General features: G+C 58.8%; 38 protein-coding genes and 1 pseudogene across 39 annotated transcripts; all 39 read right to left on the reverse strand.

Annotated features, from left to right (window-relative positions):
- Window positions 1-3,499: 3,499 nt before the first annotated feature.
- Window positions 3,500-4,387, reverse strand: LINJ_36_5730 (conserved hypothetical protein; the record flags this gene model as incomplete). Its single annotated transcript, XM_001469895.1, has 1 exon — window positions 3,500-4,387. The coding sequence occupies one exon, from the start codon at window positions 4,385-4,387 to the stop codon at window positions 3,500-3,502; it is 888 nt and encodes a 295-aa protein (XP_001469932.1).
- Window positions 4,388-5,751: 1,364 nt separating this feature from the next.
- Window positions 5,752-6,843, reverse strand: LINJ_36_5740 (conserved hypothetical protein; the record flags this gene model as incomplete). Its single annotated transcript, XM_001469896.1, has 1 exon — window positions 5,752-6,843. One exon carries the CDS (start codon window positions 6,841-6,843, stop codon window positions 5,752-5,754), a length of 1,092 nt encoding a protein of 363 aa, XP_001469933.1.
- A 1,070-nt stretch (window positions 6,844-7,913) lies between these two features.
- On the reverse strand, window positions 7,914-9,440 carry LINJ_36_5750 (conserved hypothetical protein; the record flags this gene model as incomplete). Its single annotated transcript, XM_001469897.1, has 1 exon — window positions 7,914-9,440. The coding sequence occupies one exon, from the start codon at window positions 9,438-9,440 to the stop codon at window positions 7,914-7,916; it is 1,527 nt and encodes a 508-aa protein (XP_001469934.1).
- A 3,720-nt stretch (window positions 9,441-13,160) lies between these two features.
- Window positions 13,161-14,174, reverse strand: LINJ_36_5760 (conserved hypothetical protein; the record flags this gene model as incomplete). The annotated part of the gene is made up of 1 exon (XM_001469898.1): window positions 13,161-14,174. One exon carries the CDS (start codon window positions 14,172-14,174, stop codon window positions 13,161-13,163), a length of 1,014 nt encoding a protein of 337 aa, XP_001469935.1.
- A 1,206-nt stretch (window positions 14,175-15,380) lies between these two features.
- LINJ_36_5770 (conserved hypothetical protein) lies at window positions 15,381-17,354 on the reverse strand (the record flags this gene model as incomplete). Its single annotated transcript, XM_001469899.2, has 1 exon — window positions 15,381-17,354. One exon carries the CDS (start codon window positions 17,352-17,354, stop codon window positions 15,381-15,383), a length of 1,974 nt encoding a protein of 657 aa, XP_001469936.2.
- Window positions 17,355-17,952: 598 nt separating this feature from the next.
- Window positions 17,953-19,293, reverse strand: LINJ_36_5780 (conserved hypothetical protein; the record flags this gene model as incomplete). The annotated part of the gene is made up of 1 exon (XM_001469900.1): window positions 17,953-19,293. The coding sequence occupies one exon, from the start codon at window positions 19,291-19,293 to the stop codon at window positions 17,953-17,955; it is 1,341 nt and encodes a 446-aa protein (XP_001469937.1).
- A 770-nt stretch (window positions 19,294-20,063) lies between these two features.
- On the reverse strand, window positions 20,064-23,969 carry LINJ_36_5790 (conserved hypothetical protein; the record flags this gene model as incomplete). The annotated part of the gene is made up of 1 exon (XM_001469901.1): window positions 20,064-23,969. One exon carries the CDS (start codon window positions 23,967-23,969, stop codon window positions 20,064-20,066), a length of 3,906 nt encoding a protein of 1,301 aa, XP_001469938.1.
- Window positions 23,970-24,818: 849 nt separating this feature from the next.
- Window positions 24,819-27,341, reverse strand: LINJ_36_5800 (metallo-peptidase, Clan MG, Family M24; the record flags this gene model as incomplete). Its single annotated transcript, XM_001469902.1, has 1 exon — window positions 24,819-27,341. One exon carries the CDS (start codon window positions 27,339-27,341, stop codon window positions 24,819-24,821), a length of 2,523 nt encoding a protein of 840 aa, XP_001469939.1.
- A 902-nt stretch (window positions 27,342-28,243) lies between these two features.
- LINJ_36_5810 (conserved hypothetical protein) lies at window positions 28,244-28,951 on the reverse strand (the record flags this gene model as incomplete). The annotated part of the gene is made up of 1 exon (XM_001469903.1): window positions 28,244-28,951. One exon carries the CDS (start codon window positions 28,949-28,951, stop codon window positions 28,244-28,246), a length of 708 nt encoding a protein of 235 aa, XP_001469940.1.
- A 1,243-nt stretch (window positions 28,952-30,194) lies between these two features.
- LINJ_36_5820 (conserved hypothetical protein) lies at window positions 30,195-31,313 on the reverse strand (the record flags this gene model as incomplete). Its single annotated transcript, XM_001469904.1, has 1 exon — window positions 30,195-31,313. One exon carries the CDS (start codon window positions 31,311-31,313, stop codon window positions 30,195-30,197), a length of 1,119 nt encoding a protein of 372 aa, XP_001469941.1.
- Window positions 31,314-32,718: 1,405 nt separating this feature from the next.
- Window positions 32,719-33,534, reverse strand: LINJ_36_5830 (putative CAP/Srv2p; the record flags this gene model as incomplete). Its single annotated transcript, XM_001469905.1, has 1 exon — window positions 32,719-33,534. The coding sequence occupies one exon, from the start codon at window positions 33,532-33,534 to the stop codon at window positions 32,719-32,721; it is 816 nt and encodes a 271-aa protein (XP_001469942.1).
- Window positions 33,535-34,094: 560 nt separating this feature from the next.
- On the reverse strand, window positions 34,095-36,382 carry LINJ_36_5840 (annotated as a pseudogene). Its single transcript has one exon. A coding segment is annotated over exon 1 (2,288 nt).
- Window positions 36,383-36,918: 536 nt separating this feature from the next.
- Window positions 36,919-38,616, reverse strand: LINJ_36_5850 (conserved hypothetical protein; the record flags this gene model as incomplete). The annotated part of the gene is made up of 1 exon (XM_001469906.1): window positions 36,919-38,616. One exon carries the CDS (start codon window positions 38,614-38,616, stop codon window positions 36,919-36,921), a length of 1,698 nt encoding a protein of 565 aa, XP_001469943.1.
- Window positions 38,617-39,303: 687 nt separating this feature from the next.
- LINJ_36_5860 (conserved hypothetical protein) lies at window positions 39,304-40,929 on the reverse strand (the record flags this gene model as incomplete). The annotated part of the gene is made up of 1 exon (XM_001469907.1): window positions 39,304-40,929. The coding sequence occupies one exon, from the start codon at window positions 40,927-40,929 to the stop codon at window positions 39,304-39,306; it is 1,626 nt and encodes a 541-aa protein (XP_001469944.1).
- A 2,253-nt stretch (window positions 40,930-43,182) lies between these two features.
- Window positions 43,183-46,485, reverse strand: ILERS (putative isoleucyl-tRNA synthetase; the record flags this gene model as incomplete). The annotated part of the gene is made up of 1 exon (XM_001469908.1): window positions 43,183-46,485. One exon carries the CDS (start codon window positions 46,483-46,485, stop codon window positions 43,183-43,185), a length of 3,303 nt encoding a protein of 1,100 aa, XP_001469945.1.
- A 1,533-nt stretch (window positions 46,486-48,018) lies between these two features.
- On the reverse strand, window positions 48,019-48,726 carry LINJ_36_5880 (conserved hypothetical protein; the record flags this gene model as incomplete). The annotated part of the gene is made up of 1 exon (XM_001469909.1): window positions 48,019-48,726. One exon carries the CDS (start codon window positions 48,724-48,726, stop codon window positions 48,019-48,021), a length of 708 nt encoding a protein of 235 aa, XP_001469946.1.
- Window positions 48,727-49,569: 843 nt separating this feature from the next.
- Window positions 49,570-51,057, reverse strand: LINJ_36_5890 (conserved hypothetical protein; the record flags this gene model as incomplete). The annotated part of the gene is made up of 1 exon (XM_001469910.1): window positions 49,570-51,057. The coding sequence occupies one exon, from the start codon at window positions 51,055-51,057 to the stop codon at window positions 49,570-49,572; it is 1,488 nt and encodes a 495-aa protein (XP_001469947.1).
- A 764-nt stretch (window positions 51,058-51,821) lies between these two features.
- Window positions 51,822-52,805, reverse strand: LINJ_36_5900 (conserved hypothetical protein; the record flags this gene model as incomplete). The annotated part of the gene is made up of 1 exon (XM_001469911.1): window positions 51,822-52,805. The coding sequence occupies one exon, from the start codon at window positions 52,803-52,805 to the stop codon at window positions 51,822-51,824; it is 984 nt and encodes a 327-aa protein (XP_001469948.1).
- An 857-nt stretch (window positions 52,806-53,662) lies between these two features.
- LINJ_36_5910 (conserved hypothetical protein) lies at window positions 53,663-55,816 on the reverse strand (the record flags this gene model as incomplete). The annotated part of the gene is made up of 1 exon (XM_001469912.1): window positions 53,663-55,816. One exon carries the CDS (start codon window positions 55,814-55,816, stop codon window positions 53,663-53,665), a length of 2,154 nt encoding a protein of 717 aa, XP_001469949.1.
- Window positions 55,817-57,137: 1,321 nt separating this feature from the next.
- On the reverse strand, window positions 57,138-59,231 carry LINJ_36_5920 (putative RNA helicase; the record flags this gene model as incomplete). Its single annotated transcript, XM_001469913.1, has 1 exon — window positions 57,138-59,231. The coding sequence occupies one exon, from the start codon at window positions 59,229-59,231 to the stop codon at window positions 57,138-57,140; it is 2,094 nt and encodes a 697-aa protein (XP_001469950.1).
- A 759-nt stretch (window positions 59,232-59,990) lies between these two features.
- LINJ_36_5930 (conserved hypothetical protein) lies at window positions 59,991-60,707 on the reverse strand (the record flags this gene model as incomplete). The annotated part of the gene is made up of 1 exon (XM_001469914.1): window positions 59,991-60,707. One exon carries the CDS (start codon window positions 60,705-60,707, stop codon window positions 59,991-59,993), a length of 717 nt encoding a protein of 238 aa, XP_001469951.1.
- Window positions 60,708-61,200: 493 nt separating this feature from the next.
- On the reverse strand, window positions 61,201-62,169 carry LINJ_36_5940 (conserved hypothetical protein; the record flags this gene model as incomplete). Its single annotated transcript, XM_001469915.1, has 1 exon — window positions 61,201-62,169. The coding sequence occupies one exon, from the start codon at window positions 62,167-62,169 to the stop codon at window positions 61,201-61,203; it is 969 nt and encodes a 322-aa protein (XP_001469952.1).
- Window positions 62,170-63,890: 1,721 nt separating this feature from the next.
- Window positions 63,891-66,263, reverse strand: LINJ_36_5950 (conserved hypothetical protein; the record flags this gene model as incomplete). The annotated part of the gene is made up of 1 exon (XM_001469916.2): window positions 63,891-66,263. One exon carries the CDS (start codon window positions 66,261-66,263, stop codon window positions 63,891-63,893), a length of 2,373 nt encoding a protein of 790 aa, XP_001469953.2.
- Window positions 66,264-68,429: 2,166 nt separating this feature from the next.
- On the reverse strand, window positions 68,430-69,227 carry LINJ_36_5960 (conserved hypothetical protein; the record flags this gene model as incomplete). Its single annotated transcript, XM_001469917.1, has 1 exon — window positions 68,430-69,227. One exon carries the CDS (start codon window positions 69,225-69,227, stop codon window positions 68,430-68,432), a length of 798 nt encoding a protein of 265 aa, XP_001469954.1.
- A 1,175-nt stretch (window positions 69,228-70,402) lies between these two features.
- Window positions 70,403-70,669, reverse strand: LEPP12 (phosphoprotein lepp12; the record flags this gene model as incomplete). The annotated part of the gene is made up of 1 exon (XM_001469918.1): window positions 70,403-70,669. One exon carries the CDS (start codon window positions 70,667-70,669, stop codon window positions 70,403-70,405), a length of 267 nt encoding a protein of 88 aa, XP_001469955.1.
- A 615-nt stretch (window positions 70,670-71,284) lies between these two features.
- Window positions 71,285-73,303, reverse strand: LINJ_36_5980 (conserved hypothetical protein; the record flags this gene model as incomplete). Its single annotated transcript, XM_001469919.2, has 1 exon — window positions 71,285-73,303. One exon carries the CDS (start codon window positions 73,301-73,303, stop codon window positions 71,285-71,287), a length of 2,019 nt encoding a protein of 672 aa, XP_001469956.2.
- A 555-nt stretch (window positions 73,304-73,858) lies between these two features.
- Window positions 73,859-76,042, reverse strand: LINJ_36_5990 (conserved hypothetical protein; the record flags this gene model as incomplete). Its single annotated transcript, XM_001469920.1, has 1 exon — window positions 73,859-76,042. The coding sequence occupies one exon, from the start codon at window positions 76,040-76,042 to the stop codon at window positions 73,859-73,861; it is 2,184 nt and encodes a 727-aa protein (XP_001469957.1).
- A 687-nt stretch (window positions 76,043-76,729) lies between these two features.
- Window positions 76,730-78,772, reverse strand: LINJ_36_6000 (conserved hypothetical protein; the record flags this gene model as incomplete). The annotated part of the gene is made up of 1 exon (XM_001469921.1): window positions 76,730-78,772. One exon carries the CDS (start codon window positions 78,770-78,772, stop codon window positions 76,730-76,732), a length of 2,043 nt encoding a protein of 680 aa, XP_001469958.1.
- Window positions 78,773-79,437: 665 nt separating this feature from the next.
- Window positions 79,438-84,750, reverse strand: LINJ_36_6010 (conserved hypothetical protein; the record flags this gene model as incomplete). The annotated part of the gene is made up of 1 exon (XM_001469922.1): window positions 79,438-84,750. The coding sequence occupies one exon, from the start codon at window positions 84,748-84,750 to the stop codon at window positions 79,438-79,440; it is 5,313 nt and encodes a 1,770-aa protein (XP_001469959.1).
- A 938-nt stretch (window positions 84,751-85,688) lies between these two features.
- Window positions 85,689-86,204, reverse strand: LINJ_36_6020 (conserved hypothetical protein; the record flags this gene model as incomplete). Its single annotated transcript, XM_001469923.1, has 1 exon — window positions 85,689-86,204. The coding sequence occupies one exon, from the start codon at window positions 86,202-86,204 to the stop codon at window positions 85,689-85,691; it is 516 nt and encodes a 171-aa protein (XP_001469960.1).
- Window positions 86,205-88,244: 2,040 nt separating this feature from the next.
- Window positions 88,245-89,639, reverse strand: LINJ_36_6030 (conserved hypothetical protein; the record flags this gene model as incomplete). Its single annotated transcript, XM_001469924.1, has 1 exon — window positions 88,245-89,639. One exon carries the CDS (start codon window positions 89,637-89,639, stop codon window positions 88,245-88,247), a length of 1,395 nt encoding a protein of 464 aa, XP_001469961.1.
- An 833-nt stretch (window positions 89,640-90,472) lies between these two features.
- Window positions 90,473-91,243, reverse strand: LINJ_36_6040 (conserved hypothetical protein; the record flags this gene model as incomplete). Its single annotated transcript, XM_001469925.1, has 1 exon — window positions 90,473-91,243. One exon carries the CDS (start codon window positions 91,241-91,243, stop codon window positions 90,473-90,475), a length of 771 nt encoding a protein of 256 aa, XP_001469962.1.
- Window positions 91,244-92,003: 760 nt separating this feature from the next.
- Window positions 92,004-97,601, reverse strand: LINJ_36_6050 (conserved hypothetical protein; the record flags this gene model as incomplete). The annotated part of the gene is made up of 1 exon (XM_001469926.1): window positions 92,004-97,601. The coding sequence occupies one exon, from the start codon at window positions 97,599-97,601 to the stop codon at window positions 92,004-92,006; it is 5,598 nt and encodes a 1,865-aa protein (XP_001469963.1).
- An 820-nt stretch (window positions 97,602-98,421) lies between these two features.
- Window positions 98,422-99,759, reverse strand: LINJ_36_6060 (conserved hypothetical protein; the record flags this gene model as incomplete). Its single annotated transcript, XM_003392787.1, has 1 exon — window positions 98,422-99,759. The coding sequence occupies one exon, from the start codon at window positions 99,757-99,759 to the stop codon at window positions 98,422-98,424; it is 1,338 nt and encodes a 445-aa protein (XP_003392835.1).
- A 3,031-nt stretch (window positions 99,760-102,790) lies between these two features.
- LINJ_36_6070 (mkiaa0324 protein-like protein) lies at window positions 102,791-104,293 on the reverse strand (the record flags this gene model as incomplete). Its single annotated transcript, XM_001469927.1, has 1 exon — window positions 102,791-104,293. One exon carries the CDS (start codon window positions 104,291-104,293, stop codon window positions 102,791-102,793), a length of 1,503 nt encoding a protein of 500 aa, XP_001469964.1.
- A 2,708-nt stretch (window positions 104,294-107,001) lies between these two features.
- On the reverse strand, window positions 107,002-107,697 carry LINJ_36_6080 (conserved hypothetical protein; the record flags this gene model as incomplete). The annotated part of the gene is made up of 1 exon (XM_003392788.1): window positions 107,002-107,697. The coding sequence occupies one exon, from the start codon at window positions 107,695-107,697 to the stop codon at window positions 107,002-107,004; it is 696 nt and encodes a 231-aa protein (XP_003392836.1).
- A 1,133-nt stretch (window positions 107,698-108,830) lies between these two features.
- LINJ_36_6090 (conserved hypothetical protein) lies at window positions 108,831-109,874 on the reverse strand (the record flags this gene model as incomplete). Its single annotated transcript, XM_001469928.1, has 1 exon — window positions 108,831-109,874. The coding sequence occupies one exon, from the start codon at window positions 109,872-109,874 to the stop codon at window positions 108,831-108,833; it is 1,044 nt and encodes a 347-aa protein (XP_001469965.1).
- Window positions 109,875-112,790: 2,916 nt separating this feature from the next.
- On the reverse strand, window positions 112,791-113,165 carry LINJ_36_6100 (putative kinetoplast-associated protein; the record flags this gene model as incomplete). Its single annotated transcript, XM_001469929.1, has 1 exon — window positions 112,791-113,165. The coding sequence occupies one exon, from the start codon at window positions 113,163-113,165 to the stop codon at window positions 112,791-112,793; it is 375 nt and encodes a 124-aa protein (XP_001469966.1).
- A 4,164-nt stretch (window positions 113,166-117,329) lies between these two features.
- On the reverse strand, window positions 117,330-118,922 carry LINJ_36_6110 (conserved hypothetical protein; the record flags this gene model as incomplete). Its single annotated transcript, XM_001469930.1, has 1 exon — window positions 117,330-118,922. One exon carries the CDS (start codon window positions 118,920-118,922, stop codon window positions 117,330-117,332), a length of 1,593 nt encoding a protein of 530 aa, XP_001469967.1.
- Window positions 118,923-120,687: the final 1,765 nt, after the last annotated feature.

Raw genomic sequence — 120,687 nt, forward strand, 5'->3', positions numbered from 1 at the left:
GTATCAACGCAAAAGCCAACAGAAGACAGACCCCACAAAGAACTGCAGCAGGCCAATTTGTGTGGATGCCGAAGGCGAGAAAACGAAACAAAACATGCGAGACGAAGCACACACACACACGGAAAAAAAAAGAACGACAACGGCGATGCGCCTCCTGTAAAGTCAATTCTCTTTTCCAGAAAAAATGAATGCGGCGCTTCTACGTGGGCGTGTCAGTGGAAGGTAATGGCGCAGTCACCTAAGCTCTGCCTCGAAAAAGAATAGCAAGGACAAGCAGATACACGCAGGTAAAGGAGTGGTGATGGTGGTGAAAAATGGTGGCCTGCAACGCAGGGGGTTGGCTGTAAGCGGAGCGTGCAGTACACAACGAACAACAACAACGAAAAATCCGAAGAGGAGATGAAGGTGAGTAGGAAAAAGGGGAGAGGAGGAGGAGGAGGAGAGGGGGGGGGACGGGGCTGCAGCCACACTTTGCACAGACACGGACACCGACGCACAGGCAGCAGGCAAAGAGGAAACTTTTTTTTTTCCTTTATGTGTGTGTTTGACCGGAAAGCGAGGAGGCGCGGGGGTAGGGAGATGCACCCACCACAAAAAAAAGAGCGAAAAGGAAACGAGCCACACACACACACACACACACACACACACACAACGCAAATCGATGTCTGTATATGCGTATAGGAGTACCTTTGATGTATTCACATTCACGAATACAAACACAGACACAGAGACGCACACCCGCACGCACCTCACCAAAAAAAAAAGAAAAATAAATGAGGTAGAAGGAAAGGGAGTGATGCTTGTGAGGACGCAAAGTCAGGCAGCCAGTGAATCCGTGAAAACAACGAATACCACAAGAGAGATTCTTCAAGCGGCCTAACGCAAGCACACACCGACGTACACCAACACCTAAAGAGGGGGACAAGAGCCGAAGAAAATGAGCGTGAGCAAGACAAGGAGAAAACAGGAACGAGGTAGAAAACGAAGAAGAGAGGGAGAGACAGAGTAAGATACAAAAAAAAAAGGAAAGAGATCGGGGGAGGAAGAGAGGTGGACAAGAGGAGCGAAAAACGTTTTGAGCGAGTGGTTAGGCGCACAAACACACACACACACACACACACACACGCTACAGTTTTATTCAATGAGAGAAAAGGTGGTGCTGTTATTTGATTGCGTTACTTGACGATTCAAAAGAAGGGCGAGGGAAGGGGTGAAGGCGAAAAGCACAGAAAAAAAAAACGACGAGAAAGAGAAAACAGATGAACGAGAAGGACAAGGCAGGTAGTGAGAGAAAAAGATGAAGAACTGTGATGATTCGAGAAGAGGGGGTATTGGGTAGATGACAATGCCTCTAAAAGGAAAACCCACAGAATACACGAGATGAAAAGAAAATCAACCACCACGAGAAAAAAAAGCAAACCGTATCTTTTCTATATGATGTGCGTGGTCGCTGAAACAACAAGAAAACAAATCAAGGCCAGAAAGGAGGAAGATGTAAAGCGAGCCAGAATCGACTCAACACACGAAGGGCGAGAGTGAGGGCAGTGGGCTCGCAGGGAGCAGAGGAAAGGGGATTTCACGACTGGCGTTTGGCCACCGTGAAAAAGGAGAGACACCCCCCCCCCACAAGAGAGACAGTGGCCGAGGCAGGGAAAAAAAGAGTAAGAGGGAGAAGACAACCGCTCGTGTTGACTCTTCGAATGGCAAACACCAAGAACGAGGCCACTAAACAACAAACGGAGAACTACCTTTTCGAAAGAGCTGGCCACTTCTGCACGCGGTGGAGGCGATGATGGCGAAGTAAAATGAACGGAGGGGGCGGAAACAAAAACGACTTAATGGACAGACGAACAGAGTGAGCGAGCACAAACACACAAAGTACGAGCCAAAATTAAAAACGAGATGGCACCACAAAGGAGGCAGGCAGACAGACGCACAAACGCACTCCTACACAAACAAGAAAGAAAAACAAAAAAAAAGAAGCACAAAAATCGTGAGAAGTGTAACCTTCTTGCGTTGCTGTGGCGTGTGTGGATGCTTGTTGGCGCCTGCTTTCTCCTACGAGGCAAAAGCGACTGAAAAGCTACGCGATTCTCTACGACTTCCGCAGTTCAAGTACAAATGATTTCCTTCTTTTTTCTTCTGTTTTTAATTGCTGCTTCTTTTTTTTTGCGCGCGTGTTTTTTTTCTTGTTTTAATCCCTGCTGTGTGTGTGTGTTTTGTCCCTGCTTTCTGTTGCTGTTTTTCTTTTTTTTTACCTCCCCTTGTTTTTAAGTTTGTATATTGATGCTCTGGCTGTCACGCTCTCTGGCGATATGCTCCTTTTTCTTTTTACCGACCTCTTTCTACTTCTTCGTCTGTGTGTGTGTGTGTGCGACCTTGCGGTTGAGGTGGAATGCGCTGTCGCCGCTTCGGCTGTTTGCTTCACGAACAACACAAAAAGAATGAATACTTTTGTTTTCCCAGCGAAAAAAAACCTTGCCGTTGCCCTTCTCGCCTTTTTCCTTGAGGTTTGCTTGCCAAGTTTGAGGATGTTGTAAACCAGAAAGACAGAAATGCACACGTGAGATGCACACACGTATATTTGCTGGTGTCGTTCTTTTTGTGTGTTCGTTGTACGTATCAGCGGCCTGAATGGTCAGCGGGAGACGAGTAGAAAGGGGAACCGAGGAGGACTGAGCAAGAACAGGCAGGGAAAAGAACAACAACAAAAGACGGCCGAAACAGAGGGGAGAGCGAGAGGAGGAGAGGTGGAGGGTGTGTGATATATGCAAAGGTGAAGATAGGGAGAGAGAAGAGAGGTGGCGGTCGATCTTGCGTGACTGGGTTGGCAAACGTACGTGCACGTGTAGATGTGTGTGTGTGTGTATACTGCTTGCGCGTGACCGCGTCTTTCAGTCTGTGTGCCCGTATTTCTTGACTGCTTCTGTGGAGGGGGTTGGGGGGGTCGGGAAAAGGCGTTGCCTCATGCACTGGAGGAAGGGGGGAGGCAGAGCGCAAAACAACAACACAGAAAAGGAGTGTGAAGGGGGTGTGACAGAGAAAAAGGTGTGCATTTGTTGGTTATCCGAGAGGAAACACGCGAGCCCGAGCTGCGCACATCGCATCGTCCCTTCACGTAGGTGTGCATGCAGAGAGGCCAACGCAGACGGAGTCGGGAAAGGTCACGCGTTTGCCTCGACATCGCCCGCCTGTGTGTGCAGGTGCGAGGAGGGGGGGCGGGCACCATCTGCTTGGCAAGACGACACCACTAAATGTAGCGGTTCGCTTCATCTGTCTGGTGCCGCCACAGACGAACACGAGTGTATACTGGCAGACTCACTAGCGTAACGGATGCAGCGACATCAACGAAACGACGACAAAACAATCAACGAAGCAGAGGGCAGCAGGCGTTTAAGAAAAACTCGGGAGGATAAAAAACGAAAAGCGCACACAAGTAATTCAAAGACGGCCAGAGCTCGCGTTATCAGATGCGCACTGAAAAGATGAGCACGGCTAGTCAGCGAGTGGCACGTGTATCGTCGACAAGCCACATGGTCATCTCTTCCAGTAGGGCGAGCAGGCGTTGCCGTTGTAGCTCTAAACGGCCCTCCGCAACTTCCTCGCTCTTTCCCAGAGCCGAGCTCGCGCTGGAAGGAACGGTGCGGTGCAGCACGCCGTGAAGCCCAGCGTGCAACTCCCACCAAACCGCGTCATCAGCTCCGGGGAGCGCGCCACTCTTTCCAAGATTGTGCGCTTCTTGTGGAGTCGAGGGAAGGGAATCACACGACACAGCAACAGACAGTTTTGCGGCCTCGGCGTACTCCGGCTCTAGAGGGGCGTGGGCGATTTGATGGAGCGCGCGAACCGCCTCGCACGTCCAACGTGCCCTAACATGGGGAAGAACCTGCCTCTGTCGCGCGCGCCGCGCCCGCCCGCTGAGGGTAGAGCGCAGCTGCTTCAATTTATCTGTGATTCGCTGAAGTTTCGAGGGAAGTGCAAGCACCATGGCATCGCTGACGCTTCGCTCAAGGGCGGAGAAGGACGTGGAGAGGCCGCTACTATGAAAGGTGCTGCTAACCTCCGCTGTTGAGCGCCAGGTCTGCCAAACCTCCGACTCGCACGTAGCGGGTTCACCCGTGGCCTCGAGCGATGGATACACCTCTTCGGTGCGGTCATCTGCATTGCGCGTCACCTGCGAGGTCTCGGTCGTCCCCGTATCGACTGACGTTGCTGAGGCGCGAACCAGTTCTGCGGCACCGCACGACAGAGAAGATAGAAGGCTTTCAAGGCGCGACAGCTCGGCGCACGCTTGCTCTGTCTGCTGCAGCGTCGCCGAGAGGCGCGCGACGATGCGCCCTGCAGGCACGGCCGCCGTCAGAGATGCTAATGGCGTTTCCTCCTGCATGGATATTGTGTGTGTATGTGTGTCTGTGTTTGTGTGGGAAGCCGTGCAGTGGGGGCGAGCTGCCGCCTGTTTTCCTTAATGCCAACCCACCAAAAGTTAGCGGATATGTGCCGACAAGGCCAGATGACGGCGAGGGATCGGGGAAAGAAGTGGAGGAGAATACCCAGAAAGTGTGACAGAGGAGAAGCGGCGGCTGCACCAACGCCAACAGCGAATGATGGTGGAGGCACAACGTGTGCGCCACGCAGGAGCTGCTGATAGGCAGCAGACGCCAAAGGCGGCCTGAGGGAGAGGGAGGAGGATAGGCGGAAGAGACGAAAGACGTACAGTGAGTGAAAGACACCGCTTCATCCTTCCCCTCCGTGCAGTCGCCTTCACCCTGCTCGGCGGGAAAAGCATCAAATTTGCCCGCCATCACGCATTCCGCGCGCGCACGCAAACACACAGACACACACAGAGACAGCACATCCAATTTGGCTTTCTCTCTGTGCAGCATTTTCCGCTCCTATGATACGTTCCATAAGCAAAAGACAAGAGCGCGCTGCTGTCGCCTCATCACCTTCGTCCCACGAGACTGTGCCTCAACGCGCTGCGCAACAACCAAGCAATTAACAACGCACAAGCAAAAGGGAAGCATAATAACGACAAGGGCATTCACACGGCGACAACACCGAGCAACGAAGCGAGAGAAAAAAAAAGTCGGAAAAGCAACGCATGATGCCCCACCGCCTCGCACTCCTGTTCTCAAGAAGAGCGTCGCTTAGCAAGAGAGTTCTATCGCTCATCGCAGTGGCTGGGGTGGGATGGGAGATGGGCGGAATTCCAAGTAAGCGGATCAGCTCACGACATAACAGAGGGACGGCAATAGGCAACAACAACAAGGAAAGAAGGCATCATGGCGCACACAGATCAGGCACGCGCAACACGCTTATGTTAGCAGACGAGAACGTGCCAACCAAAAGCAGCACCAAAACGAAATGCGTTGTGAAAGCGTTTGCGGTGGAGACAGGTGCGAAAACATGGAAAGCAGAGCGGTAGCACAGATCTAGGAAACTAACAATAACACACACACACACGCGCGCGAGGAAACACCGAGCGACCGTAGAGTAGCTCAACCTCTTCTTTGCAAGAGAGAGAGAGAGATGGCGGGGCAGGTGCTGCATACGGCCTTGTCGAAGGCAGAAAAGAGGAGCGAACAAAAAGGAGCCAGCACAGGATGTGGAACGAAAGAGGGCAGCAAACAAATGTGCTCGTCAGTAGAGAGACAGTGCAGCACAGGGAGCTGGCGAATGTACACCCCTCCATCATCTCAAACGCCAGCTCGCGGCGCACCCTTGCTGACGTCTTCTACAGCACCTTCCTCCCTACACGCACACGATCGTTTCACGACTGAGGTACATGGCGACGCAGTTGTAGAAGTGCGTTGTGGCTGCCCCCAGCACGCAGAGGTGCCATATCTGATGGCTAGAGAAGTAGAAGTCGAAGGTGCCAGGCGACAGTGCCTCTGGAATGCGGAAGGCGTAAATGAAGACGCCTACGCCGTAGAGAGCCAACATCGTCAGCAATCCCTTCACATACGGGCCGCTGATGTGTAGCGGGATCATCTGCGACAAGTGAATCGTGGGGATAATCCCCGAGCCAACCATGCAGACGTAAAAGATGATCTTCTTCGTCGCAAACGCCTCAGAGGTCCAGTGGCGGAAAAAGGGCCCAATGAAGCCCGCCAGCCCGAAGGAGCCAATCATCGACAGGTACGCGTTGCGCCACTCCGGGGCACAGCTCATGGCGTAGAAGCAGAAGGGCAGAAACGATCCGACAACGAGAAACGTGATGCCGTAGTAGTCAAGTGCGTGCATGCGATGGTAGAAATCCTCGCTCATATGGCACAGAAATGTGTGAAAGCACGCACTGCACAGCATGCACATGACACACGCCAACGAGAAAGTCCCGAAGATGATAAATGGCCACGCGGTGCGCGCGTTACTAACAGGAACCGGCCGTGCCGTGCGGTTCGCGTGGTGAAGCACGTTGCCGGCGCGATAATCTGGAATGATGTGCTGGGTAAACAACTGTACCATCAGCCCCAAGAAAAAGAAGGCGCCAAGCAGGTGCGTCCAAATGTTGACCGTCTCGTTGTGCATCCGGAGTAGGCTCGTGATGCACTGCTTCCACGTGTAGTAGGCGCGATACCCGCGCAGAATGTAGCAGTTATCACGTAGGTACATGGGAACATCCTCGATCGCGTAGAGTGGCAGTGTTGAATCGTTGTTGTACGGCTTAGCGTGCTCGCAGTTCGCTTGCTTGCGAGAGAGCTGTACCTTCTGTTCATGCGTGAGGTTCGCAGTGATGAAGGCACCCGCGGTTGGGCTCTGTGCCGTCGACAAGGACGCATTGACGCGACGTCGACGGGGCGACGGCGACTTTGACGCAGAACTCGAGTTTTTGCGAGAAACCATGGTGGGGTCAATGCAGTCGAACAGCTGGTAGCAGCAGCGAGGGAAGGAGGCAGAGGGGGAGTGGAAAGGGGACGGAAGAAAGGGGAGGCTGCAGCCGCGTCTCTCTGTTTTTTTTTTTCGTGTCATATTCGACGTGCCCGTTCGCTGCCACGAAGCACGAGATCAAACGCTACATCACCGCTCCCGCGGCCCTGTCACAGGCTCCACATCGCGTGGTGCGAAGCGGCCACAGACAGACGTGAAACAGCAGTGCGCCGACCCAGTCATCGGAGAGCACGGCCTCTGCCTCGTGCGATACCCAACCACCCCATAGCCGCTCCCCCATCGTGCCGGTCGCCACGTGGCGCATCCCCCGCGCGGTGGCACTCAGGTTCCCCCGACACCAGTGGGCAGCGCGTGAGGGCCGGGGGTGGGATGCGTCCGAGTCAGGTGGGCACTCTGTCTAATCATATGGATGGCACACGAGTGCTCACCGTCGCCGGTCGCTCCGACGCAACGCCATCCAGGACCTTAGTGCCGGTATTAGTAGCGATAAATCACCGCGACGCCCCTGCCTCGTAGGCGCGTGACCGTCTCATCGCCAGAAGCAGCTCGGCATTTGGCAGGGGGATGGGGGAGGGCTGCTCGGCTTCCCCACACCGAGTGGAAGGGGATGGAGGGAGGTACGGAGCCGTGCCATGCCATGCCACCACGCACTGAGGGGTTTGTCCACCCCACCAACCCCCCTTTCATTAGGGAAGGGGAGAGAGGCAAAGGGCAAGCAAACAATGGCAGCAACTCCATTTTACACACACACACACATGCACCGGATTGTGATGGCTGGCACAGAGGGCATCGCTCCCGCCACGTGATCGCAGAGGGATCGAACGACTGCTCGCACAGGTTGGCATCGCAGCATGCGGGTGGGAATGTTAGGGTGGCGATAGCGCAGGCGACTGCGCGTCTGCGTGTGAAGGGAGAGGAAGGGTGGGAGGTGGGCTCGAGGAACCATTGCCTGCAGTTAGCCACCGGCGTGACGACCCCACGTGTCACCGAACAGGCCGCTTTCTACCGACAAGACATGGTGGAGCTCATCCGCACATGCCATCGCTCACTTGCCACATCTGGTACATGCTAACGCAGTTGCAGTAGTGCACCAGGGCGGCCATGGAGACGAAGAAGTGCCAAAGCTGATGACTGGAGAGCCAGCAGTCGAAGTGGCCAGGGTAGCGAGACTCCGGGAACTGGGTCACGTAGAAAGCCACGCCGCTGCAGTAGAGAACCACCATCAGGCAAATGCCAAGCAGCGTCGACCCGCTCGCTGCGTTCATGGGCAAAATCGCGAGGCTGTGGAGGGCTGGCGCCAGACCGCTAAAACCCAGTCCAAGAAACACGCTCAACCGCACCTGTACATGTTTATGAAACAAATCCGTCCACGGGCCGATAATGCCGGCCGTGCTGAGCAGCAAGATCGCGGTAATGTACATGGTTCGCGCTACGGGGTGGCAGTGAAACATGACGTACAGCGGAGGCAAGAAGCTGGACACGATGAGGGCCGTTATGCCTATGAAGTCCAGCCGTCCCATCGCTGTCATGACGCGGCAGCTGCAGTGGCTGTTGAAGAGATGATATATGGTGCTGTTCAGCATGCAGATGAGGGAGCCGAAGCAGAAGATGCCGTATATCAGCTTGGACGCTCTGAGAGAGGGGGCGGTGATGGCTTTGCTGAGCACCGTGGTGTACAGCAGCGCGGTCATGACCAGAAAGACGACGAAGGTAAGAAGGTGCGAGTACACGTTGATGGTCTCGTTATGCCAGCCTAGGAGGCTCTTGAAACACATCTCGGCCGTGTAGAAGGCCCGGTAGCGGCTGCGGATATACGGGTTGTACCTCTGCCAAGACGGGATTTCCTCGAACTTGTACAGCGGCAGCGACCCGCCGAGACCCATGGTGATCAAGTTCCTTTGCTGCTCTCTCGCCGCGTCAAACGCTGGTGCCTTGGCAACGAGGGAGAAGCGGCGCTTGCCCTGCGGGCAGCCGTGCACCGCCGTCTTCGTGTACGTCGCCGGCTGCTCCGGCTGACGCGGAGTGTCTTGGCCCTCCAGCGCGGCTGAAGGCAGGCCGAAGGAGGCTGCGGTACGCACATCAGTGGTGTCCTGCGCTCCCGCCGAGGGTGTCACCACGGCCGCCGTCGCGATCATTCTGCGCGGCATCACGGCGTCGAAGGTGACTGTGGAGCTCTGCGCGCTGTCGAGTCCCGGTCTGACTGTCCTGTGTGCGTCGCCGTCGCCGACACTCTGACTGTCCTCGTCCTTCATAAAAAAATTGTGCTCTCGCTCCGTAGGGATGAAAGGCGGCGTCACCACCATCTCCGTCGACGAGTACGCTGGGAAGTCCAGTTGGACGGATTCGCCGCTCGCGAACATGTCGCGTTGCTGCTCCGAAGTGCGCGTCGGGAGCGTGCGAGTGACGTTCACGCGTGGCAAGGACACGAACGGCAGCGAATCCTCCTTTTCTCGGCTGTTGCAGATCACTCGCTGGTCCTCTCGGTTAAGTTCGAGGAATGACCGCCGTGGTGCACCGTCCGCTAAGGTGACGTCTGCTTCCTTCAGAGACATGCTTCTTCCGTTACTCACGGGATCTCCTTTGATTGCAGCGCATACACACACATACGCACACGTGCTGTCTCCGTAAAGCCAAGTAAACGTAGAACCAGGCGGGCACACGCCACCATCGAAATTGCCTGAGATGATGATGCTGCTTTTGGGCAAGCAACAGACGAGGTGCCGCTCGATACAAAAAAAAGAACTGTAATGATGCGTTCCTTCGGCGTCTTCGAGGTGAAAAGCGAGCTAGCAGCGAAAAAAAAAAACAAAAAACATAAGAAACAAAAGGAACAACAACAAAAAAAAACAAGATGGAGGTTGAAAAGGGTTTTCAGACATTCAAGCACCAACACCGCCTCGAATACGCGTCCCTGCTGCATATGACGCGTCTGCCCCTCCTGAAGGGTGTCGACCGCAGCGACACCGCTGCTTCCTATAGATGGTGTGCACGAGGACTTACCAGAGAAGTGGTGCAGGTAGCATGTGCCGCTGCTAGGAAGAGAAACCGACAGGCTACCTGACTTCGCCAACACACCGCAGCAGCTTCACTGCACTAACTCGATTCGCACAGATACTTGACCACTTGTTTGCCAGCGACAAAACCATCAACGTAAAAGAAAACATTTTCGCTCCTTGTTTTTCCTCTTGGACGTGTCCATCTCACCACGAACACGTCTGCAACAGCGCGTACACGCCTCCGCAACCACAGCGCCCCAACCCTCTGGCCGCACGGCGGCGACATCTCCTGGTCGCCGAGAACGAGCCGCCCTGCGGGGTAGCAGGGGTGGTGGTGGTGGTGGGCCAGACGCGTGCCGAATGAGCTCGAGGAACAAGTCGGCCAGCCTCCGGTGAGAGCCCTTCAGAGCCTCTGCAACCCGGCCGCATGCCATGCTTCCGGCACCCGTGCCCTCATATCAGCCCACCGCGTCGGACGCAGGAGACGCCGCATGCTCTGCGCACACATGCGCCCTGGCGTCGATTCGTATGGTGCCCTTCGCGCCCTTTTTCGCCCATCACTCTTGCGCATCGGACAACCGCACGCCTTGCATGGATGCGGCACACCCATGCCAGCTGTGCATGCCAGCTGTGCATGGCAGCGCCTGCGCACCGTGCGCTCTCGCCTTCTTTTTTCGGAAGAGGTGGTGAAGGTCGAAAAGCCCTGTTGCAGTGTAAACGCACGACACAAGTGAAAACTGAAAACGAAACCGGTTGCGTGCGACCGCACGCCTATCAGCACTAACGTAGAAAGAACTCGCGAAACGAAGAGAGGCCACCGCAGGTGTTCGGGCTCTCCTGGACGGCACTCAGGGTGTGAGCGGTGTAAGGCAGCCGGGGAGATGAAACGTCGCCCCATAATGGGCAGAGGCGCAGAGGGAGGAAGGAACAAGGCGGATGCCGTGGAAGGACTGCGCGTATGTGCCGGCAAGGAAATGAAAGAGGGAGCCTCCAACTCACAGAAAAAAAAAAGAAGGAGACGTCCGCCCTCTGCGTTGCAGGCCCATCCACCCAGAACCAAAGAAAGCCAAACACACACACACAAATACACACATCTCCCTCTTTTCTTCTCAGGCCTTTTCTCTCGCCTTTGGCAGCTGGAATGCGTACAGCCACACGAAAACCAGTGGAGGAGGAATGTGTGAGCCACACTCAGACCAGCCAGAACCTTCCTCTTCTTTGCCATACTCAAACACACTCATATATATATATATAGGGAGATACAGACCACACAAAAGCACGCGCTTACATCGAGGCCTCGCTAGCCTCCTTGCGAGGACCCCCTCCCTCCTTACCCCCAAGGAACCGTGTGAGACGGCGACAGGAGGATGTTTGAATTTGCGCGCAGTGTGCATCACACCAAAACGAGTGATACAGATAAAAAGGGAGTCAGGCCATGCAAAAGAAGAAGCAACCAAAAAGAGAAGCGTGACGACGCTTTCGTGAGAATTCGGTGTTCATCGCGCCTCTCGCGGCAAGAGCGAGAAAGCAGTTGACGCAAAAACACACAGGGCTGGAGTGAGATGAGGTGGTGAGGGACGAACCAAATTAACCCAGGAGCGAAACAACGACGCAGTTTCCCTCCATCCGCGTAAGCCACACGGAAGGCCCGGGAGAAGGCGGGAAGACAGCCGCACACGTGCAAAACATGTGAACAGCGCCCGCAAAGAACCAAGCGCTGAAGGCACTTCTCAGCAGCGATCACGCGCGCACACACACACACACAGTCCTACACAAAGAGACTTGATTCGACCAAAAAGAGCTGTAAAAGCGGGAGACTCATGTGAAGCGCTTCATATCTTCTAAACGAGATGAGCAGAGCGAATAACAAAAAAAATACGAGCGAGGCCGGAGATGCGGCACGACACGACATGGCGTACAGTTAAAGCCACTCAGCCGCTGCTCTTTTTTTTTTTCCTTCATCGATCAGTGAGGTTGCAGCGCCAGGATCTACTTTTTTGGCGCGTACTTAGCCATTCACCGCCGCAACCCGCACACACACGCAGGCATCAGGGAACGCACACAAGAAAAGAAGAGCGAAAAAACGCTGGCACGGAAGCAAGTACAACAAAGAGAACGTGAAAAGACGAAAAAAAAAATAGCAGGAGCGAAGCAGAGCGCGGGGGAGAGAGGGCGTGTGAGTGACGCAGTCGAGGATGGTCGGCCACAAACCAATAAAAGAAAAAAGCTTGCAAGTGTCGTGCGCCTCGTTTTTTTCCGTTGTTTTTTTTTCTTGTGCGTGAGTTTGTGTGTGCGTGTATCTTCGCTCGTTTCGTGAATTTTCACCTTTCTTTTTTTTTGTCATTCTTCGCGTGACTCATACCCGACTAAACAGAAGCAAAAGGAGCAGCGATAATCACACCGAGAGGGAGAGAAAGAGACGAATTAGGCCACTTCAGATGAGTTTTCAGCAGCAAAGAAGAAAAACAAATAAAGAGAGCGAGAACAGCAAAAGCCGTCAATAGCAAAACAGCAAGAAACACTCGTTTCTCCTTCTTTGCTCCAGGTGTCCGGTCGCTGCCACTGTCCACGAGTCCAGCTCCCCTCAACCCTCCGCCGCCACCGACCCTGCCACCGGCTCCAGCCGCGCGGCGCCAAGCAGCCTGAGAGACACACGTGTTAGAGTGATGCGCCCATTCGGTCATCGGGGCGGGAACCCCTGCCTCAAACGCCACCCACCTCCCTCCCTCCCCCGCGGCCGCTCCTCCCATCATGCCAGGTCGCCACGGGGTGCATCCCCCTCGAGGTGGCCACTCCGGCTTCTCCAAACCGAGAGGTGGGGTAGGGGAGGGGCACCGGAGCGTGTGTGATATGCCACCACGCACTAAGGGGCGCGTCCTCCCCAGCCCCCATCATTAAAGAGCGAGCATGGAGCAACGAAAAAAAAAAAACAAGAGAGACAAACAAGTCGAAATGAGCGAAAGAGAACGAGAGGAGGGGCTCCTGTTCCTATCACAGAGCACACCACTTTCCTCGCTTCACGACTGTGTGCTTGTGTATGCTTGCTCAAGTGCATATGGGTGTGCAGCTGGGCATCCTCCTCCGCCGATTCATATACAGCAACCGGGAAGACAATGTGTGAACGGATGCATTGCTACGGACTCTTGCGCACACTCACTCAAGAAGAAAGCGCAGCAAGTGCATGAAGGGAACCTACCCCCTCAAGGCTCCTTGTACACCTGCTTCTTGCAGTCACGGAGGCACCTGCGCCGTGTGTGTGCGTCTGTGAGCTCTGCTTTACGCGCACTCGCCGCCCACTCCGCGCGTTACGTGCCACATCTGAAAGGCGCCGATGCAGGTGAAATAGTGCACCACTGCAGCGCACAGCACAAAGAAATGCCACAGCTGGTGGCTGTGCAGCCACACATCAAACCGACCCGGGTACCATCGCTCAGGGACTTTGAAGATGTAGATCACAATACCCACGCAATACGTGGCCAGCATGAGAAACATGCCCTTGTACAGCGGCAAGGTCTGCTCGTTGGCGGGCAACCCAAAGAACATGTGAATGGTGGGGAGAATGCCGATGGAGGTCAGGGAGGAGTACAGAATCATGCGCGGCCAGTAGAACGTCTGAGTGTTGAAAAACGTGAAGAAGGGCCCCATCAAGCCGAGAATACCCAGCAGCGTGATTGAGATGAGGTACACCGCCCGCACCACCGTCAAGCACGAGAAGAGGTAGAAGACGGGCGGGTAGAAGCTGCCGACGATCATGGAGGTGATGCCGAAGTAGTCGATCGCAAGGGCAATGTTGTGCACCTGCTCAGAGTGATGGGCGCTGAACGTGTGGTAAACAGAGGATCCGCCGAGCATGACCATGCTGCCTAGCTGAAACACCGAGAAGACAAGGTAGTCCTGCGTGCGGTGCAGACCAAGGTTGAGTAGGATGTGGAGTGAGAGCACCAGCACAATGAGGAGACCCACCAGGTGCGTCCAAATACTGAGGGTCTCGTTGTGGAGGGCAAAGACGCTCTTGAAGCACTGCTTTGTGGTGTAGCCGGCTCGGTAGTATCTGAGAATGAACGGGTTACCCTTCAGCCACTCGGGAATCGAGCTCAGGTCATACAAGGGGAGATCACGGCACCGCGTGGCCGTGGGTGGGCACGGGCTGAAGCTCAGGTGACGCTGTGCCGTCCCCAGCAGCTTGTTCGCTGCCTCCCCCACGCTCTTTGTGGTGATGGCTGCCGCCTTGTTCTGCGCGATGTCGCGGCACCGCACACGCGCCTCGTAGCTGGTTAGTGTGTCGCCCATGTTCGACCTGCAAGCAAAAGAGAAGGGAAGCGGAGGGACAAAAGAAGAAGAATGACGCGCCTTGCGCCCCACCCGAAACCTGGCGCAACTGCCGGAGTGCAGTTATTATAATATCTATGAGAGGAGGGAGGGGCAGGGGGCGGCGAAACAAGGAAGCCCCCAAAACAAACAAAAAAAAGAAGAGACACTGCGATACCGGTGAAGAACGCCAGCGATTTTGTGGGAACTGAGTTGAACCTTCAATCGAGCACGGAAAGCAACAGCAATAAAGAAGACGGTCTTGCGTTTTAGAGAGGGTATGCGTGTACGAACGTGTGCGGTGAGGATCGATGGTGATGACGACGGCGCCAGCGTGACGGTGAGGGATGGAAGGGAGGTGAGCCAGAAAACAAAAATAAAGCAAGAGGAAATCAGGTCCTGCCAGCGACGAGAAGAAAATTTACAAGTACCCACAGCGACAGTTACGCATCAACGCAATGGAACACATGCAGACGCAAAAAAAAAACGAAAAAAAAGAAAGGAAAAGCGAGCGTACTAACGAGTGTGTCGTAATTGTGTGCTCTTCGATGATTGCAGTTCGAGGTGGTGTTGAGGATGAGGCGTGGAGAGCTTAGAGAGGAGGCGTGCCGCCAAGAGCACTCGTGCGCTTTTTTATGGTCTTTGGAGAGCAAATGATAGAGTACCGCGCAGAAGTGTAAGACGTCTTGCGAAGCAAAAAAGCAGCAGCTGAGGAGACAGGCGGGCGGAAGAACGAGTGAATGATTGGTGGATGCTTGCGGTACTTGTTTGTGATGCGTGATGCACAAATCGACGATATTGCGGGGAGGGGATGGGGCCCTGCGACGGCCGGCGAGTGGCATGAGTGAGTCAGGTCAGCGGCAGAGGAGAACAAAAGAGGGAGGAGAGGGGGAGGGGAGACGGTGTGAGGTAGCGTCATGCGCACAACACAATGCTCGAAAGCCCTGCGGAGGACCAGCCACAGCGAGGCTTACGCGCCTTCAACGGCAAGCGTAGCGGGCAGGGGGTGCTGCTGCGCCAAAGTCGTTACGGAGGTAATCTTGTGTGGCATCGTTTCTTCAGGCCACGTTCGCTTTTTTTTCTTTGTTCTTTCACCGAAGTGCGTCATCCGAAATCCCCGCCCACGCGAGCTTAGAGGCGGTGAGACGTCGAGTAGTGGGACGCTAGGGCAGCGTCCAGTGCCCCCTTTCATCGAACCGCGCTGGATACTGCGTGCGATAGTCGGCTCCATGCAGCACACACCTCTGCACCAATCGTGGCACCAGTGCACGCGTGCTCGGCTTCGTCATCCTGAATGATCATCAGCCGAGTCGGGCACGACAGGCGTACAAGACTGCCTGCATGAACGGCAATCCAGGAAGGGGCTGTGGCCGCGCTGCTGGTGTCGCGGGGACGCTTCCGGCCTCCCAGGTGAAGAGATGATTCGCCTGAGCCGGAGTGGTCTTGGTGATTTGCACCGTGAACGTATAGGCAGTCCGGCGGTGGCAACGAGCGCACCCAACGGCAGAAGCGCGACTCCTCGATTGTCGCGCGCACCTTGGCGGCGTGCGCCTGTCCTGAGTCAGGGACGATGATGAGAATCGACACGGCCGTCGTCGACGAGGCGCCTTCCAGCCATCGCAGCAGATGTGCAAAGGCCGCGGCAATGACCTCGTGGACGAACGGAGGGTTGCACTCCAGTCTCAGCAGGCGGTGCGGCTGCGACGCCAACGACACCGTGGCAACGGCACCACCGCTGGCGCAGGGAGCAGAGGACTCTTCCCGAGCCCTGGCCACTCCACACGACGGCCCCACGGCCGCATCCGCTGCAGCGACGCACGCCGCCACGTCACAGCAGGCGAAGAAGTTCCCAAGAGAGCCAAAGGCAGCATCTGTGTCATGAAAAACGGAGAAGAAGAAGGGCCGCGTTGCGTTGAAGGGGCTGGCAAAGCACTCCACCACGACGGTCGGGCGCTGGGGCGAGAGCGACCCCTGGTGGTGGTGCTCAAACGCGTCCATTACCGGGGGTGGCACGGCGGCTTGCCACCCCGACTCCTTTTCCATTCGACCTCCACAGAGGCCGTGGTAGCGCAACAGCAGGCGTGCCAGAGCATGCGGGAAGCTGTCTGCTGCCGCCGACGTCTCCGCTCTCTGACGAGCAATGTAGCGAGTATGCAAACGCAGCACGACGGCGGGACGTATGGGAATGCGGAGGCGAAGCGCCGCGTCACTCAGCACCGTCCACTCCACGCCCAACTGCTCGTGCGAAGCGAGGGGCTCACCATGCGACGGCGCCGATAGCGTAAGCCACTCCCGAAGAGATACCCATTCGCTGCAGTCCACGGCCCTTCCCACCAGGTCGATGACAACGGCCGTCTCCGCCGACCTGCCGCTGCCGCGAGTCGACGCGGCAACGGACGACAGCGCCGCCAGCAGATGCACATCTCCGCTTTGCAGGTGTACCTTTAGCTTCCACGGTCGCTCTCCGCCGTCTTGGCCGTTGTGCATCCGCACTGTGCCGATGCGCTCCGCCAGCTGCTTGCGCACCGCGTAGAAGATGTAGGTCGCCTCGTCGGCCATCTGCCACGCCGCTTTGCGCTTCTGATTGAAGGAGGTGTCCATCTTGTTGGCCGCGCCGCACAGCTTGGTGAGCCAGAGGTCCAGCAGGTTTTTCGAGGCGTGGTGGGGTTCAATCGCCTCCAATGCGGGCAGGAGTGCGTCGTGGTAAAAGGGCTCGGGAGTGGCGAGGCGGAGTTTCTTGACGGAGACGCAGCGGGTTGACGACTGCGCACAGGTCTCTGCACCAGCGTCCGCTGTGAGTTCTGCAGGCTCCACTACACCGAGTATGTCGCCCTGCACGTACTGCATCGCCACCAAGCGTAGACGTGTCGCGGCGGTGGTTGCCGTGCGCGACACTTCCACGACATCCGCCTGCCGGCGAACGTCGAGAATGGGATGCACCCACTCCCGCGTCTGCTGAACGCGCTCACGGTGCCGGACATCGGAGGGGTGCACTGCCGTCGTCGCGAGACTCTGGTGGCCTTCAAAGATGGCGCTGGGTAGGAGTCCTCTGGCGTCCGATGAAGGCGAGGCCGGCAGGTGTGCCTTGCACAGTCGTTCGAGCTCCGCTTGCACGGCCAAGGCGGCTCTGTATCGAAGGATCTCCTCCAGTGCGCTCTGCATGGACGCAGAGGATAAGATGGAGGCGCGTGAGGAGGACGTGAATGTGGAGCGTGCGGCGCGCAATCTCCTGTGGCGCTGGTTAGTATGTTCTGCCACGGTGCAGGCGTGCGCAAGAGTGGCAGGGTGAAAGAAACGGAGAAGAGGGAGGAGGGGAGGTGGCAGCGAGGAGGTGCGGCGGTGAGCGAGAATGACGACGGAGAGCGAGGCCAAAAAGGAGCGCACCGCGCGTGTGCCCGTCGGAGACATCGAGAAAGACATCGAGGTAGGCAGGTGTCGAAGGTGGATGAGGGGAGGCTACAGGAGGCTGTACGTCGTTCGAAGCGAGCCCCATCCCTTCCAGCAATCTCTTCGACACACTGCCCCCCCCTCTCTTCCTCCTCAAAAAAAAAACGAGCTATGCACAAGATCATTCAGTAGCAGTGCTATGCGCTATGCATCCGCGAGAGAACAACGCGAGAGGCGGCAGCGCCAACGGCATATACACATACAAAAGGAGTGGCACACGCATATGTCCACTGATGAAGCGGTGACACGCAAAAGACAACTCCTTCCTGTGTCGCACGAGCGTGGACGCATCCTACCGTGACGCAGGGAGGACTTACCCCTCAAGTTCTCGCCAGAGGTCTAGCAGATGTTGCTGGAACTGTTGAACGACGGACTCCTGAAAGTCATCGATGCCACTGCCGAGCAAGTCAATGGCGTCCGTGTCTGTCCGTTCGTGTTTTGCGGTGCTCAGTTGTCGAAGCTGCACCTTGAACTGCTGTGCGGCCTCTTTCTTGGCGACTACAATCCTTCTGCGAAATAGGGCCGCTTGCTGCGGCGTGGGCGCACCATCAGTTCCATACGCTTTCTGCTGATTCTGCTGGCGAAGGAACGCGTGCACGACGCCCCGAAGCTGCAGGTCCAACTGATGCGTGTGAGATTCGACAGTCTCGGCGGTCCGTCGGAGACGCGTGGCCTCATCCATCTGCTCGTCGTCGCGTAGCCGCTGAAGCCGAGAGCGGGCGATGTTCTGGCACTGCTTTTGGCACGCGTCCCACGCCTCAGGCCGCTGTAGCGCTACGTCAAAGAAACACGCTGCCGTTTCTGACATTGCGGCTGGACAAATCTCATCCGCCTCACCACCTTGCGTGGCATGCACGAGCAGCCCCCACGGCTGGGTCGTCGCAGTCCACTGCCACCCATTCCAGTGGCATGGCGCCCACGCCGCATGGTCCACAGGGTCAGCGGTCGCGTAGCAGTGATCGAACAAGGCATCCATAGAGCAGATTACCGGCGGTGGCACCCACGCAGATGCGCGCGCCTGCTCTTTGCCGGACCCTTCTCGAGGATTACCACGTTGTGCATTGCGTGCGAGGCACACGGCCAGCGGCGTGGCGAAGCGGAGCTCGAAAAGTACAATGAGGGGCTGCCGTGACTGCACCGCGGCTGCCGGGTCTTCGTGCGGCGACTGGAGAGAATACTCTTCTCGTTCCAGGGTGCGGCACATCTGATAATAGCGCTCTCGCATGCTCCGGTAGTGCATGTTGTCCTCCACAAAGATCATGGGGACGACCGCGTTCTCCGTCGCGTCGCCGTTGACGGTGCCCTCAATACACGTGCGCAGCGCTGACTGGGTCAGTTCCAGCAGCCGCCTCGTGGCTTGCCTCCAAAGTCGCGGGCTAAACTTACGCTCCCCTGCTGAGGCAGCTGTGTCTTTTTCGTGCACCGTTGCCGCGTCGAGATCTGCGAGCACCTTGTCGAGTTCCAGCACAGAGCATATGCGACCGTGGCAGCGCCCACCGAAGATCGGCACTTCTCCCGAGATGGAATCGCGTTGGAGGACGTGGCGCTGCGCAGCGACAAGAAAAGTGGACTTTCCGGCAGCTGGGATTCCGGTGACCAAGAAAAGGAGCGCTGACGGGCGCGGCGACAACGGAGATGATGGAGCCTGCGCCATACGTGCGCACGCAGAGACACACGCACGCACGAACAGAAGGCTAAGAAAGACACCAGCGCGATGCTGTCCGTGCCGCCACCAAGGCACCCAAAGCCCCCCCCCCCCGAAAAAAAAAAACACCAACAAAACACCCCTACTTCAGCACGGACACAGGCACACAGACAATGCAGCGCCCTGCACAACGGCGGGAGGAAGGGCCTCAGAGACACGCGAGAGCGGGAGAGGGCAGTCAGTGGAGCGAAGGTGTTGACAAGGGCAAGGGGTGCAAGTCACGCGACCGGCACGCAGAAGAAAGAGCGCGTGCGTGTGGGAGGGACCGCAGGCGAACAAAAAAAAAGACAAAAAGAGAGAGGGAGGAGAATCATTCACATTCGCACATCACACACACACACTCTTTCCCCAAATCCCGTTGGCGGAGATAAGCAAGAAGGCGAGGAGTCGGGTGGGTGGGGTGTGCTATGAGCGATTGTGTGCCACGTGGCAGCTGACAGAGGAGCACTCAGCGTCGTGTGGCGATGCCGCGTTCACACGGAACGGCGATTGAGGCGCGCTCAAGAGCCACACCCGACCGCGTAGAATCAAACACACCTCCAAGGATGCGAAGCTCTTTTACTTGTACGTCAGCCGCCTTGGGCTTCTAGCAAAGAATCTGGCAACACACTCACGCACGCATCACGGAATGGCAAGCAGATATTCCACCGACACAACAAACGCCTCCTTTCTATTTTCGAGCTGAGCGACGCCTGCTGCGCGGGCGCTGTAACGACGTGCTACGACCGCATGCGCCGGCAGGTAAAGAGGATGCTGATGCGCGCGGCGCGCAGGTGGCGCGCATGAATCTCTGCTTCTGTTTCGCTAAGACCGTTAAGTCTGATACGCCGCTCTCCTTCGAGGTTTGCGCCGCTGTCTGCCTGGCTGAGCGCGTGCTGCTCCTGCTCTCGACTCAGTCGATCTGTCAACTGTGCAAGGTACACACGCAGATTCACGTCTGTCAATCGATCTTGCACCTGGAAGATTCGCGAAGCGTCTGAAAAGGAAATCAACTCGGACTTTCCTCTCGCGTGCCTATTCGCAGCAGAGGTCCCCTCATCTGCGCCGCCCTCCCCCTGCGAGGCAGCGGCGTGTGGGCCTCGAAGATCGATCCACACTCCCTTGTTGTCTCGGATCTTGGAGAAGGTTAGCAGACGCTGCGCAGTCACCTCGGTGGTCTCTTGCACCGGGAGCGAGTTGACATGGCCTATTCGCATCACAACGGAAATAGCAACCAGCTCTCGCCAGATAGAGTACCAAACGGACGGCGCAATCCACCGCTGATACTGCTTCAGCAGCCCACACGCCAGCTCCATCTGACTTACCCATCGCATACGGAAAGCTTGGCTACCGGAAGCCGACGAATCCTTGTAGAGAACGGTTGCCAGGAACTTCATCGCTAGGAAGACTTCCCTTATGGCAAGGTTGCACCGCAGAATCATCTCCTCCTTTGTCGTTGTCGGCCCCCAGTAGGTCGGCGAGCGTGCAGACGGCCCCGATTCCGCGAGCACCTGCTCGCAGTACTCTAACTCCGCCTCCGTCCCAACCATGCTCGACTCTTCCATCGCTTGCGCGCTCATGGATATCACAAAGTGCCGCTTGACATACGTATGCATGACTCTCAGATACTTGTCGAGGGGCGCACTCTGCAGAAAAGTCGAGGCGACGGCGCACGAAATCTGCCACATAAGTACCGCGCACACGAGGTGTCGCAGCTCTAGTTCACTCTCGGACAACCGCCTCTTCTCTTTCTGCGCTGTGAACTCGGAATCCTCGTACTCCAAACGGCTCAAAGCCAAGCGGCTCACCATGATCAAAAGCTGGTGCGCCACATCACGGCTTGCGCGTGAGTGCGCAAAACGCTCGGCGAGGGCACGATAGACGTACAACGTCGTGCTCAAGATGGACTCACGCTTTTTCCACGATAGGAACGCGATCTGGTCCTCTCTAGCGCACGCATCCAGCGCGGCTGCCGCCACAGTAAGGCACGACTCGTCGTTGATGGATAGGATGCAAATGTGGTGCAGGAGGTGCATCAGCTTCGGAAGCAACGAGCTGCGCAGTTTTTTCTCAGCTTTGTAGCGCTCCGTGTCGGATGGCGACTCCTGCAACGCCATTAGCGAAGCTTCACGAATCGTATCGACCGTCTTCTCCATCAAGTCAAAAATGTTCGGCAATTCGTCCAGCGTCATGTTGGCTGTGAGCGCGAACGACAATGCGGAGTCGAAGGCTCGCACAACGACCAACTTTCTGTGAAAGCCGAAGGAGAGTCCAGATTCGACGCCCGCGAGCCGCCGCTGATGATGACGAGGTGGAAGTATCCGCTGCGCAACTCCCAAGCAGGACAGAGCCACCTTCCGCGCGCTCTCATCTGCGTCACGGAACGGCGGCGCGTCTTCTGCTACCGCGCTCGATTTCAGCATGTTTTTGTGGCCTACATACCAGCGATGAAGCATGGCGATGTTGCGGTTCACAGTGGTCGGCAGCACACGGTGGTCACCTATTGAGTCCATGAAAATGGCAAAGTCTGACATGAAAGCTGCAGCGATGCAGGCGACATCAGCGCGTGCCGCCGCGCTCATGTCTTTTCGCTGTGTAAGTGCCAATAGCAACTTCATGGTAACCCAGCTCAGCTGAAGGCTCTTGTACTCCCCCATGGCACCATCCACGATCACCGTTTCAGTTGTTGTGTCAGACGACAGTCCTCCAGCTACGCCTGCTGCCTGCGACTTCCACTGGGAGCTTCGGATGACGGACGAAACGTTCCGCAGCTGCACACCGACAATGCGCTGCATACGACGTGCGGAGCGCAACGACAGTTCCACCAGCTCACTTGATGCACCGTGGCAGCTCGCTCTTTGCTCGTGCAGCTGTAGGCAGTACACGATCGCGCACTCCACAACGTGCATACGCAGGATGAGCTCATCAAATTGAGGGCCCTCCAACGCTACTGCGGCACCGCATTGTTGGTCTGGCAAATTTGTCCTCGCGAAGCCGCTGCCGCGCTTCTCGGGGACAGGCGTGGCCGGTGCGACAGCTGCGGAGGAGCAGGCGGACGATGGCTCCGTAAAGAACTTCTCCAGCGCTCGCAAAAGGGAATGCGTGGTCTTGCCTGTGGTGGTCCTTGCCTCGTCCGCCCCTGCCAACTCGGCTGTGACGTCGTTTTCGTCCGCTACGTCTTCCGACTCCTCGCCGACGTGGCTTACGTTCACGTTATCGGCACGAGTCACGACGGAAAGCATTTGTCGGATGCGATACTTCGCATCGAGAGTTCGCAGCGAAGGGGTCGTGTCTGCCTCAAGTGCTCTGAGGTACTCTCGCATTAGAGGCTCCGTGCACTCTAGCGCGGCGCTGAAGAGGTCGTGGTTGAAGCGCAGCTCACACAAACCGGTGGAGTAATGCGCGAGCAACATGAGGCGTCTTTTCGTGTCCATGTATTCAAACAGTGACACATCTCGCTCAGCCTTGCCGCTTCTTTTAATTTCGTCTCTGCGTCGCTCCTCGGCAATGCGCAACGCGGCGCGCATTGCCGTGTAAGCTGTTGGCGCCCATGCCTTTTCCCGGCCTGTCACGATTGAGATGATGAAGAGCCACTCGAACGGGGAAAGTTCTCGCACAGCCAGGATCTTCTCTGTGTGACGTAGCAGGCTCAGGTTTGACAGAGCACCGCGCAGCGCCGTACAGGCGTAGGCGGAGTACACTGTTTCGCGGTTCACTGGTGGCGAAAAGTCGAGCAGCTGCACATTCTGAGCCATTTGAGCAGCAACTCGCATTCTGTCGAATTTCACCGAGAAATCAAGCAGCTTCGGAACTAGCATCGATAACTCCGCGGGTGTCACCGTATTTGCCGTGGACTCGTTGTACATGACTTTCAGCGCGACGCCATACTCATACTTTGCAGCTTCTCTGTCTGTGCGGGCAGCAAGGACGTCAACATAGTCACCGGGCAGCCCTTCGTCCGCTGGTGGAAGTCGCCGAGCAATTTCATCGATGATCTCCGCGAAGTCTAATGTGGCGCCCTTGGGAACAAGGGCCTGGAGCCACCGCGGCAGTCCTGCCAAGCACGCCTCCACCTCTGCGTTTTGTTCGAGAACCCACTTCGGTATACGACTCGCTAACTTTCGCCTCATCAACTTTTCGGCCTCCTCGTCAGCGATTCGAGTGGCGCCAACCGTGATGACCGAAAGAATCAGGTTAATCGTCGGCACCGTCGCGTATGGGCGCGGAAGCAGGTGCAAAATGACGGCGGTGAAGAGCGCATTTACTTGTGGTGAGCGACCGCGCACTGGAATGCTAAAGAGCGCAAACCGGCTCAGGATGGAGGCGCAGCCTGTGTGCACTCTCGGTGGCGCGAGCTGCAGGAAGAGAAGTATGCAGGGTATTTGTGCCGCCAGAGATACCCTATGCGCTTCAGGGATTCGGTCCAGGTGCGTCACATCGTTGCTCGCCACGATCTCTTCCGCCTGCGCTTCTCGTGCTTTGTGCGTTTTTTCGCTTTCCCAGCAAAAAGAAAACCGTGCCAACATGCTGTGGGTCGTGCGGGTCAGATCTCGTAGAAGCGAATCGGGAAGTTGGCCGAGGCCACGATCTGTGCGAGGGCCCATCCGCTTCAGGAGGGCCATTACCGCCGTATTATAGCGCACCATGATGCTCTCTTTGCCCCTCCTCTGAGGGGTAGCGCACGTGGTGGCAAAAGCCACCGTCGAGTACGACCGCCGTCTGCACAGCGTCACCCTTTTCCGCGAACCAGGGTCAGAATATGGGAAGAAAAAAGGGAAAGGCGCCTAACACCCCATTAGTGTACGGCGTGCCTGCCGATACGGATGCCGCGCACAATTGCGCGTGATGACGACTTCCCTGTGCAACGAAGACAGAGGAGGCGACCACAAAACGCATAAGAGCCACAGCAAGAGAAAAGAGAGCGTTACCGGAAGAAGAAAAACAAAACAAAAAAAAAGAGCAACGGCGCTCACCTCGTGGTGGTGAAGTAAGGTCTAAGCGTTGTAGACACACGTCGCACTTCTCAATCCGCTTCCGACGACGCGAGATGCAGCGAAGCACCAACGGGAGTAGCACTGTGCCCGACAATATAGACACAGAGACACACACACACACACACGCAGAGAAAAGGGAAGGCAGTGGATGATTAAAGGAGGAGCCTAGCACGCGGGCGGCCATGGAGCACCTTTCCTCCATCCGCTGGACGTGTGGTAAGAGCAGAAGAGCGGGCAGGGTTGGGTGGGGGAGGGGGGGGGTACAGAGCAAGTGCACTGCGGTTGGTGCGCTCCCGATGGCTGAGCAGCACACGCGCAAGAGCACGTACTCGCTCCATCTTATCCGCCGTGGCACAGAGGTGCCCCTTGACGGCCAAGTACGTCCAAGGGCCCTGCTGTGTCTCGCAATCAATGTCTTTTTTTTGCGATAGGTCGTGGTAGTGATGGTGTTGATGGTGAGGGGCTAACGTGATGTGTGCTGCCCATGTAAGCGGCACGCCTTCACTGCCGCATGACAGCTTCTATAAGCGCAATGTCCTTCGGGATAGTGGCTGTCAAGACGATGCTCGAGTACGGGTACCAGTCCGAGACTGCTGCGTGTGGCACTGGTGGCCCGTTTGAGTACGCTGGATTCGGAACAAATGTCTGCTGCTGTATGGCGCACACGTCCGTTTCCACGGAAGCCTTCGCCTTTGGTAACCCTTCTATAGCCACGCGCTGGGCAAACAGGAAGCGCAACACATTTTGCGTAGCGGCAGTCATGCATCCCCCCCATACTGTGGGCACATGCGCGCCGCACACAGACACTAGCAGGGAGGGCATCAACCCTGCGTCTCCGCTGCCGTGGTAGCGATGAAAGGCAGCGAGGGCGTGCTGGAGGTAGTCCCCACGGCTCCACGGACAGCGCACCAGAGGCTCTCCACCCTTGCATACATCGACGTCCTCGCCATCGGGGGAAGGCAAGACGAGAACGTCGTCTTCGATTTGCACGCCAACGCCACCGTGAAACGCGATCGGTAAGTGCGCCCTCTCGAGGCCGAAGAGGGCCGCTCTTTGTGCGCTCGGCACGTAGACGCCAGGCTCAACAGTGTGCATCATGCCCCCTTGCAGGATGCGCGGAGTCGGCCGCTGCCGCTGCGCGACCTCTTCCTTTGCCGCTGCCGTTGGGAGTGGCCGCGAAACGCTACTTAGCTCCTCATGGATGTCGAGGCCAAAGAAATGGCCGAACAAGTGAGCACAGAAGCAGGAGCGCACCAGGGCAAGCGGTACCTGCTGCTCCGGCGACGAGGTTGCAGTAGCCGACACGTGGGGGCACGGGCTTGGCGTGGCTGACGAGGATGCTGCACGACGCACATCGACCCCAAGCAAGCAAAGCAACGCCCGCGTTTCGTCGATGTGCATCCGAGCCATGTCACGGACCGAAGCCCCAGGCTTCATGCACCGGAGCAGCTTGCGCTGAATCTGGAGCAATCCCTCGTACAGCGGCACGTACGAGGAGGGAAAGCGTGAACTGCCTATCGGCAGTGTCCGCGCGCAGTCCGTGGGGACGCCGTCCACCTCCACACCGGCGTCCACGCGCACAACGTCACCCGGTGCGGCCACACCGTCGTTGTCGGTGAAGTGGATTTCGCTGCCGCGCACGCCGCTTGCCACGACGGGGATGTACGCGCATCGTACCTGGGCAGCTGGCCCGGCGTGCGCGCTAATGTCGCACACGGCACGCTGAAACGCACAGTGCAGCGCGTGCTCCGACAGTGTCGCGGGGGCGCGGTACATGAGCTGCAGAAAAGCATCCTCTGTTGCGCGGGCACTGCGAAGGTGCTGCCGTAGCTGTGATGGGCCTTTGAACTGCCGGTACAGCCACGCGTATGCATCACTGCGACGAACGGGCAGGCAGAGCTGCATCGTGGCATCCGGCTCGCTGTCAGCGCTTGCGGATGCGGTGGCGACGGCAGCCGGAGAATCACGTCCTCGTAGGGGGCAGGGCACGCGGCCTCGCTTAGGTAGCGCATTGGCGGTGCTGGGCACAAGACCAGGGGTGTGACCCGCAACTGCCGAGTAGCGGAAGGCGACTACGCTGCAGGTCGGCTGCTGCCCTGGTGCTGCTGCGGTTGCAAGAGGGAGTGGACGTGGCAGGTGCACCACAAAGGGCATCGCGCTCAACGTGGAGAAGAAAGCCTCAAGTGGATGGCGAAAGACAGAGGTGCTGTCGGCTACATCCCGCGCTTTTGCGAGCCGCATCGATGCCGCTGGCTGGCGAAGGCGGTAGCCTCTTCCATCCCAGCGTAGCTGTTGCGGATACGCCGCGAACACTCTCGGCAGGACGCCCAGCGCAAGAAGCCTCCCTGCCTGCACCCCTTCTCCTCCTCCTCCTCCTCCCGACAACGTTGATAGCTCGACGCCGCTGTGCTCTGCCCATTCCTTTACCTGCTGCTGTGCCATGTCTGTGATAAGCCGGCGAACCGCCGCGCAGACGGTGCCCACTTCGTTCGTCGTGACCACGTTCTCGTGCGTGCAAGGCGATAGCATACCACCATCAGCATCCGCGCAGAGAAGACGTTTGTACTGACTGAGCGGCACCGCCTCAGATCCCCACACCAGCGTCGCTGTGTCTGTCGTGACGGGCGGCACACAGAGGAGGGTTTGCGTGGGGATGCCCTTCATGCCCTTGGCAAAGGCCGCGATGGTGATCCGTACATCCTCGGTGATCGCCGACGAAGGCGGGGCGAGCTGACGCCGCATCGGGACGCGCATGCCAAACAGGTGGTACCACAAGGAGTCTTGACGATGCGGCCACAGGATATCGTGGCTGTATAGCGATTCATCGGCGGCGGGAAGAAGAACAATCGAATTATCTGGGAGGCACTCCAGGAACCGCCTGCGCCGGTCCGCGTACTCCTGCGCGCTCACTTCTTCAGCTACTGCGGCTGAGCCACCGACCCAGCGCGTCGAGCCCAACGTGAGCGGCACACTATGCCTTTGCGCTGGTGCGGTACGCCATGCTCGACGAAGTCGACGAAGCATGTGGGCTGCGATCGTTTTTCGAAAACACTCCACCTCCAGACAGATGCGTCCGCGTCGTTGCTGAGGGAGAGGGCGGGTGGGAGGGGAAGCGTGGCTCGTCCTTCGACTGTCGTGCCGCACGGCCAACAGAAGGAGGGCCACGCGGTGTACGGCCGGGGCGACAGACGAAGCAGAGCGCGTCCCCAACCACGACACAACAAAAGGACCAAGAGGAGAGCCGCGGGTCAGAGAAAATGTGAGAGAGGCGAGAAGCGTCTGATGTGATGTCTGTACTGCACCACGCGCGCAGAAGCCGAGTGCGACTCAAACGAACAAAAAAAATACACCAAAGAGCCGAACGGTGCCGTTCCGACTTCGTCATCTTGTGCGGTGCCTAAGATGAACGGCAGTCGTTGCGTTTTTCGCGTCGTCCGTCGACGCTTTAGCGCAGCATTTTTCTGCTTCGCCAATTTTTCCTGTACATGCCTCCATGCGAGAGGGGGCCGGGTAGGACGGGAGACGCACCGCACATACACCGCTAGTTGCTTTTCCACAGCGACGTCCCTCCCGACAAAGCAAAAAAAAAATATCGAAACAACGACCTGCACAAAGGACGGGGGGGGGGGGAAATCTCGGAGACAAGGCGACCGAGAGAAAACGAAAGAAGACAGCGAATCACGGTAACGCGCTCAACTGCTGCCGCGACGTTCTTGTGGAGCGCCAGGAGGCGCCTCAACGGTAAGTGTCTCGACATCAAGGACGCTAGCCGCGCCCAGCCATACTAGAATTCACGCCGATTTTGCCCCTCCTCCGATTCGACCCCGCAATCATGGGCCCTATGTAGTGATCGGTTTCTCTTGTTGTTTTGCGTTTGTGTGCGTGTGTGTGTGTGTGAGGGATGGGGGGGGGGAGGAAAAGGGGACTTATGCAATTTTCTGCTTTACAAAGTACCGCTTCAGATACTTCTCCGACCACAAGGTGAGCCCCACGGCGATGGCGATGTTCAGCAGCACACTAAAGACGCAAACGCAAAAGGCGGAGTTGACCGTCTTGTCGAAGAAGTACCGCCGCGTCTGGTACATGCGGAGCTCGTCCACGGTTGTCTCTACGGACAAGTTCAACATGCGCAGGCGGTCGGCGTAGTCGGCCATCTCTGGCGGCTTGTCCACCACGAAGGCCCCGTCCTCTACCTTGGGCGGCTCGACGATGTCGTTGGCCGCGCTGAAGGACATCTCGAAGCGCATGGCGGGCTTCTTGAGGGGAAGCAGAAAGCACATCTTATAGATGCCGGTCTTCTCGGCGTAGAAGAGTATCTGCGAGATGTCGCCGAAGGTGTCGATGGTTTCTGATAAAGGGATCTCCGGCCCGCGCTTGAGCGGCTCGCTACTGGGGCCGTACAGCTTTGTAGTAATGCCAGCCAGGCGCGGATCGATGCAGCGGTGATGAAATGTCACCGGCACTGGGTCACTCTGCGGATCGCGGTAGGCGTGGTAGTCAGCGCAGAACTCCTTTCCTGGCAGCAGCTTCGCGTACACGCCAGCGTGCACGGAGGTGGCCGCGACGACGCGTGCGCACAGCGCGCAGAGCAGGCACACAGTCACCAGCACCAGGACACGCGATGCGGCCATCATTACAGACGTGAGCGCGCGTGTCGGATTAGGAGCGTCCGCGCAAAACGCGTGGTAGACCCTATCGCCTTTGCGAAATGCTTAAGTGCAAAACCGCTGGTCGACGTCGGTGTGCCGGAAAAGGGAGCGTGTATCAGGGCCGTTTTGCCTCCCGTCAAATATCCTCAACGATGAAGAGCGATGACAGCGCGCACGGCGTCGTGAGCAGTGAATCTTCGAACTGTGATGGGGAAAGGTGGTGACGGCTTGTGTGCGCGTAAGTTGACGAGCAACAGCAAAAAGCAAGAAAAGGTGCGCACACATACATGTGTATATGCACGTATGCATACAAAAGAGACATGGTGGATTCGAATAGGTAGCGGGAGATGGCTGCGGCGCGGAGTCACTGCAGCGCTTGCCAAGCACAGTGCGACCAGGTGGAACAAGAAAGCACAGGAGGACAGAGAATAAGAGAGGGCGGCAAGCCGCCGTATCCACCACGGAGGGATTCAGCGGACCCGAGGGTTGTGAACGGAGAAACAGGCGATGCTCTTTTTCGAAAACACGATCCTCGGGCCGAGAGAGCATCATGCAACATTCTCTGCGGTTTGCTTGTGCGCTCAACACGCAGACTTCTCTTTGGTCTTGTGTTTTTGTGTACGCATATGTGTGTGTGTGTGTGTGTGTGTGCGGGTGGCTGGCTGGGGTATGCGTGTGTGTGTGTGTCTTCGGAATCATCCGAGAAGCAACCCAGCCTGATCACTTCCACCCTCTTCCTCCTCGCACCTGTGCAAACAATCACGCCAACGTCAGCGGCAATGGCGGCGGCAACTTGCAATACGCCGACACAGAAGGGCAAGAGCACGACGGAAATCAGAGCGAATCCTCTTGTCACAATGCACACTCCAGACGCCCCCTCCTCCATCTCCTCCTCCTTCCACAAAAAGAAGAGAGGGAGAGCAAGAAAACAAACAAACCCAGCGCATCAACAAAGGCACTGTTGGGTATGCGTATGCGTACGTGTATACGTATACATATATATATATATTTATAGAGAGAGGTGAACAGATGATAACGGGCACAGCAAAGACAAAAGCAGCAAGAAAAAACAACAACAACAAAAAAGGTGGAGGGGGTGGGTGGCCGCATAAAAGACACGCAGCCCCACCACAGGACATCCGCAGCTGCACAGCCCTTCTCCGGGGGGTGCGCAAACAACAACACACCCGAGCCGATGGTCGCTTCTCTACCGCCTCAAGTCCGGAAGCTACCACCATCGCGAAAAAGCCTGTGCAATCCGGTCTGCAGTGGTGCTACCACCCTCTTCTTTCACCGCCCGCTGCTGCCTGATGCGCGCCGCCAGGGAGTTATTCCTCGGATCACTGTACACCATTACGGAATTAAACAGGTTCGAGGCGAAGTTCTTTGCGCTCTGCACATAGGACGGCCGCTTGCTTTGCTGATCGTAGAAGAAACTGCCGTTAAGGCTCTGATTACCGGCATCGCTACCTTGGTAGCGCATCCGCTCGGCGCTGGTCAGTAAGTTCTCGTAGCCGGCCTCCGTCAGCATGTTCTGCAGCGGTGCCTGGGCGAAGGCGGAGAGGAAGACGCGAATTTGGTGGGCACTCGCCGTAATGGTGTACGACACAACTCCGCGAGTTGTCTGCAGGATCTCCTCGATGTGCGACGTGTCCGTCATCGCATCCAGCGCCGGGATCTCCAGCACAATCGAGAGAGGGCAGTCTTTGCCGACGCCGCGGATGACCTCCGACGGCCGAAGCGCGGGGTCTGTCATGCGCCGCGTCAGGTGAGAGCTAGAGCTGGCCATCTCAAAGCCAGTGCCACCAGAGATGACGGAGAGCTGATCAAAGTCGCCGACCGCCTCGGCGTGACCATCGCCCATAATTGTGTCGTATTCGCGGACGGCGTTTGACAAGTCTGGCAGCTCCGAGGAGCTACCGGCGTCCGGGAGCGGGGTGGGGCACAGCGGCACCGCACCAGCGGACGCGACCCCGGCATCCTGCTCCGCCCGGCGCGCCACCGCCTCGCGCGGGTCGCCGCAGCGGAAGGCCGGCGCCAGGAGATCGAGTGTTTTGTTGGACAGGTCGTACAGTTCCGGGTCGTCGTACCGGGCCCCATCGTAGATCTCGACTACACCGTCAACAAGGTCGTGGTCGTTACCGAGCAGCTCGAGGTTCTCGTGGTGCTCGGCCAGGAGGTAGACCGCCTCCAGAGAAAGCTTGCGGATCTGGCGGTCTTTGCTACGGAGGAAACGGGAAAGAGTCGGAAGCGTGTTACGGCGCGCAACGGTGGGCCGCGAATCGTAGTTCTGCAGCAGCGCGTGAAAGCGTCGCACTAGCGAGAGTTCGGTGTTGATAGTCGCCATGGCTGCAGGTGCGCAGAGGCAAACACCGGTGAAATGCTAAGTGAAACCAAATAAGCTGTATAGCGCGTCTTCGAGTGTTATGTGAGCGAATCAAGAAGGTGAAGACGTTATGGCGACGGGATGAAGGAAAAAGACCAGCCAGCGATGCGTCACTTCCGCGACGGATAAATAGTTGCTGCCGTCGACTCAGAGACGTCAACACGTGCGCGTACCAACTTTCCCACGCAAACACCTGTTTCTGTTCTTGCGCTTCTTCACGATATCGATGCGTGCGTGCGCGTGCTTGCAATCCCATGAGGAGCAGGCGAGCAGGGAGAAAGGTGAGGGGGCTTGAAAAGAACAGCAAACAAGCGGAAAGGGGGGTGGGGAAGAAGGAGAAACAAACAACCAACGCAAAACGGGGTCTCTATAGGAAAACGGAACCACAACAAGAAGGGGTAAATGATATACCACACCACCGCTCCAATGACGATAGCACTACAACACAACACAGAGTCACGCGTACCTGTGTGGGGAAGCGACGGAGAGCGTCAGTCAGAATGCAGCGGTAAAACGGAGCCCGGCTAAACGTCGTGCGATACGTGTAGCTGTCCGTGCGCGTGAGAGGTAAAGGGCGAAGAAGAGAAAGGAGAGGGGTGTGTGGACCAAGATGAGGAGCCAGACTCAGAGAAACAAGGGGGCCAGTCCGTGGGCGGAACAGCTTCCACGAAGCAGCTCGGGGCGCGCTTCCCGCTTCTCTTTTTTTTTCTCGCTTGGGCAGCCATGCAACGTGAGGCGCGAGGATGGCAGATGGACGGAGAGCGCAAACACGAAAACCCCAAAGCGCCAACACCGAAAGAGGATTAAGACGAGATGCGTGAGCATGGCAAGCGGTAGAAGGACGGCCATACCAGCAACACAGGCGGTGGATAAGGGAGGAGCATGTGCGCATGACACGCGGCGCCGTTCGGACGTGAGCGTCTGCGCGTGTGCGTGCTTTTACTAGCGGCCTCGGGCGGTAATCGCACATCGCCGTGACGCGGAGAAGCAGCGGCCGGGAGGGAGACGTGTCGGGACCATGCAAACAAAGTAAACACGACAGCTCATGCGGTGGTCTGCTTTTTGTTTTCTGTTTCTTTTTTTTTCAGTGTCCCCTTTCAACCCTTGTGAGTCTGGGGCGGAGAGGGGCGTCTGGGTGGTAGTGCAGCACGCTGACGTAACGAACACGAGAGAAGTGGAAAAGGAGTGATGGAAGCGCATGGTAGCTTCTGTAACACCGCTGAGCATGGGTACAGAAACCAAAGAGAGCAAAAACACAGCAACAGCACGTGCAGCCACCATACCCCGCATAATGCGCCTGGAGTAGGCATCGGAAATAACCGAAAGTGTACACACAAGAAGGGGAGGCGGCGGTGGCGGTGATTGCTTAGAAGGATTCACTTGGCTTCGTACAGAGCTTGTGGCCTCCCTTGCCGTCCGGAACGATGCGCGTGACGAACTGCTCCGGAATGGCACGCTCAACAATGTCCTCGTCCTTCTCCGAGGGGAAGAGAACGTTGACGGTGGAGCTGCACGCCGTGACGATCTCGGTGTTGCGCGCCTCATCTTTGTCCAGCAAGTATACGTTCACACTCGTCGAGCGCTCAATGTCGATGGTTGGCGCCGCCTGCGCCACTTGCACGTCGACGTCAGCGCAGCTGAGCACCTCGAGCGAGGACACGATGACCTGCAGAGCCACCTGCACCTTGGTGCAGTTGACGATACTCACGGAATTAACCTTGTTGGTGATCGTGATGTAGGCGTGATGGCAATTCTCGATACGAACGGCGTGGCGCATCTCTGCCTTGTCGAGCTCCAACTGCAGCTGCTCCGCTGGACTGCCGGCTTGGTACTTGACGACCCACCGCTTGTCCCCCTCTAACGTCAGCACCGGCGGCTGCGCCGCCTCCTCTCCGGTGGTGCGCTCGGTTTGCTGCTGTGCGCGACGACGTTCCTCGGCGGCTGCTTTTTTGTGCTCCAGCTCACTCATGTCGACTTCACCATGCCGAACGTTCTGTTTGTACATCTTTTGGTCATCCGTCACGTGACGCAGACGCGCGGTGATGTTGTCACCGCCTTGGCAGATCTCTGCAAAGACGGCGGCGGCAGCACCGCCAACGCTGGCGCTGGGCCCTCCGGCGTTGGCCGGCGGCGGCGGCGGTGGAGGCGGAGGCGGTGGAGGCGGTGGCGGTGGGACCGGCATTGCTGTTGATCACCTTCACCGGTGAGTGTAGGTTAGCGGTGCGAGTTGAAAAGGAAATAGGAGATACTATAATGAGTACTTCACATAGACTACGCAACACTGAGAAGAGGAAGAAATCAGAGAGAGGGAGGGGAGGGGGCGTCAAGGCCACTGCGAGAATGAGCACGACAAAAGATTTCTTCGGTAGGAGTGTTGGCGTACGGGGAGTAGCCGTGAATTGGAGAGGAGATGATACGGAGGTTGAGGGAGGGATCACAAAGGTTGATGGCGGTGGGTAGGGGAAGCCCCCGGCACATTGCTGGCTCGTGTGGGCGTAGAGGTGTGCCCCACGCTGCTTTTCACTTGAAAAAAAAAACAATGGAGTTTGCGGAGCCCTCGCCCCTCCTTTCGGGTTCTCACCAGCTCTTCCCCTGGTGGCGCATCAGACGTACACCGGCACCGCAAGGCTGTGAGCGTGTGCGCTGTGCTTTGTTTCGCTTACCTGCGGACGTGGTCGGACAAACTATCGCTGGTCGTGCTGGACGCACACGACCCCTTTGCCCATAACGGAGTACAGGCGCTCACGCGCGCATACCCAAGACAGGAGGAGGACAAGGGGAGGGGGAGGAAACAAAAACGCACAGCCGACAAGCGGCGGCACACGTATGCGCCACAACGCGAAAAAAAAACCCAAAACGTCAACAGTTGCGTCACGAGTGACCAAGTGCCTTCGCGGGAAAAAAGTGGATGTGTGGACTGTGCAGGCATTGACCGTGGCGGCTCACCAGCTCCGTCGCCGCTGCTAAAGACCTTTGCTCTACTTCGCGTTTGCTTGCTCCACTGGTAAGAAGAATCGAGACAGCGTGTCGGGGGTGCGTTTTTTTGTTGTGTGTGAAGAGTCTTATGCGGGCGCATGGGGGTGCTGCTGCACTGCGTGAGGCGCCCTACACACTTCGCCCGAGAATCTCTGCAGATCGTTGAACATGACACTTTTCGCAGTCACCCACACCGCGCTTGTGAGGGCCACGAGGGGGTTCATCAAGAAGCACACTTGAGCCGGCGCTATGACCACGGCGTAAAGTGCTCGCATCGGCGTACCGTTCTACATTCCCGATGCGAGAGGAACGATACTGCGCGTCTTCAGTGCCGCTTCTATGGCGGTGCTGCCGGACACAAGGCCAGCGCCTTCAAGCTCTACAGTGTAGAGCTGGCTGTGTGACTTGTCGTCGTCCACGCGCCTCTCCGCAGCCTCGCTGATGATGTCCGCCTCATCAGCGGGCACGCTGTCCTCCTCCTCGTCTTCCTCTTTCGCTGCTTCAGCGCTCGACGTCCTATACTGCCGCTGCCGCCTCTCTGCATCAAGAAACAGCTCTCGCGGCGCGTCCTTGACGATGGAAAGGGTGTACAACTCTACCGTGAGCGGGTCCATCACACCGGTATCCGCGCCCTTGACGGGGGTGGTGCGCACCGACTGCTTCGCCGCAAAACGTACCCGCGCCGCCGCTGCCATAGCAGTGCTGAGGAGCCGATAGCGCAATGGCGCCTTGCTGCGAACGTCTGCGTTCGTGAAGTCATTCAGAAGGGTCGGAGAGGGTGACCCCGAGGCAGCGCTGCATCTCTGCCGGGCACTTGAAAAAGCGTTTTGCGGCAGAGGTCAGCAGCCGCAGCCGAAACGCCGCAGAGTCCTTGAAGTGTGTGTCGAGGAACAGCTCCAACGGGCACGAGGCGCCTATAGTGTACTGGTGCAAGTCGTCCCACAGTCAGAGGAGCGCCGGCCGCCTTTTATCGTCGGCGAGCGGTGCCTCCTTGTAGCACTGGACGATGGTCAGTAACAGAGGGCGGCCAGCGTCAAGATGCAAGTGCTTCCGTGGCGCGTCCGTGAGCACCGTGAGCGTGGCATCAAGATGCAAAGGCGTGACTGCAGGGCATCACGACGCCGGCCTTGTGGGGCTCGAGGTGCTCACCCAGCAGGTTAATCATTTCAAACATCCCCTTCTCGCTAGTGTGTGTGTGGGGGGGGGGAAGAAGAGGTGTACTCGATCCACGGGTGGTGCACCTGAATCTGCTCCCACTCGTTCGTGAGTCGCCGCCGGCCCAACAAATGGTACGGCAGCGCGCTGTTCACCATGAATCGAAGATGCTGGTTTGCACCGAGGCTCCTGCGTCGCCCCACTCTGGTGCACCGCAAGCAGCAACTCAAGTGCCTTGCAGCTCACTTGCACGCCGGGGTCGGACGGAAAGCGCAGGGCGTACTCGAAGCACTTGTGTTCCTAGGAGTCACGGGGGGAGCGATTGAATCTGTGAAAGAGACAGCGCACGGCTGCCTTGCGCACACACAGGCCGCGTAGCCCGCCCTAGCCTTTTCGGGAAGCGGCAAAGGCTACTCGAGTACGCTGCCCACGCGCATCGCCCACAAGGCGCGGGGCGCCGACCCACGCATCATCGGACTCTGACCACTGCACTCTTTCACAAGTACGTTGATGGCCAGCACCGCCAGGCTCTCTTTTTGCTTCAACGTTGTGGTGAGGCAGAGGTGAACCATAGTTTTGTCCTCGAGATCATTTCTGCAGCAGGAGATGATTGCTTCCGCGAACAGCACGGCGGTGTCCATGCTGCCCGCCATGAGTGCTGTCACCTTCCTCAGCGCCATCTGCTTTGAGTTGTTGTCGCCGGTCTGCATTGACTCGCGCCAGCATGCTCTGATCTCCTCCATATGCCCCCTTCCCCTCATCTACACTGTGCGGTGGGGTGGAACGGACTAACGGTTGTGGCGTTCATCACGACACGTGGACCTTTTTGTGTTTAGCTTGCGGTGATGGTGCACCCCTGCCTACTTGGGAGTGGGGGGGGAGAAGTAGGCGTGTCTCACGGAGAGGCGCCTGGTGAGCGTCGTTGCAGCTATACAAACGCGTGTCCGAGTTCCAGTGATGATGTCGGCGCCGCGGCGGGGGTTGGCCCTCAAATAATTCCGTGGAGGAGAAAAGTAGAAGGGGAGTTCCTGCTTGTGTAGGTCTGCGTGTGGGTGATGAAGGTCGCTTAATGAGTCACCACTGGGGAGGCGATAGGTCCTCGAGAAGACGTAGCCGCCACCGCCACCGCCACCACACCTGAGAGCTCTGCGACCATGCTCCCGGCTCGGCAAAATCCAACGATGGATGGGCGGCGGGGTGGCGGCGACAGTGTGGCACCGACGCCGTCCTCTTCCCCTTATCCAGTTACTTTTGCCTGTTCCCCGCCGCCGCCGTTTAAACGCGGCGGTGCAGACGTGCGTGTGCATGTCTGCACGCACCTCTGCGACGCGGCGTTTACGTTATGCGACGTTTTCGACACCGGCGCGAAACAAAAAAATAGCCGAATCGGAAAGGTGCGGCGGAGTGCCGTGCACCACCCCGTGCGCAGCGCCTCTCAATCTGCACTGTTTGCTTTGATCAGGTCAGCCGTCACATGATCGTAGTAGGCGACACGATCGGACGGCACGGCGTTGTCCTCGCCGCCGTCCACGAACACCCCTCTGCCCGACAGCGTCGTGCTCCATGCAAAAACATCGGAGAGAAGGATCTGTGGAAGTTCCATGCATTCGGTGAGCTTCGCTGCACGCAAGAGCTGATGTGACACGGCGAAGACAAACTCTTGTGCCTCTCGTGCAAGGTCCTCGCAACCGGCAGGCGAGTGCCTCCCGCGGCTCTCGTGCACCGCTGTCGTCAGCTCCGCCACTGCCGTGACGGCGATCAGGTCGGATAGAAATGCCACAACGTCTGCGCGGCGGTGCACTGTAGTCGCCGTCGCGGTCAGCGCTTCAAGAAGCAAAAAGAGGGGGCACTCCAGCCCAAGGGCGAGGGAGCTGAGCTCCTCATCCGCCGCAATCATGGCAGCCACGCCACCAGTGTCGGCATCGGCCGCTGTCGCGTCAACGCGTCCCTCTCCGGACGCCGGGGTCCGTGACCGCGCAGCGAACGCCTTCTTCAACGATCTTGCGCGCCTGTGAAAACGACTTGTTGTGGTGGAGGTGCTATACAGAGAAGCACGCAGCGCCTTTGTTACAGCCATTGTCGATGGCTGCTGCTGGTGCCCAAAGCGATGAAGCGCGACGAGCAGCTGCAGTAAATCCGCCACAGAGTAGAGGCGCAGCTGTGAGTAGAGGAGGCCACGCCTGCCGCGTGCGCCATCGTGCACGGCGCAACTCGTCACCACATCGAGGACGGCTTCCTCGACGATACCGAGCGAGGACATTGTGTAGAGCATCGCAGGAAGGGGAAGCGGTGATGCGCTAGGCGCCCGCGATATCCCCTTCACCCCCTTATTCGCCGCTTCCAGATCGTGATCGCCTACAGTGGTACCCGCCACAGAGGGAGTGGAGCTGCCGTCTCGCGCGGCAGCCGCATCGGCCGCAGTCTCTGCCAAGGCAAACAGCTGCCGACGAATTTCGTTCATCACCTGCACCAGCAGCTGTCCATCTTCCACGTTGGCGCTGTCGTACAGTCGCAGAAACAAAACTAAATCAGAGAGGGCAAAGTCGGCCGCTGCCGTCATCCGCGGGCCACGAGGAGGCACGACAGGGCTGCCGCTCACCACCGGCACAACGCGGAAGCGCTGACGCGACGCAGGGTTAGCAGAGTCGCCACCACTCGTCTTCGCAGGGGGAGGAAGAAGGCCACGGAGAGGCCCTAGCACATCGCGCCTGGCACTAAACTCGGCAAACCCTTTCGCGGCAGCAGGGGACAGGGAGGATTGCGAGTAGCCGACGGTGGTGAGCTCATGAAGCAGCTCCTGTGCGCGTTGCACCAACGGGTTGCTGGTGTGCAAGATATCCGGCGGAGGCGAGTGGAGACCGCTGATCCGGGGCTGATTTAGGTTCTGCCCTACGGAGGGGCTTGACGGTGCGTCCTCAGCTGGCGATTTTCTGGCAGGCTTCGGTGGCGGTGGGGCGCGCGTCGGTAAGGCGCACACTGTCACGGTCTCTCCTCCCTTCGCCGCCCCAGTCAAGCAGTGAGGAGGTGCAGCATCGAGGGCTCGCACGCGTCGCTTGCCAAGGTACCGCCCGGCACTGGCTTGCCCACGGAAGTACCTTGGTGTCCACAAACGGTAAGGCGTGCGTGCTAGCATATGAATGCGTAGATGTGTGCTGCCCCTTCTCAAAAAAAAAAAATCGGTCCCGCTATTGCTGGACCAGGGGAGGGGAGAGGAGCGAGAGACGAGCGCAGAGAGGGCGATGAGGGTTTGTGGCATAGTGGATGCGTCAAAAAGATATGAGCGAGGACAGGGAGGTTTCGCTTTCAGGTGGCGCACCCGCACTCGCAAAGCAGCCGGCGCGCGTCTGCCACCCACACATGGAAACGTACGACAGCGTTTGCGCGTGACGCAGAGGGGCGGGCGAAAGGGAGGAGGAGGACCACGGCATGCGGTACGTCGATGCTGTTTTACGCGCTTGGCGTCCATGGCTCACCGAGCGCACCCGCGCATAGGAACGCGCTCAAACAGAGCAAGAGAAGGCACAGCGAAGGGGTAGTGGTGGAGGTGAGGACATCGGCAGACGACGGACTCACGGCAAAACGTTGACGCTACTCTCCAGCTCCAACGCCCTTCCGCATCGCATCCGGCATTGGTATAATGCAGCCTACATTAATAAAGTGGCAGCTTAACCGAAAGGGGTGCCGAGGACACACACAAACACGAACACTGACAAAAAAAAACGAAAGAGGAAAAGAAAAACGACAAGAGCCACGACAGCATCATCCACTCTGACAAGGTCGCCACGAAACACCCGCCCACGCAGTCCGGGGCGGCGGTTTTTTACTCTAGCTGCTTCTCACTCTCGTACAAGTGACGGCTCAGCGAAATGTGATCGACATCGCACAGGAGCACCGTCTCCAGCTTTCCTGTGCCCGCCATCTTCATCACCAGGTATCCGTTCTCCTTGTTCTTTTTCGGCTTCATAGGGAAGACGATGTTGCCCTCGGCGTTGCGCGGCTTCTTCTCCTTGCCCTTCTTCGCCAGCCGCTTCGCCGTTGTCAGGACGAGTTCAACGCTGCCAACGCTGTTGGTGAGCAGCGTCTTTACGAGACCGACTGCGCCGCGGTTCCACCGCACGTTAACGCCGAGGAGGTGCTTGCGGTTGTACATGCAAAACGCACTAGGAACATCAATCTTCTCAAGGTCACCTGTGATGAGGCGGTGGTCGAGCAGGTACACTAAATCCCACGTACGCAGCACGTCCACGACGCCAGCTACGTTGCTTCGCTGCTCTTCGGTGAGGAAGACAGCGGCAGAGGCGGACGTGGGTGTTGAAGGGCGAGAGACCCGCATGAACGGCAGCCAGGATGACCACCACGACGCCGCTGCGACGTCGTTCAGTGCCTCCAGATCTATGTTACCGCGGATAGCATGCGAGGCAAAGACGCCGAACGTGTCGAGGGTGAAAACGTACTTCTTAGCCTTGACTGTCGAGGGGTCCAGCTTGACACGCGGATGCGTGAACACGACGACGGGAACGACACACTTGCCGCACACCTTGTGGATGGACTTGTCGGAGTACCATGTGGCGCGCTTGCCGTTGGCGCCCGTGTCTCGACCGAACAGAACCGCATCCGACTGCACGAGATGCGAGTCTGGCAGCTCTACACGACGCGCGTTTTCAATGTAGCGGCGCAGTGCGGCAGCCTTCTCCACGTTATCTTCCTGCACATCCTCAAACTCCAGCGTGTCCATCCGTTTGCGATTGCGGCACTGGTACCAACGCGGACCGTTGCTCCACACAAAGCCTTGCCAGTTCTTCACCTCGACGACGAGGATGATAGGGCCGACCGCGACGACGTCGATTTCGCGGTTGTGCCCGACACGCGCGACAGCCACACGTCGCCGCAGAAAAACATCTGTCCACCCCGCCTTGCGCAGTACCGCCTCCACCTTTTCTTCGGCCTGCATGGACCGCAGGAAGTTCTGCTGTTCGTGCGTCAACAAATCCTCGCGGCGAAGTTGCGATCGAGCCTGTGCACGCAACGTTTCGCGATAGACATTACGGCTGAGGCCAAAGGCTACCGCGCAGAGCAGCACCGTTGTCATGCCTAGGAGGATGTAGACTGTGTCGTCCAGCAGAGAAAGCACGGCGTTCATGACGTGTGCGCCTGCGCCCGAGGGCAGAGAGGATTCAGCAACGCAGGCACACGGCGGCAGGAAGAGGTGCCGATAAGCTGCGACGAAGCACCAGCACAAGCGCGTCGCCAGCGGTGCTCCGTACTTTGACGGCGTGCGACGAAAGAAAAGGTGGATGTCAGCAGAGGGAAGGCGACAGGTGGGAGAGAAGATGAGAATAGCAGCGAAGAAGAAATGGGTGATTAAAAAAAAAAACATCTTCTGTGAAGAGCTTACGTCACGAACTACGACAAGGCAAATGGGCCACCGGTCTCGGCAGATCCGCATCCTTGCATTGCGTAGAGTGTGTCGCAAACAAGCCTTGCGGCAAAGCCCCCATTTACCCTCTTAAGTCATAACGGCACCACTAAAAAGACGCACCTCTTTTTGTGTGTGTGTGTGTGTGTTCCCCTCTGGAAACACCGTCGTCCGCGCTTCACACGCGTTGGCGCCGAGACGCGTTGTTGTCGCCAGCCTGCATTCCCTTGATTGTCGCTTTTTTTCCCACAGCGCGCACTCGGTGACCTCTTCTTTTGATCGCCTGATTCTCACAGGGGCGAAGGGGAAAAGCATGCGACACTATTATGCTCTCGTCCGTGCGTTCACCTCCCCGCTCCCCCCTTCCCAACTACGCACACCAACCTGCAAATATATATATATATATAATAATAAGCACTTGAGGTGTGGAGGAGGAGGAGGAGAGGAGAGGAGAGAACAGAGAGAGAGGATCACGATAATTATCACCAAACGCCATGCATACAACACAAGAGACCACCACCACTACCTCCGGGCCAACAACAAACATCCTACACATTCCATTCCACCTTGAATATCTTTTTTTTTGCGTGCGACATTTCCACTTTAGGCTATCAGCGAGCGCGCCACACCGCTCATTACGTTCTGCAAGCCGCACAAGGACCGAAAGGGATGAGAAGCACCACTGCAACGGCGAGGACGTGCCCTTGCACCGCTATCCTCGACGACTGCAGCGGCTCCTCCTCATGAGCGTTCGACAACGACCCAGCGTCCACAGAAAGACGCACACAACAACAAACAAGCAGCACGACGACAACGGCACAACGATCGTGTCATCAGAGGCAATCCGAGGAGGAGGATTAGGGAGCGGGGAGGTGGGGGGGGGGGGACGGAGAGGGGACACCAGAAAAAAACCCGAAAAGTTTGTTTCTTCCTCTTCGTGAGTTCGAGTGATCAGGAGGCGCATGTAAGCGAGTGTAACCTTCTAGCAGACCTCTAACGATAAAGATGGAGTGAAGATGAGTGGGCGACTTATCCATTAGATGGCAACATAGAAAACCGAAAGAAACAAAAAACATTATGAAAAAGGCGACAGGGCGAAGATACGCAGACGTACTGGTTCCTCACCACATGGTCATGAGCGCGCGCACAGACACAATCGATCTCCAGCGGGGGACACGTTGCCCCCTCAGCGCACCACAGAGTGGTAGTGGTCATGTTTTGATGTGTGCTACAGTACTCGTTACTTTAACCGATGCACGTGCTACGGAGGTAACGGCACACTGCGTTTCCTTACCATGTTAACACTGAAACGGAAAGGAAAAGCGGCAAAGAAGAGAATCATAGTAAAAGCGAATCGGACAACGACGACGTTCACGCGTGCCCGCCTGCACTGCGCCGTGACTTGGCCGCAGTTGATTTTATGGACGCTCCCTTTTCTACATGTATTGGAGCGGATCAGAGGTCTGACTGGTGGCGATGGCTGGCGATTCGCTTCACAATATGTGCCGATTTCTTTCTCGTTCTTTCTCCCTTTTTCGCCATCTGGTTCTCCACAGGGAACAGAAAAAAAAGAAGACGAGGTCACTCTGAGCACAGACACACACACGCGCACGCACGCACGCACGCAAAGAACACAAACACTACAAAAAAAAAGGAAACGAGAAACAAAAATATAAGAACTCGAGCTGACCGCGTTAGAAATGCACAACACCTACGGACAGAGGCGAGGGAACGGAGCGTGTTTGTGAGTCTGTCTCTGTGTGCGTGTGCGTGTGTGTGTGTCTGTGTGGCGTGCGCGCACGCTTGAGAGTTTGTCAGAGCTTAGGTGGAGCACAGAGAGAAAACAACAACAAAAGAAAAGGCTTTTTAAAAAGAAGACGAGAGACGGCGGAGTGAATAGGGAAAAATCACCGAGTCTCTGCTTCCGAGTTAGTTAACCACAGAGGTGGGCCACATCCACACCAGCAACACAAACACGAAAACGACAAGATATGATCATAATTGTAAGACGTAAAGGGTCATACGAGCAAACAACAAAGACAGAATGTGCGTTTGTGGGGTGTGAGGGAGGGTGGGTAGGTGAGTGAGTGGGGCAGTAGAAGACTCATGCAGGAAATGGTTGGCGTGACAGCAGCTACCGGACATGGCGAGGTCGTCTCTATGCTCAACGAAGAGACGAACCTCCTCTTGGATGTGGGTGCGTGTCGGGGGGGGGGCTCGGTATCCACTTTGGCGGCCAATGCTGCAGGGCCTGCATCCCACCCACCCTCTTCATACGGCACTTTAAGCCTTGGGCTTGGTGAAGACGAGGCGCACCGCCACCCCCGAGATGTTATTGTCCTCCTCCGCGACGAGCTCGGCGTCGCTAGGCTTCTGGTCCATCGTCGTCCACACGCCCCTCAGTGTCTGATTAATCTGGTCCTTAGAGTGGAGGATGGACGCCGTCAGATCCGCCTCCTCCGCCTCAAAGTACACATCCACCTCGTCCGTCACCACTAGCTTCGCCTTCTTACGCAGCTGCTGTACGCGGCTCACGAACTCACGCGCGCGCCACGAGTCAATCAGTTCCTGATCCTGGCGCTTGTCAACCAGCACAACGACGTCGTTGTCAGTGTTGCTCTGGAAGTCGGCAATGCCCTCCTTTACCTGGCGCAGCACCTTCACGTCCTCGATGGTCAGCTCCTTGCCGACGACGACGCCCTTCTTGTCGTGCAGGAACTTGGCCACCTCATTCTGCGTCATGGCCTGGATACCCTTGCGGATCGCGGGCATCTCCTTGCGGTACTTCCTGCCAAGCACCTCGAAGTTTGCGTCCAGCTTCGTCTCCAGGTAATTCTCGCCACTCGACATCACAATCTCGAACGCGTTCACCTCATCCTTGATGTAGCCCGCCACCTTGCGCACGTCGTCGATGTACTGCTGGTCCGGGTGAACAATGACAACCTGACGCACCGGCCGCTTGATCGGAATGACCATCTGATCGCGCAACACACGCACCAAATCCACAATGTTCATCATGCGGGACATGGCGCGCTCCAGCTCCGGGTCGTCCAAGGAGGTATCCTCGTCGGGGATCATGAGGTAGTGCACGGAGTCCACTTGCTCGTTCGCCGGGAGGAGGGGCTTGATCTGCTGGTAAAGCATTTCTGCCACAAAGGGGGCGATGTGGCCCACAATGCGGGACACCGAGAAGAGGAGGTACAGCATCGTCGACAGCGCCTGCGAGCGGTCCTCGCTGTCCGTGGCGTTCTTCATGCGGCGGCGGTTCATGCGCACGTACCAGTTGGACAGGTCACCGACGAAACGCAGAATGCCGGGGACGACGTTGTACAGGTGGTACAGCCGCATCTCCGCCTTCACGTAGCGCAGCAGACTCTGGCACGAGGCGAGAATCCAGCGGTCCATCTCGTTTGTGCTGCGAACCTGCAGCGACACCTGACCACCGGCCGCAGTGCAGTAGTTTGTGTTCGAGATGAAGAACTTCGCGGCGTTGAACAGAGGCAGAAGGATGTCCTTGACCACGGCCTTCACACCTGCTTCGCGGAAGCGCAGCGGCTCGGCGCGCACAACCGGGGAGCTAATCATGTACATGCGCAGGGCATCCGCGCCGTACGTGTCGATCACCACCTTCGGCTCAGGGTAGTTCTTGAGGCGCTTGCTCATCTTCTTACCGTCCTCGGCGAGCACGAGCCCGCTGACGGCGACGTTGCGGAAAGGGGAGACGTCGAAGAGGGCAACGCCGAGCACGAGAAGGGTGTAGAACCAGCCGCGCGTCTGGTCCAAGCCCTCCGACACAAAGTCGGCCGGAAACAGGCTCTTGAACTTCTCCTGGTTCTCGAAAGGGAAGTGCTCCTGGGCGTACGGCATCGAGCCGGACTCGAACCAGCAGTCAAACACCATCGGCACACGCTTCAGCGGCGGCATGCCAGGCCGCTTACTTGGGATCGTGATATCGTCGACGAACTGGCGGTGGATGTCGGTGATGCCGGTGACGCCGGAGAGCTCCTCGAGCTGCTTGATGCTGCTGATGCACACAACCTCCTCCCAGTCCTCGCTGTGCCAGACCGGCATCGGCGTGCCCCAGTAACGGTTGCGTGACACGTTCCAGTCACGCGCCTCGGCGAGCCAGTTGGAGAAGCGGCGGGTCTTGACAAAATCAGGTACCCAGTACGTCTTGTCGTTGCACTCGATGAGGCGGTCGCGGAAGGCCTCGACGTTGACAAACCACGACTCGACAGCCTTGTAGATGAGGGGGGTGTCGCTGCGCCAGCAGAAGGGGTAGCTGTGCACAATCGACGCCTTGTGAAAGAGGTGCCCTTTCGTCTCGAGCGCTTTGATAATCTCCGGATCCGCCGCCTTGACGTACTTGCCGGCGAAATCCGTCACCTCGCTCGTGAACATGCCGTTCTCGTCGACCGGGCAGACGAACTTGCCGCCCTTCTCGAAGATGCCGGCGTCGAGGCACGCCTGGTAATCATCCTCACCGAAAGCGGGGGCCTGGTGCACGATACCTGTACCAGCGTCTGTCGTCACGTAGGTACCGGAGATGACGCGGAAGGCCGTGGCGCTCATGGACGACTCAAAGTACGGGAAAAGTGGCACGTACTTCTCGCCCACTAGCTGCGCGCCCTTGACTTTCTCGACGACCGTGTACGGCGCGGCATCGGCCTCCGCGGCGTTGTCCACGTCCTTCGCCTTGGAGGCCTTCTTGCTGTCCTTCTTCGGGTACACCTCCGCCAGGCGGGCCTCTGCGAGCCAGTAGTGTCGCTTCGACTTGTTGTCCAGCACCTTCACGTAGTCCAGCTCGGGGTGCACGCACAAACTGAGGTTGCTCGGCAACGTCCACGGCGTGGTGGTCCAGGCCAGGAAGTATGTGTTGGGGTCGGCGCGGGCCTGGAAGGCGACCGTCACGGCGAGGTCGCTGACCTCCTTGTAGTTGGAGTTAGCCTCGAAGTTGCTCAGCGGCGTCGTGCAGGCGGTCGAGTACGGCATCACGCGAAAGCCGCGGTACACCATCTTCTTCTCCCACAGCTGCGAGAAAACCCACCAGATACTCTCCATGTATGTGAGGTGCATCGTCTTGTAGTCGTTGTCAAAGTCGATCCAGCGGCCAACGCGCTCGACGGTCTTCCTCCATTCGTCCACGTAGCGGGTGACGATCTTCTTGCACTCGTCGTTATACTTGTCAATGCCGAGCTTCGCCACGTCGTGAGACGTCTTGATGCCGAGCATCTTGTCGATCTCGTACTCCACCGGCAGACCGTGGCAGTCCCAGCCGAAGCGACGGATGACGTGGTGGTTCGTCTGGTAGGCGAAGCGAGTGACCATGTCCTTGATGGTGCCAGCCAAGATGTGGCCGTAGTGCGGCAGGCCAGTCGCGAACGGTGGGCCGTCGTAGAAGCTGAACGGCTGGCGGCCCTCGGAGAGCTTCATGGAAGTGCGGAAGCAATCCTTCTCCCGCCACATCGCCAGCACCTCCTCCTCCATCTTCGAGAAGTCGAGCACATCGGGATAGTTCGTCACCGGTACGCCCTGATGCCCCGCTGGGGGGTCTTGCTGCTGCTGCTGCTGACCTTCGCCCGCCATGTGAGACGACAACGTCGGTTGTGCGAGAGACGAGGAGGAATTCGGGGACGGCGGATAGAGAGAGTGGCGGGCGGTGAAGTCGGGGTTTTGGCTGTTAGCGTTAGGTGTAGCTTGACTGTCGTCGGTGCGGAGCGTGCTGCTCGGCGCGGTCGATGGCGGATGTGAACCAGAGGGAGGGGGAGAAGGGGACGAGGCGGAGGGAGCAGTCGCAAAAGCTGAAGTTGCCGTGCACTTCAAAGGCCTTCTGTGTGAGTAGATGACCGTGCGGGCTGCAGTGGGATAAGGGTTACTACTTTTCCCGCTCTTCTTCCTTAGCCTCGCCGCCGTGCAGGCCAAGACACCACAACCGTAGCCTCTCGCGAGGTGTGTGCTGCTACGAAGCATTCAACGCCTGCCACACCGCACGCGCGCGCCCCTAGATTTCGTGTGCGCCTCTGTGTGGGCCCGCGACGCAGACGACACGCACGTAAAAAAAAAAAGAAGGACTGCTCTCCTCACAAACGTGCCGTTTCGAATCTCCAAACTGAGAAGGGGAGCCGCAGTCGTACAGCGGCACAACAACAAAGAAGCTTCAACACCAGCGAAGACAGGAAAGGCAGGGGAAGGATAAACACAAACGCACACAAAGACACACACACACACAACGCACGCTCGCCGCAGTTGCCCCAGATGCGTTGCTTGTGTCCGTTTTGTTGGCGTTTGACCTGAACCGAAACAGCGACCACCGTAAAAACAAACAAGACAAAAGAAGACAAAACAAAAAAGAGCGACAACCGAATGCGATAGGTTTACTCTGTTGGCTGTGCGATAGTCATTAGGTAAGCACATGAAAGTGCGTGTGTGGGTGGGTGGGTGTTTCGTTCCGTCGCTCGTCCAGCGCGTGAGGCAGAGCAGAGCAGAGGAGAGGCCGTTTTCACCAAGGATTCAGTGCGCACTCGTCGCGCCATCATTGTGTAGCCATCGAGAGAGATAGAGAGAGAAGGAGGGAGGGGGAGGAGAAAGTGTGTGCCACAGAGAGCGATGGGAAGTCCGTGGACAAACGTGTGCACGTGTGTGGGGCTACTCCCGTGCTTTTGGAAGAGCAAGAATAGCAGCGGTGGAGATGCTGACACTCGCCGCCGACGTTATGCACCTTTTGGCTGCATCGCGCTGTCTTCTCCCTCCTCCCTCTTCTTTCGACACCGCTGCCAAATCGCCACTCCGGGCGTGATGCTGAGGCGCCTCCGCCAGTCCCTCGATCTGCAAGGCGAAAGGCGGGGTGAAGGGAAGGAGGAGACACAGTCCTGCCTTCGTTTTTTCGCTTCGCTCGTTCACCCCCTCCAATTTCACGGGCGCCAGAGAAAAAGTCGGGGAGAAGACAAGGCAAGCAAGAGCAGCAGCGGCAGTGAACCCCCCCCACAACAGAAACAAAGAGAGAAGCAGCCTTGTGGCAGTTTACACGGACGTCACGGCAGCGAGCAGACATCATCGGCGAACCAACACTTGCCGAGAGCATCACGCACTCGTCTCGTCCACCGGGTCTGCTCCGTTGATTCAGAGGGAGTGCAGCAGCAGCTGCTCGTACTCGGCAGGGCTGACGATGCGCACAGAAAGGTTGTCCTGCACCACTCCGGTGGCCTCGATGCGCAAGGCGAGCTGCAGCGCCAGCATGTGCTTGCAGCACCACACCTCCTGCCGCTGAATCGACTGGTACGCGTACGCAGAGCAGGGGCAGTAGTAGGGAGAGAAGAGTGTGTGCTCGCCGATCTGGTAGAGACAGCGTGCCCGCTGCACGGCCACCAGTGAGGAGACTGCAGCTGCGCTCTCCTGATCTTCCTGCTGGGAGACAGCGTTTGAGCGAGCGGTGGACGACACGGCGACAGCACCGGAGCGCTTCGCACGCTGAGCTTCACGGTGCACGCACTCGACGTCATCGCCCGCCATCTTCGGCGACTCGTCGTCGTCGGCAAAGTCCGCCTCAGCACGCTCCACATATCGTATGACGGGCTCGGCCCCGTGCAACGCGATGCCAATGGCTGACAGCGCCGTTTTCCCATAGAGAATCTCAAGCGGCGCCAGCGCCTCCTCGACGCTCTTGGGCACATCATGCGCCTCGGCACCGCCCACGCCATCCGGGCGTAGGGCATCACTGGAATGAGAGCCCGCAACGATGTATTGTGCGTAGGCGTCCAAGACGGCGCGGGTGGTGAGCGCTGGATAGTCCTCGGCTGCTCTCGAAAAACCTGCCATTGCCGTGCTCATGAAAGCGGCGACGGGCTAGGCGCCTTCTCGTGGACCGCAAGTTCGAGGCGGCAGGAGACGTCAACGGCGTCGTGCAGGGCTGCCGGTCCTCAAGGGAAGTGATAGACATGGTTGGAGAAAAGGGGAAGGGGAGTGGGAGGAGGAATATGAAGAGAGTAAACATGTCGACGGGTCGTGACATTTGGTGAGGCCGACTTCCATTGGTGAGTTCTTCGGCCTTTGTCTCGCAGTGCAAGAGACTGCCCCTCGACTGTGCAGCGCATCACACCTCCTCCTTTTGGAGGTGCTCAATGGGGGTCACCGTTTTCGTCTCCACGACGCACACAACTGCGCAGTTGTGTTGACCCACTGCTGGTATGATGCAGCAGCGCGCCTCCTTTCGTTTCTATGTACTTCTCGACCTCCTGAAGACGGTGGAAGGAGGGATGAGGGGAAGGGACGCACCCCTTAGTGCGTGGTGGCATATCACACACGCTCCGGTGCCCCTCCCCTACCCCACCTCTCGGTTTGGAGAAGCCGGAGTGGCCACCTCGAGGGGGATGCACCCCGTGGCGACCTGGCATGATGGGAGGAGCGGCCGTGGGGGAGGGAGGGAGGGGGAAATCGAGTGGCGCTGAGCTCATGGGCGGTGGCAGCGAGCAGATGCCTTGACCAAAGAAGAACACTCTTTTTTTAAAGGCCGCATCACACATGTGCGCCCTTATCTGCAGAACACACCAACACACACACACACACACACACAGACAGACACATACAAAACGGGGAGGCACAGGGAGGACGGAGTGGCACCGGAGGCGCGCGCCATGCCTAGGGTTGGTATGGGTGCCTTCGCGGATGACCGGCTCACTTGCGGTGATGGCGACGCCGCCGCAACTCTCCGTCGTCGTTATGGCGCCGGTGGTGGCGCTTTTCATGCTTCGACCTCCGCACGAGAATGTTCTCGTCGTCGTCGTGACGCGAACGGCGTCTCGACGCGCCATGAACGGCGTCGGAAGGGAGGGAGGCACCAATCAGATCGCGCAGTTCTTCGATGCTCGCCGGGTTGGCAAAGGATGCCGGCAGTGGCCCTGCAGCGCCGGAGGACGATGGCGGCGGCGGCGGAGCGGGCGATACACTAAGCGAGGTCTTGGCGCTCGCCTCTGCGGCTGTTTCTCGAGCCACCTTGAGTTGCTCCATGGCAAGGTTATACTGATCCCGCTCGGCAACGGTGCGGTACAGCGGAACCGTGCTAAGCGCTCGCGCGTCTGCCAACGCGGCTGTCGCAGGACGGCTTCCAACACTGTTGCTGCTGTATACCCCGTATCGATACGAGATGGCCTTGAGAAGGCGCTCGCTTACCCCGAACGCCGTGGACCATTTGTCGGGTAGAGTGAGGTCGGGCGGACACGATTGCTGTATGGCGTAGATGGCGAGCGCGTCGGCGGGAACAGCGAGGAGCCGGCGGCATCGCGGGAGGTCGTTCACGACCTGCACCGCACGTATCATCCACTGCGTCAGAGCCGCAGGCGGTCGTGCGGTTTTTGCTACGGCGGCGGCGCTTGGACGAGTCGTTCCGTTCGCGCCAGCACTCGGGTCACCCCTGACGGCGCCGATGCCGCTCTGCGCATCGTCACTGGCCGGCTCCGACAAGATATTCAAGTACAGTAGAACGTACTTGTAGGGGCTCTCGACAAACGTCTGAAAGCCAAGCTGGTGCAGGACCACCTCCTCTGCCTCTACCACGCAGGCCTTGAAGTCTTCGTAGCGTGCAAGAGAGGGCTTGGACTGCTCATTTACAGGAGTTCCGCTGCGGCGTAGGCTCAGTCGCATGCAGACGTTCACCACGGCGCGAATGCGCGTCGACGGGTCCTCCATTTTGGTAGCGATAAGCAGGCAGGCCGCCACGAGATACATGATGTCCTCATGATCCGACAAGTGATGAATGCAGTAGTCGAGTGGGGCGTGTAGGTCGACCAAAGGAACGAGACCAGTGCGCATCTTGAGCTGCACGTGGTTCGGCACGAGATACTCGACGCCGGCCGGGTACGCAGGCTTGCTCGGAGCATCACGTGTCTTCTCCGTCATGGATGGACTGCCGGTGGGCGATGAGGCAGCCAGCAACTCGAGTTGGGCACGCTTGAGATCCTCGTTGAGACAATTTCGATAAGCGGGCATGTCGAGTGCGCTGATGTACTGAGAACGGAAGTGCGTCTCGACGGACGCCTCGAAGCGCTGGAAGAGAATCGAGGCGCGGTAAATTGTGGAGGGTGTGGTTCGCAGAAGCAGCCCCGCTGTACGGATCAAATCCACGCCGTAGGCGGTGTATGCATCCCGCGCCGCAGCATCCGTCATGGCGACTGGAACAATATAAGAGCGGCCACCCGAACACCTTGGGGGAGAATACAGACAACAACGCGAAAACGAGTGTGTTCGTGACAGAGTCGGTACACCAGCGCAAATGTAAAGAGGTGCGCGTGTGTCTGCGGAGGGAGTGCACGCTGCTACGACTCGACTGCAATATACATATATGCCCCTCCAAGACGAAGGGGCCTTCGGGTAGGTTGTGCCTGCCTTCACACAGCGCACAGATCTTGGCAACCGTGTGGGATCACGGGTGCGCGACGGTAAGTCGAGTGAGAGAGAGCGAGAAGACAAAGAGAAATCGGTGTGCGTGTGTGGGAGGCGGGAGGGGAGGGGGTGGAGAGCGAGACGATTGGGGGGGGGGCGCACAAACGACAGATGCGGAGTAACATACACCTGTCGTCTTCAGGGCTCCTGCAACGCCGGTGTGAAGGCTGCCTCACCTGGAGACAAACGCAAACGCCAGGGGGTCTAGGTGTTCTTCACCGGGTCGACGTGCCGTTCGTGCAGACTGCTCCACATGTGGCACGAGTCCAATGTGGAGGGAGAGAGCAGTGCCTTTTCCGCGCGGCTTCACGTGCGTCCTCTCCTTTCGTTTAGCAACTGTAGCCTAGCACAACATACCCATGCGCACACTTTCACGCATGCAAGGCTCCGCTTCGGTCGAGGGAAGCGATGTTAATACTCGTTGCGAATGAGTCGACTGGTCTGCTTCGTAATGGAAGCAGACGCGCACGCACATGCTCCTCTGTGCCTTAGAGATCGTCAGCGTCGCTCGGAGCACTTGGCCGGCGCTGCCGCTGCTGTTGTTTGCGTTCCTCACCACGCATGTAGTCCTGCAGCGTTGAGAATTCATCGTCGGTGAGGTCGAAAGCGGTGGGATCGACCGCCTGCAAATCCTCCTTGTTCCCCGTCACAAAGGCTTCCTTCATTCGACGGATCTCGTCCCGGGAGAAGACGTCGGCGGACTGGCCCTGCTCACGGGTCAGGCGGTGGAGCATCGTCTCCATCTCTCGCTCCTCCGTCTCAATCTCCTGGGGCCTGTCCGCGTCAATCGACTCACGCAGCTCCGTGTCTTTCGTGAGGGCCATGTCCAGCTTGCGGACAAAGGTCGCGTGCTTCTTGCAGTGCGTGGAGGGAGCGCAGAAACTGCCAAAGACGACGTCGCGGTGCGCCGCATCGCTGATGTTGCGCCCAGCCTTCGCTTCCTTTACAAGGCGGCTGGAGAAGCCGTCCATGTAGCCGCTGTCCATCCACTCCTCACAAAGCACCGCCACGGTTTCGCAGATTCGGCCGCACTTGCTGTAGTAGTCCACCACTCCCACGCTCATGTGATAGCGAGGCGTTGCGGCAGCGGGCCTGTCAGCTCCTCTCTTCGAAGGCGCCACCTCTTCCATTTGCAGAGCCACTTGGCGAATCCACTGGCCCTGGTCCTTGAAAGGGACACACATATTCTCAACCTCCTCCAGCACGTCGTCCTCACGCACCTGCAGCCGCTTCCTCTGCTGCTCCTCTCGCTTCGCCTCTACTTGGTAGAGGGCATTCACGACAATGAAGGAGCACACGTCGCAGCGCAAAGCATCCTGCACAACGGGGGGATAGGGGGTGTTCAGCGGCAGCTGCTTGCGGGCACTCGCGCACCCAAGCGCAGCGGCCAACACGCACACTAGTAGCAGCAGCGCTGACGTGACGAGCGGCCGCGTCGGAGCGACGTGGGATGGAGGGCTGCAGCACGGCATCCGAAGGGTGCCCTTCTTTATGTGTTTTACGAACTGCAGGAATGCTTAGGTGCTGCTGGTGGTGGCGGTGGTGATGGCGTGTGTGCGCAGGGCGGAGGCGTGGGGATGAGGGAAGGCGATAGCAGGTGAGTCCCCCCCTCAAAAAAAAAGTGGAAGCGATTTCACCTCCAATGGATGGTGGATGGTGCACGGGAGAGAGAGGAAGAGAGGCAATGCAACGAGAATAATGACAAGAAACAAAGAGAGGTGCCGTGTGTCACGATAAGCTTCAGCTGAAGCCGCTGCTGCCGGTGGCGCATGGAGCGAAACAAGGAAAAAAAAACGAGGCGCTGAGGGCGGGGCCACAACCATCGCTCTGTCACTCCTTCCAAGCCGATCATGAGGCGTCCTTTCATCTCCTCGACATGCCTGCGTTTTTTTTTTCCCTTGCTTGCCGCCTCCACGCGCGTGATCGACGCAACCCCTCCATCTGCACCGACACACCTGCCCTTGCATATGGCGAAATGTCGCTCGGCGTTGGCGCGTTCCCCTTCATGGAATGAAGTACCCGTTCGGTCTTGCGCTCTTCGTTCCCCCCCCCGCGCACTTGAGTCGGGGTTGCACGTGCATGCGTGCGTAGACGTGGGCGTGCTCCACGATTTGAAACAGCGGGATACCCTTCCGCAGATTCGGAAAGGGTGGCGCACAGCACGCCCGCTAAAGGGTCCAGGTGGCGACGGTATTCGATTGGTCTGCCCACTCATCTGGTGTAGGCGATGTGACAAGGAAAAAAAATGCGGGAAGGAAAACGAGGCAGTAGCCGACACTCTGCACTCATGAACGCACAACGCGTCTGAACCTAGAGAGACCCCGCCCGACTACACTCTCTTGGCAAAGACTTCGCGCGCGCGCCGCTCCAGCTCTGCCTGCTTGCGCTTGCTCTGCTCTGCGGGTGTGAGGGGCAACTCTTCTGCGCCATCGCCCGTTGTCTTGACGTCGGCCACTGGGGTTTCGTACTGACTCGCGAGCTTCTGCAGGCTATGCACGTGCTGCTCCTTTCGCGCCTGCGCGGCCGGATCGTCGTCCTCCTCGTACATGAAGCAGAACACGAGGGTGCGTAGCCAGTCCGGCGTGTTTTCTCGCAGTGCCAGCTCGGTGGCCTTGGCGTGAAAGCGGCGGCGGAGCGGCTCCAGGTGAGTCAGGAAGGCATCCTCGAGAGCACAGAGGCGGCTCAAGATGGGCGGACTACTGTCCGTCTTCACCTCTTTGCGCACCATGTTCGCGAATCGGTTCGTGCTGTACGGGTTGTCTTCGAACCTCAGCAAGGCCAGAGCCGACGCCTCGGACGGTGTCCTGGAGTCCTTCCGTTTCACCGCATCTGGGTCCGCACCATTGAAGAGCAGCTGCAGCTCCTCCTCTACGGCTGTCCGTCGACTCGGTGACAGCTTCGACGTCAGCAGCCCCCACGTCTTTGTGTTTTCGATGTCCTCCTCGCGGAGGTGCTGCGCCTGATGCTCCACAAGCTTGCCAAGCACCTTTGCGGCCCCTGGTGCGAAGTCCATGGCGTGGTCGCCGAAGCCGCAGCACACAAAGCAGTTGAAGGAGCCGCCGTTGCGGTCAACGATAGGAACACCGTCAGGGGTGAAGGCTCGGACATACTCGCGTACGCGGACGACGTTGCTGCCGCCCCCGGCCTCGGCTGACGTAGAAGACGAGCTGAGGGGGACTGACCAGCCGCACTTGATTCGCAAATACGACTCCAGCCGATCGAGCTGCCGCGATACCAGTGCTTGAGTTTTAGTTTTGACGGTGCTGTCCAGGGAGAGCAGCCCTTGCAGCACAACGTCCTGCGATGCCGGCAGCACCTTTGACTGCATCATGGAGGCAACGGCAGATGATCTGCTGGGGAGCCCACCGTTACGATTTGTGGAGAACGTGAGGCTGCTGGGCCACGTGTAGCCGTACAGACTGCAGTTACTGTTGAGCAGCGCCAGTGTACCTGGGGCAGGCCGCGCAAGGGAGTCTGCTACACCGTCGTGGCTGGACGACGCATGTACCTCCGGGGAAGACGACGTCGATGCTGCGGCTGGGGATCGGTGCGGCTTGCACTGAAAGAGGGACCAAATCGCGTCTTTGAGGGCACCGCTTGGTTGCTGCACCACCGCCGAGAGACCGCTGAGACCCAGCACCGGGAGGCGGGAGTTGGGAAGGGTCATGGTGCCAGTGCTAGCTCCCGCTGCAAGGACCACCACATCATACCCTTCGCTGGCGAAAAGGCGCTGCTCGGGATGCAAAGGGTCGGGCTTCGATACGCGAATGCTCCGGGTGGATTCGACGTCGTACTTGAGGTAGGTGACGGCGTCCTCGAGCCGCTCGCCAAGGGCAAACTGTACGTCGTAGTCTCGCCTGCACACCTCTGCCAACGCTCGCGTCCAGCCAACGGGATCGACCGTCAGGGGCTCCGCGTGCGCTGTCACGGCGGCCTCTTTCCGCTCGTTGAGAACCGTGACCGGTCCCGCGAACACGTGCTGATGCAGGTGCGGGTACTTGTTCACGAGCTCGCACACGACGGAGTGGCTGACGCAGGATAGGTTGTTTGTGTAGGCCATCACCTCAGAGTCGGAGAAGCAGGATCGAAGCCGACCCCACATCCAGCGGTACACCACTGGGTTGAGCAGCGTGTTAAAGAGGTGTTCCCGGGCGATCAAATCCGGGCAGGCGGTAGGGAACAGCATGCCACGCAGCACTTCTGTGCGGAATGCCGTCCGAGCCAGCGTCGGCTCGATCAGTCCAACGCCCACAAACGGAAGAGAGAACCTGGTCTCGCCTCCCGCGATGTCGCCGCGGCGCTCAAAGACAGTCACCTTGAAGCCTAGCTTGGCGAGCTCGTAGGCGACATGTACACCGGCCACACCAGCACCAACGACCGCGGCGCTTGGGGCAACCAGCGACAATCGCTCCGTCGGGTTTGGGGAAGTTGAGTCGCTGGCCGACGCAACCACCGGTGGCATCCGAGACCCGCGCTGTCCCATGACGCTCCTCGCGAGGGGAACGGAGGGGGTGCAAAACAAGGAAACCAGAACAAGGCGAGGTGGCCGGCACGCACGGAGAGCCTGAGGTTCGGCGGAGCAACGTTGGCCAAGCCGGCGCAAAGTTCAACAGCAAACAACGATGAAGAGAGAGGGGTGCTCCGAGGACACGCGCACCGCCGGAAAGACATCAATGATGGGGCACTTCTCTGGCGTGAGCAACGCAGCGCTTTCTTTTTTTTTTTCCACAGTCGCGGCAATGCAGCCAGCCAGGCCGCACAGGAGCAGATCAAGCGCCGCACGGAGGCTTCAAGAACCTGCGCAGCTCGACCTTTACAGTGGTAATGACCTTCTTTCCAAGAGCCGTAGGGGATTACCTTGCCCGGTGAGGGTTGGGACAGTACAAGATACATGCGCCGAGGTACGGCGGAAAAGGGAAGGAGACGAGGAAAGAAAAACGCAGAGTAGACGCAAATCGCGACAAGGAGACGAGACGTGCATGGAGGACACAACCAGTGTCTGGATGGGATTCAAAGATTGGAGAAATAATGATGATCGGCCCGCCACCCGCGCTTAACGAGCTTTACAGCTTTCTCTCTCTTGTACACACACACACACACACATACACAAGAGATGCCATGGCCGCGCCACGGCCTCTGTGGGTTTCACGTAACACAGAACACCCAGAAAAAGGACATGATGCTCTATTTTAGCGACTGTATCAAGGCTTTTGCCCTCAACTTGTTTTTCGTGTGCCCGTTGTTCGGTTGGGCAAGCACTGCGCACTTGACCTCTTTCTTTTTTCTGTTCGCCTTCTCCCTGCGCTATGCTCATCCAATAATGACGACGGGGGATGAGGGGAAGGGACGCACCCCTTAGTGCGTGGTGGCATATCACACACGCTCCGGTGCCCCTCCCCTACCCCACCTCTCGGTTTGGAGAAGCCGGAGTGGCCACCTCGAGGGGGATGCACCCCGTGGCGACCTGGCATGATGGGAGGAGCGGCCGTGGGGGAGGGAGGGAGGGGGAAATCGAGTGGCGCTGAGCTCATGGGCGGTGGCAGCGAGCAGATGCCTTGACCAAAGAAGATGTTTTCTGCGAGTGTCTTAGACGCGTGTTAATCGAAACAAACAAAAAGAAAAAACAGAAGACCAACACGAGCAGAGCACAGCCACCAATGCGCACACGCCGTGTGTGCGCGCCGCGCGCCTGCGACACAGACGCCGGCAAACATGCAACAACGCTTTGACGATCGTGTTGGCATTGCCAACACGGATGGCGTGCAGGCGCATATTTCGTGTGCACCGAACCCGCCGAGCGTGCGCTACGAGGCCGCCGTCAGAAAATCTGGCGCGGCGTCCTGCAGCCACTCCTCTTGCACCACCGACACGTCCTTCATGTATCGCTTCGTGGTGCGCACGACGCTGTTAAAGATCACCAAAGCAGGCTTCTTGCGGTGGGTAAAGAGGACGCTGGAAGGGTGGATGTACACCGGCAACTGCCCAACGATGGTCTGGTACATGCCTAGTTTCGCGTTGTAGAAGGCGGCGTTCAGGAAGTAGCCAAAACAGAGAGCACGACGCAGCAGTTCTGCGTCAAGCAGTTTCCCCTTGCGCTCGGTTGATCCGGTAGACAACCCACCGCCGCCGTGCCGCAGCTCTTCGTAGCGCTCCAGCAGATCGCTGGCGTCATCACCGCCTTCGTCCCGGGGGCGCTTGTGCGGCAGATTAGACAAATCACCACCAGCGCCCACTCGCAGGTACCGCAGAGAGGCGGGGATAATCTTGGCGAGTAGCTCACTGTCGTTCTTCTCTTCCAAAATGCTTTGCAGCTGGGTAATGACGTCCTCGACCTTTAGCATTTGCCGGTGGCTCATGGCGTTGGACTCACACCACGTCTTGCGCTGGTCGCGCGGCGAGCGGCAGTACGCCTGGTAGATGCTAAGGAGCGTCGCGTGATCGCCGGCAGACTTGGCAAAGGCGGCGCGGCAGCGGTCAGCAGACTCCTTGAACTCGCGCGAGGTGAGAAAGAGGTTGTCAGTGCTGGCCATGGCAATCACGATAACAGCCTCACGGGCAACGCCGAAGGCCTTCGCGGCCAAGAGAACCATCGCGGGCATCGGTTCAATCGGAAAGTCCGTCAGACGGGCGCCCAGGGCCGTGATGTGGCCCGCCTTGTCGAGGGCTTGCAGCAGCATCAGCGTCTCTTCCGCCTTCGCGACAGCGCGCGGGCGAGGCATGTCCATGAATTCGAACGCAAGGATATTGTGGATGTGGAGGCTTTTCATTTGAAGCACAACGCTGAGCAAACTACTTCGGCGTATTTCTGGAATCGTGTTCTCGCTCAGATTCTCAAACGCGTTGGCGGTGTAGAGGCGGTAGCACTTGCCAGCTGCCACGCGACCGGCGCGCCCCGTGCGCTGCGTGGCCTGCGCGCGGCTGATGTCCACCTCCGTCAGCATCTCCATCCCGGACTTGCTATTGTAGTACTTCGCCTTCACCACGCCGCTGTCCACGACGTAGCGGATACCCTCCACCGTGATGGATGTCTCAGCGATGTTGGTGGCGAGGATCACCTTGCGCTGCTCGTTCAGGCTTGGCTCAAAGACAAGCAGCTGCTGCTCGTACGGCATCGCGGCGTACAGGGTCAGAACTGAGAAGTCCGGCACGTCGTTGGGCAGCAGCTTCATGCGCTCCAGCAGAATGCGCTTCGCGTCCTCGACTTCTTCCTGACCCGTCAGGAAACACAGAACATCGCCAGGCGGCTCCGTCTGGTGGATCAGCAGGATGGCGCTAATAGCTGCCTCGACGTAGTCCGCCTGCGGCTCCACCGTGTGCATGATGGTCACCGGAAACATGCGGCCATGCACGACGCCGATTGGGGCGTCCCACCAAAACTTCGAAAAGTGCTCCGCGTTCAGCGTAGCGGACATGACCACGATCTTCAGCGAGTCCTCGCGCTGACGCGCGATCGTCTTCAGCAGGCCAAAGAGCACGTCTCCATGCAACGTGCGCTCGTGGGCCTCATCGAGGATGATGCAGCCGTACTTAGACAGCACAGGGTCAGCCTGAATCTCACGCAGCAGAATGCCGTCCGTGAGAAACTTGATGCGTGTGGCGCTGGTGCACGTGTCATCGAAGCGGACAGCGTAGGCCACTTCGCCGCCGACTTTTCCGCCGCGTTGCCGAGCAACGTGCCGTGCAATGCTGACAGCCGCGACACGGCGCGGCTGCGTGCACCCTACTATGCCACCACCAGGCCGCTTACTCAGGATATCGTCCCACACGTACTGCGGAATCTGCGTCGTCTTGCCCGATCCGGTCTCGCCAACGACGATGACGGCTTTGTTCTTGCGGATCATGCGCACAATGGAGGCTCGTGCTTCGGTCACGGGGAGTTCTGGGCTGCTGCTCGCCATCGTGAACTCAGGAAAGAGGGTGTGCTCCGCTCTCTGCCAAGCAAACAAACAGGCTGCCGACAAACGTGAGCGCCGCATCGTGCGTTTCAGTATTTTTCGCCGTGACGAGGAAAAAGGGTGATGAGGTTTGGTGGAGACAAGTGATGGAACGAGGACGCGAGAGAGACTCACAGGGAGTCCGACGCAAGCGATACGGCGGCGCGCATGACAAGCCTACGAGGGCCATTGTCTCAACGGCGCACTGCCGGATTCGTAGACCGTGACCACCTACCGCAAGGGGAGACGAGGCAGGGGAAGGAGATGCAAGAGAACGATGATGCTGTCCAGCTGTTTCATTTCCTTGTCGTTTCCTTCGTTGCCAGGCACATCATGCCTGGTTAGCGCGCACGTTTAATTGGTGAGAAGTAACCGCGTCTCCGCGCCTCTCGAGGCTCCCTCCCCATCACCCTCCCACCCCGCGCACACGCGCATGCCTATGCATAGAGAGAGGGCGGGAGAAAGGGCGACGCACGGGTGCAGACAGGACAGGCAGACACAAAGACGACGTTCCACGTAGACAGACAACGTGAGAATGGCGAGCCTTGCGCACACTTCCGACCATCCGTGTGCGCCGGCACGCATTCAAATCGAACGTCCAAAGTACGACGAGCAACGCCGAGGTTCGCCGCACGGGGATCCGCGTCATCGCCCCACACGTACATAAGCCTCGCTTCCTCGGTGGCGTCTGGCTTCGTTGCTCGACTCGCCTCAAGTCAGATCTCAACCGCAGAGCGAGGCCAAATCCCCGCCGAAGAGATACTCCTCCGGCACAGAGTTGAAGAGCTGCTGAAATTGGTAGGAGCTGAATATGTAAAAGGGGATATCGATGGGCTGCAGGCGTGTCCACTCTGCCCGCGCCGCATCGCCCATGGGCGTCTTGGCGCGCAGCGCCGTGGATAGTAGCTGGTGACTCGGGTAGGTCGCCTCCGCCCACATCTCGGCGACGGCGAGGCCAGTCAAGATGGGCATCGTGCGGCCGCGGAGAAAGCGTGGCAGCTTGTCATGAAACACTTTAAAGAAGACGTACACGGGCGGCGCCACAACGCAGGCAGGGGCCAGAAACAGCTGGTACTGGATGAACCGGTACGAGGCCCAGAACCTCTTCTCTTCCTTGGTCGCCGGCAGCTCGTCTGACATGCAGATGTGGCGGCAGTTGTCCATCAAGATCTTCACGTTGCGCACTTTCTCGCGCGTGTGACGCTCGCTAGGGATCGAAAAGAGAGGAACCCGGTACCGTAGCCCATCCGTGCCGGACCAACTTCGCGTATCGGGGTCGTACACGCCCGGGTCGCTGTCCTCGGGCGCCGCCGCCTGGAAACTTGTCTGCGTTTGGCCAAGCACAACTTGAATGAAGTCCACCAAGAACGCGGTTAAACCGCTGCACATGTCAAGAAGAGACGGCACATTGTTGCCGATGCCCGTGTTGTAGTGAGACATGTGAGACACGGAGAGACAGCTAAACAGGAAGAACAACAACAAGCAGGCGCGCCCGTACCTCGCCCTGTTTTCCGTACAGACGTGACTAAACAGAGGCCGTGCGATGCCGGTGGTGGTGGTGCAGAGAGCGTCGTCGAAGCAGATGCGAGAAGAAAAGAAGATACGTTGACGCCGGTGTGATGAAAAGATTGCATTCGATCGTGAAGGGCACACGCTCGCGGCGCTCACCCCTCGTCTCGGGGCGGTACTATCGCCGGGCCGCAGTTCTTCGCTGTGGTGCGCCTGCTGTTGACTCGCTCAACATACTCCTCCGCCAGTCCATCCCGTTTCGCCGCATTCGTGTACCTGCACAGATGGGGCGCAGAGAACCGGAGTAGGTGGCTGTTTCGCGGCAGTGGCAGTTATAGGTGCGGTAGTTCAGTGGATATGATGAAGAACAAGCAAACGGTTCGACTGCGGCACAAGAGCCCCATCAAGAAATGTCAGCCGCGGGCTACTGATTCCACGACCGCGTTTCCGGGCGATGCGGGATGGCGAGCAGATTTCGATGGATGTCATCCCGCCGCATCGGTGTGTGAAAAATCTTTCGACTGCGAGGTCCGTAAAAGTACTCGATGCGTTTCTTTGGCTCTAGTACCCACGGCTTATCCTTGAAGCGATCTCGCAGCTCCCTCATCTGCTTCACTCGCAGGCCACTGTGAATCTCGGTGATGGAAGGAGGCGTCAGCTGCGCCTTTGTCTCGAGAGGCCGCGCGGAAGCGCACGCCCGATCCAGCCGCTGCGCCATCACCTCCGCAACATGCGTCATTTCTTCTCTCTTGTCCACGCAGCGCATCTCGTCGCAAATCTCGGCAGCGCGCAGCACCATCGCCACGGCGTCGGGGTGTGAATGCGAGCATCCCTGCGCAAACTGCGCGCAGCCCTCGACGTACTGAAGGAATGTGTCCTGGTCCGGCTCTGGCAGTTCGTCAAAGACCTTTATCTGGCCGGATAGGCGCATCTCGCTGAAGCACTCCAGCGCCTTCAGCAGCATCTTCGCCTTGTCATATCCGCGATTGTTGTCTTTCACCTTCCACCGTTCGGTCATGAGCGCCACCAGCATGTTGAGTCGCTCCGCCGGCGGCAGGTCTTCGAGGCGGTTTGTGGACAAGACATAAGCGTCTTTGTCGCTGTCGTCGCGCAAAACCGCGAAATTCTCCGTGGCCTCGCGCTCGTGGCCAACCTCGGAAACAAGCTCGTAGTTGTTGCCCGCCGTCAGCCACCAGTTACGCGAAAAGCGGTGACAGTCCTTTACCAGACTCTTGTAGCGTGCGTGCGGGTACTGGTGCAAATTGCGGAGACCGCGCCGTTGCACCGTCAGGGGGGAGCAACCGCAAGACATGAGCGTCGAAGAGTGCAGCGATGCGCGTGCGTGCAGCTGCGCCGCGGCAACTGTGCACGCACCCAATGACGATCGCTGCATCGCAACGAGGCTACCCCACTACGTGGTGCGCAGAGAGTGAAACACCGAAAAGGCAAAAAGCAAAACACAAAGAAGTATCTACAGCTCAGCTGAGGCAAGAGACGGAGCGCGTTCGAAGAGAGACAGAGAGGTGGCGAAAGAGGGCAGCGTTGACGTTGACCGACACGTGCCCGCAGGCGGATGCTACACAGCGCTATCACCGCCCCACACGCTGTCACATGCCCCAGTCCAACGAATGCGCATCGATATGCGCTTTCCAAGAAGCCGCTCAGCAGCGACCAACACCCCAGAGAAAGGATGAGGTGTGTGTGGGAGAGATGAGGCTACACACACACACGTGAAACAGCTGCTTCGCTCTCGAGTTTGGGTGTAGCGCGAAGTGCCTCTTCCCGTCGCATGATAGTGTCTTTGCTGCCGCAGTCGCAAACAGCCAAGACACACACACACACACACACACACACACACAGACACACACGGCCGCGTGCACACGGCGATGTGTGCGAACACCCACGTTATCAAGCATTAAGCCTCTTCTCCGTCTTTACGTTCGAGTGCGGATGCGAAGCAAGGTGTGGATGGGTGATATGCAGAAGGACACCTCGGATCGCCCCTCATGCGCAGTTGCTCGCTCTGAGAAGCTAGTCTCGTCGGCCAGTGCACCGGACAAGTTTGCCACAGAAGCACAGCGATACGCCTCCAATCGTCTCTATCCATCACCGGGAGAGGGCAAACACACCGAGCCCCAACGTCTGTGAGCTTCCCTAATATATCCAACTCTGTCTCCCCTCACTCCCGCATGCAGACACTTCGCCCACATCAACAAGGCGGTAATACACGTCCGTGGCTTTCCCTTTTGGTTCTTTCCCAGCGTGCCCATCCCACCACAAACACGTCTGCAACAGCGCGTACACGCCTCCGCAACCACAGCGCCCAAACCCTCTGGCCGCACGGCGGCGACATCTCCTGGTCGCCGAGAACGAGCCGCCCTGCAGGGTAGCAGGGGTGGTGGTGGTGGTGGTGGGCCAGACGCGTGCCGAATGAGCTCGAGGAACAAGTCGGCCAGCCTCCGGTGAGAGCCCTTCAGAGCCTCTGCAACCCGGCCGTATGCCATGCTTCCGGCACCCGTGCCCTCATATCAGCCCACCGCGTCGGACGCAGGAGACGCCGCATGCTCTGCGCACACATGCGCCCTGGCGTCGATTCGTATGGTGCCCTTCGCGCCCTTTTTCGCCCATCACTCTTGCGCATCGGACAACCGCACGCCTTGCATGGATGCGGCACACCCATGCCAGCTGTGCATGCCAGCTGTGCATGGCAGCGCCTGCGCACCGTGCGCTCTCGCCTTTTCGAGATCCTGTGGCCTGCCTCAGGGCACGACGCAGCTGTCCGGGTGGCGGGCATCCTCTTCCATCTCCGTCGATGCCGTGGCGGCGAGTCGGGATGGGTTGGCCCACATGCGCCGCGACGGGGGGGGGCGCTGCCATGGGTCTGCGGCAGCAGGGGCCAACAGACAAGCATGTATCTGCGCACAGAGAGCTTAGAGCGCGCTTACGTGTTTTGTATCGTCGACACGATGGGTAGCGAGGTGGCCCAAACGGTGTGATGACCGCATGTCTCTCCGACACAGAGTGAACACAGCCCTGTCTGCGGACACCAAGAATGATGACTGTGCCCTGTCGCCATCCAGAGATGGTCAGCCACCATCAACGCACGTGCATGTGTCAGGCGTCGGCCGTGAACTTGCCCCGCCTCACGGCGCGCTGCAGAGAGCCCTTCGATCCCCCGGCCTTTGCCTTCGACGTCTTCTTCTTGTTGGCGTACGCAGGCACCCGCTCATTCCGCTCTGACTGGATTTGCTTGGTGCGCGCCAAGCGATCTTTCGAGCGCTTCTCATGGTAGCGCTTGTCGTGGTACTCGTCGCGAGGTGCCCGTTGCTGCGGGGGTGAAGCTGCGCTTGCAGCGGCCCGCTCTTGGCCCTCAACGGCCGCCCATGTCTCCGTGTCCAGGTACCCGGGAGCGTAGCCGTCGACACCTCCACCGCCACGACGACGCTCACGTCCTCGTCGCCCGCCACCGCCATTGTCGTCACCGTCGCTGTCGGAGGCATCGTCGATAATGTCCCCGCCTGCCAGGTGAACATCTTGCTGGCCGTCGTCCAGTTCATCTTCGTACATGATCTCGTTCAGCACCCGAATCTTCATCTTCATCTCCTCGTCAATGTCGAAGGCGTCCGACATGTAAGACTGAGGGTCGTTCATGGTGATCTTGTACGCCGTCTCATCCTCCACCTCGTCATCGTTCGCGCCGCCGTCGGCGTAGCCGGCGTCACCGTCCGAGTCTGCCAGCATCTCGTACAGATCACGACCCATAAGGCGATAGAGCGCGTCAGGATCAAAGTTATCATCAAAATCGTATAAGGCCAAGTGCGCCGAGGCGTCGGCGCGAGTCGCCGGCGACTCTGCTGCGTGGATGCTGGTAGCGGGGGCAGCAGCGTCCTCGACCCCGGCCTCATGTGCCGCTAGTGCTGCCGCCAGCTCCGCGTCGGACTGCGCAGACGCTGTCAAAGGCCCGACGAGGTGCGGTGGCAAGTTCTCCACACTCGCATCCATGATGAATTGCTCCACGTCGTTGCTGTAGAAGTTCAAGGCGGTGCGAACGCCACCAGCGCTGAACTGCGGGAACACCTCCATGACCATAGCAACGAGAGGATCGTCGACAATGTCTGTTGCGGCGGGCGCCGGTGATGGAGACGTCGGCGCCGGGCTAGGGTCCGCAAGGGCGGCTTCAGCGACGGCGTTGCTTGCCGGGAGGCCGGCCAGCGCGTTCGTCAGAGTGCCCTCCGAGGCGCCCAGCTTTGACGCCTCTTCGGTCGTCACGAGGTGGCGCGCGAGAAGATCATCGATGTGCACACCCTGACGCACGACCTCGAGCAGCAGGAGCTCAAAGAATCGCTGCCGGGAGCCGTGAACGGCCTCGGCAAAGTCGTTGCTGTCCGAAATGTCTTTCGTGAGCGTCAGCATTAACTGCCCAAGCGCCTTCTCGCCGGCGTCGTCCGCGAAGCGGGCTGGGGGGTACAAGTAGTGAATGAGGCCCAAGAGCGACCCGTTGCCGTATGCCTGCAGCGTTTCCTCAATAAAGCCTCGCCCGTGTTGACGCAGATACTCACGCAAGTGACTGTAGGTGCGGTTGATCAGCTGTGGAACGCAAAAGCCGTCCGCGTCCTGCCGCCGATGCGGCCCCTGTACGGCGTAGGTGTGATACAAGAGCAACGCCGACGATGTGTTGATCGCGGCATTTACGATAACGGAGTTCGCACGACTCAGGATTGGCCGCCGCGGCGTGAGCTCATCGCAGACCATGATGAAATGCTGCAGAACGGGCGAGAGAACGTCGACAATGACGCGCAGCGCCCGCAGCGTCCGCGGCAAGGACATGTAGTCTGAGAGGAAGGGGGCGCACTGCACCGCAGCCCAGAGCTGCTTGGTGATGCGATACACCTGCTCAAAAGAGGAGAGGATGTCGCCTGGCTGGCGCTGGAAGCGGCCGCGCTGCAGCTCACGCGCGCACCGCACGGAAAATCGGTTGACGCCGTCCCACCACGTTGTCATGAACGTGTTGAGCGTGCAGAGGTAGCCAGGGTTGAGAAGGATCAGGGAGGTGACGGTGACGGAGGCGGCAGCGCCGCTGTGGCGGAGCAGCAGCAGCGACACGGGAAAGAGCACCTTCCACGGCAGGAGCACACTCAGCCGCGTTGCTAGGCTTGCCGGGTCGACATGTCGGCGCAAGCATAGATCGGTGCTGGTCGCGAGGCGAATGAGAATCTCAATGACGCGCTGCTCTCCGTTTGGCGGCACAGCTTTTCGCTGCGCCCTTGAGTGAGAACTGTGAGCGTGGTCTACGGCGGTGATCACGTTCACCAACACCACCGGCAGGCGGTCGTGGTTCGCCACGACGATCCAGAAGGTGAGATCATCTGCCTCCGCTAGCCGTTCAATGCCGGCCCACAGCTTTTCAGAGAGGTCGACGGAGCTAAAGAAGGTGCTGCAGACCGCACCGCCTCCATCTGGAAACGCGTCTTGCAGCGAAGAGGACATGCCGCTCGTTAGGCACCTGAATGGGAGGGGTGGGATCTCACTGAGTACTGTTTCTCTTGCTTCGAGCCAGAAGAGCCAATCCTGCCGGGCCCCAGAAAATCGATAGCGATCAATCCAGTCGAGTGTGGGAGCACAGAGGTAGATGAACAACGCAACGAGAAGCGAACCATAGTGCTCAGAAGAAGGGTAAAAGGTCATCATCCATAGAAACGGCGACGATGTGGGGAGAGGGAGGTGGGTGGGAGAAGCCGTGANCGGGGCCGATGGCTGTCGGTGCTGGTTCCGCTTGCCNCNTNTCCNNTGCANGACNTGTGCAAGCNCNCACTGGCGCTGCTNCTNGTCTCTCCTCTGCCCGCTNCGAGCAAGGATTCTTGTTTGTGTGTTTCGGTTTCTCACGAATTTCGCATACCCAGCGAACTGATGTGTCGGCTCGGGCATGCACAAAGCGAGAAAGCGTAGCGGTCGAAAAACGTTCGAGATGCATCGTCGCGATACGTGTTGGACAGCGTCGGATGCACGGGGACGGGACGCCCGATACGCAGACGACCGCGCGATCCTTGGCATCTGCAGAAGCAGAAAAATCCGCCACTCACTGCAGGCCTCCCCTCGCCCCTGCTGCATGAGTGCCACTGGCATCGGGGACTCGGCTACCGGTGGAGGAAGATGCTGTCGCTCTGTGCTGATGCTTCGGCAGAGGGATCGTATACCTGTTGTATCGCCGGCTACTGGCGGCGAGAGGGAATACGCCAATGCAGCAGAGAGGCACGGACGTGCATCGCAGGAGAGGAGTGCCGCGTTTGCGTACTCCCGCTCTACTGAGAGCACCGAACCGGCACGCCAGCTGCGCGAGTGGCCTGTGCTGCAGCAGGCCTTGCGGACGATGAAGCTCCGCAAGAAGCCACCATTTGAGGTGGTGATGTGACAGACACCGATGGCGATGTGGGAGCCGACGCCCGCTCCAAAAGCGTCAACGGGCACGAGGCGCTCGGCTGCAGGGACGGCGCGACAAGACACACATGCTTGTACGGCGACTTGCCTGTCGCGGCGCGCTCAAGGTGCGAGTCAGCAGGATGAGGGGCCTCAGGCAATAAATCAAAGAACGCGCGGTGGCTCCCTCTCGACACCGGCGAGGAGAAACATGAAGGAGTCAGCTCCCCCTGGTAGCAGCAGTGGGTTAGGCTCCACAACGGCGATTCGGTTCTTACGATCGGGAGGGGGGTGTCACCTAAGAACAGGTTGCACCCTCTGAGGGGCTACGATGGGAGTCGTCTGCATGATCCACCGTCGAGGAACTCATCAGTGTGTTTTTGGAGGGAGGGAGGAAGGTGTTGTAATGTAATCAAGTCGCACTCATATTCGCACAGGAATGGTGCGCTACGCGGCAATCGCGAAATTTTTTTCTCGTTGACATGCGTGCCATCGAGGGATGCTCGAGCGAAGGCGGTGTGGTGGCTTTAGCGTCACGTAACAGGAGAGAATCCAGCGGACAAGAGATAAGGACGAGAGCACGCGGGGAGGAGGGGAGGGAGAGTGAAGGGCTCTTGCGCACGTCACGATGAATGCAGCAAGCAATAGAAAAGGTAGAAAACCCCATTAACGGGGGTATACGTGAAGTGAGAATTCGAAAAAAAAAAGCGACTGCGAGGTGAAAATGGCGCGCGGCTGGCAGGCTCGTTTCATCGCACAGTGTCTGCACTGTACACCCATCTTGCGGCATACTGTGTCAAGAGTAGTGTAGATGAAGAGCAGTTGTGGTGAGACGAGCAGTACGAAACGAACGTTCTCCGCATCAACGCTCTTCCCATCCCATGATCGCACACGCACGCAAAGAAAATGCATGACACAGTCCGCTAATGTCCTTTTGTGGCACCCGAGAAAGGAAAGGCAGATCCCGCCTCGCACACGAAAAAGAAAGACGGACGAGCACCGCCGAGATGCCGACTACGGAGATCAACCGTGGCGTGCCGGCGGGGCACGCCAACGTGCGAAAAAGATAACGAACGCCTACACGACGGTGTTCGTTTTCCGGAGAGCAAGAAATCCCATGGGTGGTACTGTTGCGCAGGGGAAGCGTCGCACATGTTTTCCCGGCACATACGTACGCTGACCATCGCCCTTCTGCCTCACGTGAGGCGTGCACGCCAATCACAGGTGCGCTGGCTGCCTCTAAGCTTTCTTGCTCGCTTCTAGCTTACGCACGTACTCCACAAAGTCGTCCATGGTGACCGGCCACGAGTCCTCGTCGTCGTACGCATCGTAGTTGTCGAACTGGGCAAACAGCAGGAGTTGCGTCCAGGTGTCAAACGAGACCCCAGACTGCTCAACGGCAGCCCTGGCTGACTTGCTCTCTGTCGCCTTCTCGCCCAGGATTGTGATGAAGTCAAGCCACTGATTAATGCGCGGAAAGCACACGTACGCGGTAAACTTGCGACGCGCCTCCTCCGCCGTGAACGATACCGGCGATGCCGAAAAGAAGCACGACCACAACTCCTTCGCGCTATCCACGCGATCCGAGGCGTCGTTGCCTTTCAGGCACCAGTTGTACAGAAACTGGTAGAACTTGCTGCGCTTGTCCTCGTTGTTGCGAATAGTGTTGTTGAGGTCCACGATCGCGCCATGGGCGGCAGCGAATAAGGGTGCGTATGCGTTCTCCCTGGTAGGCGGGGCGGCGTTGCGGGGGAGCTTGCTGATGAGCCCTGCCATCCACGCTACGAAGTGCTTCTCCGATATTCTGTAAATGCGCTTCGCTGACTCGTCAACAGCGAAGGCCAAAAGGTAGAGCGAGAGGTCCTCGAGGCTCAAGCACGTCGCGGTGGCAAGCGACTCGAAGTGACCAATTTCCAGAAAGCGCTCGACGTCCACCTCCACAGGCGCTGGGATCTGCTCATAGATGTAATCAAAGGCCTCCTGCGCCACGTTCGACTTGGGCGGCTCACCGCCCTTGTAAACGGTTAAAAACCCCATCAGGGATGCGCCACGCGACGGCTACGCTAGGCAGTGGGCCTGTGGGCAAAAACACCAAACGCCTCCAAGCGGGCACGGCAGGCAACCCACGGCCACAGCAGACGAGCAGGTCACTCGGGGAGCCGACGGGCGGAGATGGAAAGAGAAGGTAAAGCGATCGGGGAGGGGGTGAGGTGCGGCTGCGGGGGAGATGGAGATACGGAGCGCGCACACGGCACACACACGCACATACAAAGAGACACAACTACACCAATAGGGCGGAGGAGGGAGGGACGCGCGCGAAGGGCTCTGGAGAGGAAGATAGCCGGAAGGGTGAGGGAGGGGGTCGGAGTGCGTAGGGGGAAAAAAGCGAAGGATAAAGTCAAACACACAGGCGACAGTCACACCAATGTCGCCACGCTGCAATGATGGTTGCTTCAGAGGGGTAAATCTAAATCACATAGAAGCTGACACGCACACACACACACACACACATACACACACACGCACAAACGAAGTGGCGCCTACGTAGCCCATACGCCTGTGCGAAGCTCAGCGCAGGAAAAGGTGGGACTAGGCAGAGCGACGCACGCTCGAGCGCAGGCAACCAGTAAAGGGGGAAAAAAGACCGTAGTTGAGTACAGGGTGCTGTTCCTTCCCGACACCGCAGGCGACGCGCGCACGCACACACAGAGTGGAATGCCACAAGTGCGGAGGAAAAAAGTATGGAGAACGAGGCAGAGGAGAGAGAAAGAGAGAGGGATGGGCGTGTGCGTGTCGCAGGAAAAGTAACACACCTACGTAGGCGCAATCGCGCCATAACCCTGCAGCACGCCGACGAGCAGGGATAACGCGAAGCACTTGAGAGCGCCAATCAGGGGACCCTAGCCGTCCCTGACGGTTGGGTCAGAGGAGAAAGAGGACGAGGTGTCGCCAAACGAGTCGTCTCCAAAAGTTACCACGCTTCGTTTTGTTACTGTTGCTGTGGCCGTGGGAGCATGACCAATTATGGAAGTGCAGTGGCGCACAACATTCATACGAGAGAGGAGGCAGCACACACATACACACGCACGCGCACGTAAACCACCGAAAACAAAAACGGGCCAAGCACTCGTAGAGACGCAGCAACGACGTGAGTGAAGAAGAAAAAAGGTTGTTCACCGCTGGTGGCCCGCAGGCGCTGTGCTCTTCACATTTCACCGATTTGTAATGTAGCGCATCCGCGCCGGATCCGTTCGCTTGACACAGTCGCACACGGTATGGATGTTGCACTTGCGCTCCCCTGTCTTGATCCACTTGCCGCCCTTGCCTTGCCTCACGTCAAAGCTGACGTTGCGAGAGCTCACCATCTTCAGGTCTCCGCGCTTGTGCTTTACCTTGCCCTTGCTAGTAAGCTTGCGCGGGCGATCCGCCATGGCGAGTTTCCGCTTCTGCTTTGGGGCCTTCTTGGTGCGCTTGCCCATTGTCGAGTGTGTGCGTGCTTTTTTGTTCTTGTCCGTCTGTTCTCCAGTGAACCGTAGAGGCTGACTGGCGACAGAGGAGCGCAGAGCGCATTAAATTTCGAACGCCGGGGTTGCCATCATGAGAGGGGACGAGGTAGGAGAAAAGTGAATGGGAGAGAAAGGCGGCGGCATGCACGTGTGCGAGCGCTTGGAGAGCAGCAGACACTCAATGGCTGCAGGCAGCAGATGGATCTGTTCGTCCTGCTCGCTTCCTTCCTCTTTTGTGTGTGTGTGGGTTTATCTTTTTCTCCCGCATCATAACCTTCACACCTCAAAGTACCACAAACAAGTGAGTGCGTGTGTGCAGGACATGCGCGGCTGAAAACATAATGCATAGCGTTTTGTGTGTGTCGTCATTCCAGGTTCAGATCTACATCCCCCAAACAGATCAGCGCCGAGGGGCGAGGTGGTGGTCGCCGTCGGGCGGCGGGGGAGGAGAGCAACGCCCGTGCTCACGCATATCGACGGCGTCGATGCATCGAGTGCGCAAAGCGCCTTGCGGTCCCCACGGAGGGAGAAGTCTCGCGTCGGCCCCCCCACACAGAAGACACGCACACGCACACATGCACCGAGTCGTTAATGTGACGCGGCAAACTGCAGTAGTCGCATGGCGTCTGGAAAGTCGGTGCACTGCTGCAGACACTCACAGCACGGCACCAGCTGCTCCGCTTCCATGTCGTATCGCTGCCCCCACAGGCTGGCAAGGAGCTGGCGGATAGCGTCGTGCTGGCGCGGGCCTGTGCGGCCCATCCGCAGAAGCGCCTTCAGCGTCCGCATCAAGTCGTCGGCAGTCATGTCCACGCTGTGCGCCTCGACCGCGGCGCAGAGCGGCTCCAACCGGTGCGACTCCTCCCGCGACGCCTCTCCAAACGTTTCCGCCACGCGGGTCACCACCTCGGCCAACGCGGAGGGAGCGTTCGGGACTGTAGTGCGGAGGTGCTGTGGCTTGATCTGCTCCGTCAGTTCGAGCACCCGCTCCTTCGGTACTGTCGACCACGTGCGCAACAACACTTCCACAGGATTCTCGTCCGACTCCAGCCGCGGCGCGCGGGGTATGCGCGGGTGGTCCTGGATGCCGCAGTATAGCAGCGCGTTCATGACGTAGGGACCCTCGTGCGGCTCCATGTCCTTGAGTTTTTCCGTCGCGATGGAGATTGTCCGCTCGACCTTGGTGTGCCACGTTTGACGGAGCTCCAGAGGCACTTGATCCGCGGGCACGCCGCCCAGGGCGTAAAGGAGTTTGCACCGCTCCGCTGTCGTGAGGCGGCCAACGCTGCGGCGGGTCTGCCGCGCTGTCATGAGTTTGTACTTGGGGTGCTGGATGCCGAGGCACGCAAGGCCGTGGCCGACATCGATATACCACTGCGGCGGGAGGGTGTATTCACTGTCGTTCAAAGGGTCGGCAAGAGCTCGGCGCGCGCGAGGCGACAATGAGTGCTGCCCCTTTCCATCACACCTTCCTGCTTTTTCCAACGATTGAGAGGGAGAGGAGGATGAGGGGCTTTTGGTGCTGCGCCGCTGCTGTTGGTGCGCATGGGGGGCGCGCAGTGCGTGCAGGAAGACGCCATTCATGAGTCTCGCCTCGCTCGGAGGTGGTTGCCGCAGCATGGCGAGTCCGAGAACGTGCAGCCGCATCGCCTCCGCGTTGCACTTCTCGGCTTCGATCAGACTCGAGAAGAACTTCTGATGAATGTGGCGGTGCTGCAGTGTGCCGAGATAAAAGATGACCTGGCACAGCTGCTGACTGGACAAGATTGCATGCTGAGAGAAGAGGACGTCGCAGCTACGATTGCACACCTCCGCGTCATAGAGTCCCGTCTGCGCCATCGTTGCGAGGCACATGCCGGCATCTGTGCGATTCAGCTCCAGCTTGCGCAGAGATGTCAAAAGGCCGCGCGCACCGACGCAGCGCTGCATCTTGGCTTCCATTCGTATCTTCGCCTTCGCGGGCAGCAGGCCGTTCTTGTCTGCGCCGACAGCGGGGAAGTGAAACCCCTTACCGTAGATCCGGCTGGTCGTCTCGAGGAGCGATAGCACACTGAGCGTCGTTGGCCTTTCTCGCTCCAGAGACCACAACTGCATGGCATGACGATATACTGACAAGAGAAACGAGTCGAATCGGTGCGCTGACGCTGTGGGGGGCGCGGTCGTCGACGACCTTGACGCCCGTGACGCGCCGAGATCCGAGTGCGATGGGAGCCCTGCCAACTCTAGTAGGCGGGCCTGGCAGTCGTCCAGGGCACTGGTGGAGCGAAGAAGCGAGCAGAGCTCGTTGAGGTTAATGCAGCCGCCAAGGTGGCCGCCGTCGTCGTACTTTGCCGTAAGGGCCGCGCAAAAGTCCAGCGCGTCCAACGCAGGCAGCACGTCCTCGTCCGGTGCGAAGCGCAGCACTGTCGCACACGACCGCAGCAGCTTCGGCACCAACATGGAAATCCGCGAGTTCACGCTGGACGGCAACTCGATCGCAGGGAGCTGCTCCCGCAGGAGCTGGATGCCTTCGTGAGCCAAAAGAAGCGGCGCACCGCGGCGCTGGAGCAAGTCCACCTGTATTCGCGAGAGCTCAGCGCAAAGTCCGGCCAAGCTGACGCTGTGCATTATGATGACGCGAACGCCCGACTGCGGGCTCGCCGACGGCACCTAGGGACAAAAGCAAGGGCGATAGGGTGGTGGTGTGTGTATGTGGGTGAGTCGACACGCTATGGCACACGCTGTCAACGTACTGCCGTCGCCGGGAGAAATGAAAGACCAAACAAGGAAAAGAGAGAAGTCATCGACGACACGCAGGGGTAGCAGCGCCTGGCAAAGAGCCGCAGGGAGAGAGAGAAAGAGCGGGGTACGGGAAGGGGAGGGGCAGAAAGAAGGAAGGTACAGGGATGCAAGGCAGGCCAAGAGGAGGAGGACTGCTCTGTGTGTGTGTGTGGTGCGCCCCGCAGGGAGAGGAGAAAAGAAGCAAACAGGGCAAGGTTGCAGCACCAGCTGGTGCGTTCGAGCAGGTCTATTCCACCTGCGCCTCAACATAGGGCAGCCGCGCGCGATCCCAAGAAAATGACCATTTACCGTCATCTTCGATGAGTAGGTGTATCAATCCTTCGTTGCGCGCAGTGGTGACGAGCTCCACGTACTGGCGCGCTCCTCGCACCGCACGACAGGCTATGCCTCGGCAGTGGGGGAAAGCGCCAGGCTTCGCTGACTCGGGCTGCCGAGACCCAAGTTGTAGCCGTAGTAGTACCCACCAGCCGAGATGGAACCTACATGGCCCACCGACGAGGTGCCGAGGGAAACGCTCTGCGCGAGCTGGGGTGGGCACATGAAGTGCGAAAGCGCCCGCGAAGAGTTCTGCGAGGCGTCGCTACTTTTCCGTCGCGAGGAGCGCTGGATAGAGTGCTGAAGCGAGTAGGAAGCGAGGCTGTACGCATCCTGGCTCTGGGACGTGTAGGGGCCTGCAGGCGACTCCTCCGAGAAACGTGTCCCGGCGTTCTGCGATGACGGTTGCGACGAGGCCGAGTCTGAGTAGTTGTGGAAGCTCGAGTCGCGGTGGTGCGCTTCGGTGGACTGACGCAGCGAGGGATGGCAAAAGGCCGCAATGTTGGATGAGGACGATGTGGATGCGCTGCTGTCGGAGGGTATCGGCCGCAACGCCTGCAGCAGATTCGCCCGCGACGCAGCGCTCGCGTGGTCGCCACGACCGAGCATCGCCGCGGCAGCTGGGTTGCTTCCAGCGGCACACGCCCTGGTCGAAGCCGTGACGAAGGCAGAGGGAACGTTCATGGACTGCACGCTAATGGGTTGGCGGCCGCCGAGGATCACGCCTGCTCTGTACGGGCTCGGGATCACTGAATGCAGCGCCTTTTGCAGCTCTGCCGCATCCCCCTCAGTGCTTTCCTCAGATGTGCTGCTCGAGGATGACGCATATTCCTGTGCAGGCGACAGTGCGCTCGTTTGCAGACCCAGCTGGTTGTGACGCTGCTGCGAAGAGGGGGCTTGCGCTGACGGTGCCGGCGATGGCGTCGACGCAGCTTGGACCGCCCTCGTTGCTGCTGTTGCGTCCTCCGGCACATGACTCAACGCAGGGGAGTTGTAGGCCGACGACAGGGCGCTGTAGTTGTATATGCCCTGCTCGCTATGGATGATGCTGCTCGCAGCACTACCGTATTGCAAGGAGCCGGCTTGCAGGGAGGCGCGCTTGCTGGACACGGGCGACTCGGACAGCGCGCCCGGTGCCTCGCAGCCGGGGGGAAAGGTCGAGAGGCTGCACTGGCCTGTCCCTTCTGATGAATGCCAAGCAGCGCGGCGCTCGGCCTCCTGTTCTGACGGCGAAAGCTGCCGTTTGCTTGAAGTGATGCTGGCCGACTGGTGCAGCAGAGAGGCGGCCGCTGCCGGCTCCGTAGCTGGGGCAACTTTCTTCCGGGGACTCGCCACTGTGGTCGCGTTCATGACATACGTGCGACGCACTTCTGATCGTGACGGCGATGTGGTTGCCGACCGGGTCGGCGACGTTGCCATCGGCATGACATTGCTGCGGTCTGGGGTCCTCTCCTGCTCGTTTGCCGCTTCTTGTTGCCGCTGCGCTCGTAGACGGCTCACGACAGAGGTCGCTATGGGAGTCGGCGCCGTCGCGTTTGCCGATGGTGGCTCCTCTCGTGTTGGCGCAACATGGATGGGGTTCGCGCTGGTGCTTCGCTCGCCGGCGAAGAGGGTGTCACCTTGCCCCTGCGCCAGTGCGGGCTTAGTGCGCTTCCCGTGGCCATCCTTTTTCAGCACCACAAGCGTCGGAGAGGACGAGGTGGTGGTCAAAGACGGCGAGGATGTGCGTGCCGGTCCTGCATTCGTGTGCGACAGGAAGCGTGTCGGCTTGTTGCCCTGAATGTGCGACGAGGATATGGTAAGCGGGGCGTCAGAGGACCTCTGTGACTGGCTCCTTGATGGCGCTGCACAAGGGCTGGATCGAGAACTAGATGAGCCGGCTCTGCGAGATGCGGCAGGTCGGAGATGTCTGCTTGGATGGCGGTGATGGCGTGACGGCTGCCGTCTTCGCCGGCCGTGGGAGACTTCGGCATCGTTGCGTTGCTGCTGCTGCTGCTGTGCCAGAAGCAGTTGCGCCAGCGGTAGTATCTCTTTGTACGAGTCCAAGGTAACTTGTAGGCCTTTCGGGGTACCGGAGCTGGTGGCTTTAGAAAGCGGTGCCACCTGCCGTGGGTCTACGTGGCTGCTGCGGTGGTGTGGATCAGGTAGAGGTGCCTCCATCGCCTGTGTCACACGGTGCACCATGAGGCGCAGCCGCATCACCTCAGCACTGAGGTGCTCCACCTCCTGTTCCAGAATATCCATGTACATGGTAACGAAAACAACCTCCTTTTGTGCTGCTAGAGGCGATTGCTAGACAGAAAGCAACTATACGAGACCTCATAATAGAAGGACGCCGACCCCCATGAACAGAGACTTGCTGAGGGTTGTCTGTTACTCGCTTCCTCCTCCCCTCGACACAGACTAGAGAGCAAACAAGCAGCATGCAGAAGGGGGAGGGTTAGGGCATCACATGAATCAATGAAAACGAAAAGAGTGCAGCGGGAGAAGGATAACGGGATGGATGAGTGAGGTGGGCATTTCAAGGGTTTGCCCCGCCACGTCGCCATCAAAGAGAGGGCAGCTGCGTTCGTCGAAGGGGACCGACACATTCAACACGAATCGGCCATCATATGGCACGTGCACGCGTGCTGGAGGGTACCCCCTTTCAGGGGAGCGTGTCTTGCCAACATGACGCCGGTGCAGCTCCAGAAGAGGCAACGACAAAAAAAAAGAAACATGCTGCAGCGCGAGAGAGTCTTCTAGGGCCTTACTTGCACGTTGACTCCATCACATGGCATGCGCCAGAGGAGTCAGTGACAGCAATGCGATGGAACGACAGAGGCGGCAGAGGCGCAACGAGCGCGTGACGACGCAACGGCTTGTGGGCCGCTGGTGAAAACCAGCGTCGCGACCTGCCTGCCACCCATCGTGTGACAGGGCGTCGCCACGGCTGCTTTACTCATCCTCCGTCCCTGAGTCTTTGCCTTGACCGTTCTCCGTCGTAGGAATGCAAAACTCTCGTAGCACACTCGTCGCGTAGCTGCCGGGTGGCAGTGAGAAGGTGGCGACCACGACTTGCACCGGTCCCGTCGGCTCCAGCACCGATGCCGCGTTGCCGGCGCTGCTGACCGCCGGTGTCACGATACCTTCTGCGTCGCAGTGTTTCTCCCAGTCGGACTTCAGCACAGGGGTTCGCCAGCCAGCCACTGTCTCCGCACGCAGTGAGAAGCCCTTGGGTCGCACCCCCAGCGCACGGTACGTGCCGTGGAAGTGAAACACCTTCATCAGCGCCAGCGCCTCCTTCGACGCAAAGTCGATGCCCAGCGCCGCGAGCACAGCATCATAGTCGTCTCGCGTGCAGCCAAACGAGGAGGGGTACACGAGATCTTGATCTGGCCCTGGGATCGGCAGAAGGACGTCCTCGAGGCCAAAACGCGCGCAGTCGTCTTCGCTGGTCAGACGACGGGCAGCAGGCAGCTTGGAGTCGTCGAAGTTCGGCGTTGGTTGCGCATCCCTGGCCGCCACGCGCTCCTGATACGTCGATTCAAGCACGAGATCACCCACCTCGGCGTGTGCTCGACCCTTGTCGGACAGCCGCGACGAGGCCAGTAGGTTCCATACAAGACTCTGCACAGAGTGAAAGTACATCATCCCCATGGTACGTGAGAGGGCCTGCAACGAGCCCAGGTAGTCGTTCGGATTCGTCGACAGGTGTTTGAGGATGTCGCGCTCCTGGTAGCAATAGTACGGCGCCGCCTGTAGCGCTGCCACGTAGTCGCTCGCGTCGAAGAGCTCCACTACCCGCTGCATCTCCGGCACCATGCGCGCTTTGGACTCCAGGATCAGGCGAAGGCCCTCGCGAAGGCGCCCCTGCAGGAACTGGACGCCAACGTCACTGGTCAAGACGCTTGTCGTGCCGAAGCGCTGAGGGCCAAAGTAGTTGATGACCCCCACCTCTTGCACGACGCGTTCTACCTCGTGCAGGTCCTGCGCCGTAAGCGCGTGGCACACGGAAGTCTCGCCTTCGGCAGCCGACGGCGCGGCAGGGAACATTCGGAGAACAATACGAAAGTGGTTCCCGAGAGCGTCGCCGAGGCGCAACCCGTGCTTCTCCTCCGTGAAGCCGCATACCTTGATGACGTTGTGTGCTCCGAAGGCGCGACTGTTGATCGTCATGAGTCGCTCCACTGTTGTTTCGCGTACAGCAACGCGCTGCAGCGTGACGGCCCGCTTGTCCTTGGTGCCGCAGAACTGCAGCTGTCGCGAGGAGAGCTTCAGGTGGTGGGCGAGCATGCGCAGCGCCTGGTTGTTGTCCGTGTTCTCCTTGTAAAGCGTGAAGTGGTGGTACTTCGGCTCCGGGCGGTTGGCGCGAGAGCGGCGACGCTCTTCCCGGCGGTCGGCCGCGTTTGCCTTGAAGACGGTCACGACCCCATCCACCGTGTTGCTCACGTGCGTGCCGCCGAGACACGTCTTGATGGCCTTGTGAAGCGCGGCGCGCTTCTCCTTGTCGGTGACACTCGGCAGCGGAATCGACTTGGCCGCACCGGCCAGTCCGGTACGCAGATTCGCAAGGTCCTCGGTGCTGATCAGGGGTCCGATCACTTCCTCGACGGTGCTGCACGGTACCGGCGCGCCCGCCTCCGCGACCTTTGGCGCGACTACCGTTTTACCGTGGTCCTCCTGCGCGTCACGAGAACGCTTGAGGGAGCTGATGATTACGCCGTTCGGTGCAGAATCATCTGCACTCTTGATTGAGGCACTGCCGCCTAGCTCGAGCACAAGGGGAGCACCATCGCCGTAAAAGGCGGGCAGCTCACGTACCTCAAAGTCCGTGTAGAGCGTCTTGAGCGAAGCGACGGGGAGTGACCGAGCGCCGTCGCCGTTGGCATCGCCACGGTATAGCGCCACAAGTCGACGTTTGGCGCCAATGCTCTCCTCGCGTGCGGTGTGCCGGCGCACTACCGTGGCGAGAAACTGCGACAGTTGATCGAGGTTCATTGTACCCGTCGGGCAGCCTCCGCGACTGCGCTGCGACGTCGGTGCGCACGGGCGCTCGCACGAGCGAGGATGAATCGGGTTTAAGTAAGCATGCAACGGGAAGGAGAGAGCGAGAAGGCGGGAGGGATGGGACACCCGAGAAGGGAGATCAGCAGAGGGGGAGGAAGAAGAGGAAGAAAAGGAAAGCCAGCGAGGCGGCAGACTTCGCCGCATGCACGACAAAAAAAAGACGCGTCATGAGATGCGTACGTTTCCTCTTGGGCAGGCCCTTGTTCATGCAGCGGTGGCTCTCTCTCAAACACGGTTGGGCTCCTTGTGGAGGCGCACTCGCCCCTGCCCACGCACTGAGGGTAAGTCTGTGCGTGTGTGTGTGGGGGGGGAGGACAAAAGAGAAAATGTGCTCTCCGGTGTTTGTCACTCGACCAGCTGCGGCGCACCGCATCGGAGCAGCTTCGCGCGCACACACACATACACGAATAGCGCGGGGCTAAGCACGCCAGGCACCGGTACGCTACGCGCGCACACGGGGTAGACACGGCAAAGGAGAAGAGACGACCGAGCCCACGCAGGCGCTAAGGGAATCCGCCATCGACGACGGCGCAGCAGCTAAGAGTTCAACAATGGGGCGACACGCAGCAGCGCTCGATTAAACGCGTGCCCCGGCCTCAAATCAGCTTCTCCCACCTCTCAACGATCAGCGGCAGTTCGTGGGCCACTCGCTGCGCAGCAGATGGGAGGTACAGGCGACCTTCGCATGCCCACTGCGAGAGTGTGAAGAGCAGGTGGAAGAGGTTTTTGTTGGCCGCACTTCCCTTCCCGGTCGAAAGGACGGACGACACCAGGCGGCCCATCTCCTGGTGTTCTGCTGATGTCACCCACCCGGGCCCAGCCAAGACGGACTCGGCCGGCACAGCGCAAGGGCCGCGTAGGGCAGACGATGTGGAGTCTCTGCCACCCGCTGCGCCCCTCTTCGTCCTGCTCTCGGGCGTCGCTGCCACCGTCATCTCTTCCTCGCGTTCTTGCAGCCACGTTCGTAACTCCACCGAGGCGGCCTGTGCCATGCTACGCAGCTGTTTCGAAGCAGCGTCGTAGGCGGCACGGTCGCCGCGCTGCCCATACCCGTTACGCCGCGCCGACATGCACTGAAGAATGAGAACCAAAAATGACTGCAGAATCGATGCCGCCACCTGGGGCGCGGCCGCCTTGGAGGACAACAGCAACATCTCCTGTTCTACAGTAGCGACGGGGAACAGATGCTTGATCTCGTAGTCCATAAGCACCACATCGGCGATGTCGGGGAAAGACTCGTGGAGGCCGAGGCACTGTGCTAGACGCGCCAGGGCTTGACGCGTATCCTCGGCGATGAGACCGAGGCAAGGCGTTGGCCCTGCTGCGGTGATCGCGGCCGCTCCACGCTGCTTCGCGTGCAAGACGCCTCCAGCGGCCAGAAACCGTCGAAGCACCGTTGCCGCTGCCCGCGCGTTCAGCGGGGCACTGTGTGTATCTTCCTCCTCCGCCGCGTACGGCGAAAGCACGGAGTCGGCGCGCCGCGTGGATCGCGAGGCGGTGACCACCGGAGAGGCACGACAGGCTGTCAGCGACGCCCTGTCCGTGAGGGCCACGGTGGGGAGAAGCTGAAGCTGCATCCGCCTGCTGGGACCACCGAGCAAGACCCTCCACGGAATGGAGAGGTGAGACTGCAGCTGCGTCAGCGGCACACCGCCCACCGTCAAGGAGGACACCTCGGAAAAGAAGAGGATCAGCTCCACCAGCCGCCGCACTCGCTGCGTCCGCCGCAGCGGGGCGCGCGGGGTCTGGGCCAGTACCTGCATCCAAATCGTCAGCCGCACACGCAGGAAATTGGGCACGAGCGGGAAGAGGAGCGCGTCGTCCGCTGCCAAGGCAAGGTTGATCTGCTGAATGAGGAGAGCCCGCTCGGCGTTCTCGAGCGGCGCGACGACGCGCAGCAACATGCTCTCCAGCAGACTCGAGAGTCGCTGCACACTGTTCAGGTAGTCGCGAGTGGTGCGACTGCCGGACAGCACGAGACCGGATGGGGTGCCGTCGACAGGAAAGAAATTTCCATCAGGGACGGCGTCGGTTTCCCAGAAAAAAAAATCTAAGTCGGTGAGAGGGCGCAAGACGTGCTGCAGGACGCTCATGGTCACGAGAATGAGGCAGGACGCGTACATGGCCGACGAGCTGCTACTCAAGGGCCCGCCTGTGCCGTCCTTTGCGGACGTCGAGGTCAGCTGCTGCCAGAGCTGCTCGATTGGCCGCAGTGCCGCGTTGCGAAACCGCTCCACATCCCACTGGTGCCCGACGATCCACGCCAAAGACGGGACGGCAACGGCGTCTGGCTCGCAAGCGTGCGCCGTCTCGCCGAGCAGCGAGACAAAGGCAGAAAGGGACGGGAAAAAACGGGCGGCGTCCGCGTCGGCGTCTGCTCGCGGCACCGCGAAGACATCCAGGAACGTGGCTGTGATGCCGTTGCGCTGCAGATACACCTCCATGACGTCCCCCTCAGAGCAGGCAACCACACTTGTCGCGGTCACTTTTCTTCCGCCGCTGTCCCACGTACGACCGGCAGCCTCTGCGGTTGGCAAGCACGACGGATCGACGCCGCTCAGGCGGAGATGCAAGGCCAGCGCGTCCTCGGAGGCGGGGCTGCCGCTCCGCCCCGGATCCGCATCCGTGGACTCGGGGGCGCTCAGTGGGGGTGAGCACTTGGAGAGACTATGCCACAGTTGAAGTAGCTGCCGCATGCGGCGCAGCAGCAGCTCGCTTTGTGCGAAGGACGACGTCCGTCGCCGCAGCGCCACCCGTACTGCACAGCACCACAGCAGGCCTGTCACGCTGTCCACCGCCGCGCGAGCCGCCAAATCGCCATTAACGGAGACAAACGGGATCGGTGCCCGTGCCAAAGCCGCCGCGAAGTGGTCGTCAGAGAAGCTGAGCAGCGTGGCAGCGAGGCATCCTACTGTGGTGGTGGACAGCAACGCGGCCAGGTCGCGGCCGGCTTGACGCGCCACCCAAGTGACAGTGATGTGCGCGACATCGCCGTCTGCGCAGCCAACCTGTCGGAGCGCGGGAAGCTGCGCGAGAAAGCTGTCCATGCCCCAAACCCCAAAGACGAGGTCGGATAAGGGGCCAAGAATGCTGACGCTGCCGTCGGCGTCTTCGGCGCTCTCGATGGCACCGCGCAGAAAGGTGGGGTGCATCGAGCCGACGTAGAAGCAGCGCAGAAAGGCGGGAAGGGGCATGAAGCTGGAGGGGTCGGCCAAGCACGGCGCCGCTCTGGTTGTCAGCAGCTCCCGCGCCGCAGGGCATGTGCTGCCTGACCCCGCTGAAGCAGATGCACGAGGGGGGCCGCGCATCGCCTGCTGCAGGTACGTGGAGACGTGCTTCTTGTAGATGTGCAGTTCGGCGGGGTGCGCTGCGAGGGTTGCGGCGACATACGCGTCCATGGTTTTCACAAAAACAGCTACGGCAGGATGTGCCGCGATGCAGAACGTCGCCTTCCACAGGTCCGGAGTCACAAGGGGTGAGGTCCACTGGTGTGGGTCGAAGTAAAGGGTCGCAGCGACGTCTTTGCAGGTGAGGAAGCGCTGGTAGTTCTCCACCAAGCTCGCATACACTTGAACGTAGTGAAGGCACTGTGCCGCGGTCACGCCTCGCGGCACTGCCGTCACCGCGCCGCCCAGAATGTCCTGCGCGGAGCTCGGGATCGGTGTCACGGCGATCTCTGCGTACCCTGGCGCAAAACGACGCTGGACTGTCTCGCAGAGCACGGCCAGCTCCTTTACGTAACCGCGCACCTCATCGCCACCAGCAACACTGCATCCTCCTCCTGCGGAGGCCACTCGCTGCACGCGCGGGCATGGCAAGGGCAGCTTCAGAGCAAGTTCAAGGAAATCATCCGGGGTCTGGCAACCCCGCAGCACCGATGTGCTCAGCGAACACGTCTTCCTAGCGGGACACGCCTCTTCTGCGCCTTCCCTCAGCGATGCGGGCTGCGTGGAGCGCAGGCGAGCGAGGCTTGCCTGTGGATTGTCGAGCACCCACTGTATACCAACACGGAACACGTTTCCGGCAGGGTCCATGAGCAGCGGGGCAGTGCCATTACCATCACAAGCAGCAGCGGGTCGGTCTTGTCCGTGGTAGTCTGACGTCCCTCGCATTGCTTCACATGGCGCCCCACAGCATCGCAGCAGCACACTCCCCTTCGGCACGTGTCGTGCGGCGAGGCGCTGCCACGTCCGCGTCGTGTACACCTCGACGGCGCTGCGGAGGGGCAGGTACACGACGAGCAACAGGGCAGGCCTGCCAGCGGCGAGCTCCGTCCACCACCACGTAAACTGCGCCGCGCGACAGCCTTTCAGCACCGTAGCCACGATGCCGCTCTGCACATCGGCCACGTAGATGCGGCCGCCACCCTCAATCGCAAGCGCCGCCCATTGCTGCGTGGGGTCCACCTGAAGTGCAGTGCATTTCGCGTCGGCTTGCAAAAGCGTGTGCGTGCGCAGTGCAGCGACTTTTTTGAGGTGCGGCGGGTGTTCCACTGTCTTCGATGTGCCGATGGCTTTGGACCACAGCGAGCGAGCCACACCTGTTACCATGTGCTTGACAGCCGCAACTGTGTTGGATGCCGAGAAGCGCGAGGGCGGAGGTTGTAGGCGAAACGACGAAAAGAGCGGGCTTGTGCCGCCGACAAGAAGCACATCGGAGAAGCCGCGCTGTACTTCAAGGGGAGAGAGCAGCGGCGACGATCCGCCGCCGAAGGGCTCTCTGACGATGTCGACATCGCAAATGGAGAAGGTGGTCGACTCCGCCGTTGCTGACTTGGTGGACGCGGTGCGGCTCTCGAGAGTCGAGTACGAGGCCGGCGACGGCGCCAACACCGAAACACAGTCGACGTGTGCAGCAAACTCGCTGGCAGGTCCGGCGACTGGGAAGGCGGTGGTGGACGTCTCCGGCGACCACTCCAATATGAGATGCGGGCGACAACCATCAAGACGATTGACAGAGACGCGCACAAACACGTCCAGTGCAGCGCGGGAGAGCTCGACTACCTTGCCGCCACTGTGTGCGACAAAGACGCTCACGACGCGCGAGTCCGCTGTGGGAGATGGGGGCGTATCGCTGGCTTTTGCTGAGCGGCCACTACCCCGGTTCGACCCCGCGCCCGCCGACAGTTGCGAGAAGGGAAGAGATGGATTCCACAGCAGCGCGTCGGACCGCTGGCGTACCACAAACTTCACCACCGACTGGTTCACAGCGGTGACCTTTTCGTTCATCGGGCATCCTGCCGCCGGGTCATCGCGGCTTTCGCCTGTGCGGCTGGTGGAGGTTGTGGTGAGTCGATCGCCCCGTCGCTCATCATCGAAGCGATGATGGTACTGAAACTGCGCGACCGCCACGATGGTGCCGCGCAACGCGTTTCCCACGAGGACCGTGCCGTTGGAAGTGCCGATGAAGAAGTGCACATGCACGTGGTGCATGGACGTTGGCGACGCGCCGTCTACGGCGCTCGTCCGCGCAGCGCTGCCCTCTTCTCCCTCGGGAGCGGACGAGAACGCCAAGCCAAGCGGTTCTCGAACGAGGGCAACGGTTTCAATAATCCCCTCATCCTCGGCGACGAGTTGGATGACTCGCGGCACTCGAAAGGCGGACATGAGTGTCGCTGGTACATTCACTGCGGATGCGTGTCTTGCGGAGCTTTCCAAGGACTCCGACAAGCGTCGTTGCAGCACGTCGTTGTGCGTTGACGCAGACGAGCGAGAGACTACGTCGGAAGACGTTGCCGTTGGTTGCAGCAGCTCCAGAAGACACCGGTTCTTTGCCCGCACTATCGTCGCAATCAAATACAGTCCCGGGAGCACCTCCACCACCGACGGCGCTACACGCGACGAGAGGCCACCTTCGCGCGGGGGGACTCTGCCCACGCTGTTCAGCTCGAGAGCGGTCTTGGCGGCCATCCAGTACGCATGACGCTCGTCAAAGGAACGGAGAGCGGAGCGTCGAGCAAAAAAAGAGGAGAGCACCACCACCAACGAAAAACGGCACCAGAGGAGGCGGCGTAGGGAGGTGGGGAAGGGGGAGGGGGCGGACCTGCTCAACAAGGCAAGAAAAGAAGAATCGGATAAGCGAGTACGGTTGCGGCGCTGCTGTGATGTTGCGCGAGGCTGCGAGGCGATGCAGGCGCTCCCCATGGGCCTTGGCAGCAGCTAGAGAACCAACCGTCCGATGCACGAAGGAGATGAGCAGAGCACGGCAGGGGCAGAGAGGAGAGAGAAGAGGAGGAAGGTCGAGAGCACGCGTCACGCGCTAACTTGCGTGAGGGAGGTGCGTTGGTGGATGCAAACATGGCCAGGAGGGTGGGGTAGCGGTTCCGCAGAACGTGGAGAGAAGAGGGCGTTTTCTTTTCGCGTCTCTCGCTTACAGCCGACAACCTTCCTGTGACGGCATGTGTCTTAGTGAGCCACCGCCATGACTCTGCCACGGAAAACGAGAGGCGACGGCGAACGGAAGAGGGCAGCGTCACACTAATTCACAGTATCTCTTAGCGATCGGGCGCGTCGATGCGTGCAGAACGCAGATGCAGAGAAGAGGCGCAAAACGGCGAGGGGTGTGGGAAAGGCCAGAATAAATGAGATGGACACGGCACAAAGATAGGTCGAGGCGCTGGTATCCCCTACGCTAAGCACGTCGTGAGGGTTGCTGGTGGTCCTGGCAGAGAGTTTCTCATCTGTGCAATGGATAATACCAGAGAGGAGGAGGCAGTGCATAGACGATGTCGTACATCTTGCTGGGGGTGTGGATCCGTGCCTCACCACGCGCACTGCCAGAGCGGGGTGGCGGAAAAAAGAGAGAGAAACAGAGAATGGGGGTTGTGAAAGCCGAGTCGGTTACCGCGCTACTTCTTGGGCGGCTCAGCTGCGCTGGCGGCTGCATTCCAATCCTTGGTGTCGTTTGCCTGAGCCGCACCCTCCGCTGTCAGCGGAGAGCTCGTATCCGGGTCCTTCCACATGACGACAGAGTTGAGCACCACATTGTTCGGTACGCACACTACGGCCCTTTCCTCGTTTCGGAGGTAGATGTAGCGCGTGTCCCAGTCTACAACGGTGCCGGAGACGATGTTGGGGCCAACGCCGATCGAGACCTTGTTGCCCGTGCGCAGCGCTCGCTGACCGGAAAGGGCGATGCTAGCGACGAAGTTCGCGCCGAAGTCTTTGCACGCAAAACCGATCGTCGCGCCGGTGACGCCCGCGGCAGCGATAAGGGGCGAGGTGTCGACGCCGAGCGTGCCTAGCACTGTGAAGACAGCCACCCCCTCCACAGCCAAAGCAGTGACGCGGCTGGCGATGCTGCGCTGCCCCGGGTCCTTGATGATACCTGTGCCCTCGTAGAGCGAAGAGAAAAACCGCTTCATGTTCTGCTACTCTGTGCGTCTCCCTCTCTCTATTTCGCTGGAGCTGCTACGGTTTGAAACTGGGGCGCTGCGCCTGTAGGCTGCTGCATACAACAAACGAGGGTCCACGCGGAGGCGGGGGTAGGGGCGCTGAGAACGCCTTGGTAAAGTCGCATATGCACCTGTGGACAGGGGTTGTGAGCCGGAGGCGGGGACACTGCAGAAGCAGTGGAAACAGAGAGAGAGAGCCACAAGCAGTGTTGAGCAGAGGCCGAGTGCTGCAAGGACCCCGTGGGCCGTTCATCCATGGTGAGAGAGAGGAGGAATGAAAAGTCAGGGCACTGCGGGGTGCGGGCCGCCCGTGAGTGACACCGACGGCTGATGTGCACCTCCCAATGCGTTTGAGCCGCACCAAAGAATGGCAGAGGGCAGGAAAAAGAAACCGCAACACCTCTGGCACAAACCTCAAAGGTGGCCCCTTCAAGAGGGGGTCGGGCTCTCACAGAAGCCAGCAAACGCCATCGCCCGTGCGCATTTGGGTGCCTCAGCATATCCGCAGCCCTTCGCCTGACCTCGTTCCACAGCCTCGTTCGGCTGTATGCCTACGCGCACAAACGAACGTGCACCATTGTGGCGCGCACGCTTGGCACAAGGTGTGACTTGCGCAGCGCTCTTTGCGCGCGCATTCCTGTGTAACGAGTCCCTCGAACGTTTCGCGGCCTGTCTTTCGGTTAAATATTACACAAACTCTCTCTCCCTGACACCGTCGCCTTCGCATCACTCGCGCGCACACTCACACAATCGCGAGCAGATGCAGACCCGGACGGAGAGAGGGAGGGAGAATCAGTTAAGGCTCACCCCCTTCCCTGGATCCGTTAGGAACTACGCAGAGGGCGGATGGAGCCGGGACGCGTAACAGAACAAGAAGTACGCACACACACGCGCGCGAAAAAAAAAACACGAGCCGACGAAGGAACGCTGCATCACGGGCAACGAGAACACGGACATCAACGTTCGCAGAGCTGAGCTACTTTGTCTTGGCCACCACTGTCAGCAGCGACGAAGAAGAAGTGGCGCTGGTGAGCGGTCCCCGGGGCGTGGGCACAAAACGCCACTGCACTTACGCCTCGCGCAGTTCACTGGATACCGGGCACACGCCGCAGCAGAGGAGAGGCGGTGCAGGATCGGCTGCACAGCTCAGCACGCTGTAGCTCTGGTGGCGGTGAGAGAGAGAACGCTCTCTACAGACCAGTGCTGGCCGCACCTGCCGGCTTGGCAGTCTGCTTGTTCACGATGGCCGTCTTGGACTTTCCGTAGTCATCGCGACGGCGGCCGCTGGACCTAAGAAACTGTTGGTACTGCGCGGAGTTGGTATCGTAGATCATGATGACGGCCGGAGAGGGGAGGGGGGATAGGGTGGAGTGCAGATAGAGCCTGCCGAAAACAAATTGAGATCTGCTGACGATTGAAATAATGTGGGCGTGTGCGTGGGAGAAAAAAATGGGAGACTGTAAAACGACTGTAGAGCTCCTGAACGGATTTATTCAAATGATCGGCGGCGTTTGTGCGTGTGTGTGCGTTGGCGCGCTCCAAGGACAGCCCATCGAAAGCGTGGGAAGAGATGAGATGGTTGAGGTTCACAACGAAGATGGGGTAACATCTGGGCATGAAACACCGGAGGAGGTGCCACGTCCTGCACGTGCACGAACGTCGACATGCGTCCAAAAGAAAAAAAAACGCTGAAAGACGGCAGACAGGCAAAAACATATCTATGCCCACATTCCTGGCATGCGATAGGGGAAGAGAAAGGGGAGAAGGGGAAGGGGCGCACGATGGGAAACCGTTGTGCCGGAGCGTGCTCGCGCGGTGCCGTTGGCCGGTATTCTTTTCGTTTGACGTGTTCTCATATTCTTTTCTTGCTTAATCGACTTACTAGATTGCTAAACAGACACAGGCGCACACACGAACGCCAACGCACACTGACCGGCAGAGGCATACAGAGCCGGGAAGGTGCATGGGGGCGTGCGACGGGCAGCAGAAGAGCATGGGTGGCGACTCGATTCAGTTGGCGTTTCCCTCGTCCGAGGTTTCCACGTTCGCAGACTTCTTCGAAGCCATGCCGTTGAGCTCCTCGGCAGCTGACCTTTTGTGACCTGCGTGCGTCGTGGCTGATAGAGCAGGTGCCGTTACCGCCGCAGCCCACCGCGGTACCGCTGGGCTCCGGCACACCTTGATCGCCGTCAGAAGATACCCGGCCGCTGTGCTCATGTTCACGGTGGGGTGGGTGCGCTTCGGCAGCACTTGGTGATGGCGGTACCACGTTTCGGATATTTGAAGGTTCACACAGTTGTCGCGCAGCGCGAGAAAGATGCCGGTGAGGTCTTCAGGGAACGGGCTGTAGACGACAATGTGGCCACCAAACGCCAGGAAGGGGAGCAGGTCCGCCACGGCGCGTTGCGGCGATTCGTCGTCGCAGATGACAAGGGAGTCCGCCGGACTCTCGAGCAGGAGCTGCCGCGCCTCGAGCCCCTTCACCCACTGCGTCGAACTAGCACAGGTGTCTTGACGCCTCAGCCCCTTCCCTGCGGCAGCGCCGGCGGCGTTCTTCTCAGCCGCCTCAGCGGTGCCCCTCGCCGACTCCTTGTCCGGTTCTTCCAAACCTTCAAGAAATCCAGGGTTGCGGGGCACCGCCTTCCACCGTTCCTTGACGAGGGGGAGCTTAAGCACCTTGATGGCAGTCATCGGGTTCGGCTGCGCGTTCTTGTCTAGGATCTGGAAGATGCGGCCCTCGTCCGACATGCGCGTGAGTAGGCTTGCCGGCAGCACACCGTTCGTCTTCTCGTACAGAATAACACGGCTGTTGTGATGCACGTCGCTATGATGCAGAATCAGAGCCACCGTGTCGGCGCGCAGTCGAAGGCACCGCGCCTCTTCAGACGTGTTGTCCGAAGGGTTGATGGTGGGGACGTGGAGCTCCGCCAGATTGTCGACGGTTACGCGCTCGACCTTGAAGAGGGTGCCGTACTTCTTTTGCTTCTTTTTGAGGTACTTCTCCTGCGCAAAGTTAGTTTTGGTGCGGTAGCTGGCACTCTTTTCCACTAGTGTTTGGAGGAGCTGGTCGAGGCCTTTCTCGCGACGAATCGCCGCTACCTCGTCGTTGGAGAGCTGCTGATTCGTGTTGTCATCCACTAAGTCGCGATTGTCTTTCACCTCCTCGCCATCCCCGACCTCGGTGATGTCCAGATCCGGATACTCATCGCTCTCCATGAACTTCTTTCGAGCGTGGTCGAGGTGGCATACGCCACCGTAGCGCATGCCAATCAGCGTCGTGGCGAGTGCTGCACCAGATCGCCCGAGGCGCACCGTTACATCCTTTTTGACCTGCACAATCTTGTTCGACCCTCCGCCGCTGATGAAGACGTAGTCGTCCTCCTGGATGAGATCCGAAGAACTCATTTGACCTCACAGCTTCTGATCCGGGTTTGCCGAAAGATGCGTATCTGTATGGGCCGAGAAGGGAAGGGGGAGCGGTTGGGACACCGCAGACACGAACTCCTTCACGTGTGCGTGCACCAGCGATGGCGGTGCGCTCGTCGACCGTCCTTTCGCTTCCAGCTGCAGCGCCTCGTCTTTGCTTTTCGTTGTTTGGTCGGGTGCTCGAAAGCATGAGTAGAGAGAAGGAGTGTGTGTGTGGTGTGTGTGGCTGAGAGTGCGGGGGAGCAGTCATGGCACAGCGTCGCATACGCGCGTGTAACGGAGACGCGCGCCTGTCGTCGACACGAGAGTGCTAGACAGGCAAAGCAAAAGGCAAAGAAGGAGGCCTCGCCAACGCGGAGACCATTCCTGCTTCTGCCCCCTCCCCTTTCCAGCAAGCCACGCTTTCACAGAGGCCCACTGCACACTGCGGTGCAAGCAGCGAGGGAGTCTGGTAAGGAGGCAGAACAGCTGTGCATAAGTGCCTCAACACAAGTGAATGACTCATTTTTTTTTTTGGCCCATGACCCGAGCTCGCTAACGTCTCTTGGCCGGTCAAAAACATCCCGGGAAAGCTTGTGCCTTGCCCATCTAGCACACCAGCGCGGCAGTCCTTTGGCACGCCTAGTTGGGCGACATGGTAACGAGAGAAGCCCGTCCACCTTTTGTTGTCTTTCGGTACGACGCACACGCCTATTCACACGCAGAGGCAGCGGGCGCCAGGCTCACAAGCGCCAAGGGACGAGTGAGTTCGCAAAGACAACGCGAGTCACGCTCTTCCTCCCCGCCTCCCCGCCCCTCACCTTGCACTGGAGCTATGACGTGCGTGCTGCGACGGTAGCCGTACTTGGTTTACATCGATCTGCAGCGCGCTCGAGTTGGCGTCGCAGCGTCGTTTCCTCACTCACAGTGGCTGTCATCTGCACCCGGATAGACTGAAAAGATCGAATGGCGGCGTCCACGATTGCCTTGGTGGAGTTTGCCGTGGCGTCGTGCGCCTCTGCGGTCGTGCTCTCAGCGAGGGAGCTCGCGCGTAGATAGGCTGACACACCATCTACCCAACGCACATGGGACACCCTAGCGAGGAAGTGCTCTCTATACGCCACAGCGTCGCGACAAACCGGGTTGTCCAGCAGTAGCAGCCTGTCAGGGCTCTGCTGAGGACTCCCCAAGTCTGTGTCAGTGCCGTCCAAAGGCACGTGTCGCTGCAACACCAGTTCAGCGAGGCAAGGGAGCGACACGAGTGGTTGAAGGGAGCCCACCGAGGCAAGCTTGTTGCCCTCCAGCATGCATCGCTCCAGCGCCGCGCATGTGACGAGCGCGCTGATATCGTGAAGGCAGTTCTCGGCTGCGTTGATGAATGTGAGCTGCGGCGCGACGCTTTCCAGCCCTGACAACGAGCTTAGCCTGTTTCCCGATATGTCTACGACGCGCAGCCCGCCGCAGCGGACAAAGGCATTGGCGTCGATCGCCTGATAGCCTTTGCGCCGTAAGGGCACGTGAAAGATGAGTTGGGGTTCGTACTGCTGCGAGGAGGTGAGACAGTCATCTTCAGTGAGCCTGTGCTCGGCATCCTTGTGCAGCATCGCGACACTCCACCGCAACGAAACCTTTTCGGTTGTGGGTCCGCTGGTCAACTGAGTGAAGGGAACCCTATAGAGCCGTGAAGAGGCCAGTTGGTGTGTCGCTGCAGTGGCAGCCAAGCGGAAGCCAAAGCACAGAGAAATGACACTGCCTTCGAGCAACGTGGCATAATGTGAGACGGAGAGAGTGACAGGAGTTGCGGCAACGTGCAGGATGCCGATGTCGCAGTCAGTGGAGCGTCGCCCGAGAAGGAAAGACGTGCGTGGATGAGAGTTGCTGGCTCTTTCTGTCTTCTGTTTCGCTGCCGTCTTCGTCCTCCACAGCCGTGTGCAGGCGACTATGTGACACCAAGACCGGGTGTGCTACGACAGAGAGTGACATTGAGGAGTGATTGTGCTCTAGAACACGCACAAACACGAGACCAAAGCAGCTGCGTGCCTGCGTGCGTTCAGCGACACTGCGCGGTGTGCAATTCTGCTTACCTGTTACTTGGGCACCTCGACTTGAGAAATTACGTCTGTGTGATGGACGAAAGGCGTCCTTTTTTTTCGTTTTTGTTTTTTGTGAACAACAAAAGGCGGATGACACATAGACAACAAAATCTGTCCGCCCTCCTCTCGCAGCACTTCGCCGATGGACTTAAGCACCCGCTTGCCTGATCCTCTGTCTGCGCACCCGCCCACGTGGACGCCGATACAGAAACACAAACACACGCACACACACAGGATTCGCTGCGCGCCTTGAAAGTAGGCGCGGTCACTACTAGCAGCGATGCAGCAGAGCCTCCTGCTTCACCTTGCGTTGGGCAGACCAAAAATCCTTGACACGCCGCCTGCTCCTCACCTTCCGCAGGCGAGACGCACGCAGCTGAGTCGGCAGCTCGACCTCGAACGCGTCACACAGCTCCTCCGTCATGGCCTGGAAGTGCTTATGTCCCCGTGCGCCGTCTCGGCTGTCGAGAATATGGAGCACCAACGCACCCACGCTACTACTGTAGCCCATCTCCAAGTCGAGGATTAGCCGACCCACCTGATACTGCTGAAGCGGTGTCAGCGACGCCGCCATCTTCTCCAGCCGTTGAAAGCACAGAACAAGAAGTCGCTCCGGCACCTGCGACACGGTCAGGCTGGCAACGGCCTGCAGCACGCTAAGCAGCTGAGGCACGTCCAGCTTCACCTCGGTGCTGGCCTGGCGCTCGAGAGCCTGAAGCGCTGCCGTCACGACGATCTCGTCATTGATGTTAAAGTGCGCGTGGCACTGCACGAGACGCACGATGGCACTGCGACGGCACTGATCAAGCATAGGTAGCATGCGAGTGTCGATGGCGTCCAACACGGGCTCCACGATTGCCTCGCTGCTGACCTGCAGCGCAGCGGTGAGGACAAGTTCCAGGTCATCGGACGGAAGCAGCGGGATATCGGTTTGAATAGGTGCGAAGACGACGGCCTCGAAGCGGCGCAGCACGGTCGTGTCCATGGCGATGGCCTTGAGGAGAACGCAGCGGCTGTGTGCGTCGGCGCGCTCGTAGCACAACGCTAGCGTTCTTTCGAAGGTAGCGTTCTCGTCTGCGGCAGCAACGGCCGGAGTGAAGGCGCCGGATGGACTTGGCTGCGACGCCGGCAGCATCAGATCCCACGCCTTCAGGCGGCCGATGCTCTGCACCAGTCGCGCAAACTCGCTCGGGTTCAGATCACTGCTGCGGCTCAGGAGCATCCGGCATACATGCCGGCTTGCTGTCTCTTCCGTCGCTGACAGGGACGAGGTGGTGGCCGTGGCCAGCTCTGCGACGGCGGCTAGCCAGTGCTGTACGCCGTCAAACACGCTCAGCACCAGCTCAGTGACCCGTAGGAGAGGGAACGGCTGATATCCTCGTGCAGCTGCCTCCGCGCACTTCGTCGCAATGCGCAGGAGTGCCTCCAAGGCGGAAACGATATCGCTGTCCGAGGTCATCACGACCGCCTCGTGCAGACTGGCGAGCTGTGCCTTGGTGAAGACGGACTCGAGAATGATGCCCACGGTGGATGGCAGGAGGACGCGGTGCTCAGCGAGCAGATGCACCAGCGCTGCCAGCTCGCGCCACTGGAGCGGTGTCGTCGCCAGAATGTTGGGCAGGAGCTGCTGCTCGACCTTCGCCACAACACCCTGCTCCCGCATCTGGTGAAGAGAGGTCGGATATGATATGAGAAAAATCCGCAGCTCCTCGACAGTGAAGATGTGCTCAAGAGAGAGAAGGCGGTCGCAGCAGGCGCGAATGAGCTCACGACGCTGGTGCTGCTCTGCCTCCCCAACGATGTGTGTCGTCGACGTCAACGCCCAGAGCAAGTCGTCGATGACCGAAGCGCTGCTCTCTCCAGTCGCTGGCTTCCTTTCGGATGGCAGCTCCGCCAGGCTGCCGCGATCGGTGCGGAAGCAGAGGTACCCCTGCAGTATCATCATGAGCAAGCTCTTGTCTGACTCACTGGTGTCCTCGGCCACCGCCGATACCCGATCCAGCAAGCGCCGCAGCAGCGGCAGAGGCACATCTTCATGACGCGCTGCCAGCGCAGAGAGCACGCGTGCGACCCAGGCGATGGTCATGTGCGGCAGGTGGGCCGCAACAATAGCCTCGCTGATCTGCATCGGCAGCCTCTTCGCAATCGTGACGTAGTCGTTGAGATCGACGCTGGCATGCATGTCTGTTGTGGAAAGTAACGTCAGCACCTCAGCGGCCCCGGCAGGGTACTGTGCGACCAGCAGCAGCAGCTCCCGCTGGCTGAAGTCGCTCAGCTGCGGCTGCAGCTGCTGCACCACAAACGCAGACACGCGAGGGAAAAAGACGGAGAGCCTCCGCATATGGGCGAGGCCGAGCTGCTTCAACTCGACCGCCCCAAGATATGGAATGAGGCGGAGGAGGCAAGCCTCTAACTTGGCGTGGGCTGCTACGTGACTCTCAAAGTCATCCTTTTCGTTCGAGTTGTCGTCCTCGTCGTCTGGCTCCAGGCTGAATTGCGGCGCAACGCCCTGCGGCTCCATTGACAGACTTCTCGCGCAGTCGAGTAGGGTCAAAGTCGGTTCGTTCGATGCCCAGGCGCTCGCATCACCGCGGTGGATGTAGGCCGAAAGTAATCTCAGCTGTGCCACATGGAGGTGTGGCAACGCAAGGGTGAGGTGGTTTAAGAAGCTGGCGATCGACTTCGAAACCGCGGCGCTTCGCTCCTGGCTGTCCTCGATTTGCCCCATGGCGAGGCGACGCTGCAAGGTGGAGAAGGCAATGAAGCCGATGTGGAGGTCCTCGCTCAAGACTGGCACCGTGCGACGCCTCTTGACGGCCATCAGAAACGCGAAAACGACGTGGTGAAAGATGCGGATGTCACAGCTGGCCAGAAGAGTCCTCAAGAAGGCAGGAAACAGCGCGGGGAGCTCGATGGAGGAGTCCATGCGAACGGAGCAGACAAAGTGCGCGGCGAGAGGAGGCACGCTGAGCAGCCCCGAGCACTCGTGCTCGTCGTCTGCGGCGGCGATGGAGCCGCCATTCATGGCGTGCGCAGCCCACATGAGGGTTTGTGTGCTCACCTTCGCGTTCCCGTCTGCGGCCCCCGCCGGGGCCGATGTACACCAGCCCGATGATACTCTGTCCTCCGCTATGATCGACGTCCGCTCTGCCATGCGGCGAGCAATAGGAAGCATGACGCGATACGGCTGCCTGCATCCCACGTACAGCATAAGGCTCAATACTTCTTCCACGTCCTCGTCCGTCACGGGGCTCGTGAAAGCGGCGTCGAAGGCGATGTCTGCATCGTCAGCGTCCACCTTTTGCTCATCTGGTGCATCGTCCCCGTCCTCGAAGTCGTCCTCGTTGCTCTTGCCAGCAGCCGGTGCGCCATCATCTTCTGCAGTGAACTGCGCTTCTTTTGCTCTATTCTCCACATCATTTGTCCCGCCTGGATGTGGGGGCGCTGTCGCCTCGCTGACACTGTCCGCCACAAGCGCACTGTCTTTGCTAGTCTTCTCGGTAGCCGCCAGACGATTCAGGTAGTTCTCAAACCACACCCGCACCATCTCGCGACGGGCGGCGCTGGCGGTAGCGTTACCACCATCGAGGGCCCCAATCGCGAGCACGTAGCGCACGGTACGAAGGAGCATTGTGGTGTGCACTTTCAGCGCATTCGCACGCCGCAGTGTGCGCCCTGCCGTCCCACGGATGGGCAGGGTACGCTGGCGGAAGACAAGCGCCGTGTGCTCCGCCGTCGCCACCTTGAACTCGGTCGCTAAAGGGGCAACGAAGCGCACAAAGGCAAAAAAGTTGTAGAGGGACCCCTCCCCGGTGAGGCGAATCATGTGCATCACCAAACGCCGCTTCGTCTCGTCCGTCGTCAAAAGCCGCACGGTCTTGGCCAGCACCGGAAGCGACTCTATCTTGATTCGCTGATGGGTCCGGGCCCTCACGATGGGGAGCACAAACACGCTGAGAAGCACATTCTCGTCCATGGCATCGTCGGCTGAGAGGTATTCGTGAGTGAGACGGCCATCCACGTAGGCGCTCAGCGCGCTCATTGCCGCGACGCTGATCATCGTGTAGTTCCCTTTACTCCGGGTCGATTCGGTGAGGCTTTTTTCGGTACACCCTTTCCAGTCAATCGAGCAGGCGAGCGCTCTGGTCATCTGGAGTATCTCGGCTCGTACCTCTGGTGCCGCCTCTGCAGAATGGCTGCCAGAATCCACAGACTGCTGGCGCTTCGCTAAAAAATAGAAGATAGCACACAAGTCGAGTGAGAGTGGCACCTTCGCGGATGGAGATTTCTCCGCACTTTGCACAGCAACGCTGCTTGCTCTGCCCTCCCCCGCTGTCGTCTGCATCTTGGTGAGCACCTCCGGCACCACGGCCAGGCTGCAGAAGAGGAGTGGTCGACACAGCGTCCACGGCAGCTGCAACCCGACACTCAGTAGCAGCGACAGCGCCACATGAGGGGCCAGTTTTGGCTCTGGCAAGTCGTCGGTGCCGTCGTCACGCTGAAAGCAATTACACAGCATCTGGTAAATCCGTTCACGGTACTGGGACGTGCGTCTCGTGTAGCAGAGCACCTCCGCGAGAACATCGAATTCCATGGCGGCCGAGAACTTCAAAATGTAATCCGGCACCGAGCTTAACCGGCATAGATTCCGACTTCGCACGGCGGACATGATAGCCGGCAAGCAGCGCCTCTCCTCAGCTGTGAAGGTGGAAGGATGACGCAGGACGCACAGCAGGTACTCCATCAGGTTCACCCGACACGTTGGCGGTGCGGCATGTGCGTGCAAAATGATACGTGCGAAGTCCGCCAGACATATACTACTTGTCAGCCCTACGGGAGACACAGAGAACGACGCCGCAGCGGCTGACATGGCCGCGTTTTCGTCGACACCACGTGGCGACCCAGATTCTGGGGTGAACTCAGCATTGAGGCACGCGTCTGCGGACGCTGCCGCGATGGCAGCCGACTTCCGTTCTTGGCGAGCCGCGCTCAAGGCGGGCGTGATCAGCGTATCGAGGCGCTTTGCGACCGTTGCCATGAGAAAGCGATCAGGGGCGGCGAGAAGCTGCTGGCACCGCACTGGATCGAAAAGAAGAAGCGTCGTGAGAAGGGCCTCAATCGCGGTGCTCTCCAGCATGCTCGGCTGCGCTTCCGCTGTTGACGTGCAAAACAGATTCACCTGGTGCACAAGCGCGAACCAAAGTGCCGGCGGAGGCGAGAGAGACGTTACAGTTTCGTGTGACAGCTTCAGCGGGTTGTCGTGGGTCACACGGTGTAAGCCGTAAGCGGCAGAGAGGAGAATCAAGAACGGCTGAATCTCCAGCTGCTCACTACTCGCCGATCGCGCAGTCAAGAGAGAGATGCAGCGACACAAACCTCTGACAAACTCACTTGACGACGCTTCCGCAGAGCAATTCACGCTCCCTTCGTTTCTTTGGCGATCAAGCACATCGCACAAGAAGGTCAGAACAATCAAGCACTGACCACAGGAGAAGCTTCCGACGCTCTCCTGAACCCACCGCAGCACACTGGAATTCATGTCAGCAATCTCCTCCGCCGCCTCAATTGCCTGTGCCAAAGCAAGCCCCTCCCTGTCTTGATGGAAGGCACACCACCGAATTATGGCGTTAAAGCCACGCCGCTTGATTTCATTCTGCTTCGCATACGACACTGACGCGGCGCCGTTGCTCTTCTTGGAGACCGTCGGCACTGGATCGCGGAGCTCCCGTTCGATTGCGCTGGGCTTGAGGGTCTGCTGCGCGTCGGCCCGAAACAAGGATGAGCATTGACGCAACGGAGGCGAGGAGAGCAGTATCAATGGCAGCCTCGATGCACCAGCAAGCAGGTGCGCAGTCGCGAGAAAGGCCATTATCATAGGAAGGTCTCAACCAAAGGAGATACGTATGACTGGGGAGGGGGTGCGCAAAGCAGGCAGCTGCGTCCGTGCCCGTGGCTTGTCAGGCAACCCCAATGCACGCTGTCGCTGTGCACTTACCGAGAGAAGGGCCGGTGAGGAAGGTGGTCAAAGTCCAGCGATGCCACACCACGGGCAGAGAGGAAAAGCAGCGTAGATAGGGAGGCGACAGAAAAGGGAGGCGAGGGGGGGGAAGAGAGGAGGAGGGCGGGGGCGCTAGCGAGTACACAGAGAGAGAGAGCAGGGGGGCACCGGGTCCTGTGGTGCGGAGGAGCAGAGTGGGTGAAGGAGGAGTGCCTACACACTGCCTTTTGACGTTCCCGTTTCTTTTTTTGTCTTGCGTCTTCACTACGTCGCGGCGACTCCCCAACGCCCACCCCACCCACAGAACGAGGCGCACCGACGGCAAAATTCTTTGACACGCGTCGACTTGTCCGTGTGCTCATTGTCTTTTCGCCTCGCGCCTCGCCTCCGCTTTCCATGAGCATCACCGTGTGCGTGAGGGACGGCAAGCACGGAAGGAGCGATTGTGAAGACAAAGCGATGCCGCCTGCCGATGTAGATGATTGAGGAGGGGAGAGGGAAGGGGGGGAGATGAGGTAAAGGCGTGGGGGACGGGGCCCCGCAATGCCATCCGTGAACGTCACGCGTCCGTGACTCTTCCGCCGCACCCCCTCCCCACACATCCTCGCAGGGACAGACAGACACGCACAGAGACAGCGAGATAAGACTCCAATCACACACACACGGGACACTGCCATCAAGGACGTCAAACCTACAGCTGAGCAATGGCCTCCATTACACCCTTCACAGAGCCGTTTGCTCGATCCAGCTGCACACGGACGAGCCGCAGTTGCTCCTCGCTCAGACCCTGCAGGTCTGTCACGCTTTCGATTGTAGTCTCTGTTACGTGAACCAGCAACGCTGCGTCCACCTCGTCGGCCTCGCGCTTCCGCTTGCCGCGCACTGCCTTGCCCTTTGCTTTTGTCGCCTTCCCCTCCCACGTGGCAGATGGTGGCTCAGCGCGTACCTCTGCTTCGCACAGCATCGTCGCCGTGAGGCCGGAGGCAGGAATGCGCAAAAGGCGGGAGAGCAGAGCCGCAGCGTCCAGTGCATCGTCGAAGCGGCTCTCCTCGCGCATCGCGACGAGAAGCGACCAGGCATTGCGACTTTTCGCTTGCTTTCCGCCCAGCAACGCTCGCACCTGCTCGTAGGCGCTCATTATGCGCTCGTTCAGCTGCCGCTCCACCGTGCGTTGCTGGTCTCGCTTCTCTGTATGCGCCGCATCTCTGCGCATCTGGGAAAGCAAGGCGCGTAGCATCGGTGCCGAGAGCGAGGCACGCAATTCGGCTGAAAGTTGCTGAAGAAGTTGGTCATCGCTGACTTCGCAGGCGGTGCTCTTCTCGCCGGTGCCGTTATCGAAGGGGGGGCCAAGCTTGCCTGTGGCGCCATCGGAAGATTTCGACCCCGGCACAACGTCGCCGGCACCATTGCCGCCAGGGGACGACGTCGAAACGCCCTCTATCAAATCCACGTACGCGGCATAGGCCGTGTGGCGGTTCACGAGCTCTAGCCAGGCGCGTTGGGCAGCCGCGGTGCCTTTGCGCTGAAGAGCCTGTTGCAAGTGCACCGCTGCTTCTTCCACAGAGATCACGTGACTCGCTGTGAGGTAAAGGCGCCCACGGAGCCTTCCGCCACACGGGGTTGCCTTGCCCCGTACAGGCGATACGGTCTGATGTAGGATAGAGAGAGAACGCGGCCCTGTTGCGCCACTGTGAGCCTCATCATTGCCATGGGCAAGGGGAGGCGCGGAGCCGTGCCACGCCGGTAGCGTCCAGCGGACATGCACCAACTCTGAAAACGCCATTGCCACCCGCGCGACATCATCCACTGTGCAGGTGAAGTGGCCGTAGCGCGTCACCGCGTCAAGCCAGCGGTCATCAATGGCGACGCTGTGTATCGGTGACGCGTGACCCGCCGACAATCCTTCGTGCTCAGGTGTTGGGGACACCGCTTTCCCGCTAAGCCGGCTCGCATCGGCGGAGGAGACGCCTACGCCGCCGTAATGAATCGCGCCGAGCTGAGCCTTCTCGATCAGGCTTACAAGGTACATGCTGTGCAACAGCTGTGCCAGGCGCGCGTTCCAGTTGCCGCGATGAGTCGCTCTGGAGGCCGCCGCCGCGGTATCTGATGCCTCCTCCGAGACCTCGATAGGAGGCGACTCTGAGATTGGCGCCGAGCCCACCAAGGTGCGCACATATTCGGACACAACAGCCCCGGCACGCCGCGGCGCGAACGCGGCAGAGAAGGACGACATATGAGGAAATGCGCGGCGCACAAAACTATTCCACGTGCTTCGCAAGCGCTGACAAACCGGGGCCGAACTTCCAAGGCACGTTTAACTGCCACCAGAGGCGACGTTATGTGCGATGTAAACAGGAGTGAGGTGATCCGTCGCGTATCTTTTCTTGTTGGCGTTGAGCTAAGGGTGGCCACGCAGATGCGCTCCTCCATCTCCAGTCGGGATGAGGGGAGAGAGAGTAGGAGCACAGTGAGAGCGTACACGAATACGCGCGCACAGGGGCCGATTTATGTGAAGAGGGCGTGCCTATCTATGTACCCCTTTCGATGAAGTCGTCTGTGGCGGAAGGGTGTGTCTGTGTCTGCTCCATGCCCGGTAACAGCGTATGGAGCATGTGCACGGATTCCGAGACACCCCAACCAAAGAAAAACACACGCAGAGAGAAGACAAGGACAAGCCCGAGAACGGTGGCGTGTAAGCGCGAAGGCAGTTGTGAGAAAAGCGCAGAGGAGGAGGGGGGGTGGGCAGAGGTGCGCGGGAGTCAAAAGGGTACGCGAAAAGCGTGAGTGTGCGAGCCGCACCGAACACATGGGAAAGTCTCGCGACGCCCTTGGCCATGTGCACCAACTACGCGTGCTGGTAGTGGTGCAACAAAGAGGAAAGGAGGGCGCAGATACGAGGCATCGAGCACTTTTCCAAAATAAACAACGGCAACACGGGTGCGACGACTGCGGTGCGCGCCACTACTGTGTCGGCTCTGCTGCAAGCCAACTCGCAGCCCATTCATTATCCTTCTCACTCGCGCGCGAGCACACAAGCAAAAAAAAAACGAGTAGACTGCAAGAAGAGGCTCGTGATGTCCCTGACCACAACGACGCTCAAGGATAAAAGCCACAACAGAGAGAGAGAGACACTCTGGAGTGTGGAGGGGGGAGGGAAAACGTAAAATGTGGGTGCGAGCGAGGGCTTCCCGCCACTCATGAACACTACTACGAAACACGACGACGTACTTTAGAGACATGAGGAGAACGGTGAGAACACAAAGAAAAGAGTACCCACGCAGACAAAAGGAAGAAAAAACGGCCCTCACACAGACGCTTGCGAGTACACGCAAGCCCCGCCGCATGTCGCCTCAGCACTCCCTGCGGCTGAGAAGAATCGGTCTTGGAGGGGGGAAGAGCGGCGGGGTACCTGTGGACAGCGCTTTTTCGTTTTCTTGTCTGTGTGTGTGCGTGCGCGTGTGTGTGTGTGTGTGTTAGCTCGAGTGGGAAGCACAAGTAGAAAAGGGAAAAAAAAGAAAAACGAAGACGAGGGGCACTGAATTTGTGCGCGTGCACACACAGATCTATTCGAGATAGGTACGCGCGGCCCGCTTTCGGCAATGCGCGCGCATGTCCCCTTGTGTGTTGGACGAGCGAGGGGAAGAGGGGATGAGAGGCAAGAAACTCACACGAATAGGCAGCGGAACGACTTGCGCACGATGCCCAGTCACTGATGTCACCTCATCGCCCCACGCCTACCCCGCGCACGACTTCTGTGCATCCCACTTGCTTTGTCAGTCTCTACGCGTGTACGTGCACGTGCGCATGTAAGCACGTCTCGCACTTGGACGCGGCGCAGGCCAGTAATCTATGAAGCCACATAATCCCACAGGGCGATATGTGCCCCTTTATTCGAGACACAGAGAAAAAACAGGCGCACGCTCTCACGGAGACAAAGCACTTGCCATTAGAAGCCGTGTGCTGCTGTGTGGGAGTATCTTGCACGTGGAAGCGTCACAGGAGCGACCCTGGCAGTGCGCGTGTTCCCTACGAGGGGGAGGGGGGGCCTTCAGGGGAGTAGCGAAGACGCGAGGGTGTCTTTCGTCGGCCTCACCAGTGCATGCGAGCAAAGATTCAAAGAAGAACGGCGTGGCCGCAGGATGCGCAATGTGCCGTCCGTGCTCGGGCAAAGCCCGCCAACTCCCCTTCAGGGAGAGCCCAGCAGGGAAAAAAAAAAATTCGGCCCGCTCTTGGCCCTTCGGGGTGTGGCGCAAAGCAACGGTAAGAGGGTCGACGGAGAAGAGCACGTAAGAGGGCCGTGCGCCCGCGCTCACCTGGTGCGATCTATCTATAGCAAGCACGGAAAAAAAAAAACATGTCGACTTCGGGGGAAAAAGAGAGAGACTACCTCACAAAGACACATAAAAGGCCCAATAATACAATCGACAAGAGAGGACGGAGAAGACAGACAGACAGAGGTACAGAGAAATCGCCTCCCCTCATCGACATTGTCCAGCACCACCACCAAGGAAACGAGCAGACACCGTACTCACCCGAGCGTGTTCCTCGCAGAGCTCTCTCTCTCCCGCAAGCACGTCCGTGATTTTTTTTTATTACTCCACGAACAGCCAGACGAAGCAAAAGAAAAAAGCATGCGGCCCTCTATGCGTCAGCGAACCTTGAAAGGAGAGAGGAGGGGGAGCGTGGACGTCCGGCCACCCAACCAGACGCACCCAGAAGAGCCCCGCTATAACACGCACGACATCGTCCACTGAGGACAGACGCGCAGCACAACCACCCCCTTCCTTCTACTGGACATGGAACACGAGAAGTGCAGCGAGGGAAGGGTGAGGGGGTTAGACAGGTGGCGCAAAATGCATAGTTCGCCATGAGCGCGATACCTATCATGCAGCACCGAGACACCGGGGGACAGGCACCGTCACCTGGCTGAAAGAGGAGTAAAACAAGAGGTTCGAGCAAGAAGACATAAAAAAGCGCCACAGCAAGACATAGACTTCAAAGAAAGAGGACGTTATGAGGGGTGCGCGAACATGCCCCCCACCACACGACACAAAGTTGCCTCACTTCTTCATCGCCTCTGCCACGGCAGCAATACGGGCCTTTGCGCTGCGCTTGTCATCCTTCACGGAGGTGCGCGTCCAGGCCTTGGCGACATGAGCCATCCGCGTCGAGCTCGGAATGTCACGCAGCAGGGGAAGCAACGCTGCGTAGGTGGCTCCAAAGGGGTTGCTGCTATAATACGGAGGCACCTTGATGTCCCTCTGCTTGATCGTCAAGGATTCCGAGGTCTTGGGTGCCGCCGGCGCTGGCGATGGGCCCGGCGAACCGTGCTTGGGGTTCTGGCGCTTGCGCGCCGACGTCCTCACGGCAGGCGGATTAACCTTCGACTTCAACCCCGTCCGCTCCTCGAGAAGTTCCGTCGCGCGCGCGATGCGGCGATTCAGGCCGTTGAGGGAGTGCGTCTCTGTCCACAACGCCTTGATCTGGCGAGTGCCCAGGATCTTGGGATGGTTTGGAATGAGCCCGGTCATGCGCATGTGACGGTAAAACTTGATGTAGGGGTTCGCGCGGCGACGGGCTGCGCTAGCCCTCCTCTTAGTGGGAGTGTGCCGCGGCCTTGGCTTTGCCACGGCTGCGATGCTCGTCTTTCGAGTCCGCCGCTTCGAGGCGGTGGCCTTGCGAGCCGCGTGCATCGTGCGCGCCTTCGGCTTGCTTGCAGCCACCGGCTTCGGTGCCGACCGTTTGGCAGCGAGGTGGCGCGCAAGACGCACTTTCACAGAAGCTGGTCGCTTGGGCACCTGACGCACGGCGCGCATCCTCCGCGCCCTTTTCAGCCTTTGCGCCACGGCGCTTCGGGAGGGTCGAGCCGCCCGTGCCCTTTTCGCCCCTGTCGCTGTGACACGCGGCTTCCTCGACTTTGCTGTCTTGCGGCTGCTTCCAGCTGCCGAGCTCTTTGCAATCTTGCGGGTGCCGCGCTTAGAGCGGCGCCTGGTGATCTTGTTGCTCATCTTCCTGGAAAACCCCTTCCCGCGTTTCCGGTCCTTCTGCAGCAACCGCACAGCCATCTCGACACGCTTCGGCACAGAAAGTGAGCGCTGCCGACCTGTCATGACCCACATGCGAAGCACTCGCTTGAGGTTCGCCCTTGTGGAGGGGAACTTGGTGCGCCGCATCACCTCCGTCTGGAAAGCGGCGAAGGGCGTTATGGCTTTCTTGCCTTTCTGCTGGCGCTGCTTCAAGTGAATCGCCTTGCGCTTCGGAGCCGTGGCGCGCGCCAGCTTTGACCTTGACGGTGCTGCCTTCCACTTACGCGCAGGCTTTGCAGTCTTCTGCAGTTCTTTGGTGATTTCCTTGCCTTTCCTGCGGTAAATTCGCAGTGCCGCGGCAACACGGGGTGCAGAGAAGCGGATGCCATACTGCGGTGCCGTCCTGTGCCACAGGACGGCAGCCGTCTGCATTTTTCGCGCCTGCTCCGTGTTTCTGAGGGGCGAGTGAACGGCCTTGTAGAAGCTAGCAAATGGTGGCCGCTTGCTCACCAAAGCCCGCATCGATCTCGAGAACATCGTGCGTTGTGGCTTGGTTGTTCCACAGTTGCTGGTGGTTGGCTTCCGCTTTTCTTTGAAGTTTTTTTGGTGTACGGGTGCGCGTGCGCGTTCGTGGTAGTCCGCAAATGGAGGACCTCGAAGAAAGGTCTGCTCGTGGGAGCGGGAAGGCGGGGCACGCCGAAGAAGAGGTGAAAAAGGAAGCAGACGGTGCGTTGTGGAACGGCCAGGAGAGAGCGCGCAGCGCAGGGAGAGGCAGAGAGTGGTCGGCAAACGCAGGAAGTAGGATGAGGGAAGGACGATTGGGGCCCGAGGACGGCAGTGAAGAGAAAGCGGGCGGCGAGACATGGCGATCAAATACCAATCTACCTCGACTCTTTCGCGGACAGGTACCACAACAGATGCTGCTTTCGCACTGACTGCAAGCCGGGTACGATGTAAAACGCGACCAAGTGCGAAAAGGATGCACCGACTGCCAGCACATGAAAGCGGCTAGGAGAAGGAGGGGGACTGCGGCGTCCAACATGTGATGTGTGTGTGTCTCGCTCTTGGAGCGTCAGCCACCGAGTCGTTCAGAGCGTTCCATGCACCCCTTTCGTTTGGCAGCTACTACTCTTGTTCGGGTTCCCTCCGCAAAGTGGGATGCTCGCGTTCGCCTTTCCTTCGCTTCCGAAACAACACGGAGAAGGTGGCCGTGCGTGAAGACATGCGACAAAAACGCCGTGCAACTTTAGTCCACAGATACACCCTCTGATGCACAGCGACGCACGCGCAGAAAGAGAGGGGCGAAAAGAAGTATGCGTGCAAGTTGGCATGTGTGTCATTTCCGCAGGTTTGCCTAACGCGTCCTCGTACGGCTGTCGGTGTGTACGTTTTCGCTTTTCCCCCTTTTTTCCTACGTGCGTGTCGGTGTGGTTGTTTGCGCGCAGAAGCGCACGGTGCTGGCGCCAGCGTACTTCAGCCTCCCTTTCACAGGATAAAGAGAGCAATGCGAGGAAAAGCAGAAAGAGGGACAGAACTCATCACCGATGCGATGAGCCTCTTCCCTCATTCCCATCTCTCTCTCTCGCCCGCCCGCCCGCTCTTGTGCCCGGTACAAGTTTCCATCCGCAGACACAGATGCAGGTGAAAACAGCAACCGAACAGCACGGTGCACGCCACGATCGACGGTTAAAAGGGGGAGGGGGAATGAGGGGATTGGAGGGGGCCGGGGATGGGGCGCAGACAAAAAGCGAAAAAAAAAGAAGAGCCGTACGGGATGAGGCGATGGAGGTGAAAACCGAAGGCGGCTAGAAAGAACAGGGGTGCGTAAGCCACATCTTCTTTGTCCTCACTCCGCCCTCGGTCGTTGTCGCTTCGCGCGTCTGTCTCCCTCTCTTCTCCACACCTTGCGCGCCGGATCGCCTTGGAGTCACCCAAGGTGGGAGAGGAGGTAGAGGGTGACGGGATGTGTGAGTAATGTGAGGAGTTCGAGCAGCGAAAGGGAGAGGAGCGACGGCGAGTCCGCCACCGTTCCCTCTACACCCGCACAGAGGAAGAAGTGAAAGCGTAAGAAAAACGAAAAGCTAGGGTGTGTGTGTGGGTGTATGTGTATAAAACGCAACCGCTCCAGACGAAATCGCAAACACGTACGAGCGAAAAAAAAAGATGTGTGAAGCGTGAAAGTGAAGCAAGGCGGAGAGGTAAGAGCGCTGATGGCACACTGACCAGGGTCCTCGTCGATGACCTCCCTGCCTTTGCGGTTTAAGCACTCGTGCCCGTCGCTAGAGAAGCGGGTAGGAGGCCGTATGAACGCGTGCGTCCGGCAGAGCCCCCCCCCCCACACACACACGAAAAAAAAAGAAAGAAAAAGAAGGCAACGGCTGCGAGCACAGCCACCACCGCATAGACGTGTAGGGGACGTTTAACAGTGAGCCAGTCCCCCCGACCCAAGCGCAAATGTCGTGTCTGCAGCACGGTCGCCATGCACCGACAAACAAGTATATATATATATATAGATATCTACGCAGGTATGTATTTATGTACGTATCTATGTACATCTACCAGGATACCTCTCAAAAGGGGCCACATAAGGAATCAGAGGAAGAGAGAGAGAGAACGGCGGCGCAGAGGCGGAGGGTTGAGGGTGAGAGACAACAACGGGAAGAACACGTCTGGCGTCTAGTCGCGGAAGGAATACAACCGAAGAGCCACCGACGCAGAGAAAAGCTGAGAGAGAGGGTGAGGGGGGTGGGTGGGTGGAACACAGAGAGTGTACAGAGAGACGGAGGGGGAGGGGGAGAACGATAAACAACAAAAGGCAAAACAAAGACAGCGCCAACCGGATCTGGACAGAAAGACAAAGAGCGAGAGACAGAGGAGGAGGAGGGGGGGAGTGCGAGAGATACATACATGGATGGAATAGACGCTGTGATGAGGGTGCGGCGAAGGGGGTGAGGGGATGGGGACATGGGGAGGGGATGAGGGTTAGGTTGCTTTCGCATGTCGGCAGGAGAAAACAAAAGGAAAAGCAGCGCGATCTGACGGGGTGACGAGGAGACGACGAACCACAGGAGCGGCCCGCACGTATCGAAACCGACTGCGGTCATAGAAGACGCGAGAGAGAGGAGTTTCGCAGCACATCAAAGACACTCCGTTCAGGGACTATGTTGTATGAGTGCGTGGCGCGCAGACGTACACACACATTCGAAGCTGTTGCACTTCTCCTACCTCCTGTTTCCGTTTCACCTCTATGCGCCGCGCACGACAACGCGGCCCTCGTCAGAGTTGCGTGCCTTCTTGTCGGCTGGCGCCTCGATGGAGCCAAAGGGCATCTGGGCAATCAGCTGCCACTCCTCTGGAACGTCGAATGCGGCGCGCAGGTCCGCCTCGATTAGCTCGTTGTAGTGCTGCAGCGACGCGCCAATGCCGTCCTGCGCCAGCGCTGACCACACCGCAAACTGGGCCATCGCGGACGATTGCTGCGAAAAAGTCGGGACGTTTGCGGCATACCTCGGGAACGCCTTCTGCTGCATCTTGATGGCTGCGCCATCCTCGTAGAACAGAATGGTGCCGGCCCCCGCGGCGAAGGAGTTGTTCACCTTCATCTCACTCTGCGCGTACTGCTCCTCTGATGTCACCTTCTTGAGCGCCGCCTTCACGATGTCCCAAACCTTTTGGTGGTCCGCGCCGAACAGGATGACGACAGTGGAGCTCTTGATATTGAACGAGGAGGGGCATTCACGAATGGTGCCCTCGATGATCTCGATGACCTCCTTGTGGCTCTGTGAAAGCTTGTTGCCCAGGTTATAGATGGTGCGGCGCTTCGATAACGCCTCGATGAACAGCGCAGAGGACTTGACGGGGACGGAGTTGCTGCCCCTGCCGCTGGCACTGCCGTGGAAACCTTCCTTAGAGGCCGTGGACTTTGTCGAGAAGCAGCGCATGCCTCGTGGCGATATGAGTTACCGGTGCAGCCGGGAGAGTGACGGGAGGCAAGCGGACACCTTCAACAGAGAGATTCGCACAGGCAGAAGGGCGAGTGCCGCGCCGAGGGAACGAGAAAAGAAATGGAGAAAGGAGTGGTGCACGCACACGCGCACACACAGAATGGAAGAAAAAATGCAAAAAAAAAGGTGCAGCGTGCGATCTGCTGTTGGCCATTGAGGCACTACAGGGGTGGTGGGGTGGAGTTGTACTCGATGAAGGGGTGGAAAGGGAAGGAGGCCGGGGAGATGGCATCCGTGCGCAGCGCACACGCGCGGAATGCGCGCGAGCGCAGCGTGTCCCACAAAGGAGAGGGTCACCACGCCCATGAAGCAGTTTCCGCAGCGATGAAGGAGGTGTCGAAAAGACAAGAGAGAGGAGAAGCAGTCAAAGAGGGCAACGATACCGGTGAAGGGGCGCTAACCATGCAAAGACGCGAGGGAGGAGGTCAAAGGAATCAGTCGCTACCCGAGCACTCGCCCGTCGAGGGGGAGGCGGTGCTCACCGTTCGGCACAGTAGCAGATGTCTAAGGGGAAGACTTGCCATAGCTTCGCTGATCCTCCTAGCGTGTAATGGGACTGCAGAGTGAACGCTGCCACGCGAAGTCACAAACATCCGATGTGAAGCATGGCCCTTTCCTAGCCGCCCTCGGACTCCTCTTCGAGCCTCTACCTGCATGACAGAATGGCGGAGCGCAGGTGGCCGTGCGCGTCCTCGCAGGCAAGCCGCCAATTGAGGCAACGTTCGCTTGTGAAACAAGAATGGAATCGCAAAGAGCAAAACAGAGGGGCGCTCCGAGGCGCGTGCACGACTAGTGAGCCACGACATGCGCAGAGCACGAACCAAAAACGAGAATCACGACAGGAGAAAAAGAGATTCATCAGAGAAGCTACATCACTGCTACAGCGCGTCGGCAGTGAAGAAAGGCGGGTGCAGAACAAGAAACACTCGTGAAAATTCGAAGGCGCTTGTCAAACTGGTCGCACAGAAGGTTTGGCGCTGCCTCCGAACCTGCAACGGAGCAGCGCAGCGCGCTGGTGGATTCATTGGCTCTTCAACTTGCTCTAGGCGAAAAAATCGAGTAGCGAGACGCTAAAAGGTGATTGGCTGTGAAGCCAACGGTGGTCGGGGGGATGCGGTAACGGCCGCGGAGCTGTTGACCCCTGCTGGCGGGGTCGGCTGCTGCTGTGTTAGCGAGCTAGTGATCGTGGACGCAGCCTGGGTGCTTGTGCTATCTGCCGCGTTCGTCGGAGGCGCGGGCGGTGAGGACAAGGCTGCGGGGGCCGCCCCACTCAGCGTCTGTGGCGACTTCGACTCCGCTGTTTCTGCTGCCTGCGCTTTCGCGGCCAGCACCTCCGCCAGCTTGGCTTTCCCTGCCTGTAGCCGGAGCTGCCGCTCTTCTTTTGTGAGCGAGCGCCACCGCTCGCCAATAACGCGCATTCGATCCTTTGGCGCCAGGTGGTGCAGGGAGGCCATGTGCTCCTTCACAAACACCGCGTAAGGCGACCCTACACCCCGCTGGGAAGCTCTCTTCTTGATAGCGAGCGACCCGTCTGCGCTTGTCTCTGTGACCTCGTCCATCGCAGCTTCCTCGGCTAATTTCCTGCGCGCCGTCCTCCGTGACTTTGGCGCCTTCTTTTTCGTCTTCGACGATGAGCCCGAGGCGGGCGCGGTCGGCTTCTTTCGCACAGGTATAACCGGCAGAGCCGGTGTCGCTGGCTTCATGGAGTGGGCGTTGTTGTACTGCTCAGTGCGCCTCTCTATCGCCTTCCTGGCGTTCTCCGGTAGCGACTCGTAAATTTGCAGCAGTTTCACCTCTTTCTCACGAGGACTGGCGCCGGTAAAAGCGGGGTTGTCCTTCTGCTCACGCGCGAAGAGCTCGTAGGTGGTGAGGGGCTTGAAGTAGGCAGCTGCGCGCTCCAGTGCTTCCTGGCGCAGCTGCTCGATGGACGCCTGCTGCTTCAGCGCTAGCAGTTGTTCTTCGGAGAGCTTTTTGAAGAGCTGAGACATCGCCCTGCGCCGCTCCGTGTGTGTTAGCTCGCGAAGAGACATGTTCGTGAGAAGCTGCTCGCGGCAGAAGATTTCGAATACCTTCGCCCGCCCCACGCTGCACCGCAAACCGGTGATACGCAACATCGCCGAAAAAGCGGAGAGGCAGCAGGTGGCCGACTGAGAGACTGGGGGGAAGGGAGGAAAGCAAAAGGGCGATGCACGCGCGTACACACGCAGTCACAATCACACGTTGGACTGCGGTTAAGCCGCTGTTATGCACGAATGAGCTCTTGGTGTCTTGATTACGTACCTCTCTACAGTAGCGATAAAATCTATGACGGCCCTTTATGCCGGAGCTGTCGCTTCAGGAATTGTGTCAGCCTCGTTCGCGACGGAAGGCGTAGTCCCACGGCCAAGCAAAAGACGGACTTGGTGGCGAGAGTGAGTGTGTATGTGTGTGTGTGTGTGTGCTTCGCCAGCTCATTTGGCGCCGTAGTGAAACGATCGACGGCCCATGAACACTGTATACGTTTACGTGCGTTCTTTGATCTTTTCATGCACGCACGTCTGCAGGCGCGCGGCCGCACGCACTTCTTGCCTTCACACCGAAGCGTTTTGATCGAGTTTCGCGCGGCGTGGAAAATAGGGATGGACGGGGGGAGGGACCAGGTAGGGGGAGGGGTGAGAATGTGATAAAAGCGCCGACGAAGGGAACGGGAGGGATTGCACCGACCATCCTCACACGGGCACAAACCGACGGAGAAGAGCTGCCATGTGCGTGCGGGGAAACTCCCTGAGGAAAAGTAGCGGTGGCTTACTGTCATCGCGGCTCTCTTCCTCTCTCTCCGTGGGTGCGGCCGTGTGGGTGGGTGGTGCCTTCTCGAAGACGAAAGCGTGTCATATGCGGCTGCGTTCCCATAGGCCACCATCCCTGTGACGATGGAGGCCACAGGTTTGGAAAGCCAACCCGTGTCACATGTACCGGACGCAGCACAGCACACAGACGCTGTCACTGTTTCCACCGCGATCTGAGGTCGAATGCGGTATACGTCACTGGAAAAAAGTATGCATTCTTTCTCAGTGTTTCTTTCTTTTCCAGGGGGGGGGACTTCATTCTAAGGATGGCGTCTAGACTGAGGAGAAAGAGGGCAGGGGTGTGAGGGGCGGGGGAAGGGGACAGAAAAGGCCGGACGGTCCTACAACCATGGAGAGCTTTAGATGCTGCAGAGAAAGCGAACGCAGAGAGAAAAAGAGGCTCACACAAAAAAAAAAAACTGCTTCCGCGACAACGGAAGAACTACTCGAGCGCTCGAAAGGGGGACCATGAGCCCTGTTGGATCACGATCCAAAGAAAAAGAGGAACGAAGCGAAACCGTGCGAAGCACGACAGGGTCGCGCAGAGAGGAAAATAACAATCAATGTGCTGAATGGGGTGGTGAAAAATCTCTCTCGCGCCATGCGCATCTGCGTGCTGTGGGAAAGGATGCGCGCTACTCTCTCTTTCTCCACCCTCTGCGTCACCCGAGATGCCAGTCCGCATGTTGCACCTCGCAGCTCATCTTGTTTGGTTCCTCTTCTAACCACCTCTTCTCTGCTTTCCTCCTCTTGCGCCCTCTCTTCCTCAGTCGTCAGTGACGTGTACAGCAATTACGAGCTTTCCAGTCACAAGGTCCCTGCGCAAGCAACGCACCACCAAGACATACGCTGGCACTTGCCCGCAGAGAGCAGTCCTTTGTGTCTGAAGTGGGTCAGTGGGAGCTGAAACATGGACAGCACAACTCGGACGAGCGCCCTGGAGGTGTCTTCTCTCCCGCTTCCTGCCTGCAACTCTCTCTCTCCCCTCTCGAGCGCGCAGTTCATTCTACAAGCTCCTTAAGTGCCTGTTGACGTTTGCAGCGATACGGCGACGAACTGCAGTAAACAGTCGGAGGCACGCGCACCCGCAGCGAACGTGGATCTCGCACAAAAAAAAGGCGTAGACGCTGTTGATGAAGCAAGAAGAGGACTACCGCTTCACAGGGTCGCGTGTATAGAAAGACACACTCGCACGTTGTCCCGCCCCACCCACCCCACCCATCATCCCCTTCGCTGCTTCCACGACACTGTCGAAAACTCGACAGCCAACACGAAACAAGAAGAAAAAAAAACGTGGCGACATGCTCAAAAGAAAAACTTTGTGCGTGGAGAGAGAGGCGATGATGAGAGAGAGAGTGCGAAGAGTGCCCATGGTCCGTTAACAGTCGTCCCCCTCTTCTTTCCCTTTCAAGAAACTATCGAGGTGGAAAGTATAGATGCGCATGACACGGATTGACCTAGTCGGTCGAGCAGGGCTCAGCAAAAAAGCGCACGCATACACATATATACAGACAGACTAGCTCCGCTGCCCCTTCCTGTCCACGCACATGCTAAGAAAGAAACGTGCATGCATACCTTCCTCTCACATCCAACAGAGAAAAGACAAACAACACGGGAAAAAAAGGCAAACTCAGCGAGAGTCTTCAGTGTATGTACGCGTACATGCGCACACTGCATCTATGGCACGGGAAACGGTAACAAGCACGCAAAAAGATAGAGACAAAAAAAACGTGGAGTAGACACAAGTACAAGCATAAACGGAATACGAACTTTGAGAGTGGAGAAACAAGACATGTCGATGTCAGCAAGACGAGCCACGTGCGATACAGGGTGAGGTGAGGGAAGGGGATAAGGGGTATGCAACGTCCGGGATCAGACAAACGCACGAGCAAGAAACAGTGACGATACTCGACCGCGGGCTAGGTGTCGGTGCGGCTCTGCTTCAAAGCTGCCGCTCCGTCATGGTCAAAGACACAATCCTTGCAAGCGCGTAGCCATTCTTGTTGCTGTTGTTAGGCGCGTTGTCCAGGGCATGTTCTGTGGGCAAGCTCCTTCCCCTCCTCCCCCCTGCCCTGCATTCGCCAAGACCACTTCCGTCCCCTTTCACAGCTTGTTCTCCTCCTGCACTCAGCTGCTCTGCATCGTCTTCCATCAACCGCATAAGCGTTCTCGCGTGATCAGCTTTGGTCACTATGCTCTGCAGGCCTATTTAGGGGTGCGCGCGTTGTGCTGCTTCCACAACTTTGCCACAGCCTTCATGCGGTCGAGGTGCGGCAGCTTCTCGAAACGGCCAATATTCGCCTTTACAAAGTTGGCGTACGCCGACGGCGCGCGCGTAGAGCGCGGCTTCTTTTCCCCCTTCACCTTGGTCTTCTGACTCTTGTGCCTGAAGCTGGTCCACGCAGCGGCGCGTTTGTCAAGGGCCGCCTTGTCGCTCGCACTCAGGGATTTGTACAGCTTCGACGTCATCTTCCCGCGGTCGCTCACGGAGAGGCCCTTGAGCTTCGGGTTGTTCTTCTGCTCAATCATGAACATGGAATACGCGCCGATGGCGAGCCGCCGAGGAACGAAGCGGAGCATTTCGTTGATTTCTTTTTTTTTTCGCTTGCGTGTGGTGATTTTGCTTGATGTGGAGTGTTTCTAAAGGTGGGGCGGATGTCGACAGCGCGAACTTCAAAGCGAACGAATGAGGCGAGCAGGCGGCAATGATGAGGAGAGAGAGGGGGCAACTCGGCGCAAAGAAAAATAAAGCGAGTGCCAGCTAAGTGGGCGGAACAAGGGTCACGTCAGGCACCGCGGAGGCACGAACGCCGACACGAAAATACACAAAAAAATCACAGAGAGGAAAGGGGCACCGGGGAAGATACACAAGTACGAGGAGAGATTTTGTGTAAGAGGCCTGCAGTGCCAGTCGACATTCGATGAAACCGCAAGCACGCGTTTCGTTTTTTTTTTTCGGTGGCCGTGGTGAAGGGGAGGGGCGTGGGTTTTTTTTTTGAGTGCGCGAACATGATGGCAGGGACGTGGGTGGTGGACCGGGGGAAAGAGTTCCGTGAGCGACTGCCCGCTACGTAGCCGGCTACGTGCGTGATTTGCAAAGCTTGTCAGCAGAGCCGCACTAGTCAGATGGGCGTCAAGCACGTCTCTTGGCCACATCACCGGGAAAAAACACCTCTGCGTGCCCCTAAGGAGTTCTCCTGCACGCCCCCACTCCTAATTGGCGCTTGTCCGTGTCTATATACGCTTGCGTGTCTGCATCAACGTACGGCAGGCCCCGCGATGCTGCTGTTGGAGCCGCATGTTACACACACGACCACACAAACACGCACACGCTCTTCCCATACACGCCATAGCCGCCACAGTTGTGACTTGCTGTTCATGTGCCACTCTTTCGGTTTTTTTTCAGCTAGGTGTTTTTTTTTTACAACTATCATCATCGTAGCCACCTTTAGAGAAAAAAAAATAGAGCGAGAAGAACTTGAGAGTTTGAAAAAGAAAACAGAAAAAAGGTACAAAAAGAAAGCATCAAGGCAGAGAATTGTAGTCATCAGCCTTCTCTTGCGCCCTTCCCCATCTCCTTTGCACGTTGCCGTGTCCACGAACAGCATATCATGAACTCCCTCCTCCCTCTTCCCTTCGAGGAGTCATGGCGTATTGCTCCGTTCCACCTACGCCCGCAACACGTCAACGACGAATGCTCTTTTCATCCCCCCCCACTCCACCCGCCCAGACATGAGCAAACAAAAATGTGAGGGGAGCGGAGGGGAGGGAGGTAGAAAAGGAGGAGAAAGGGGACGAAAACAAGGAGGCACGCGGCACATGGCGGCTTTGATTCCTTCAGCGAGGACCACAATACAAATGCCGAGAAGGGGGGTCTCTGAAACACAGGAGAGGCAGAGGAGGAGAGACGGCGGACCTCATCACTCATTATGCGTGGCCACGGACACGAGCGAGACGGAACAGGAAAAAAAACAATAATGGCACAGACGCCTAGCGCTATACATGGCACCGCTGTCGTGGGTGTGTGTGGTGTGTGTGTGTTTTCGCTCTCTTCTCGGTTCCTCCCTTCTTCCTTTTATTGTTTTTTTTTTCGTCTTTCATGTCTGTGTTTTCGCTCCTCTTCTCCTTTTTTCTCGTTTTCGTGGTTTGTGTGTTTTTTTTTGTTGTGGCGATTTGCTCGACATTTTTATCCTTTTCCGTTTTTTTTTGTTCCTCCTTCACGACGCAGTACAGGGCAAAAAAAAAGATACATATATATATATGACAAACGAAACGAGTCCGACACATACAAACAACGTCGATATCATCCATCACATACAGACCGGCAGACGGTGCGAGAAAGCAATAAGGAAAAAAGATGAGGGAGGGGGGGGAATGGGGAACGGAGGGGCAGAGCGAGCCGGCGGAAAAGGGAGGAGAATAGCGTCTTTGCTAGCGTAGAGAGCATCATAAAACGCGTCAAAAAGAAAATCGAGCGCGCTTACGGCAAGCCGTGAATGCACTACGCCGCCGAACACGAAGTACTCGATGAAAAGCGTCAGGCTTCCCTCAGCTCCTTGCTTCGTCACTTCAGCGCGTGTCATTTTCGCATTTGTGTCTCGACCCCAACTTCACAACTCTGAAAAGGTGCGCGCCTGGATACGGCTAGACTCAGGAGCCGCCGCCTCCCACATCGACGTCTTTCCCCCTTTCATCACAAGCACACCACCCAAATGATGAGCCACGCACACACGCGGACAACCACAGGCAAACAAAGAACACACGAATCGAAACATCAACGAAAAGTGTCCATTCTCCTTTTTCTTTCTATGCTGCTATATATACTTTGACTTTTTTTTGCTTCCTTCCCTTTTTTCGTCAGACAGAATTCCAACCAGGGAAAGATCTCGAGTCTCAGCCGATTTACTTTTACCGGTAGACCACGCCACCGCCCTATGTCAATACACCTCTCACTTTTTTTTTCGTCGTGAGGGCTGGATAAGAAGAAGCGCGCAGGCAAAAAAAAATCAGATGGATCGGGAGAGGGAATGGATTGAGAGATGTCCATGTACATGGTGGATCGCGCGTCAAGAACAGGAGATACAAAAGCGCGCGACAGTTACACTTTAGTTCCTTCTTTCCGTGTTCCCCCTTTACTTCCTTGCGTGTTCAGCAACGCGCCGCACACTATGCGTCACCACCATCGACGCAGTCGCGTGTGCGCCCACCACCATTGATGTACATACGCATATATACGCGCCCTTGTCAGCATACGGAAGCGAGGGAGAAGAGAGAGCGCCTTTCCGTGGCCCTCCAAGAAGAAAGCCATGACAGATCTCTGCTGGTTTGATGTATAGCCGAGACCATCATCGACGAGACGGGGCCAATGACGGAAGGACAAAAGTACCGCGGCACGTCGCTGGCACATTCACGCAGACCCACACGCTCAGCCCCTCCTCCCTCCCTCTCTTCCTCCCCGCCCCTCTACACCCACACACACGGATGCGCATCGGTGTCCCTGTGCGCAAGAGGGAGGGGCTTGAGGGGAGGGAGGGGGGGGGGTAGAGCGCTCACGCGAAGAGAACAACGAAGAGAAACACAGAAAATCATAAAAAACCCAAAGGGGCAATACAAGGAAAAAAAGGAGGAAAGAAAACTGAAGAAGAGTGACGGTACAAAAACACGCAAAAAAAAAGAAATCAAAATATCCAAGAGGCGAAAAGAAGACGCCGCTGCGTTCGTCATCCAGAAGGACTCAGACAAGGAGAGACATGAGAAGGCATGGGAAACGAGGAATGGGGAACAGCATGCACAGGAATCACGCGTGCCTGTCAAGTGGAGCCTCTGTGCATGCTCCTTGAAGGCGCACACACCCCTTCTTCGGAATCGTTCCTCCGCCATCACCCCGCCGCTCGCTACTTGCGCAGTGGCATCATAACGGTATTTTCACGGCTTTTCTACCTTTTTTTTGGATTTCGTGTGCACGTACAACAAAGAAGCGGATCGTGTCTTCGTCGAAACCTCACCAGCGAGAAGGTGCGCGGAAACAGCTGGAAAGACGAGGAGGGAGGACAAAGACGGATGGAAGCAGATGCTCAGATCCAGTCGCAATCGAGTCCAATCGTCGTTGATATGCGCAAAAAACGACAAAAAAAAACTATTGCCTACACACAGCGACGCAGGGCATGAGCCCGAACACACACAAGCACACTCACACACAGATGCATGAATGCCTTTCTGTTTGCTGCGCTGTTTATGGCGAGCGCCCCCTTCCCTCTCTCTCGCTCCTTTGGGTTGAAATACCGCAACACCCCTCGCATCTCACGAAGACCTTCACTGCGCACACGCACACACACACACACGAAGACATGCATGCAACACGCGCGCTGCGGAGAGAGATGGATGCATCAAATTTGGGAAGCTGACCCGCGACGGAACGCGATATGTTGCCCGTCTTTTTTTTTGTACCCCATGGAGGGTGCACGCATTGCGTACGCAGCCGAGGCACACCACCGAGATCACCGTCACATTTTGGAGCGAGTGTCTCGTTTCGGCCCCCTTTCTTTCCGCTACCGCCAGTGTCGCACGCGGGGCGGGTCGATGGCCAACTCACCTGCCCCTTCCCCTTCCTCCGCAAGCGGTGAGGCAGCACTTGACCTCATTGCAGCGGGAGCCGCAGCCGACAAGCGCGTGCCGGCGAGAAGAGGGGAGCAAGGAGGGATCTAAGTTCAAGTGCGGTGATGCTCCCAGGGGTGGTGCTGCTTCTTAAATTAAAGCAATGCTCGAACGGGAGTTTTTGTAGAACTCACCACGGGCCTTCCCGATGACCTGCGGCGTGTTCAAGTCGTCGAGCTTGCTCTCCATGTTTGAACGCGGGATCGGGCGCTTCGGGGCCGCCGCCGGCATCGGGTCGATGGTGGGGTCGTAGTAGTGCAGGATATTCGGGTTGCCGGCATTCTTCTTGAACAGGTACCTGTGTGGACGGTAGCTGTCGTCGAACACGGGGTCCTCGCGCTTCTTGGGGCTCCTGCTGCGGCTGTCAACATGGTAAGCTTCTACCTGGCGGGATGGACGCGCAGCCACGCGCGAGCCAGGGCTGCTGGCGCGGTGAGGCTCACCCTGGATCGCGTAAACCTGATCTGTGCGGGCGCTCACACTGCCGCTGCGGCTGCCGGTGCGGCGAGAGTCGATCACGCGGGGCTGGCGCGAATCCGTGCGGGCGCTCAAGCTGCCGCCTTTGCTGCCAACCGACTCTTGGGGACACGTGGAGCCGGCCTTTTCGTCCGGCTGCGGCATGCCACCGTGGAACAGATTCGCCGTGTCGTGCGGCGGGCGGCACAAGCCACGGGCGAGGCCGCGGGGTTGCTCCTTCTCCGGGGAGCCCCAGCGGCCAGTGCCGAGCACGTCGTGCTCCTGCTTCGCCGGGGTGTTGATGGGCTTGATCACAGGCGGCTTCCTCGGCGGCAGCTCCGGGGCGCTGCACTTGCGGGGGCCCAGCTGCTTGAACGGCTGTGGCTTCTCGTTGAGCTCATCCGCGGTGTAGCTGTGCAGGTTCAGCACATCAACAGACTCGTTCGCCTTGTTAGACGTCTTGTGGCACGGCGGCAGCGTGCTCTGGAACAGATCCTCCTCGCCCTCCTGCGGCGGAGGAACCTGGCCGAACATCTTCGCGTCCTTGTGCGGCGGCGGAACGTGGCGCTTGCCGGTCACCGGAGGGGCGTCGCGTGGCGGGCGCGGATCGTTGTCCTCGAAGTAAGGCGCCTCCATTGCACCCTGCGGGTGCGTAATCTTCACGCCGCAGCGCCAGGGTGCCTCCGGTGCCGTGACGATGCAGTTGTTTGTGAGGCCGTCGCGGCAGCGAAGCAGCGCTGTGGCGCCGTTTATAGAGCCGCCCCGCTTGCGAGCCTTCTTCTGGCGGGACGTGCCCTCGCCACGCTTGGCCTGAGTGCCGTAGGCCCCACTGGCAGCATACATGAGGCTGCGCGAAGACGCTCTCCTCAGCGCGCCCCCGCTGCGACCGGTGATGGAAGAGTCGTCACAGCTCGTCATGAAGTACTCATCCGTCAGCATTGTCCCTACCGAGTCACGGTTACAGTTGGGATAGCGGCGAATGCCCGTAAACATGCGCGGTGGATGGCTGGGACCGGCGAAGAACTCTCTCGGAGAGCTGAAGTTGTTGCGAGGAGGGGCGCAGTGCTGACGGCCGGGGTTCGGGCGCCGCTCGGCGCTATCGCTCGCCAGATCCAAGCCCATGATAACGCGCGCGGCGTTCTCGCCGCTGCGGTTCTTTCTGGCGCGTTGGCGAGGCGAAATGCCTGCCGGCTCGCTGTTGCGCTGAGGGGAGGTTTCCTGCGTCATCGTGGAAGTGCTCGAGACGGCAAGGAGAGAAGGGGAGGTCTTGATAAGCGTGGGAGGAGCGGAGAGAGACTTCTGCGTGGTGATACCTGAAAGAGAATCTTCTTCCGTAAGATCGTTACACTGTTGATGAAGCTGTCAGTTATGCGATCAGAGACACGCATCAACAAGCAGCAGCAGTAGCAACGGTGTCACGCGCATAGAAACACACCCGGTCGAGAGAGATACACGACGGGGGCGCGGGGGGGTGACGCGAGTAAAAGGACGGGAGAGTGCGAGGGAGACGACAGCGACACACCGGAGATGCATAGAAAAAAACGAAGGAGCGCAAAGGAAACCAGAAAGGCGAAGTAAAAGCGATAGACGGCATATGAGGGAGTGGCGGATGGGGGAGGAGAAAAGGGGCTGTCTGACTCCACACGCAGGTACTCAGAGGCTCCGCCCCAATTCTGGAGAGACAGGGGCAGATGCAGCGAGGCGTGACAGCGCAAATGTACTCGCTAAAGGCAAACACGCAGGTGCACCCAAGGGAGGAACGAAAGGGAACTCGGACGATACACATCCGCCGCGCCGAGCCCGTTCACGGTTGTTGCAGTTGTCCACACGAATACGCGTTTTGCTCTTGTTCGGTTTCTCCTTGATCGTCGGGCAGGCACGCACGCCTCAACGGCACGGGTGGTCTTTGGCGACACCTTGGGCTCGGACCGGAGTTGAGCTTCCATGCTGCATACCGCACGAGGCCCGTTGGCAGCAAAGAAGACTTTGGGCGCTCCCGTCCCTTCTGCACGACGCACATTCCACGAAGCTCCGGAGGAACGCGTCAACTCAACAGCGGTGCAACGCACTCACGCAGACATCTCTGCCTCTCTTTTTCTTGCCGACTATTACAGTGAAAAGCGCACAGGAGAGCGACAAGCCGTTCTCGCGCAGCACACAGACGTCGTCGGCTACACTCACCAGCACCAAAAAACCGGCACACAGCTCAAGTTCCGGGCACAGAAGCAGGCAAGAGCAGCAAAGTCCCACTGCTTTCACCTCTTTCTTTCAGAGAATATTCCTTCTGCCCTAGCACACAAGTCGAGCACCGCTCTAACACCCCCACCCCCGGCCTGCCACAGGTCCGTGACGTGGTGCGAAGCAGCCGAAGACACACGTGTGCTACAGCAATGCGACGGCCTAGTCATCCAAGCATGGGCTCTGCCTTGACCGCAGCTCACCCACCCGCTTCGCAGGCCGCCCCAGAGCCTCACCGCTCATGTCGGTCGCCACACGATGCATCCCCTCGGAGGTGGCACTCCGGCTCCCCTGACCAGTAGGTGGTGTAAGGGGCCAGGGGATGGGGTGCACGCTCGAGTGGCGTTCGCGCTTTACCCATCATGTGGATCCTGCGAGCCTCTTCCCTGCCGCAGGTCGCTTCGGCGACCACGCCGTCCACGACCTGACCCGCCGACATCCGCAGCGATGCATCGCTCAGACTTTCCCTGCGCCGTAGGTACCTGACCTTGTCGCCCATCAGACGTGGCTCGGCATTCGGCAGAGGGATAGGGTTAGGGGGAGGGGCTGCGTGGCTCCCTCCCCCCTCCAACACACACGCACAGAGAGACAGAGAGAGAATGTGCAACACGCTGACGCCCTCGTGGGGTGCCTCTCATGAAGAGGGCCGACCTTTGTTTCCCTGCTTCAAAAGAGCTTAAGAGCACCTTTACCAGACCCCCTTCTTCGACAACTGATGAGGATCGCACTGGGAACGAGAAATGGCCCAAGGGAT

The sequence above is a fragment of the Leishmania infantum genome, chromosome 36 (genome assembly GCF_000002875.2).
Source record: "Leishmania infantum JPCM5 genome chromosome 36".
In the NCBI taxonomy this organism is placed as follows: Eukaryota; Euglenozoa; class Kinetoplastea; order Trypanosomatida; family Trypanosomatidae; genus Leishmania; species Leishmania infantum.